Source organism: Onychostoma macrolepis, chromosome 17 (genome assembly GCF_012432095.1).
Source record: "Onychostoma macrolepis isolate SWU-2019 chromosome 17, ASM1243209v1, whole genome shotgun sequence".
Taxonomy (NCBI): domain Eukaryota; kingdom Metazoa; phylum Chordata; class Actinopteri; order Cypriniformes; family Cyprinidae; genus Onychostoma; species Onychostoma macrolepis.
Window position 1 is genome coordinate 11,524,777 of NC_081171.1, and position 144,179 is coordinate 11,668,955.

Sequence of the window (144,179 nt, forward strand, 5' to 3'; positions counted from 1 at the left end):
TCTCTTTAGCTGTTTTTCTTGTTGGGTCCATTGGCTGCGTCCCACACAATGTTGATGATTTTTGCTCACTTTTGCTCATTTGAATCAATTATACTGATTTCAAGTCTATTGAAGAAGTGTTCTCTATTTTTCTCTGTCTGTCTTTCTCTCCGTGTCTTTCTCACCACGCTATCATGCCAAAGCGACAGTGACTAACGGCCCGCGGTAGATGAAATATAATGATTCTCTTGGAAGGAGACAGACACTTTGAGCTGTCTGGTCTCCCCTGGTGGAAACACGCACACATGCACACTTTAACTCTCAGATCCGGGGTTAATCACTCTATCAGTGTAATGAAGTACTCACTGACAGCTGTAAGCAAGCTATGTAGATGAACTTCCCTCATCAATTTCTGCCACTCTCCACGCACACAGAATAAATCTCCATGAAAACCCTGTCTAGAGAGGTAGACGCATAGACACGTTCACTGAGCATGTGTGTGTATGGGGAGGCTGCTGTGTTTATATTAGATTTAATGTTAGATTAGCACACACATGATTTGACTTTATAATAGGCTTTTGTTCCCAATAACTGCATATTTAACACTTCATAAACTATGTTTGTAGTATAAGGCCTCCATGTTGGCAATGGCATTTCATTTGAAATAATGCATGTATCAGTCAGCTTGTGAATTAAATATTTTACTATTAAAATATTATTAAAACTACTATTAATCTACTATTATGTTGTCCAAAACAGAATGTTTAATTAGAATGTCTTAAACAAAACTCTTGTCAGATTTGTTCTGCTGATCTTACTAATATTCAACCATCAATTGGTTTTTTTTGATAGCATTGTGGCTAACGTTAGAAAATTCTTTTTTTTTAAATTAGAAAATGGTATATTATTATTGTTGTTGTTGCAAGTGTTGTTGTTAATTAATTGATTTTGGGAATATGTTATCAAAAATGTAATAATATAATATAATATAATTAGTGCTGTCAAACGATTAATTGCGATTAATTGCGATTAATCGCATCCAAATAAAAGTTTTGTTTACATAATATATGTGTGTGTGCTATGCTTATTTATTATGTATATATATAAATACACACACATTCATGTATATATTTAAGAAAAAGATGTTACGTTTATATATTAAATATATTTATATATGATATAATTTAAAATAAGTACATTTTAAAAATATATGCTGTATGTGTGTGTCTTTATATATACATAATAAATATACACAGTACACACATATATATTATGTAAACAAAAACTTTTATTTTGGATGCAATTAATCCTTTGACAGCACTAAATATAATTAATATAATATAATAAATATATTATAATATAATATAATTATTAATGTAACAATATTGCTGTAGCTGAAACACTAGAGAATGGTGCTAGCAATGCCAAGGTCATGGGTTCATTTCCCAGGGATTTTATGCACTGATAAAATATATACCTTGAATACAATGTAAGTCACTTTACATGAAAGCATCTGCCAAATGCATAAATGTAAATAATATAATATAATATAATATAATAATTGCTAGAACCTTAAAAAAGAAAAAAATATGTGCAACAAGCTAAAAAAAAAAAGGACAAGAAAGAAAAAATCTACTGTCCAAAAAAAGAAATAATAACGTTAATATTGTATGTGGTTCTGAAGCACAAAAAAGAGCAAAAAACCATTTTTCCATGAATGGTAGTAATTTTTTATAAAATCGCTTCAGTACAGTGGTCTGTTTTCCTTTCAGCTCTGGAACCACAGGTTACGGCGTGCAGGATATTCAGTTTTGAAAAGCTTGATTTATAATTTGCAGCATTCCCATCTGCCCGTAGTTCACTGTTCGCTGAACGGACAGATAAACCAGTTAGCAAACACTTTTCCCCACTGTCTGTTGTTTTGATAATCACCCATAATAGCATCTAGCTTCAGTATGGTCTTTAAACCTGATTTACTGTCTAATGGAATAAGAGAGACTCAGAAAAGACAGAGAAAGAGAGAGAGAGAGAGGCAGCCAGTCACTACATGCACCTTTTGGGTAATGTCATTAGACATGTTTTGAAGAATAAATTAAATCAGCCCTAAATTGTGCTCTCAAGTCAGACCAGGGAAAAAAAACAGATAGAAAAAAGGGAGGGGGGGGGGAAATGAGTGGACCTCATTGAAAAGAGAGAGAGAGTCATATTTGAACCTCTCGCAGGGAAATGCACTTAACCAGATTAGAACGGGCCAGTGTGGATGGATGGGTACGGTAATTGCGCTGGCTGTAATGGGTTCCTGTTGCCCGTAGCAGACAGTGGGCAGTTCAGTGGATAATGCGGGTCTCTGTAAGGTTCGAGGACCTTACAGGCTCAACCTGTGATTGGGGTCAGATCTGTGGATGTCAGCTGATAAAAGGTAACCCCACTCACGAACCCACAGGTCACACATAACCCCACCGCCACATCGCAGGAGAGTGTAAAACACACACGACTACGTTATTTAAGTACGTTCAGACAATTATGTGAGGTAAAAGTACATTTCTTCATGGTGAACTAACAAAAATTGCAAAAATGATTTAACATTTACAGACAAGTGCCCTTGTTCCAGTCCAGATATTTCCTTAGATGTACCGCACAATAAGAGTCATTGAACCCTATAAACAAAAGACAGACTATCTGCTCTTTTCTGTTCTGTCTAAATCTTATTCTTCCCCCGCCCAGTGATGTCTGTTTCACGTCTGTTTTGGTTGTCCTAAAGACAGAAACATTATCTACACTTAAACGAATTCTAACTTAACCTGTGGGATTGCTTTAAAATAATCACTTCCTGTCTGCAGAGGGCTTGGGAAGTACGCTGTTTGTGGCTTTTGTCTCACAGAAAGAGAATCAATGGTGAAACTGAAATTGATCTGCGGTGTGTAAATGTATTTTCTCTTTCAGCGCCGTTGTTCCCTCGCTCACACACACACACACACACACACACACACACACACACACACACACACACACACAAACTCCTGCCCCTCCCCAGATGGTGTGTGTTACCTGTGGTCCCGGGCTCACCTGTAACAGAGTCGGCTTGGCTCCAGGTGAGGGCTGTGGTAACGTTGTCCATTGTATGTGTGAACAAGCAAAAGGCTGCAGGGATTGAATAGCAAACATGCAGGTGATGACATAGTCTCCTTGAACACAAAGTGTGTGACACTAGCGAGGAGGTGAAAACACACACATACACGTGTACAGACACACACAGCTTGACAAGGGCATTTACCTTAATTCACTCAGCCAATTAGGAACAATATCATTATCTATCAACTGGAAGTTTGTAAACAGCTACACTGCTATGATATCCTCCTTAATTTGTAATGTAACAGCATGCACAGCCGTTTTTAAATTGAATGTACTTTCAGTGCCAGAGGCTTCCAGTTATTTTAGCTGTATAAAAACAACCCGTTATGTTGTTTTATTGATTGCAAACTAGTATTTGGTATATTTCATATTATTTTAATTCATTATTAATACCCTGGTTTGTAGGGCAAATAGTTTTAAAGTTTACTGCACTTTATTATTGTAGTTATTTACCTAATGAATTGGAAGCCTCACGCATTCACAGAAAAATGTTCACTTCCGTGTTAAAAGGTGGATATTGTGTGCGGTTAATGTCTTGGAGGTAGACATTTCAAAATCAAAATGGAGGCTGCGGTAAATGGAAACAGCAAATAGGCACAAATTCTTTCTAACTTGTATTTTCTGACAAGTTTAAAGGAATATTCTGGGATCAGCAGAAGTCAAGCTCAATTGACAGCATTTATCACATAATTTTGATTCATTTTCTTAAAAAAATATATATATATATACTGTATATATATATATATATATATATATATATATATATATATACTGTATATATATATATATATATATATATATATAAAGCAGTAGAAGTAAATGGGCCATTTTTGGAGGTCTTAAATGCACAAATGGTAAGCTTCAAATTTTATAAAAACACTTAATTCTTTTGTATATTAATTGAGCTGTAAAGTTGTTCTCATTGGTTTTTACGGTTGTTTTAGTGTTGCATTGGATAAGAAAACTGGATAAAAAAAAACAAAGAAAATTTTTTTTTTTGTCTTGTCACTGTACTTTTTATTCTACATTTATCAATCTAGCGTAGAAACGAGCGCAGATCCATGTGCACAAATCAACTTACGACAGAGTTCACGTGTGATTCATGAAACATTCGTATGCCGCCAATCTCATCGTACTAATGATCGAACGTTGATAAATGTGGCGGCAGAAAACAATCGTCGTTTGAATATCACGCCCCTAAAAACACCCCGGTTTAGAAGCCTCGCCCCTAGAGTTTACGACATGGAGAAACGAAACCCGGCCAAAAGGAGGAAGTAATCTCATTAAAGAGAAGTGTCTCATTCCACAAGAATCCAAATGTTTCCATTTTTGCCATATTTGTAACATTTGGTTGCTAAACTATTATTCATTATGTAGCCTAAATAAGGCTTTATACTTCACTCATGTTCTAATATCCGAGTGAAATCCTTCACATGCGCAAAAATGTTTGTTGGGCGCTGCACGTTGATTTTACAGCGGGCCTTTTAAAACAAACAGTGTAAATAAACTTTTATGTTTGCTTAACTGCATTTTAGTTTGATGATGGATTGCTGAAATGTCAGGCAACACTAGAACTAATGTTGTTTGTGTGTGCGTGAGGCGCCTGTGCGATCAGATGGATTAAATCAAATAAAGATCGAAAGAAAAGAAATACAATGCATTAAGAGTGTCACAAAAACGAGCATAGCCTATACTTGTTGCAGTTTTTTCCCTTTTGTTTATGTTAATTAAATTAGGCATATAGCCTTTATATATTTCGTGTAGAGTTCTAGACTCCTTTCACAGAAGCGCTGCAGGTGCGTGATGCGACGATGTGTGCATCCTCATGGTCTGTGGTTTACACTGCTATTTGCGCATATAAAGCTAAAGCCCTGAATAAAACAACAAAAAACAAAAGACATTCTAATCTTACTGATCAGTGATCAACTAATGAGCTTCGGTTGTCGGTCAGGAAAATAACCTAAATGAACAAAATTATGTCATTCTACAATTCTCCACGATATTTATATGCTGAGTTCAAATTCAGGCAAAAAAAAACTTGCGTACATGAGCTGAGACCAGAAGTGAGATTTGAGCATAGTCCAGATTGATAAATTCCAAGTTTTGCGTTGAAACGACCGTACGCCCACTTTTCTGTCGTACATTCGTTTCGTAAATGAGGCCCATTGAGTATTACAAGTATTAACATTTACATATTGACCCAAAGTTTTGCCCAAAATTAAATACATTTTTGTGCTGATCAACATAATTCCACATGTGCTGTCGATTGAGCTGAACTTGTATTGAACCCAGAATATGTCTATAAAGAGCGTCAGGATTTGGGTGTATTGGGCATAAACGATGAATAGAGCCAGCGCTCTTTATGAGGGCATTATGGGTGGGGCTAAAAGAGCAGGCAAGAATCTCATGACCTCATCTGTGAAACATCATACAACCGTTGTAAGGTTTTGTTGCTTGCATCACCTGTCCCTGTTGAAGGGTGTACCTGTAAGAAAAAAAAAAAAAAGTTTTTCTGAAAGAATGACAAGAGAGAGTTTGATATGAATGGCTGGCGATCTTTCAGACACAAATGATACTTGCATCCAGCGTCTAGATCTGAAGACTTTTGGAGCTGCCACTCCATTAATCTGTTATGCAATCATGCTTTTTTCCCCTTAAGATTGAAAAAAATCACTTGTGTGTGTGTCGGTGCATTTCACAGGTGTTCTGTGAGGCCTGCAGAAAGACACTGCAGGCTGGTAACCAGAGACCTCTCAGACCTTGTGGGAACTCTGATAAGATACTCTTGCTCTTTCCTCCCCTCCCCGCTCTCTCTTTTCTGTCTTTCTCGGTATGACGGGGCAAAAGGTGAGGGCGGGAAGCCAAACAAAGACATGTGTGCCTCTGCCATCGTCGAGCGGGACCCCTCGCTCGTCTGTCAGAACGCCGGAGCGCACCGTTTTCAATGGCATTCCGCATTCCGACACTGGAGAAAGTGGCCGGTGAGAGGGCAGCTTGTTGTCCCCACGGTAACAAGACCCTTGGGCGGGTTGAGAAAAGGGGGTGTAGAAGCACTCCGGGGCCTTGTCCTCTCAGGTGATGTGAGGAACTTTTTGTGTTACGTGGAGTATAACACACTGTTGCTTTTGACCCCACACACATCCATTACTGTAGAATGCGGCCCTGCGGGGTCAACGGGGACACCTGATCTAGTTGTACGTTAGGAAGCCGTTGAATGAGTTTTCTTAACGTTGCTTTAATATTAAAAATATATATATAACATGTTGAACTTGTCAACACATCACGGCAGGGAAAAATTCCCAGTCTGTGTGACTTCCAAGTAAACTGAACTTAAATTATGTTGGCTACACACACACACACACATGCATGTCCCTCTAAATTTACTCTGCTTTGTCTCAATTTGTTTCTGAGCCGTTTGCGATCCTTAAAATCGGCTGAAACACAATAGAGGTGAAATGCGAAGCTTGTGTTGTCTGGCAGTAGATATGAGTCTGTCTGGATGTTGCCTTCATTCAGAAATTCCCTGGCAGCCGTAGAAACATCGTCAGACTCCGGCAGCTTCCAGAGAGCTCATTCAACCCCGCCCGCCGCTGGATCGCATTACTTGCGCGGGCCCGGCGGCCAAGAATTCAGGATGGAAAGGATAAAAATCGGATGAAATGAAAAATAATCCCTGTTGATGCCAGGTGAGTTTACCTGCCTTTGCCTACCTGTCATGGTATTTAATCCTTTGTTGTTTGCAGTCGGATTTTTGCGGGGAGAGGAATGTAATGAATGTGGTAATTTGGAGTTCCCCGGACAGCATGAAGAGGTTTGCTGGGGTATGTGCTCGGGACAGTCGAGACTGATGACAAAATGTGCAACTTGCTAAAATGTTGTTTTTATGTCTTCATATTTCCTTGTTGGTTGCCGTTGCAACACACCATTACTCTCACAGCACAGCCTTGGCTGTGTCAGCTGGTAGAGGGTGTCCAGAGGGTGAATGATGTTGTTTGTTGGTCTTGTTTGGTGTATTAATGTATTTGTGTGCTTTTATAATGGATGACGTGCTGATATTCGGACCCCTCTGGACACTCGAAGCTGATTTTGTTTGTGGAACACACCTCAGTCTTCACTGGAGTCTCCAAAGCACCAGGAACCAGGTACAACGTGCCCGGGGCTTTTGTGTGTGAGAGTGTTTGCGGCGTGATTAATGTGACTGACAGGTATAGGTCTCCCTGTTCTTTGTGATTTCGCCTTGATTCATTTGTAATGAACACACTTAAAATTCACATTGTGAAATCCAGTCTGTGTGTGTGTGTGTGTTGCTTTGACAGGCCATTTGATTTTCCAGATTTCTTGCATTGACTCAGGGACTATAGGCCTAGGCCTGGCTTGGATAAGGCCAACATCCTGCTTCTGTACTACAGATGAGATCTAAAATAAAACCATTTTAAATAGTTTAAGTGTGTCATCAATTATATACTACTGTTCAAAAGTTAGTATGATTTTTTTTTTTAAAGAAATTATTTTTTAGAAAGGATGCATTCATTAAATATGACAGAGATAAAGATATAAAATGTAAAAAAATCTGTTCTTTTCATCAAATAATCCTAAAAAACATATCAGTTAAATTAAGCAACAGAACTGTTTTCAATTGTTATAAGAAATGCATCAAATCAGCATGTTAGAATGATTTCTGAAGGATCATGTAATACTGAAGGCTGGAGTAATGGCTGCCTGAAATTCAGTTTTGCCCTGGCAGGAATAAATGACATTTTAAAACAAATTAAAATAGAAAACAACTATTTTAAATAGTAATAGTGTTTAAATATATTACTGTTTTACTCTATTTTTGATTAAATAAATGTAGACTTAAAAGAAAAAATTTAAATTAATGAAAACTTTTTATTAAAGAACCAACCCCAAACATTTCAATGGTAATATAAATAGTTAAATATATTCACAGTCCTAATGTCATGCAGAAAATATAAAAATATTCAAAAAATAAATTCAGTTTTAGCATTTTTATTTACTTCGCTAAATTAAATTTAGAATTCAAGCTTTAAAAAAATATATATATATATATATATATTGTGTTGTAATTTTTTCCTGTACAATTGGATCTTATTCATGAAACACAAGCGGAGCAGATTTTTGCATATAAATCATTCTTAAATTCATCCAGACATAATGTTCTAATATTGAATGATATACAATTCATGAAAGAATGTTTTTATGTACATTTATAGAAATTTTCTCTACTTGTGTTTCACGAATAAGGCCCATTCTGTTGAAAAGCTGCACATTGACATGCAGAAATTCAGCAGAGAAAATCCCTTCACATGCTCAGTCATTCATTTGCAAATATACTGTGTGTTCTAGTAATATGAAGTATATGGCACCAGTGTTTTAGACTGCATATCTTCAATACCATAAAACCATATTTGGCAGCGCTCAGCGAAATAATCCCTGTTGTGTCAGACTGTGGTTACCGGATGATGGCATATCATTTCTTGGGCTGTTATTCACCATGATATAATTGTGTGTGTTGGTATCATCAGAGGTCCTCCCTTTTTTGAGGTGTGTCATGTCTTGTCCTGTGATTGTAATCTTACACTGAGCCTAATCAAAGACAGGCCTGCTGAATGCCCTTCCATAACCACAAGCGTTCATGCCCATTAGAGCTAACAGGCCCCTGAATGCATCAGATAACGTCTGTTCTTTTGAAGGAGAGTGAGAGAGATTGCGCCGGGGAGAGAAAGAGAGAAGGTGGTTGGGACATGTGGCTTTTGCGGGGGCTTATCTAGGCTTTGAGAGTGTCACAGCCTTGCCCTCCCTCTCATTCCCTGCATTATCTGGCCATATCTTGAGGGCCTTCCCTGTCCATTCCACATAATCACTCAGTAATACCAGCCACCCTTTTCTCTATTAAAATAATCACCGGCAATTAGGAGGAGAATGGGCAGGGAGAGAGGGAGAAATCACACACAAAGTAATATTTTCCCCACCTTACACGCTTTTCATCTGTTTTTTTTCCCCCTAACCTCCCGCAATGCATCAGGACCCTGGGCGGCCTAGGCTCGATCCGGCACTATTAAGGAAAAAGGCTCTGACAATTTTTCAAGAGCGGAGAGATGAAAGAAAAAGAGAGAGAGAGACAGATAGGAGCAAATAATTTAAAAATTGACCATCTGTAAAATGAAGAAAATGGAAGTGTAAGAGGAGCATTGTGATTTACTTTATCCCTCTCAGAGACGCCTGAAAACTAAGAGGCGCTATTAAATCTCCCTTTGAAATAAATGTGTCGCATTTATCTGTGTGGCCAAAAACGACTAATGAAGCTATTGTCAAAGCAAATAAAGCAGGGCGGATTTGCTGCGCGCAGACGGTGCGGTATCATCCGGACAAAGGTAGGGGGGTGCGTGCGGTGGGGGCTTTGAAAGATAGATTCACATAAATATTGAGACAGACAGACAGACAGCCACGGCCTCTCGGTGACAGAAAAGAGAGAGCCTGAAAATAATGATCAGTTGCGAGAAAAACTCAGTAATGCTGTTCGCATTCAGCGCCAAAAACAAGCCAAACAAACACCGAATTAATAAATGACAGAATCAGGCGAAGAAAAGGGCAGAGAATGTAACTGCCATTCTCATATCTCGATGAATTGGAGGAGAGGATGTAATTACGGTGGAAGAGTTGCTCAATTACAGTAACCGCTAGCTGCATTTGGCATAAGTCACTTTAAATGGTTTTACGAGAGCTTGTTTTCAAAATGGCGTTTTGCTGCCTTTTATTTTAATTACCAGGTCATAGCAGTGCCGCTCACTCTCTCTTGATCTGCTCTGGCTGTCCAACCGTCAATCTCTCGCTCTCTTTTCCTCTCAACACTTTTTATGAACTAAGAGCAACTAACCCTCTACAGCTGAACACTTTGTGCCTACTGTTGCCTGGATGATTTAAAAAAAATAAAAAAACACGCAAATCAAGCATGACTGGTTTGTGCAGTGGAAGTAAAATGTTCATGTTCATGGAACAGAGTGTAACGTTCCTCGCACACCGTTTTAAGCCTCTGCTTTCATTATTGCTGTTATCACTGTAGAATTATACATTAAAAAAAAAACTCTATGAATTGTAACTTTGGCTTGTAGTATGTATCTCCGGCTGTAGCAATGACAAGTTGCGCATGCCGTGTTTTTGTAAACAACATATCCCAGTGTGTGCAACTAATCTCTCCGTTTAAAGCTAATCAATTTCACGTTCAGGAAGGAGCTGTGAACCTGGAGGGTCAAAGGTTATTGTCCTCAATGTATGTTCATGTCCAGACGAGGGGCCACAAGGTCTCAGTCAGGGTCATGACCTTGTTGACCCCCTGATGTCCATAACACTCATATTTCTCCATAACGGGATCACTCTTTCAACATCGTATTTCATGTCATATGATTGAACAGGCCATTGCAAAGCCAAATTTGTTCACGTTTAACATTTCATTCATTTAGTTTATTTATTGTATTTATTTAAATGAATGATGTGATCATTAAATGGATGAATATTTGTTTAAATAAACACATATTGGTTTGTTATTTATGTAATATAATCTAACAAATAAATATTCATAAATAATACACAAGGCGATAATTTACAAGCATTCATTATTTAAATAAATAATATATATAAACAATATAAATATGAATGGATTATTAATAATAAATTAGAAGAATTGAAATCAAAACAATTCATTACTGAGGCTCAGTCTTTTAAAATGAAGCAACAAATATATTTTTAATTGAGTAATCAACAAATTTATAGTGATGAAAGTTTATTTTACAGTCTGTTTCTGCAGTCACGTTCAAGCATATTAGTTGGTTCAAAATGAGTGATTGTATTTTCATTTGTTAATGAAGGTGAGGAACTGTCTTCTACTTTTTCTGTATTTCTGCACTGAGACTCCTGCCTTATTACATCACTTGACTGCTTGTTTAAAAACAAACTATTCAGTTCCAGAGAACAGCTGGTGTATTAAATATAACAGCTTATGGACTGCCACCCAACTGTATGCCCCATTCCTTCATGATTATTTCATATGTGTATGATTAGCTCTCTCCAGGCTGACTCTGACCCCATTTAGCACAGTAGTGGTTGCGTTCCTGACTGGAGAGATGTGACTTTTCCCAAGTCATTTAAATTTTACAGATCCATTTACACCACCTTTTAATTTAGTGCATAATGATGCCATTAAAAAAAAAACCCATCTGGGCGTTCTTTGGGGAGGGGGGTAATTTGCCAAAGCTTTCCACACTAATGTTTTTCCCCTCACGCAGGCAACAGATGCTGGGAAAGAAACAGATACATTCTACACAATTACCACAATTTGACGTGGCCATCCAGGACAAATGTTTCAGAGCGTTCAAATTTCTACAAAGAAGAACTTTTAACAAAAAGAAAGAAACAAATCCTGATTTTAGGCTTTTTGACTTGTCTGGACAACCTCATTTACATCACAAGTGAGAAAAGTTTTAGTACAATGTCTGGAACGTTGTTAGAAAGTTACACAGTAAGTTGCCGTCACTTTTAGGCACACTTCCCATCAGTCCTTTTCAACAATAAAACTTTCCACAAGCCTTGATACAGTGTGAACCATAAATAAAGATCTAGGTTATTAAATAATAATACAATTAAGTAATTGCTCAAGCATGATAAACTGTGTTGCGAGAGACTGAGCTGCGGCTCCTGCGCTGGAGCGAACTTTAATCCTACCAGCCTCAATTATGCTAATGAATGCATTTCTCCTGAATAATTAGGGTGATTAATTTTCCCTTGTTTTGAATTACAATTCTGCTGCCTGCTAGCACTTTAGACCACTCGTTAATTACCAATTAAATCAGCTGGCTCGTTTGCTCCAGGTTCATTGCCCGTGTGGTTCTGTAGCACTTAGGGGTGGTGTTTAATGTGCTAATTGGAAGAGATTAAAACGTGTGACCTCTTTTGACAAGGACCGGATGTAGAATATCATCGGCGTCACCGTAAATGACACTGTTCGGTGTTCGAAAATGTATTTCTTAGGTGTTTTTTGAGTCTTGGTTTATCTGCTATTTAGCATTTTAGCTGCAGCGCCTTTGCGTGTTTGATCCAGGAGTGTGACTGCTTTTATGTCTCAAGCATCAGAGGCTTCATATTCTACCGTTGGAGCCTTTTTTCCCTTTTACCGCCATTATTAGCAATCACTGAACTACATTTGTCATTCTTAGCCTCTTTTCAGAGGTGTCTGTTCTTGCGTTATCTGCCCTCTGCTCTGTGTCTCATCTTAATATCCTTTCATTTCTACTCTGTCCTTCATGACGTCCACTTGAAACGCATTAACAGGTCTTCCATCCATTTTTCTGAGGGAAGATTGACTCAAATTTAGTTTGCTACATCAATACCACAACGCTCTAGGCAGACTTGAGAGTACTCCTAGTAAAAAGAGAGCTTTTTTATGTCCTGATGCCATCTTCTTGAATGGCAACTGGATTATTTTTTTTTATTATGGGCCGAAGCTCTTTGGGCCTCACCGAAGATCAGAGATTTGGGTGGGGAGGTATCTGTTGGCGGGTATATTGATGGAAGGACCAGAGGCTCTAAGATCCATCAATGGAGTCCATCAACCAGAAGGCTCTGCAATCCATTGAAAAACTTCAGAGTGCTGACCTGCTCGGCTCTCACAACACACCGAAAGGTTCTGGACTAATGTCCGAGGCCTACTAAACGAATGTCTGGATGAGCCCAGCTTCAATCACCTGGTGCCATATTCAAACTAAAATGTTACTGGAGCTCCTGGCACCGTGTTAATGGACTCCTCAAACACCAAAACGGATTCTTGGAAGCATGCAACTGAGGTTTGTACGCTTTCTCTAGTATCCGTTCCACATTCAGAGTCGACTTGCTTTTAAAAACAAGTCATAAAATGACAATGTAGAACTGAACGTGTTCCTTTCCAAATATTTCTCCTCAGGATTTGTACATCAGTCCCATCTGCAGCTCAGAAAGAGTTATTAACCTCAGGGCAGGTGTGTAGCATCCTCGTTCTTCATCAGACGCCCTCATCGAAGAGAGGAAAAGGAGAACAGCGCATATACAAAACAACACAAAACAAACAAACTCATTTCAGGCACCAAAGGACTTCGCAGCAGCTCCAACCTTCATGTTGCCCTGACCTCCTCCAAGCCTCAAGTGTTCAGATGCTGGCAAAATCTATTAGCTTGGTATCAGAGGCACAATGGCGTGAATATCAGGTCTATTAAGTGTGTTTTGTTCGGGTAATTTATGGAGCTTGAGGTAAAGTGCTTTGTACAATACTAGAGCATCAAGATGAAAACAAATCGCTTTGTGTGAAGCCGGACACTTGCGTGCATCACACACGCACTTGTCATTTACATGGAAATGTAATAATGTTCTGTCCTCTCATCTGTTTGCTTGTCATGGGTCATTGTTCGCACAATAACAGGAAATAAGAATCTGAAGTATAGGTCTGTATATGAGACTGATGTGTAGAGGAAGGTGAAAGGGAACACAAGCTCTGTCTAATAGAGGTGTACATATGCCTGTGGTCAGAATAGTAGTCATGGAACTTCAAAGTGTCCTGGGAAAGTACCTCTTTACATACTGTGTATTAGTCTTAAAGGGATAGTTCACCCAAAAATCTAAATTTGTCATTATTTACTCACCTTCATGATGTTTCCAACCTGTTTGACTTAGTTTCCCACTTATTTTACAAGTGCCATTTTTCTTCTGGCATTTTAATGGCATTTAATTATATTATAAATTATACAAATGCTAAATTATTTTAAATTGTATTTATACTGTATTGCCAAAGTCAAATTAAAATAACTGAAAATTATTAATTTGTCATCCTCTTTTGTGTTCCACAGAAGAAAGAAAGATGGTCATGCGAGTTTGGAACAACATTAAGGTGAGTAAATGATTATCGTTTATCATCTAAATCAGGGGTCTCCAAACTCTGTCCTGGAGGACCGGTGTCCTGTAGGGTTATTTCCAACTTGCCTCAACACACCTGCCTGGAAGTTTCTAGCATGCCTAGAAAGACCTTGATTAGCTGGATCAGGTTTGTTTAATTAGGGTTCGAGCTAAACTCTGCAGGACACCAGCCCTCCAGGACCGAGTTTGGAGACCCCTGATTTAAATAATCCCTTACTAATCAACCAAATTACCATGTTTTTCGGATTGCAATGGTGTGCATGGTTTATGAAATTGTGGGTATTGATTGCGGAACCCGAGGGTAAAGTTTACACATCTGACAGCATGAGTCGGGAACTGGTGGTTATTATTTATTAATCCACGATTATTTGTTGAACTGATGGAACAATTTAAAAATGTGTATGGTTTAGTATGGTGACTTCCCAGGCTCCGTAGTAATGTGAAGGGTTTGTGAGTTCCCAGCATGCACTGCAGCATAAATTATGTGGTTCTGCTTACTTTGCTTTCTTTTTTTTAAACTTTCTTTGTTTTTTGTCATTATTGTTATTTGTTGTGTTGTGCTTTTTAGAATTCATCTTTTTGTTGTGGTCACAATAATATCACAATAATGGGGAAGACTGCTGACTTGGCAATGATCCAGAAGACGAACATTGACACCCTCCATAAAGAGGGTAAGTCACAGAAGGTCATTACTGAAAGGTGTGGCTGTTTACAGAGTGCTGTATCAAAGCATATTAAATGCAAAGTTGACTGGAAGGAAGAATTTGGGTAGGAAAAAGTGCACAAGCAACAGGGATGACTGCAAGCTTGAGAATACAGTCAAGCAAAGCCGATTCAAACACTTGGGAGAGCTTCACAAGGAGAGAGCTGAAGCTGGAGTCAGTGCATCAAGAGTCACCACGCTCAGACATCTTCAGGAAAAGGGCTACCAAGCCACTTCTGAACCAGAGACAACGTCAGAAGCATCTTACCTGGGATGTGGAGAAAAAGAACTGGACTGTTGCTCAGTGGTCCAAAGTCCTCTTTTCAGATGAAAGTAAATTTTACATTTCATTTGGAAATCAAGGTCCCAGAGTCTGAAGGAAGAGTGGAGAGGCACAGAATCCATGTTGCTTGAAGTCCAGTGTGAAGTTTCCACAGTCAGTGATGATTTGGGCTGCCATGTCATCTGCTGGTGTTGATCCACTGTGTTTTCTGAAGTCCACAGTCAACGCAGCCATCTACCAGGAGATTTTAGAGCACTTCATGCTTCTTTCTGTTGACAAGCTTTATGGAGATGCTGATTTCATTTTCCAGCAGGACTTGGCACCTGCCCACACTGCCAAAGGTACCAAAAGCTGGTTCAATGACCATAGTGTTACTGTGCTTGATTGGCCAGCAAACTCGCCTGACCTGAACCCCATAGAGAATCTATGGGGTATTGTCAAGAGGAAGATGAGAGACACCAGACCCAACGATGCAGATGAGCTGAAGGCCACTATCAGAGCAACCTGGGCTCTCATAACACCTGAGCAGTGCCACAGACTGATCGACTCCATGCCACGCCGCATTGCTGCAGTAATTCAGGCAAAAGGAGCCCCAACTAAGTTTTGAGTGCTGTACATGCTCATACTTTTCATTTTCATACTTTTCAGTTGGCCAAGATTTCTAAAAATCCTTTCTTTGTATTGGTCTTAAGTAATATTCTAATATTTTGAGATACTGATTTTTGACTTTCATGAGCTGTAAGCTCTAATCATCAAAATTAAAAGAAATAAACATTTGAAATATATCAGTCTGTGTTATGAATTAATATAATATACAAGTTTCACTTTTTGAATGGAATTAGTGAAATAAATCAACTTTTTGATGATATTCTAATTATATGACCAGCACCTGTATACATATACAGTCATGGCCAAAAATATCGGCACCCTTGTTAAGTATGATCAAAGAAGGCTGTGAAAATGAATCTGCATTGTTAATCCTTTTGATCTTTTATTTAAAAACTCACAAAAACCTAACCTTTCATTGGATAATAAGAATTTAAAATGAGGGGAAATATCATTATGAAATGTTTTTCTCAAATACACGTTGGACACTATTATTGACACCCCTAGAAATTATTATGAGTAAAATATCTCTGAAGTATATTCCCATTCATATTCACAATTTTGAGCACTCCAGGGTGATTATGAACATGAAATTATCCAGCCACGGCTTCCTGTTTCACAGAAATATAAATAGGAGGGAAAACAAAGCCCAAATTCCTTTAATCCTTGAAAAAACAAAGAATATATTTCTGATGTGCAGCAAAAGATAACATTAGTAAACATGAACTAAGAATGAACAATACTTCTACAGCATTTATTAATCTTAGTTAATGTTCATTTCAGCATTTACTAATGCATTATTAAAATCTCAAGTTGTGTTTGTTAACATTAGTTAATGCACTGTGAACTAACATGAATAAACAATGAATAACTGTATTTTCATTAATTAACATTAACAAAGATTAATAAATAGTGTAATAAATGCATTGTTCGTTGTTTTTTCATGTTAGTTAATACGTTAACTAATGTTAATAAATGACACCTTATTGTAAAGTGTTACCAATTGAGCTTCACAAATTAGTGAAGTAGCGTTAAGAAAAGAGCTAGATCAGTGAAAATTCCCATTTCCACCATCAGGGCAATAATTAAGAATTTCCAATCAACATAAAATGTTACGAAACTGGAAGAGGATGCATGTCTATATCGTCCTAATGCACGGTGAGAAGGAGAGTTTGAGTGGCTAAAGACTCTCCAAGGACCACAGCTGGAGAATTGCATAAAATAGTTCGGTCCCGGGGTCAGAAAACCTTAAAAAAAAATGTCAAACAGCACCTACATCACCACGTTGTTTGGGAGGGTTTCAAGAAAAATTCTCCTAGCTCATCCAAAAACAAACTCCATCATATTCAGTTATCAGACACGACTGGAACTTCAAATGGGACTGGCTTCTATGGTCAGATGAAACTAGTTAGCGGAAGTTACACAAAACTGTTTATATCGTTTTAAATATGGATTTTTTTTATTTTACAAAAACTCATCGATTCAGGTGGCCTTTTTTAACCCACCGGAGCCGTGTGATGCGTGTTTTAATATGGATGGATGTGCTTTATTTGACTACTTTTGGACTGTTGAACAAAAACACCTGCCCATCCCATTATAAAGTTTGAAAAAGCAAGGAAAATTTTAATATAACTCCGACTGGATTCGTCTGAAAGAAGAAAGTCATATACACCTAGGATGCCTTGAGGATGAGTAAAACATGGACTAATTTTAATTTTTGGGTGAACTAACCCTTTAAGACAGTCGTTAAGAGAACTCCATCAGTAGCCTTGAATGAACTTTTCCCAACAATTCCTTTTTACAGTGTAGTCTGTATTCTGTGCAGGGTTTGTGTGTGTGTGTGTGTGTCTGTGTGTGTATTCAAAGGTCGCGGTCTGTTTAACCACTCCCTGTCATCACATCATATCAGGAACCCCAGCAACTCTCATCAAAGGGTCATTATATGGGGACCAGATACCCATCACCCATCCTTCTGTCGTTTTCTCTCTCTTTCCCTCTTTCTCCATCCTCCTTTGAAAATATGAGTGATGGCTGGTGCGTGGCCTACATACAGAGACATATAAGACAGGGCCGCTCAGCTCGTGTCCCAGCTCCAGACGAGTGGCGACAAAGGGGGCCTTGTCACTCTGGGGGTGGGCGGAGAGGTTTCATAAAGTGACTTGCCACTACAACGTAGGACGGTAAAAAGATCCTTCCTGGAGTGGGCCTGGGGGGTGCTTGCTGAGGGGAAGGGGAGGAGAAGCAGGAGCCAGCAGGATATTGCTGGCCAAATCATCCAGTCAGTTAGAGATCATCTTACCTGTACAGGTGTGTGCTGTTAGTAAGTCTGTGTGTGTGTGTGTGTGTGTGTGTGTGTGTGTGGCTACAAAATTGACCCCAGAAGTCAGCTAAATCTGACAAAAACTTCCTTTGGGGACGTCCAGGGCAGCCTCAATTGAACAAACAATTCTAAATAAAGGAATATGCTGGATTTAGCAGGTGGTAATTAACTTTTTTTATTTTTTCTGGCTTGTAAGAGCATTTGCAGTGGTCCACACTATGTGAAATAGTAACATCATGGAAATATTGACAAATAATAATAATGCCAACATGCCTAAAAAAATAATATTTATGATATTGATATTGACTAACTAAAATTGTTACTTTTTTTAACAAAAGATTTCAAATAAATGCTGCTCTTTTGAACTTTTCTATTAATCAAAGAATCGTAAAAATACGTAGTTTCCATAAAATATTAAGTAGCACAACGATTTCCAACATTGATAGTAAGAAGAAATGTTTCTTGAACACCAAATCGGCATATTAGAATGATTTCTGAAGGATCATGTGATCACTAAAGACTGGAGTAATGGCTGCGGAAAATTCAGCTTTGCCATCACAGAAATAAATTACATTTTAAAATATATTCAAATAGAAAACAGTTATTTTAAATTGTAATTATATTTTACTGTATTACTGTTTTACTGTAGTTAAATGAGCATAAGAGACACTGAACATTAAAAAAATCTTAATTATTCCAAACATTTGAAAGACATTTATATGAACATAGACATAATTATTTATAATTTTTATAAGTTTATCTTATTTATTTATTCATTCATTCATTTATTTATTTATTTATTTAGTAAAAGCCTGTATTATTTCAACTATACAGTTGTTTAAATTGTCATTTTTACAGTCATTGTATGGTTTAGGCTGTATAGGAGATTATGATCCGCATTCACGAGAACAGTGTTCTTTTTTACGTTTTATTTTATATTCATCGCTGATGGGAAAAGACACAAACGTTTCAGCTCAAAGCCTTCCTCAGTCTGCAAAAAGCACCAAAATAAAAAGATCAAGTGACAGAAGAGAGCGGTGCAAACAGCGTTGTAGAATGGTTTAGGTTGGTTACCATAGATCGTTACACTAGCATTCATTTGATGTGCAGATGTTTAAAATGCCTTACATTTGGTTTCAAAAATCCTGTACCATACCTGATACCATAAATAGTGTTTATACTGTATTCTTGATCAAATAAATGCAGACTTGATGAGCATGCGTCTTTGAAAAACATTTTAAAAAACCTTACTGACCCTAAACCTTTGAACTTTACAAATGTCTTCCAAATAGTGAAGCAAGAGCTTCTGAGGACATTTCAAGTGCTTCTCGGTATTTGACACATTCATAAATCAGCCACATTATGTTTGCTAAATCTGTAGGCCTATGTGATATCAACAGGTTTGTTATGAGTTTATTATAAATTTAGAGTTTAGGGTTGAGATCACTTCCATATAACAGCATTATGTATGAGATCTCACCACTAATATGCTATGAAACCAACATTATTTCACAGGCTTAGATAAATAACATTACCTAGAAGACATTACAAATTGTCTTAAACTGCATTAAAAATGCATTAAATAAAATACATGGCTTTAAACCCCCGGGTCTAGCATATATTTAAAAAAATGTTCAGTAAAAATATGAGGTAGAAAGCAGAATCTGTTCTCAATAAATAATGATTCCCCTTCTTCCGCTCGCTTTCTCTCTTACACACACTGACCTATCTATGACAGGCACATCATCTCCCTCTTCAGCTTCTGTCTTGTTGTCAGAAGGTGACGTCGGCCCGAGCCACACGAACCAAAGTTACTCCTGTGTTACATATCGATCCCTCTCCTTTTTTGATGGCCCAGGATACCGCTGTAATTAGCGCTAACCATTAGTGTAGCACTCTATGGGCTAAAATCACCATTAACGTCGCTGCGGGGTCTTTCATTCCCGTTAACATTCATTGTGACTTGCTCTTTTCTAAAGACAGCCGAGAGAAGGAAATGGTGCGGAGTTATCTGAATAGGATAAAGAGAGAGCCTGCTGAAGTGTAGGTGTAAAAGCATTAGACAGGCGCTGGATTTAATTAACAGTCTTTAATAGCGCCAGCCTTTGTTCCACTACTGAAAATAATCGGCTGGAGGGAGTCTAGAGTGCCTGGGTTTGGAAGGTGTCACTAAATGGTGCTCATAACAAAGCTGGCCTCTTTTTTCACTTGCTTCACTTATTTTGTCAGTAGTAGCCAGAACAATGAGTTTCTTCTCCTGACGAGCTTTGATCGGGCAAAAAGCGGAGACCTCTCGGTGTCACCCCCCTGTCATTGTCCCTCTCTGCGTTTTACGTGCCACATAATAGGAAACTGAGTGGGCCATTGTTAGCATCACTAATCTTTATGAGCGAAACCCATTATGACATCATTAATAACTGCTAATTAAACAAGATGATGCATTGATGCAATATGGAATTGCTGAGGTACTGTATATCCTTTTTTCTGTGAGGATTTTTTTTTTGTCATGTTTGTCTGTCAATCTATCCATCTATCTGTCTATCTGTCTGACTAATATTTCTTGTCTGTCTGTCTGTCTGTCTGTCTGTCTATCTATCCATCTACCTGTCTGTCTGTCTGTCTGACTAATATTTATTATCTGTCTGTCTGTCTGTCTGTCTATCTATCCATCTACCTGTCTGTCTGACTAATATTTCTTGTCTGTCTGTCTGTCTGACTAATATTTCTTGTCTGTCTGTCTGTCTGTCTGTCTGACTAATATTTCTTGTCTGTCTGTCTGTCTGTCTACCTGTCTGTCTGTCTGACTGACTAATATTTCTTATCTGTCTGTCTGTCTGTCGAACTAATATTTCTTGTCTGTCTGTCTATCTATCCATCTATCTGTCTGACTAATATTTCTTATCTGTCTGTCTATCTATCCATCTATCTGTCGATCTGTCTGACTAATATTTCTTGTCTGTCTGTCTGTCTATCTATCCATCTTCCTGTCTGTCGAACTAATATTTCTTGTCTGTATGTCTATCTATCCATCTATCTGTCAGACTAATATTTCTTATCTGTCTGTCTGTCTATCTATCCATCTACCTGTCTGTCTGTCTGTCTGTCTGTCTGTCTGTCTAACTAATATTTTTTGTCTGTCTGTCTGTTTGTCTGTCTATCTATCTATCTGTTGATCTGTCTGACTAATATTTCTTATCTGTCTGTCTGTCTGTCTATCTATCTATCTATCTACCTGTCTGTCTGTCTGACTAATATTTCTTAAATGTCTGTCTGTCTATCTATCCATCTACCTGTCTGTCTGTCTGTCGAACTAATATTTCTTGTCTGTCTGTCTATCTATCCATCTATCTGTCTGACTAATATTTCTTATCTGTCTGTCTGTCTATCTATCCATCTACCTGTCTGTCTGTCTAACTAATATTTCTTGTCTGTCTTTCTGTCTGTCTGTCTATCTATCCATCTATCTGTCGATCTGTCTGACTAATATTTCTTATCTGTCTGTCTGTCTATCTATCCATCTATCTGTCGATCTGTCTGACTAATATTTCTTATCTGTCTGTCTGTCTGTCTATCCATCTACCTGTCTGTCTGACTAATATTTCTTGTCAATTCAATTCAATTCAATATTGCTTTATTGGCATGACTGTAAAAAATACAATATTGCCAAAGCTTGAAATATATGTGGAGAAATATAATAACAATGAGATCAAAATAATAGAATAAAAACATTATAACAATATAAACATAAATAGTGTAACAAATAAGAACTTATTGTGTGAACATTTCATACCACAGTGTTTAACATATAAACACACACAGGCTGAGGGTCACTGTGGTAGACAGTAGGGAAACACACTGAGGTCAGACATAATACACATATTACACACATTATGTACATTCACCTGCTGTCTCTCAGGCTGTGGCACGTCCACACGTATCTCGCAGCCAGTGCTGCTGTCTGTCCCTCTCTGAGTATTATCTTTATTTATTCTGTTTCACTAATGGCTGTAAAGTTCTTTATTAAGTTGGTGAGTTTGTTGAAGTAGAGGTTTCTTATGGATATGTATTTATGACAGTGAAGGAGGAAGTGCACCTCTGTCTCGGTCTCTCCGGTCTCACAGTGAACACACACTCTTTGCTCTCTGGGTAACCAGCTCTTTCTGTGTCTGCCGGTCTCAATGGCTAGTCTGTGCTCACTGAGCTCACTTGGTCAGGATCTGTCTCTGCTTTGTGTCTCTGACACTCTGGAAATAATCTTCTAATTCATAATTAGATTTTATGGTCCAATATAGTTGTAATTTACTTTGTGTTTTTTACATTGACATATTTCTTGTCTGTCTGTCTGTCTGTCTGTCTGACTAATATTTCTTGTCTGTCTGTCTATCTATCCATCTATCTGTCTGACTAATATTTATTATCTATCTGTCTGTCTGTCTATGTGTATATATATATAGATAGATAGATAGATAGATAGATAGATAGATAGATATCTATCTGTCTATGAGCATAACCCTTTATAGCTGCCTCACTATTATTCACTATTCTGTCTGTTGTGAACGGAGATGATCGGAAAAAAAGTATTTTTTTGCTTCTTCTGTGGTTATCATCTGCCTGTTCCTCCCTCTCAAATGATGTTTATGTTCCCTGGCAGGCAAAGATGCTCCGCTTGAGTATAAAAGCCCTAGACCCTCATTACCGTACCTCGACATGAGTGTGTAGCACCATGCTAGCATAATGAGCATCCGTGCAGAAGGCCAAAGGAGCATTTCTGAGGCCTGCGGAGCAACAAAACAACAGACGCTACACGCAAACACACATACCCACATACAAGAGCTGCTGCTTCACCTTTCACCCTGAAGAAGAGAGAGAAAACAAGTGAGAAAGAGTGATTGCTGTTGGCACTCAGCCTTGACAGTGATTTAACATCATCTGAGTATAATAATCATAAACAGTGTGTAGTAAACACTACAGGAAAACTGCAAGCCAGAGAAGCGCAGACTGCGACCTAAGCTGCAAATATGCCACATTGACCCTTGTTTTCACTTGAATCATTTCCGATGTGATTTGTATCTAGTGGCTGAAGTGAAAAGAAGAGTTACTATAAAGGAGAAAAAATAATCATCAGGCTAAAATAACACACACATTCTTATTCTTACCTTCTGCGTTTCATGGTTTTACCAAACACTGATTCCTATACCGTGATTTTTTATACTCAGTTTCAATATGGCACTTTTCCATATGTAACATATTTAATATAATTATATATATATATATATATATATATATGTAGTCACCGGTATCTGATGGTATGAAATCTTTATAAAGGTATATTTAAACTTTTTTTTCTTTAAGGACATTTTTTGTATATATACAAAATGAATATAAAAGTATATGTGTATTTATTTGATGCTGATATTTATTTGAAATGCAGTAAAAAAAAAAGTCATTTTGTGAAAAATTCTTATATTTTAAAACAATTGTTGATCGGAACATATAGCTATTTCTCATCTCTGATTAATTTCAAAGGTGATAATGTTGCTGTTTTACAAAGTAAAACTGTTGCTGTTTTGAGTCTGTTAGCATTTCTGTCCTGTAAATTCTTCTTATCACCTGAACACAGGTTTCTTTGCTGTTCTTCACCCTGTTTAAGGGCTGAACTGGGGATGAGTGTATATCACCCACCCGGGATGCAGTCGTCTCCCTGCCGAAGGCTGCAGGCTGTCTACTCCTCCAGACAGACAGCGGTAAATAAGGCCTAAGTCTCATTATCCCAGCACCAGGCCTCGACAGCTGCATTCATCCAAAATGCATTTCTACCTAAAGGTTAAGAGTAGTTATGAGGACAGTAATGTATTATTAAAATACCTTTCGGACTGAAGTACCTTTTGATATATTTTCCCAGGTAATGAAAGCAGCGTTCGGAGGGGGGAAATGTAGTAATTTGCTGTCCCATTTTTGTCGGCTGCTTTATTCTCTCTCTCTTCCTCTCTCTGTCTCTCTTTCTCTCTCTTTACCTGCCTGTCATCTCAGGGGTGAAGGGAGGGGGGGGGTGTAGTAAACTGGTCTGTGAAAGGCAGAAACGTATCTTACATTACCCAGCTTTCATTTATGAGGAAAAAAACTGCAAAGCATTCAGCGCATGAGGATGTCTTTCAATTTCTCTCTCTCTCTCTCTCTGATGTTGCCAGGGCAGTGATTGGGCGAGGAAAATGGCTGTTTGGTGTCTGATCCTGGCATGATAAGGGGTGGCAGGAGGTTTTCAGGTATTCAACGGCGAATGGCGCAAAGATGGTTTATGTCTCCGCTCTTTTATCCGGGAGAAAAAAAGAGAAGAATAGAGGGAGGGATGGGTAGATTTTTGGTGTGAGGGAAGAGAGGAGCTTCAGAGTAGTCAGTACTCAGAGCTCTATTAAAAGCATCAGCCTTGTTAAAACCAGTCAAAAGACAGGAAATCTGGCAGTGAAATGAAGCCTCTCGACCAATTATGGGATCTGAGTGGAACATCTTAGTGCTTTTTGTGTCTAGCATCACCAGTCTATCTCTCGCTTGCTCCCTCTCTCTCTCTCTTTGAGTCCTATAGGTCTGGAAGTGGTACCTCACTCTTCAGATGATCGTTAAAGGTTTACAATATTTCTTTATAAGACATACAAAATGATATCCTGTCTACTTATCATTAAAAAATGAAGTAATTATATTCGCATAATTAGCAGGTTAACTCATGGGAAGATTGTTGTATGACTCTGGAAGGAATATTCTTATCACTCTTTATTAGTCTCTCTCTCATGGTTAACATCACATCTCTCCATCTCAAAAAAAAAGAAATTTGATTAACTGTCTACACAGATGGCATATTGAAAATACCTCAGAAAAATCCATATTTCCTGTTTTTCACACAATAAAACAAATATGAAAAGCAGATTTGGATGAATCACTCAAAATAAGGCCATCTTTTCAACCCTCAGGTTGTCATAACCTGTTTTGATTGAGATGTTTCTAATTCTAGACCTGATGAACTGATCAAGTCAGCATTCACATCCTTGATCATTTACTGAAAGCAAGAGCTCTAAAGCAAGAGCTATAGCGAGAACAGGAGTTCTCAAGGTTAAGTACACTGTAAAAAGTGATAAGTTGACTAAACTTAAAAAAAATTGAGGAAACCTGTTACCTTAAAATGATTAGTATAAGTTAGTTATAAGTAAATAATAATAATAAAAAAAAAAAGAACTTGACAATTCACTTAACTTATTTTTTTATTATTATTATTATTTACTTGATAATTTTAAGGCAACGGGTTTTCTCAATTTTTTAAAGTTAAGTCAACTTATCACTTTTTACAGTGTATCAAAAAATTATATGAATGGGCTTAAGACACTTTTATAAATATTTGAAACTGTCTCAGATTCAATGAATGTTTGGACAAATCTTTTCTAGTTACATTACAACATTCTAGCAATGTTTCTTGCCACGTTACACATTGCTGTAAATTTCTTAGAATTTTAATTGTACTTAAAGGGCTAGTTTATCCAAAAAGGAAAATTCTGTCATCATATACCCATCCTCATGTTGTTCCAAACCTGTATGAATTTCTTTCAGCTGTTGAACACAAATGAAGATATAGCTAACAAACAGTTGATGGTAGCCATTTACTTCCATTTTATGGCTACTTTTTGGTTACCAACACTGTAAAAAGTGCTAAGTTGACTTAACTTTAAAAAAAAATTTAGGAAACCCGTTGCCTTAAAATTTTTAAATAAATGATAATTAAAAAAATAAGTTAAATGAATTGTCAAGTTCACTTAACTTTTTTTTTATTATTATTTACTTAATAATTTTAAGGCAACGGGTATCCTCATTTTTTTTTAAGTTAAGTCAACTTGGCACTTTTTACAGTGAACATTCTTAAAAATATCTACTTGTTTGTGTTGCAAACAAGCAGAAGGAAGAGACTCATACAGGTTCAGAACAAGTGGCAGGTGAATAAATAAGGATAGAATTTTCATTTTTGGGTGAACTACCCCTTTAAGTACAAATTGGAGTTGCCATTCTGCACCATATTTCTTCACATAAATCAACTGAGGAATCTGATGTGGAATTCAAGATATATTCGTAACTGAATTCTAAATGATGCACAAGCTTTGTCATTCATCATTGGCGCTTCTTCCGTGACTTCACCGACGCTCATCATCAGTCACATCAAATTTTCAGAATCACTCAACGGCGTTTCGCTGTAAGCGCCGGGCCATAATGCTAACAAGAGTTTCATTTTCTACACCAACAACATAATGCGCCTGGTGTCGAGGCGCAGGGGATTTTAATGGCTTTGGCTTCTGTTTAATGTTAATGTCAACAATGACAAAGTTATTAGGAGTTGAGGGAGGTGTATGTGCATGTGTGAGTGTGTGTTGCGTGTGCGTTATGAATCTCTGACAGCTATTTGCAAGGTTAATGTAGCCGAAAAACAGCATCTATCCAAGCCTATCCCACACCTCCCCTTCCCTTTTCTATGGCTTAACAGTTTCATTAGCCCTCTAGATACAACCTCCCCCCAGCATAACGTTGTCAAATGTGACGCGCATCAAATTATCAAAGAGGCCCGAGATCGATCAATATGCAACGCCGGTGTTGAGCTCCAGCGCTCCTGGCGTTCAACGGCACAGAAATGGAGGCCGGTGTGTGTGTTTGGCCGCCTCTCTCTTCTCATTCGTCATCCATGCGGCTGTAAAGAGAGTGTCAGAGCTGAAAGATCCATCAATAACGCGAGCAGAGCGACTGGAGCAGGACCTGGACTGTGTCAGATATATTAGACTTTTCCTCTGTGCCTTCGTCGTTCTGATTCATGGCACGGCCAAATGATCAGCTACTAGACAAACACGCTGAATCTGGGGATTACATTAGTTAAACAAATACAGAGTATAATCAATGCTCTCCCTCTCCCTCCCTCGCTCCTGAGTCCTGGTACAAGCATCTCAAATTTTGCTAAAGTAGCAGCTTGTAATGCAAGCGTTCGCTCTCTATCACACGCGCAAACTGTTTAATTAAAACAGGATGTAACAATGATAAAGTGAGGTAATAAATTAATATTAATTAAGCTATCTGTAATAGCGTGTGTTGTTCCTGCTCTTTCACAAAGTCAATCAGTTAGTTGTTTGGGTCACAGCACACTAGAGTTTCATCTCAATGGAGTGTGTTTACTTCACTCTGCAAGTGCTGTAAAAGTTCAAACACAAAGCGCTATCTGTACAGATCCTATATGTAAAAAAAAGAGACAAAATATATATAAAGGTATAAAGGAGAAAACACCTGTCATGGATACATTCAAATGACAGCCCACCCTCCATCATATATATACAGGTGCTGGTCATATAATTAGAATATCATCAAAAAGTTGATTTATTTCACTAATTCCATTCAAAAAGTGAAACTTGTATATTATATACATTCATTACACACAGACTGATATATTTCAAATGTTTATTTCTTTTCATTTTGATGATTAGAGCTTACAGCTCATGAAAGTCAAAAATCAGTATCTCAAAATATTAGAATATTACTTAAGACCAATACAAAGAAAGGATTTTTAGAAATCTTGGCCAACTGAAAAGTATGAAAATGAAAAGTATGAGCATGTACAGCACTCAATACTTAGTTGGGGCTCCTTTTGCCTGAATTACTGCAGCAATGCGGCGTGGCATGGAGTCGATCAGTCTGTGGCACTGCTCAGGTGTTATGAGAGCCCAGGTTGCTCTGATAGTGGCCTTCAGCTCATCTGCATTGTTGGGTCTGGTGTCTCTCATCTTCCTCTTGACAATACCCCATAGATTCTCTATGGGGTTCAGGTCAGGCGAGTTTGCTGGCCAATCAAGCACAGTAACACTATGGTCATTGAACCAGCTTTTGGTACCTTTGGCAGTGTGGGCAGGTGCCAAGTCCTGCTGGAAAATGAAATCAGCATCTCCATAAAGCTTGTCAACAGAAGGAAGCATGAAGTGCTCTAAAATCTCCTGGTAGATGGCTGCGTTGACTGTGGACTTCAGAAAACACAGTGGACCAACACCAGCAGATGACATGGCAGCCCAAATCATCACTGACTGTGGAAACTTCACACTGGACTTCAAGCAACATGGATTCTGTGCCTCCACTCTTCCTTCAGACTCTGGGACCTTGATTTCCAAATGAAATGTAAAATTTACTTTCATCTGAAAAGAGGACTTTGGACCACTGAGCAACAGTCCAGTTCTTTTTCTCCACAGCCCAGGTAAGATGCTTCTGACGTTGTCTCTGGTTCAGAAGTGGCTTGGTAGCCCTTTTCCTGAAGACGTCTGAGCGTGGTGACTCTTGATGCACTGACTCCAGCTTCAGTTCTCTCCTTGTGAAGCTCTCCCAAGTGTTTGAATCAGCTTTGCTTGACTGTATTCTCAAGCTTGCAGTCATCCCTGTTGCTTGTGCACCTTTTCCTACCCAAATTCTTCCTTCCAGTCAACTTTGCATTTAATATGCTTTGATACAGCACTCTGTAAACAGCCACACCTTTCAGTAATGACCTTCTGTGACTTACCCTCTTTGTGGAGGGTGTCAATGTTCGTCTTCTGGATCATTGCCAAGTCAGCAGTCTTCCCATTATTGTGGTTTCAAAGAACAAGAGATACCCAGAATTTATACTGTAGGGATGGTCATTTATTCAAACTCAAATGTAAATATTCTAATATTTTGAGATACTGATTTTTGACTTTCATGAGCTGTAAGCTCTAATCATCAAAATTAAAAGAAATAAACATTTGAAATATATCAGTCTGTGTGTAATGAATGAATATAATATACAAGTTTCACTTTTGAATGGAATTAGTGAAATAAATCAACTTTTGATGATATTCTAATTATATGACCAGCACCTGTATGTATGTGTGTGTGTGTATATATATATATATATATATATATATTTAAACCAGATATATATTTATTTATTTATTTATTTATAAAGAAACCAGCTGTAATAAAGCGGAGGATGTCAAAAGGCTATAGGCTGTGAGTACTGCAGTGGTTTTGTTTGTTGGTAAAAAAAATTAAAATAAAGTTGAAACTATTGTAAATCATGATAATATATGTGATTTTGTCCTCGAAAATAAATGTAAATTTTGTAGCAGGGTAAACAAATAAACCACATTTACTGACATATTTTGGATATTTAATTGAAATATTGAATTAAGGACAATGATATAAATATGAATTGTTTTATTTTTTTATATAAATATTGCATAAAATGAAGTGAAAAAGGGGTATACTGAGTTAAATACAAATTTGTTTCATGACAAGAAGTAGAAAAGGATGATATGTTTGTTAATGGAGGTAATGATTTAGGGGTTTTATTTATTTATCCCACTCACACACAGATTCTTCATGCCCTGCTCTTTTTTTATTTTCCATCTTCCCTGAGCAGCCACACTCTTTTTTCATTTTCTCTGTCACTCTCTATCACCTCTGCCCGTGTCCTGATCTTTCTGCCCTCAAACTGAACTTAGAGCATTTAGATAAAAACAGTTATCAAGGCAAAACCATTCTAACCGGTTTTAAAAGAAAAATCTCTTTGCAATTCAGCGTTTTAAAAAAACAGCTGTTGATCACAATGTATGTTGCTCCATGTCTGCTAAAACAAGCTTCTTCAATGAGCAAAATAATTGCTGCTATTTCTGGTGGGAGCACAGATACATTATCGACTTTCTGCTAAAAACCTTTAGCAGTAAATATTGGCAAGCAGCATTCATTAAACAGAAGTGCTATGGGCCATATTGCGAAATGTGAATCAACCATTACCTTGAATTACTCTGATTAGCTAGGTAATTATTTCTCTTTGCTAAACTGTAGATTCAATCCACTGCAATTACAGATCAGCGAGCAGCAAAATCTGCCAGATTGTGTGTGTGTGTGTGTGTGTGTGTGTCTGCATGAATGTTTCTCCTTGTGTGTCTCTTTTGTGTGTGAACACAAGTGCACACATAGGCCTACACAATACATCTAATGTTATTTTCCACTCATATTGATTTGAAGATGGTTGGAATGATCATGAAAAGACATAAACGTAACATTAGCTCAAATAATGTCCTCTCAGCTTGTCAACATATATTTGAAAGTGCTTATGGCAGGACAACAGGTTATTGATTGGAGTTCCTGATCAACCCAACGGCCCAGTCACAACTAATCAATAATTGGCACCTTTTTTTCTTCTCTGGAAACTGTGTGCGTGTTTGTTCGCATGTGTGCATACATTTACACATGTGACGGTGGAACAGAGAATGGGAGTTTAACACATTAAGTTGCCGCCACCACCCCTCAAGTATGTGCTCATCCCTGTCAGATGTAACAAACGATCGGCTACGAGCAGTAAAGCATGTGTAAGGTGTTTGATTTCATGCCAGAAAAGAGAGCAAGTAAATATATCAAGGGTAACATGTTCCTATTATGTCTATTATGAAGGAGGACAAGTGGAACTTCTCAGCCTCTCTGAAAGCTAACGGGTGGCGTGAGAACATTCCATAATGACCGATGGAGAAGTGACATCCAAGACCCATGAGATCACACTGCTCCAAATAAAGGACAGGAGATGCATGTATGACTTTACAGAGTCAGATGAGATCACAGGACAAGATTCATGACCTACATGCTTGAGAAAAGGCTGGAAATTTTTTAAACATCTATACAATGAGGGCTACAATTAGCTTGTAAAATGAAATGCTTGTAAATGAATATTCAGGTGGAGCATGTTCCTTTAATCCTGTCAATCGCAACAAAAGGGCATTTAAAAAGCTGCTTCCTGGGGACTTTTTTTGGGTGATGTTGGAATTTGAATGTTAGTGGTTAATGCAATGTTGGTAGTAGTCATTTTAAAATTAAATTGTTGGCTTGACAAAGCCTTATGAAAGTTATTAAAAATGATTTATATTATTATTATAAGTGGGGGTCAGTAGGATTTAAAAAAAATAATAATAAATACTTTTCTTTTCAGCAAGGATTTATTAAATTTTAAAGTTTTAAAAATGTATAATTAGAAGAAATGTTTCTTATTAGAATGATTTCTGAAGAATCATGTGACACTGAGACTGGAGTAATGACTGCCATCACAGGAATAAATTACATTTTAAAACATTAAAAAAGTTTTTTTTTTTTTTTTATGTTAAAAGAACAATATTACTGTTTTTATTCTTAATTACTACATATGTTTATAATATATGATATACAGTATGTTTACTTTATTTCCTAGAATTCTATAATTACTTGTGTTGAATTACTTTACATTACATTCAATAAAATTCTTCATCATTCCAGTTGAGCTTTTTGTGGAGTATAGCCAATTCAATTCAAATTCCACTCATAAACTGAAAAGGAGCCAATACTTCAATTCAGAATTTTACCCAACACTGTGAAAACAGAAATAGAAGAGCATCACAGACTAAAAGTTGATAGAAAGAAGGCAGGAGATTGACAGCCGTAATGGGGTCCTTTTCAAATGCACCGTTTTAAACACACACTGGACAGTCGCCCTCGGCTGTTATGTCTTCTGTCAGGGATACAGTGTTTGAAGAGCAGTAGCCCACAAGACATGTGCCCTCTGTGTGTGCGTGTGTGTGTGTGTGTGTGTGTGTGTGTGTGTGTGTGTGTGTGTGTGTGTGTGTGTGTGTGTGTGTGTGTGTGTGTGAGTGAGAGACAGAGAGAGAGAGAGAGAGGCTCTGTTGAGTGTTCTTTAAGCTGTCAACTGTCAAAGAAACAGGAAAAAAGAGAGAAGACCATTGAGTTCAGCGGTTCAGTCCAAGCATAGGGATGATATATAGACAGTATTGGTTTCAGTTTGCCATTAAATTTCTGGGTCCCACTTTATATTGTGACCCTAATACCTGTGTACTTACATAGTAACTAGATGTGTACGTAGTATGTAACCACAGTGTTAGTACACATTGGTACATAGTATCTACAGCTGTAATATTTCTGTAACTACCTCATGTAACAACCCTCAAAATGGTATGTGTACAAATGTGTAACAGGACATTGGTAACAACACTTTTTTCACTTCACTACGTACTCGTGTAACAGCAATTATATAACTACATTTTGTAACAACAGTATGTATAAGAGTAATTGGAACAGTTTGATCCAGGGGGTGGAAACGGGTAGGTTTAGGGATATGTAAAGTGGGAGGAGTTGGATCTCAAGTTGGTGGAGTTGGTGCTCCACTGTAATACCAGTGTACTTACATTATAAATCCTCAGGAACTGTCCACTTAATATAAAGTGTAACATTCTGGACACCAACCACAATTTATATACAAAGCCTAACTTACTGGCCGCTGCTGTGTAACATCAAAGTAATTACATGGTAAATCCATAGGAATTGTCTGCTTACTATAAAGTGTAACCCTTTTTGGTAACACTTTATTTTAAGGTGTCCATAATACAGAGTAATTACCTAGTTAAGTACTTAGTAGTAGCCGTTGTACTTACATGAAACAAAATGTATACTTACCATGTAACTAAGTTATACTTACAGTTTGAAATTATGTACATGTAATAGGCAGCTGCTGTTACAAATGTGTAACAGACCCAGATTGTTGCATATGTGTTGCAGACTTTTTACAACGTAGTTATAAATGTAAGTACACAGACATAAGCTACTTGAAATAAAGTGTATCAAGATTGTACTTAAGTGTACTTCATGTGTATCTATACTGTCCACCTTATCCAGCTGCACCTTAGTTTGATTTAACCCACCAGTACACAGCTTAAATACATGTAATACCTTTCTAATTACATTAAAATTACAGAATATTACACAGGCATAAGCTACTTAAAATAAAGTGTATCAAGATTGTACTTAAGTGTACAAGTAGCTGTGTAACAGATTCGGTCTGTTACATATGTGTAACAGTAGCTGCCTATTACATCTACATAATTACAAACTGTAAGTACAGGCTGTTCCATAACTTGGTTACATGGTAAGTACATTTTGTTTCATGTAAGTACAACAACTACTACTAAGTACTTAATTAGGTAATTACTCTGTATTATGACACCTTAAAATAAAGTGTTACCCACTTTCTTTACAAAAAAAGTGCTGTTAGTCCTGTTACACATTTGTACTTACACATACCATTCAGTGGGTTGTTACATATGTGTAGTTGCACAAACATTATCACTAGATACTATGTACCAATGTGTACTTACACTGTGGTTACATACTACGTACACATCTAGTTACTATGTAAGTATACAGGTATTAGGGACACAATATAAAGTGGGACCGATTTCTGTTTAAAAAAAAAAACAAAAGAGAAAAAGGACAAAGTAAGGTCTGCCCAACAATTCTTTTGTTTACCTCTGAAACAGGGCTAATTTTTCCGGTCAAAAACTGCACACAACAAATTCCAGAGTCCCACAGGCTCAAGAGTTCTTATTTTTGTTGTTTTTTGTTTTGAAAACAACCCTATCATTAACTTCTTAAGCACTCACCTCCTCAAGGCTAAATACGTCCCATTCCCTGTGTGTGTGCGCTACTGTTTTTGCCCCCGTGGAGCAGAATACCAATAACCCAGCACCCTAATAAAGCTTGTAATGGATCTGAAGGGTTTGTTCGCTCTCTCTCTCTTTCTTGTTCATCATCTCTCTCTACAGTCTAATCTGCCCAGGGGTTCTTCGACAGCGAGCACGTAACTCAACACTCTTAGATTCACTGCATTAGTTCTGCTTAGCTAACCGTGAATGCTAATTGCAGGAAGGACAGAATTGCTACCTTTCCCTCCCTCTTTTTCCTCCCTTTCTCTATTTATCCTCTCTTTCTGTTAAGACCCTTCTATCCATTCATTCTTTGGGAGTTTGAAGGCGCAGTGTAGCAGTTTGCAGTCTTTCGGGGGGGGGGGCCTTCACAGAAGGGACCGGGTTTGACAGTTACTCTGTCTCACAGGAATATGATTTGATATGTGAGAGGTGTCACAGGCAAGCTGTAGATTCTGCCCATAGCGATCTGTGACAGGTGATGACATCGTAAAGACTTGACCAATCACTCAGCACACTGTTGGCTCTAATCCTCCATAAAGCCTTCAGATCTGTTCTCTTTTTCTTTCAGATCTCTTTCTTTGGCTGTGGATCTCCTCCTTTCTCTCTGTGTCTTCAAGCCTCATGGAGATTGATCTCATTTTGCCGGACTAATGGCTACAGGTGAATTTAGCAAAAACAAGGTTTACCCATGTTATATCGCAGTGTGTTTGAATACATGACCAATATTGTATAAAATCTAAAAAATTTAAGCCAAACTTGTTTTTATGAACACACACACAAACACACAAAACTGAATATTTAAAATATAGTTTTACTTAATTGACTCAAAATTCATTTTAATTAACTGCATTTTCACATTTAATAACTTCTTTAATAAAATGAACAAATGTTATATAATTCTTAAGATGTTTCTGTAGACTGAAACAGGCAGGGACTTTGTAAATCTTTGATTCATAAACTTTATTTACATAAAAAGATTTGGACAAGTTTGGACACAAAAGTCACACAAACCTTATGAATTTCATTGCATTAAATACTAAATGTCATTGCATACCATATGTTGCTTCACATTTATTTTTGCAGTTTGCTATTTTTGCAATGTTATATTTTTGTTGATATAATTTCCCCTCAAGTTCATAGGTGTCAGAGTAACCACAGGTGTAGTCAGTGTAGTGTATATATATATATAACAATATACAGGTTTGGAACAATTTGAGGATGAGTAAATGATGACAGAATTTTTGGGTAAACGATTCCTAAAGTATTGCTATGTTTCTTTAAAATAAATTCACTTTATTTGATGTCTTGTTGTTTAATACAATGACATTCTTTTTTTAATTGCTACTGAAGTATCCAAATATTTTTGGGCCACTATATATATCCATATTTCAATGTGGATGAAAGTAAAACAGTGAAAGGGCACCAGTGTATCACTTCATTCAAAAAGAGACTTTTTTTAACAAATTGCAGGCAATACATGCAGGTGAGGCCTGTTACATATGTCCTTCAGCACCATGTGTCTCATTCTGCCAGGATTCAACCACCCGTTGCATGTACATTTTTGGAGCACAAAGACTGAGACAAAAGGAAAGAGGGGTTTAGTTAGAGGGTGGAAGTGAAATAAACACTAGTTCTGATACTGATACTAATCTCAGGTGAAGGTCAAAGATCTTTATTCACTCTGAGATGGCAACTCCACCTCTGTGTCTGTCTCTGTTCCTCCAAGCCATGAGTCAGGGGTCACAACCCTGATCACAGCCAGTGACCTCAGCCAATGAGAGGCCAGAAGCCCACAGGCTGGTCCAGAGCTTTATGTCCTTTTTTGTGGTTCTGAAAACCTGGTGGTCTGCGAAGGATTTCAAACGGTCTGCAAGCTGATTAGATGATAAAATGTATCTCCCAGTAACATACCTACCTGTTTATAAATGTTCAGTTTAGGTAGTTTATTTAGTTTCTTTAGTCCATGGGGTTTTCAGGCCCCCTTCCTGAAATATAAATCCAGATATCTTAAGATATTTTACTGTGTGAGAAATATACAAAGCGAAATATTATGAAGACATTGTGTTTAAAAATTAAATAGCAACCATTTACATTGTCACTGTACTAGCAAAATAATAATAATAAATTAATAATAATATGAAATAATTAAATATTATCTGCAAATGATTAATATTATAAATTATTTATTATGTTGCAACACAACTTGTATCTCACAAAACTGAGTACACCCCTCACATTTCAGCAACCATTTTAGTATATTTTCCCAAGGGACAAAACTATAGAAATGAAACTTGGATATATTTTAGAGTAGTCAATGCGCAGCTTGTGTAGCAGTATAGATTTACTGTTCTCTGAAAATAACTCAACATACAGCCATTATTGTCAAAAAAAAAGCTGGCAACAAAAGTGAGTGCACCCTAAGTGATAACAGCTATGCGTTGTTGAACCATGCAAAGTCACATGTCCTATTCATCATGTTCATGTTTTTGTCTGCTTGACAGGACTATACCAATTTATATATCTTGTAATAGAGCAGGTAAATTTTGGTTCTTTGAGTACAATTCTCTCATACTGACCACATGATGTTCAACATGGCACCTCATGGAATTAGAATTGTTGCTCTCCACAAAGATGGCCGAGGCTATAAGACGTTCGGTAACACCCTGAAACTGAGTTACAGTACAGTGGCCAGGGTCATACAGAGGTTTTCCAAGATGGGTTCCACTCGGAACAGGCCTCGCAAGGGTCAATCAAAGAAGTTGAGTGACGCATAAGTGTAGCCAACATTGCTTCTGAGGTTGCAGAAGTGGAAGGTCAGCTTGTCAGTGCTCATACCATATGCTGGACACTGCAACAAGTCAGTTTGCATGGCTGTCATCCCAGAAGGAAGCCTCTTCTGAAGCTGGCTCACCCGCAAACAGTTAGCTGAAGACAACCTGTCCAAGAGCATGAATTACTGGAACCATGTCCTGTGATCTGATGAGTCTAAGGTAAACTTGTTTGGCTCAGATGGTGTCCAGCATGTGTGGCGATGCCCTGGTGAGGAGTACCAAGAAAATTGTCTTGCCTAGAGTCAAGCATGGTGGTGGTAGCATAATGGTCTGGGGCTGCATGAGTGCTGCTGGTACTGGGGAGCTGCGGTTCATTGAGGGAAACATGGATTCCAACATGTACTGTGACATTCTGAAGCAGAAGATGATGCCCTCCCTTCAGAAACTGGGCCCAGGAGGATTAAGGCAGTGCTAGATAACAATGGTGCCCCTACAAAATATTGACACTTTGGACACAGTTTTGACATGTTCACTTAGGATGTACTCATTTTTGTTGCCAGTCATTTAAACACTAATAGCTATATGTTGAGTTATTTTTAGAGGACAGTATACTGCTATACAAGCTGCACATTGACTACTCTAAAATATATCCAAGTTTCATTTCTATAGTATTGTCCCTTGAGAAGATATACTAAAATTGTTGCTGAAATGTGAGGGGTGCACTCACTTTTGTGAGATATATAACTTGGTATATATATATATATATATATATACACACACACACACACACACACACACACACTTAATATATTATCATTGTTATTATTACTATTATTATTATTACTTCAAAATGATTAGTAATTTAAATTTATATTTTTCGTTTCTACAAAAAACTTTTGTGAACACCCTGACACACTCTTAGACCCTCAGGGTCCCTGGACCCCAGTTTAAAGACCCCTGGTCTAGTTATTTTCAATAAAATAACAAAATAGCAGTCTGGCAAAATTATGTATTTTTCAGAATATATTGTATAAATATAAGGTCATTTGTGCACTACCTAAAACTGTAAGTAATTGTTTTGATGTTAATTGGCAGTTTGCCCCAGATTTTGTTGTTGGTCTGAAAACTGAAAGAGGGCCACTTGTCTTAACTAGGATCTAAGAAGCCATTTTTCTATCACTTCTACCTGTTGCTTTGAAATTCCATGAGAATAAAGTCGCCTCTGCTTTTGTGTCATCGTGATGTCATTGTTTCCTTTTTACTGGTTGGCTGGCACTAAATCTGCTCCGTTCCCTCTGGCTTGATTCCTATCACATGACCGTGGCTTCTCTCTCTCTCTCCCCGGGAGGCAGAGTGGAGCTTTATTGTAATGAGAGGATTCCGTTACAGAGGTGAGGATCATCCTCTCCTTCTGTGCTTCCCACAGGTCTGTACCTTTGATCTGTGACCTTTGACCTTTCAGGTTAAGCCATGCTCTGCTAATATGATTCTAATATGATAACAGTCTCCTTAACGAGGACTAAGGGTAAGTGGTGACTTCGGTCACTTGGTTTAGCGTGGACCTACATGTGTGTGTGTGTAACTGTTGTACTGTGTGTGTCTTTTTTTAACCTCTCAAAGAACCCTCAAGACCCTCAAACACTCTTTGAAGTAAGAAATACAAGCTCCTTTTTGCTTAAACAATCCTACTTTGAGGGGAAAAAAGGATTGGATGGATAATCTACGGTAGTGTGATTCAATCTGTATAGCATTTCTGTATTACTCTTTACCAGGCGGTTAGTCAGACTGAATTAAAACCGTGAGCAAGAGAGAGAAAGCGAGAGAACAGGCAAATTTGTGTGAGATAAAAAATACACATTTATTCATTAAGACCACACACACCAAAAACTGCACTTAACCAACCACAGATTATCAATTAAAGCAATCAGCATGTCTTTTACTTCAAACGGGTGCTTTCAAAGTCAAGCGCTAATGCCTCAAATTGCCATTTTCCCATTCTGTCAAATTAAATGTACTGAAATGTTGGGTGGTTTTCCCTTTATAGCATATATCTGAAATGTCACATTTGTTAACCTGTAATGTTTGTTATGCTTTTAAAAGGCACTTAGTGACTCTCTCACTCGGTGAAACAGAACAAGCCGCAGTAAATGTGTTAAATGATTACGGAGACGTGGAAAGACGGTAGTATAACAAGCCTGTCGACTGCATTTTTTGCTCCTCAAAGACAAAAACGCACACATGCTTTTCTAAAAGGTGCTTTGAACTGATGCGAAACAAAAGCACACGCACACACACACAACTTGTGTATGTCTTCTGTAGCAGTAGCTTCTGTTGGCAAGCCAGAGAGCTTCTTTGCCCCTAGTGCAGTGCTAATTACTCAGTAATGTAACGACACTTCTTTTGAAGAGCTGTTTTCTCTAGCACCAAATCTCCTTAAAAGCCTCCCCAGGGCTCCGTGGGGCCACGGAGAACCACAGCCATGCTAGAGGAAGAGCTCGGGTTACTCTTTACACCCAGAATGATGCATCATCTGCGGGACGAAGAGGCACCAGAGTCTCCTTCCACTAACATGGAGCTTCAGGACACACACACATACACATATACACTCAGATGATGCTGTTAGCTCAGAGACGACATGAAACATGAAACAGGAGACCCAACTAATGGTTACAAATATGTTCCCTGTGAGAAAAAGATCTCTAGTGGGCCTTCCTAGTACATACACACTCTCTCTCTCACACACACACACACACACACACACACCTCTAAATTATTACCCAGATGTGGCGCTTTATGCAGAGATCTCTCAAAAACCGAGTTGCTTGTTTACTAAAAACACCCTCAGTCAAGTGCTCTCCGGGGCATTTGCAACATAAACCTCATATTTTTTGTTAAAGTTAAACACTGCCTAATGCAATACTTAGCAACTACCTGTCAAGTTATTTTTGACAAAGTAGCCTGGCTACCTAAAAAAGAAAAAATATTACTACTACTAATAATAATTTATTTGTATAGCACTTTTCATACATAGAATGCAACTCAAAGTGCTTCAGCATAAAACAAATATTAAAAAACAACATCAATATAATCAAAACTTTAAATAATGATTCAACAAATATAAGCAAATATAGGGGGAAAAACAATAAAATAATTAAAAAAAACAGGTATAAGCAAATATAAACACGCACATTAAAAGAAGTTTCGCACTCACTTCACACTCTATTGTGCTCATAAGCAACTTTAAAGAGGTATGTCTTAACACGCTTTTTAAATATATGAATACTAGTGGACTCTCTCACTTCATTTGGTAGACATTTCCAAATTTTTGGAGCATAGTGACTAATAGAGGTACCACCAGATCGCTTAAGATTTACTGTGTAATATGCTAAAAGTCCAGCACTAGAGGAACGTAACATTCGATTAGGAGTATATCTTGATAAACAGTCGGAAATGTAAGAAGGTGTCAGGTTATGCAATGCTTTATAAACTAATATAAGAATTATTATTAGGCATGTAAATACACACAAAGACTAGTATAGATAGATTGCAATCATGTTTGTCGCTTCATCACTCAAACTGTCTTTATAAAGCACAGGTGCATTTCACATTTACCTGACTCGCCTCGCACCTGAGTGACCCCTGCCTCCTAGTGTCTATAAATCTCTCTAATCAGGTTTTTCCTTCCACCTACACTGATTACCTTACAGGTGAGAAACAATGAGTGTGTAGGTTTACTTGGGGGACAAATAGATAGATAGATACATAGATAGATATTCATATTTACTGGGAAGAAACTTAAGCAATATGTAAAAAACAAAACAAAAAAAAAACCCTATAATTTAAATAATACTGAAATACAAATAATTTTATGTAAAAAAAAAAATGTACTGGTAATTTTCTGCCAGAAACTTATTCATTAACACAAAGCAGTGCAAAATTCAAAATATAGGTAAAACACCTGTAAAAATCCATAAGGAAAAATTCCTTCGTATTAATAAAGTACATTGTGCCCTATTTTATTTATCTTCATAGATAGATAGATTATCATATTATAGTACTATTATTTTTATATTTCATACATTTGTTTCATTTCATATTTAAATTTAATATTTAACCATAGAAAATTTGAAACTGTATGTTAAATGTAACATTGTAATTGTATATTATAAATATTTTATTATATATTAATAGATTATTTATATTATATATTAACCCTAATTCTAAAAGAAATATAATAATAATAATAAATAAATAAATAAATACAAATTATAAAGTAATAATATTAGTCTTAAGTATGTATTTAGATAGCTTGGTAAAATGTTGTTTTTGTCAAAAAAAAATAAAAAGTAGAATATAAAGCTTTAAAAAACAAACACCTAATCAAATACCTTACCCAGGTATCACATGCAGGTTCACTTCTAGGGAAAGGCTCAATAAGTCATTGTTCAAACAACAAATATTTACTTTTCTCTCAGTTGGTTTATATAAAATTAATCTCAAGTGAGTAAGTGAATGCATGATCAACTTTTACTATCCAACCTGAATGAGTGAGCTTATCTGGGCTTGTGGGTGAGAGAAAGAAAACAAGAGAGCGAGAAAAATCAACAGAGAGCAGAGGGATGGCAGACGGACTGGCTCTACATGCAGTTGTTAGAGCTGTTTAAGCGAAGTGATTGGGCACCACTGATTGTGTGTGTATAAAAGTGTGATAGTGTTTGTGTGTGTGTGTATTACTAGGCTGTTCTGCTTAAAAGGGGTGAGTGGGCTCCAGTGAATGGACATGTTCATTTATCCAAACCACAAAAGGGTCTTATGTTAACACCAACCAGCCGCAATGACCTTCAGTTTCCCTCTTTCACAGCATTCACTTACGAGCACAGACCCACACACACACACAATTTGCATCTACCATAAAAAAATGAATGTTTTAGTAAACATTTATGAAACTAATCTCCAATACTCTATTCTGTCTGTTCTATGTCAAAAGTAACAGCTCTACTTGGTTCTTGACAATTGGCCAGATCATTTAAGAAAGACAGCAGCAGCGCTCATGATGGCCCGGTCTTCAACCCCACTGCTCTGCAAACTTCATTTTCCAATTTACGGGAACACACAATGGCAGGAAACCTCCCCCTTCCAGCCTTCCTCTCGCTTCCGACCCTCCAAGAACCATGGGCAACTATTCCTGAAGAAGCGAGATGCCATGTTGAATTAAGACGTATCTGCATCAGAGACGTTCGGGCCCGCCTCATTACAACTAATTATGAACCAATTAGAAACATCATTTAACTAAACGAGCAAATAATGTTCAGGATATTGAGGGAGGCTGGCTGTGCCTCTGTGGACTGCAGCAAAAGCCATTACTAAAATTGTACCTCTTAAATAGAATAATGACCCCCCCCCCCCACCCCTCCTCTTCTCGTACGAAAAAAACAGGGTCTGAAAGAAAGAGACAAAGAGTAAGATAGTACAGATGAGATGGAGGAGAGAGAAGAGAGAGCTCACACAACTGTTGCAGTCACTGCATCATCTTAGCGATATTTCATGTGAGAAAAAGCACTTTTCCTGCATTTATTTATTTGTTTATTATTGGTTTGAATGGGTCTTTGATGCTTTAGAACAACACAACTGTAGGGGAAAATTATTATCCTCAACTAAATAAGTATTTTGCCATTTTTAAGTTTTTATTTTAATTTTCTTGAACATTGGTGTTCCTAAAAAATCAGTAAATGTTAAAAATTTATGATTTTTCAAAATAATAATTCCTGCATCTTTTGTTGTGATAAATTTAAGTATAAAGAAAACATGAGCAATTGTAGTGCACCCATAAAAACGGCTAATCAAGCGCTTTCTCGCATCTGCACAATCAATGTGAACTAATGGATAAATGTGATCACCTTTCATCTCTGAGAGAAAAGTTCAGCCGACAAAGATACTTTTATACCATGATTATTGATTTTGCTTAATGTAATGGACTTTCTTTCTATTTCCCAATGAAAGAAGTGATCAGCCTCGCTGGATTGAAGGCATTAGGAAAGCTGAGTAGTTTTCATCATCACTGGGGAAGAAAAAATAACTTAATTTTTGTTATCTATATTTTTATATATTTCTATTTCTATATATATTTATGTATGCATCACACATTATATATATATAACACTTCTGCTGCTATTGAGGTGGGATACGGGTAAGGTTAGGGACAGGTTAAGTGGTATGGGTAGGTTTAAGAGTGGGTTAAGGTGTAAGGGATGGGTCAAGAGTGTAAATAAATGTAATTGCAGAAATTAATTACATATGTACACAATAAGTGCATTGTACCAAATGATTAATTTAAATGTAAGTACATAGTAGTTAAGGCCACCTAATATAAAGTGGGACCATATATATATATATATATATATATATATATATATATGAACATTATTGTGAATGGTACACTAAAACACTGCATCAATGAAATGTTAAAGTCTGTCATACAACTGAAAGTTATCTCAGTGTGCATCTGGAAATTACTAAGTGGCTTTCATATTTAGTTATTGTCTGGGGAGATCCAAACATAATTTCCCTTCGGCTTCTCCATTAAGATTTGATATAAACCAGAATCAGTTCAGACTCAAGCTCCTCATTTCAGCCATTAGTCTGGAGGTACAGCCGCTCATGGGGGTCATAAGTGATACAGAGGCCAATCAGAAACCTTGTTATGTTTTTCTTAAATTAATTTAGAGAAAAGCAGCTTCTGTTAGATGCTGTTTGTAGTGAGCGACAATCATGGCAAATGTCCATCCAAACCTGCAGCACTCCTTCATTATTGAGCAGTTAGACGTTCAGCTGCTGTTTCAACAAAATACAGACCCATGCATAGAATGAAAACAGATCATTAACTAATATATGGACACAGTCCATAGACAGCAGGCAGACACAGACATCAGTATTATTAAAAACACCTTTTATAAGTCTTTTGTGTAAATTGTTGCAGTGACACGAATGTACAGGGCCAGTGCTGAAGTTTTTTATTTTATTTTATTTTTTAGATTTAGCACTGCTTTTAAATTAATAGACCAATGTCAGTTCTGATATTAGAAGAATGGAAAAACATTTCTCTCTCTCTCTCTCTCACTGTATTTCTATTGCTCTCTCACTCTCTTTCTCTCTCCACACTTTATATATAGTGCCCATTACCTTGCTCATAAATTACATCCCAAACTGAATTACTCCTGCTTTTCGCTGTGCCAGGCAAGTTTGATGAATCCTGAGGCACAACACATCATCTCAACAAATCTGCTCCACACTGTCTTCCACCTCTTCAAACCACTTCAAATCATTTTCATTGCTGTGCTATTAAAATTTGTAATTCACACCTGCCATTTCACCTACAGATGGGTGTGAAGCGATGAATGAAGTGTATGCGCTTTTACTCAGTGAGAAAACACTGAAAACCCACAGGATGAAATTTACACGGAAGTCACATAAGTTTATGCTCGCATGTATGTCATGCGCAGTCTGACCTCTGGTCCGAACTGTCAATCAAACAGACAGCAACAACAGTATTACTAGCTAGCTAGGAGCTTCTCTTCATCCTGCCTTTAGGGAAGTCACTGATGTTTCAGTTTTTTTTTTTTTTTTTTTTTTGGCCATTTAGAAATTTTAGGGTATACAAAGAGGAAATTTCGACAATAAAAATATAATGTCCAATATATAACCAACGAATCTATCTGTACAAATTACGAAGTACGAATATTACAAAGAATCCTTTTTTTTTTTCTAAGACCATATCTGCCAACTAGTCTAAAAAAACGAAAGAAGGTATTTATTGATAAGTTTAAATTACAATGTAACTACAATTTTATTTAAAATGTACTGCTCAATATTTAACTGTTTATTTGTGCGCAACATCAAATTTTCCTACAAATTCCATTAAAAATTGCATTCGGTAAAATTTACATTTCGTGGTGACATTCAAACTGTTGTCATCATGTCGGAAAAAAGTACTTGTGTGTGTGTTGATAATGAACTTTCTCCGTGGCCGGTATAGAGAACATGGAATCAGTGCAACATGACACCACTACACCCTTTGTAATTTGACAGCGGGTGCGTCTTATCAGATTGCACCGCGAGCACTGTCATTCTTGACTGCGGCTTCTCTGAGGCCCCGCTGCGCTTTTGACGTTCCGCTTGTCTCCGAGAATGTTTGAATGCGTGTTCGTGTGACAAGCAACATGTAATTATCCCTAATTGCGAAAGCATCAACTGGGGACACTTTACATGACCCAGTGTCAATGTAACACAAATGTTTGTCTTGAGCTGATAAGCACACTAAACATAATATATATATATATAGTGTGTGTGTGTGTGTGTTTATATATATATATATATATATATATATATATATATATAGCACACGTACATATAATATTTATATGCTTAACCATGATTCACTGATTTCATGGAGGACTTCTGCTGTTGTGGTCATTCGAAGACTGCTCATAAAATAATTAAAATACTAGGAAAATGTTGTTTAGAAGAAAAGGCATCACATCAAAATGTGCCATTGCAGTTTTTTAAGATGGTATTACTGTCAGTCGTTCTATGTTTTAAAGACCTCTCTTTACAAAAAATAATAAATACAATACAATGAATAAAGATTATTATTATTATAATTATTGAAAAGCGTTTTTTTGTTTGTTTGTTTTTTTTTGTTGTTGTTGTTTTGTTTTTTTCCAAATCTCAGTTGTTTTCATTTTAGAGACAAGAATCGACTGATTACACTTTTATTTCAATGTTTTCACTCCTCATAACGTGTAAAACTGGTTAATCTGGGGACAGAAATGTAAATAAAAGTACAAAATAATCATTATACACATGGTGTATTTTATAGGACATGTACAGAACCGTGTTGCTTTTGTGTTTTACACATAGACTCGTTTAATTGCTGCATAATAAGAAATATATTTTTTTTCACCAAATAAAGAGGTATAAATAGACATGAATTTTGTCAAACATAGTTAAATGTGTATTTTGTACGTTTTAGTGTGTAATAGTGTGTCGTCCCTTAGCAAGGAATTTTCCTTGTGCGCAAAAGTTAATATTCAATCTTATTGTAAAGATTGTATAATGGTAACGCTGGTAAATTACTTCCAGGGTAATACAGTGGGGTAGGAAAAGCGATGGACCTCGGAACCGGCACCCGGAGCAACGAATTTTCTCTGAAAACGAGGGGCATCCCAACCAAAGTCTGCGCCGATGCGTGCGCCATGTTCGCAGCTTCCAGTTCCGCAGAGAGCTGCCGTTTCCATTTGTTCCGCCGGTTCTGAAACCACGTTTTCACTTGTGTCTCCGTTAACTGCAGGCTGGAGGCGAGACAGGCTCTCTCGGAGCTGCTCAAATAGCGTTTCATATCGAACGTGGACTCGAGCTGATAAACCTGACTCCGAGAGAAAACCGTGCGCGTCTTCTTCTTGGCGGAGCTGCTCTGTTTGTCCGGGCCATCACGTTGTCTCTCTTCAGAAACGGGAGACATTTGGCTACACGCTCGCTCCTGCTCCTCTTTGTAATCCGGTAGTATGGATGGTGTCAAATGCGGCCGGCGGTCGATCCCATCTTGCACAGGTAGAAGTCCCTTTGTGGCACCTGCAACACAAAAATTTCGTCTTGTCAAATTGTGCTGTAAAAACACAGCCGTCCCGATCTATTAATAATAATTATATAAAGCTTTCGTGCTTCTGTGTGAATTCAATAAATGCTTGCAAACACGTTTATTTTTAGTGTGGCAAAAAAAAGTGCTTTAAATATTCGTCCATCATCAAATTCACTCGGTGGGTTTTTCTATTAAGCTAAACATCGCCATTACTCGATACTTTACACAAGAGTTCATTAAATTTGAACTCTGACTGTTTGATCGACTGTTGAAAGGTTACAAGTGCCCTGTTAAATAAACAATACAATATGACTAGCACTGGTGCACGATATTAATTAAATCTTGTTACATTTAACGCTCAATTGACGAAATGTAGCATTGCCTCTGAAAGCCCGGCATAATCAATTAGCAGACTCGATTAAATTCGGTTAATTATTTGACCTTTCCCCTGTTCACCGAGGCGCGATAATACGTCGGATAAAAACACTACTGGAGTTGTATCCAGTAGTGGCAATTGTGACAACATTACAAGACAGTCACCATGGTGACAAAAACAGTTCGTGCTTACTTTCTGAAGTGAGACGTTTTATAAAAGTGAATTTTTGACTAAGCATCACGGCATCAGAAATGTCTATATTGACCAGGGTGGTAACAACTGTCTCATAATAAAAAATACAAAGATATACCGGTGGTAGAGTCACTTACCGAGGCGGGAGAAGTTCAGAGGCTGGTGCGGGTTGCAGGACTCTGGTAGACCGGGCTCAGAGCAGTAGCAATCGCCTGAGTCCTCTCCGGCGCTGCAGTCGTCCTCCGATGACACGGACAACGTCCGCTTCCTCGGCTGCGCTTTGGGACTGTCCTTTCCAGCTGACCGGACTCCCTCGTTGGAGGTGCCCAAAATGGACTGGATCGTGAAGCTTGAAATGGGGGCAGGCGAGCACTTGCTTCCGCTGTCCTCCGAGTTATTCATTCTCGCCTCATAACAGTTCAAAAATGTTCTAAAAATGATACAATGCCAACGCAGTAGTAAGTTCCGCTACACATAGAGAGTGTTTTCTTCAAATTTGAAATGGTTCTTTAAAACTGTTGGGACGTTTAAAAAAACTTGTTTTTCGTGGGCTCAAAAGTGTTCGAATGCATTCCTCTCCACTTCCACGCGCTCTGGTCTCAAGGCGGGTGGAACGTGCCCTCATTTGCATGTAGGTAAGACCGGCGCTGGCCAATCACGCGCTCAAAGCGCGCCCGGAAATTTCAAATTTTATAAAGGTTGAGTTCGTCAATGGCTCATGAGAAGTGCAGAGCGCTAGATGAAGATTAACTTGGTGCAAAACATTATACTACAGTGCCTAATGTTAAAAAAGGTTAGTCATTTTAACGGGAAAAGAATGTCAAAATGCAAGAGTGCAAACGTGTCCTTTGGCTAATTGTAAGTTACCTTATATGGTAGGTTAAACAATAGTATATTTATAAATAATATGTAATTTTGTAGTAAAATATTATAAGCAATAAATGTAAAAAAGAAGCATAAATTACCTTTTAATTTAGACAATTATATTATATTTAGACAGACAATAAATTCACTCTTATTCTTTACTAAATTTAAAAAGTATGACCTTTTTATGGGGACTTTATAGGGAGAGGGGCATTCTCAGAATTCCCTGCGCGAACTATCACATTTGTATAGATTTGAATTATTTTCTTTTTATGCTTGTTATGAGTTATGTACATTTAGGTGTTTTATTTTGCATGTTATGCTATTTAGTTTATTTAGTTAATAGTTCAGTGCATTTTTTTTATTTTTTATTATTGATTACAGATGCTGATTTTTGGTAAAAAGGTCATCATGTGGCCTTCCATTGTACCACCTGTGCTATTAGTACATTTTGCAGTAACAAATTTATAATAATAATAAGAGTCTAAATAGGTTGGTATATTAACATTTTGTAATTTAAGGACAGAGTTAGGAAATGTAAAATATAGTGATAAAAATGTCATCTCATACAGAGCATAAGTGTATTTCGCACAACAAAATAAACAACTGCTGTTTTTTCCACTGTGAATTTACCCCAAATGCTTTACAATGCACTTGTCACGGTCTAGCTGTAGGCTGGTCAACATTATTTAGTCCTTTTCCCTCACAACTTGACTACTTGACGGACGTTTGCCTGCAGAATATCACTGTAACGAGAAATTACAACCAACATTTTAATAGCTTTCTGTGAAGTACTGGATGGATAATTATTCATTGTCATGTACATGCCTCTGGTTTTCCACTTTGATAAATTGTGATTATTATTGCTTCTAATTTCAGTAATTTCCTGCTCCCTTATATCGACATAATATTTTTCTGTTTACAGGATAACGAGCTTATTTTTTATTCATTTATTGATCTTAAGATTTTGACTTGTATTGGAGGCTCATGTGAACAGGCCTATGAACTATAATTAAAACAAATGTAACAATAACTTTAATATAAAGCTTGTTTGTCCGCTTCAAAAGATTGTCACAATATTTGACCATGCAATTAAGAGCTTAAGTGATCCAGAAGCACTTTTTAAACAGGTTTTACTGTGGATAGTGATCCTCACACAAACCCACTGCACAAACGACTGTGCTGCGGATCCATAGAGGTGTCTTTGTTCATTACTAGAGTTCTAGGCATCTCAAGCACATGCCTGGAGTTCTCAAGTTCATGCCTACAACAATAACCAACCTCATAATCACAAGTCATCTGAATCCATGGTTTAGTTCAAAATCATATATCTTATTAAACAGTCGTTTTAAATTCCACTAGTCTTGTGCTATAAATGGCAAATTGGTCAAATAATCCAACACACAGTCTAGGAACTAATAATGGATCCTATCTCATTTTTCTTGAAAATAATAAACTCATTCCACGTCCATTATCTCCGTTTAAGAATTAATTTGATCATTATGGTGGGCTAATCTACTGCCTCTGCGGGCCGGCTAGAGCGGGCAGGACCCTGTTTAATTGATTGACTAATTGATTGGGGGGTGTGCGCTCACCCCACCCCTGACTCGTGTCTCGAGGGCAGCTGTGGCTCTGCCACATTAGCTCTCGTTAGCGTTTTCTAAAGGCTGGCGACACTTAACAAATGCTCTGGCTTTGTCGTGGTGACAGCGCGCGGACACCTAATGGAGCAGAGGGAGCCAGGGTTGAGCGATCCCGACTACAAATTTCAAAGGTCGGGAATAATGTCCTGACTGCACACATGAGTCTCCCAACCATAGACTAACTGGGCCATACCAGTTCAAAACGTGCAGCTACATGCAGCTTTTTAAAATTATTATAATTATATAGCCTATGTATTATTTTTGTGATGAAAATGTAGATTTGGCAAAAATCGAATTGGCCATGAATAACCTACCAGCAAGAACTTTTGATCTTAAAGGTCCTTAGCCATAAGAAGAATGTTTATTAAATTAACCACTGGTGAATCTTAATTTTGAAGAGCCTCTGTTCACAGTGTACCTATGGCTAGAGCGAAAACATATCAATGGGTGTTAGTTTGGTCTAGTAAGACCCTGGAAGTACGACACGTGCACTATATATGTATACACGATGATGGAAACGATGTGGTTGAACTGTCACAATCTGCAACTCTGTTTGGAACGGTTGTTAAAGAGACCTATTGTGAGCGACCATATGCCCACATATAGCCATTTAGTGCGTAAAATATGAGGGTCTAGTTCACAGCGGCCCTACGATTTATGGCGCATTCACATAAGGCGTGAAATCCGCAATGATCGTTAAAGAGCCGGTTTTATACGCTGCGCCTGTCAGCCGAGGCTGGATGGCTTAAAGGCCGTTTAGACATATTAAACAAAAACAATACACCAGAAATGTAGCCCCCTCACAGTATTATATATTCTACGTGTTTGGGGAGGAGGGAGTGGTATTATCACAATTTTCTTTGAAAGCTGTTTAAATAGGTTTGAAAAAGAGCATTTGTGCGTGTGCGCTGTTAAGGCGCGTTTAATCCAAAAAGTTGTTTCTGTTATTGATTATGAGCAATTTTATCTATGTGTTTCACAAATATCTAGACAGGTGTACTGTGATGAACACCCAGCAATTGTGGGACAATCTGTCACGCGTTCACGAAGCTAAACATCTTTCAAATCCGGCAGAACAGGCGTTTTTGCACGTGCTGTCAGTGCATGCGGCAGACAGTAATGACCGAACATACACATTGAGCTCTGGCAAAAATGCTTTCCGCTAGAAAGACAGATGAAGTCATGGACGCCTTTGATCTGAAAATCAAGCTTCGATAAATATTAAACAAAGGGCCCTTTACACGTGTGTATTATGATATATGGCATGTCCAACTTTAAGATAAGGAAATTACCAGAGAAAATGATATCAATAAATTTTCTAAGTATAAACGCTGATTATGTTTCGATTTTCATTCAAGATTCTGAGGCTGGTCTTTTATTTTTTCTCAAATGGTTTTGCAGAGAGAGAGAGAGAGAAAGAGAGAGAGAGAGAGAGAGAGAGAGAGAGAGCAGGCAAGCAAGCAGGCGGGAAGCTCAAGCCCTGGAGGTGTACAATTTATGTAATCTACGGCTGGGAAATGAATTGGGTAATTTATTGGAAAACAGAAAGTCAAGAAGATTGGATCAGTATAGTTCAACCAAGGGCTTCTATTCATCAAGATCCAATTAACAACCTAACCATTGAGTCTTAATGGGTTTCCAATCTACTGCTCTGATATACTCATCAATCCCTGAGGGAGAAATTAAGCGAATCGACCGCCCCTCGGCGTTGTGGTGTCATTCCTCTCCGCAACTATATGTCAAATTAAAAACACAATTAAAATTTAAACTGTTTCAATCAGAGGCTGCCCCGCAACCTATGTTTCACTTAATAGAACTTTGATGAAAATCTGATGCTCACTTTCAATCACAAAGGCAAATGGGAAAGGTGGGGCAAAAAAGAAGATATCCTTTTCCCTGAATAACACCAAAACATTTCGAGAAAGTAATGAGCAAAGATGGGCCCGCTCCCTCTCAAGCGTTATACACGGGATTGAGTTCACGTTCTCGTCGTCTATTGTGGGTAAATGTGCTTTGCAGAGCGCTGAAAAACATTTTCCCCTACACAGCGAAAGATAATTCAATAGGGCAGATGATAGTCCATTTTGTCAGCCTCATCCTGTGACGCAGTGAGCTGCTATCCTTTCCGCTCGAAAATATGAGGTCGGCTAACTAAACGTATTGTGTTTTATCGAAATTGTTAAATCACCGTTCCGTCAGTTTTGAATAGCCCAGGCTTTGATTAGCTGACAACCCCGTCATATTCACACAGAAAACACTATTGCGCAAATAGGAATAATCACATAGCCAGAAAGAGATGACTTGTGAACAAATTATGGGTGGGGGTTGTTTAAATACCGGTTATATGCACTATTTGTTCAAACTCTTGTTCTTCTATAGCTCTGTCTTCTATGGTAATGCGCAAAGAGCATTTTATCTGTTTACCCCACCTCCCTTCTTTGCATAAAGATATGGTCAAATGGAAATTATCGAGTGATAGGCTATATATTTTTTCCAGTTTATGACAGTGGATCAAGGTCATCAGTAAGCCATCAGGAAAAAAAGAACTGTTAACAATGCCCTTGATTTGAAACAATATTTTACAGACGTTACCCGATCAATACTCGACAGGCGATAATGCCTCTGCGATCTATTAATTCACCGTAATGGGCTCGTGCTGAGCTTGCATTATATTATACGTCAATATAGGAGTTATGATTATTAGGCGGCGGTATTTGAATGTGCTCTTGGCTGAGTGCTCAGACCCAACGCAGAGTTGATTTCGACTTTACAGAGGAAGAGTGTAATAGGAAGACCAATGCTTGTCGATGAGCCTGACTGACCCATATTAAAGTTCTCTCGATACTGGTCCTTGTTTATACTTGTTTTTTATGCGTTTAGTTTTAGTAATAGGCTTATATTCAAATACACGACGGAATTACCCAACATGTTGCCTGTAATTTATGTAGGCTAATTTGTGTGACAAACTATTAAACATCATTTAAATCATTTAAATATTTCTAAAAATAATAAAAATAATAATAATAATAATACCTAAGCATTTTTCGTTTTAAAGAAGAGTTGTTAATTAGGCTCTTTGTTGTTATTTTTGTTATTGTGGTTAATAATAATAATAATATTAATAGTATTATTAATAATAATTGTTTTTATTTTTAATGTTGTTGTTGTTATATAATTTAGTTGTTGTCTAACTTCTTTCACTCAAGTCAATAATATTTTTTCCATTGGCTTAAGGTTTATAGCTACAGCTAAATGGGTCGTGTTTCAATTTTTGCACGCATTTCACAGCACCAGCAGTAAACTCATTATTACGTTTTTGACCATGCTTTTATACACTTAAAATACAACGCATAACAAATGAGCACAGTTTATACTCTTCCGTCTCTATCTCTCTCACACACACACACACACACACACACACATACTCTGAGCGGTAAAACTCTTAATGCAATTCCACCACCTCTCACCGATAATTATACGGTCTTATTGACAACGCGATTTTGCAAAACATCGCTTGTAGAGTTCGCCAGATTTAAAGGTGCACCTGCTTGTAATTGAGATGGTAATGGGTATTTCAGCTTGTTGAGGCGTAAGTGAAACAATTCCGGTTTTGCTGCACAGTTAAATTAGCTCATCGTATTTTATATTTCATAATGTATTTTTATTTAATTATTTTTTTTACATTATTTTACTTTCTTTAAAGTTTAGCAAAGCGCACTGATTTTTTTTATTAATAAATAAACTAATTAGCCAACTTAATGATTTAATTAATCAATTATTTATATATTAATTTATTAACATCTCTTTAAACATATTTCGTTTTTTTGAAATGTACAGAATTACTTCCATATAATGTTAAAATAGTTATATAGGCTGCACACATCGAGCCTCCTCTAATTATAACTAGAAGTATTATATGGGGTTGTGCGATCTTATGTCAGTTTTGTCTCCCATGTTGATTTCTTGATTTGTATATATCTATCTATACTATTTCCTGAAAATTATGTTTTATCACTATTCGCGCGAGTGCTTTAGTCATGCAGCATGTCCAAATTTATACTGAGCATTATAAATTGTGAGACATCAAAGAAGCCTTCTCGTTATTCGCCTCAACACAACAGTCGTGTCACAAAGTCAGGTTAGTCACTCAAGACATGTAGACTTTAATAGTCTCCGTTTATTTCACAACAGAATTTATCAATACAATGTAAAAAAAAACTTCGCTATAACTGTACAAATGACACCTTTCCTCATTTGGTTCGTTATATCTGTACATGTACATATACATCTGTAAATTATATAGATAAAAGTAAAAGTTTTTATTCTTCGTATTTGTGTGTCTTCAGTTTAACTGCAAATTCTGTCAGTATAGCCTATGATTGTCCATTGAACGCGGGACCAAAATCGTTTTCAGCGGTTATCTTCTCAACCTAAGAACTGTTTGGTTAAGAAAATGTGTCTAAAATAAAGATCTTCAAAAAGAATATTTTGCCTTAATATATAGATCATACACAGTAGTATTGCACATCCGTGTTCAGGGTTGTGTGATTTTTTTTTTTTTTTTGTCCTGTGCTATAAAGAAATTGAACCACGTGTATAAAACGTTTCCTTTGACGTGTCAACAAGTTGATCTGTGATATTCATAGATAAACCAGCAGTTATAATAATAATAATAATAATGACAGTAAATGAACGAAGTCATTATAATTCACCACCAACCAACATCAACATTAGAAATGTAGGCCTCTAAACATTCGCCTTATTCATGTGTAGTTTTATGGGTATTTTTATGAGTTATAAAAAAAACAAAAACAAAACAATTAGGGCTCAAATGCATGATAGTGCGTCTTTGTACATTTTTTCTTTTCTTTCTTTTTTAATTATTTTCTAAACAAAAATAATTGGTCTCTTGGTTTCATTTCTCCTGTTCTCTTTCCCTCTTCTCGAGTCTTTGTAAAATCGTTTTTAGTTACATAGTTACATAGAAAAAGTCATCTCTCGTCCTCTCAAACCGGTCTGAGGAGCGGCACGGAGGTGACGATGGGGTGCGAGTAGTAAACCGGATGAGGGAAAGTGAGCAGCGGCTGGCTTACGGGCACGTTGCCCGCTGTGTTGGAGCTCTCAGAGGCCGAGTTCTCGTGGTACAGGATGGGTACTCTCACAATCCTTTGCGCAGCTGCGTGGCTTAGGTTGGCGGCCTCTAGCTCTGCGGCCAGCTGACGTTTCCATTTGTTTCTGCGGTTCTGAAACCAGATTTTGACTTGGGTTTCTGTGAGGTGAAGGGAGGCAGCAAGGCCCGCGCGCTCTGAGCTGCTGAGGTAGCGTTTCATGTCGAAGGTGGACTCCAGCTGGAACACCTGACTCCGCGAGAACACCGTGCGAGTTTTCTTTTTCCGGCAAGGTTTCTTGTCCGCGCCGTCGTCGCTCTTCTTCCAGTCGTCCAAGCCGCCTTCTTTTTTACCCTCTTCAGTGTCGCTCTCCTCGAGGACGATCTCGTCTCCACTTTTGTTGTCGTCTTCATCGTCCTTGGCGTCCGGGTCTGATTTGAGTACGAGCTCAGGTGAATCTCGGTCGGTGCCTGTGATCGGTGAGGAGTCTCTCGCTTTCTGTGCTGCTACAGTAGGAGAGCTCAAATTAGCATTCGTTTTCTTTCAGAAACATATTCATATCAAGTTTCACAGGTCGCGTCACTTTGCCACATGACAGGTGCAAACAAGTGTGGATCCTACTTTCCAAATCTCGGTGTTTTCAAACTTAAGCATCGCATTTTAAAAGAAAGACAATTTCAAAACATTCCACTTTCATATTTAAAGAACGAAAACAGCTAATGCAAATTGCTACCTATGCTTATATTAGTATTTATAATATGTCCGCAAACATTTTTCATACTGACTTGGATCTCATTAACATTGCATGCACCAACATTTGCTAGCAGAAGCACACTATTATTTATGATAAATCATAACAAATCAATGAACCACACAAAAAGCCGTTGTGAGAGCTCAAACCTTACCTTCTGTTCTGTGAAGATGCGCAGATGCACTGAGTGTGTACGGGTACCACCACGCCGAGGCACGCTCAAGGTAAGCCGGTAACGCAAAGCGCTGGGTTGGCAACTCAAAGCGAGGAAAGTTTAATTCCCCAACCTGAGAGAGCGAGAAGCTGCCATCAAGTCCTGCTTTAGTTGATGCCAAAATAGGCTTAGGCTTTGACGGCTTACTGTCAGAATTAAGAAGATTTTTAATGAAAAATGGAGAGTCTTTCGCCGAAGAACATGTATCCTGGGTTGTTTCGGGCATGTTGGCTTGAAATTCGGGACTTATAATATATTTTGAAAATCGCTAAAAATATTTTTAGAAAATCTGTTAACAGTTTGAAGGTCCTTGGTAAACTCTTCCTATAGTGGGAACTTAAACGCGGTTGTTTACGGTCAGCACTGACGTTAAAACGAAAGACAATAATGCGGAGCGAGATAAACAATATTAATCTTGCTGATCATCTTCCGAGAGTTCCTTGGTGAAAATGATGCTCACCGCGTCCGTCTGGCGCCAGATGCTAATGATGAAATAAAAATGTCACCCGAGTTAAATGCAGAAAGTATACGGCGATTGGGCACGTACAATAGCAAATGGGATGAAGGGAGAGATGGGAAGTGGAGAGTCTGGAGAGAGGAGGGGCCTCCCAGACTCTTCGCGTTGGCTGCTGGGCTGAGAGTTCTCTCCTGTTATTGGTCTTATATAGTCCAATTAGGTGGCAAATGAGGACGGACCATTAACACAAAGGAACAAGGATTTAGCTCAAGCGGTGCGCCGATGAAGGCAATAGCGAAAATGCGGTTTAGGCCACGAGCATTGCAAAGTTAAAGTTGACTTTTTATCCGTGCACCTCTAAAAAGTTGTTTACAGACGTTCTACATTTAATTGGGCAAAAACCCTTGATACACAGGCGTACACAACTGCAGTTAGGGACAGAGATATGGAATTGCACAGATACATTTGAAAAAGTGTCGATGTTGCAAGAAAATGTTGCAACAAAAAAACTAAAGCATAAGTACAACACTAGCATGTCGATTATTTGTAGCAGCAAATAATTTGTACAAGTAGCTATACTTAAAATGCATTTGTAGTTGCTATATTAAAATGTTACAGCATTTTAACATTGTATGAAACCCTTTTGAATATAATACTGTAAACAATATGGAAAACTATTTTGTTTGTTTTTTACAGGTAAAGCACATCGCAAATGCAGTGTCCATATACTGGTAAATTTTAAATCTCTCTCTAAAATCAGCCGTAATTTTTTTTTTTTTTTTAAAGCCTGCCCTGCGAGCCTTTATAAATATTTTAAAAACATTGTTGAAATCATTAGGTTGTTTCATTAAAATCATCCATCCATCCACCCATTAAATCATTCACTCATTCACTCACTCATTCACTCATTCTTTATAAGCATTACTGTTTGAAACTCAAATATTTAATTCGTTTTCATTGCAACCAATTTAAAGGTTCGATCCATTTGTTACCTTTTAACTCTTTACCATCGTTCTAAATATGAATGGATTATGGAATTCACTGCATTCGCTTGTTTTAAAGTTATGTATTATTTTACAATTTAACAAAATTTCGAATAAAACAAACACAAAATCTTAGCAAAGAAAAATTAAACCAGGAGGTCATGAGGTCATATTTTGGTGCCACTAAATGTTGAGTTTGCTCGGGAGCAACACATCGTCACTTTAAAAATATCAGTGAACACAAGGCATATCATCAAGTTCCCAGCGTTGTCCATCTTTAATCAAAACCGTTTCTTGATAGTGTAGTCTTGTGAAACGATCATTTCGATTCCATAAGTGAATTGGACGCCAGTCACTGATTGAACGAGGCGAGGGCGTCCTCTACGGGTTATAAAGAATTACTGCATGCTTGCAAAACAGACAGTAAGCCAAGTCAGCAAACCAATAAAATCCATCTTGTTGCTGTAAAATTACTAAAATGAATGAAGCCCTTTGACAATATAGCTAGATCGACAGAGTAATTTACTATTGGACATAATAAAATGATGATAATGATAACAATAGCATTATTATTATTATTATTATATTAATAGCATATTTAAAGAGTAAATACATGGGAGTTAAAACTTAATCAAAACTACTGTCACATCTGATTATTATATTATTGATTGCTGTTCAAATTAAGCTGGCACGTGATTCAGATTTTTCTAGTTTAACTTTGATTTCTAAAGTGGTGACATGAAATAAACCATGACCATGGACCATGGTTTTCTAAATACGAATGTTATTTATTTATTTTTTTTAGAGTCGGTTTGATTTATAGCAGCCTAAATAATAGTTTTTAAGACGCTTAGTTAGCCTATATCAGACAAAATAAAGTGTAGACCAAGTAAAATATACTATGCAACGGTTAAAACAGTCTTTTGATCATTTATATGTGTACTATCATTGCATAGCCTATTTATAATCAAAATCTACGATCAAATATATCGTTCCCTAGCGCCATCAGGTGTTAGGTTAAATAGTCAATGATGTTACTCGTACATATATATGATTTCTATGCAAAGTTGTCATTATTTGTAAGATTGTTTTATTAATTATTTGAAATTACAATTAATACAAATATCTCTCAAAAATGAAAAAGAGGGATTTTTGATGGCAGCCCTTCTCTACAAAAATACATAGGCATGTTATAAACACAAGGCATTTTTTCTATTAGCCTACCTTACATGAAGAAAAAAAATAAAAATACAGATGTTTTATTACCAAAACAATAATGAGATTTAGAAGGTCTAAGGCAGGCCTAATTCATTCAGTGTAAACAGAGCACAAATGGTTCACACAAAGAGTTTTATCCGTGAATGTCGCTGCATACAAACCTATAAAGACTATTAGAATCAGTGTTCGCTGCATGCCTTTATTGGGGGCTTGTGCCATGTAGGCTATGTGTAGATATTTCATATTAGTCTTAGTCTCGGCTCTTTGTGTCTCTCTGCCTGGTGGGAAGATATAATGTTCCCTGACTTTTAGATTATTTATTTCAGAGCGTGGAGTTATTGATTATTTCACCGGGAAAATGACGAATGGCAGAACGGAATGACACGGTCAGCAGGTTCTATTAAAGAAATGATAGTATTGCTCATGGTTTGTTAAAAGGTCCAGTTTAGATACTTTATAGGTTTACATCCATCATCGTCTAACGACCCCGTGAGATGAGAAAAGCGCGCCGCGCGGTGACAATGACCCGACGCCGCTAACTTCGCGCTGTAATTGCCCACGTATTATATATAGATTTTTGTTTTGATATCTTGTGAGTTTCTCTCGTCTGGTCGAAATTGTGATAAAAGACATGAGTATAATATCGAAAAGCACCACACGGTGAAAAATGGGCGAGGAGGTATTCTAAACCTTTAACTCTTGGATTGTGTTGGCTACTCCTGTTGGATCTTACGCCAATGTGTTTGGTCACCATGACATCACTATAAAAATATTAAATAATCATGTTTAAAGGTCTATTTTGATCATTGTATTTAAATTTGCCATCACCAGATTTAGTATAGATAGGCCTAGATGTAGATAGCCTATTTATTGACATAGATTTATTACAGATTTAGATGGACTGATCATTATAAGAGATTTCAATAATGCCACACTAATCAATTGTATAGCTTGAATGCACCTTAAATTGCTTTCTGTAACAGAATATATGCCAAATTCATGAATGTGAATAAGCTAAAAAAAAAAAAAATTCTAAACAGCATTATTAGCACACTTAAAGTTAAAATCTCTTGATCTGTTTAACCGACTTGTACGAAATGACCACTGCATGCTCTCTGCCAGTGCATTAATGTCCGGCACTATTGAAACGAGGCATTAAAAGCTTGAAGGTCAGGCTGCTCGTCTCACTGTAATACACACAATGGATTTAAACATGGCATTTAAGTTGTAAAGGACTGACTGTGGCCTGGCCCTGACCTGGCCCACCTTAATTGGGGTGGTGAGGCTATTGATTGGCTGAGAGATAGTTAGAGGCTCTGAGTTACAGCGTGATTAGCCAAGTATCAGAGAGCTGCTTTTATATGCTCATTGGGCGCGGAGAAAAGAGCAGAATTCAATGTCACTTTGAGGGTGAGAGGAAGCTCTTGCCAAGTGGGTCACAGGTCAGTTCACGTCCATCAGGACCATGGTTGTCCGTCTACGCTCATAGGATACTATCCACAGAACTTTTTACATTTGTTTTTAACCGTGAAAGATGTTTTGAACCCCACTGACTCACTGTATGGACAAAAACAATTCTTCAGTTTATTTTTGGTGAACTAGCCCTTTAAAGACCGATAAAGAATAGAAAAGGCAATTCAATTACATGACCGGTTGTGAAAATATGTGCTTAAGGTAGGAGAATCAAGAATGTGGTATCTGATGTAACACCTCGTGAACCGTAAATGTTGCTTACAGGTACAGAGATGTTCAACAGGTTCCCCTGACCCTCAGTGTCCTACATTGATGCAATGATCTGTGTCTTCCTTGTGCCAACCAAGAGCTAAAAGACCCCATTCATTCTTTCTGACATGGCTGAATCTGTGGAATGGCTTTGCAGCACCTGTCCAGGTTCACACACACACACACACACACACACACACACACAGACAGGTGATGCCTTCCGCAGAAAAGCCAGGTGTGAGCGTTCTTGGGCCAAGCGTTCTGACCGTATGTCATTACAGCGCTGTAATCGGGTTGAGGCAGCAGTGGCTTCTCATCAGTGTCTGAGGGGAGATAGAGATATGGAGCCTGTTACAAATGGCCCAAATGCTCAGGCTCTGAGGAAGCCCATCAATAAAGCAATTTCTGGTGTCATAACAGCAGCGCTTTTGCTAAAGCTAACCTTTCAAAAAACTTTTCTCTCTGCAAAGCACTGCAGCCCCGCCATTAGAGTCCTGCCTTGTGAATTTAATGGATTCCGTACAAATAATATTCCACCATAATGGAAAAGGTTGAGGTGGCTGAAGACGGATGAAGTCATAAACACCTATAATTGAGAATCAAAGACCGATAAATTTTAAACTGCTATCCATTTTCCCCTTTTTTTCCCAGATGATGATCTATGTCATTCTGGCTGCAGGAAAATGGAGGAGATTATGGGTGGAAATTATAACAATAAATTTTCTAAACATACACCTTGATTATGCTTCGATTTTTTGGGAAGGAGAGCAGAGAGAGAGAGCGAGCGAGAGACGGTTGGCCTGGTTGGCTGAAAGCTCGCTGGCTAAATGGCGCCATAAAATAGCTTCTGTGTGCTGTTTCGCCCGGAGAGGCCAGGCGTGCCTGGAGGTGTCATTTTCTTCCCCTAAATGGGGGGAAATGAATTGTGTAATTTATTGCAAACTGAAGCACAGTGAGATTAGATCAGCATATCCCATCAAAGGCTCAACAATCAATCTGCTCTGCTTTAACAGCTTGAGACGCATAAACCAGGGCACCTAATGGCTTTCCAATCTAACAGATTGATAGACTTATCTGCTCCCAGGGGATGTATTAAGAAAATCGGCTACTTTCACACTCTTCCCCACCACTTCTGACAGAACCCACTTTTTCTCTCCCTTTCTTTCCCCACTCACAGCCCCGATTGTAGATATAGAGATATAAATACATTTCTATGAGATGTGGTTTAAAGGAGGGGGGAATGGAGAATGAGCTTGTTATTTGTTATTTAGATGAGCGTGGGGGCTCTTTAATGAGCTGATTATTGCTCGTTGTTTGGAGCCGAGATGGTGAGCAGTCATTCAGGGCCACTTATGAACACATATAAATGTGGCCATAGCAACCGACGTTTCCTGACTAGAGGAAACAGAGAGACGTGCCGTAATGGGGTGGATTAATCAAACAAACCGAGTACAGTAATTAAAACAGGTCATTTATAGGAGCTTTAATTTCATTGTCATGTCCTCAGATACAAGCTTACATATAAATACTTCAACATTATTAATTGTATTATTGTCATTAGCTATTAAATATGCATTTTAATTAAAATGAGTACTAATGCTAATAGCAGCTGTCATGCTCAGGAAAGGGATCTTCATAGGGAATATCGTAGATTTAAATATCGTTATATTATATTATATTATATTTTATATATATATATATATATATATATATATATATAGAAAAACTGTGGCAACGTCTTCAAGATGCTTCAAGAGACCTACCTGCAGCTACCTAAAAAACGATGTGCAAGTGCACCTAGTGCAAAACCTGCTTTAAACGCAAACGATGGTCACACCAAATGTTGATTTAATTTAGTTAATAGAAGTTATCTGATAAAGAAAATCTATTTATGACATTATTTGAAGCATCATGGAGACGTTGCCACAGTTCTTCTTGATTTAGTCTGTCTCAGTTTGTTCTGTTTCTTCATGTCATTCCAGACAGACTGGATGATGATCAGATCAGATCTCTGTGTGGAGCACTGGCTGTTGTCAGACTCCTTGTGCGAACAATAATCTCACTGGATTATTACAATTAATGGCTAAATGAATGTTTGGAAATGTAAACCGGTATTTCCTACTGACACACTACAGCAAAAGATAGAAATAACTGACTTAAAACCATTTTTATCTGGTGAAAATACAAGTGTTCTAATAATTTTGGCCACCACTAGTGTGTGTTTACACACACACACACACACACACGTATATATATATATTTATATATACTGAATACACACACAGGTCTACAGGCCTAGTTACACACACACATATAAAATATGATCAATTATATGTATATAACAATATGAACAAGAATAATAAAAAATATAGACAATAAATGAATGTAAATAAGGATATTAAATATAGCAATATACACACACACACACAAACATATGGGATGAATTTATGAATTTAAAAAATATTTATATTACTTTAGTATATGAACACACACACACTCACATATATGCTATGTTAAATAAAATTTTAAATTTTAATATCTTAAACATTTATTTATTAAAAAAAAATAGTTTATTCATATATTTTCATGATCAACATATTAACCTCATCAGCAGCCCAGTGACATTATAGACAAATGCGTTTGTCCAGAACACCAGTACAGATTCCCAGTGCAGGTGTAGGATGACTTCGATTTGTCAGCCAGACTGTCAAGATAAAATCTAAACCTCAAACACTGAGAGTGAATGAGATGCTATCAGCATGGACACAGAGAATAAAGATCTCCTACCTCCCTACATAATTAAGCAGCTACTGCCACCGCTCAAAGAGAGCAATGAGAGGGGGCCGTCTTAGAGGAGAGAAAGAGAGAAATAAAAGACAGCGACAGACTTCTATGGAAAAGTACTCATGACTGACATTCACAGGGATCTTATACTAAAAATGAAACTGGCTAAATAAAGCCTACTACACTTGTACGGCTTAATAGAAAAATCGAATGAGATCCAGAGGAGAATAGAATTCGTCTTGAATTAAAGATTAAAAGCCCTTGTTAGTGTCACCACACAAATCCATTTGAGATAAGACTCTTTTTATTCGCCTCACATCATCCGTTCTTCATGACGGCCATATTGGATCTCACATCTGATTTGTACCAGAGTCCTGGGGGCAGAGGGGCATTTTCTCCCCATAAATATCAGTCTAGCCCCACATGGACCACAAATCAATGGCAAACAAATTTAAATGCTGTTCTCTCCCCTTGCTATAACTATCAAACACACACGCAACCACTGAAGAATGTAATTAACAGTTTTATGAAAGATATGACATGTCATAGGTTAGATGCTAAGTATGTATACCTAAAATTAGCAAATAAATACTACTGAGTACAGTGAGGGGATGCTACAGACATGGGTGTCTGAATCAGACACAGCCACTTATTTTAATAACCTTCATTTAGAGTGGGAATAAATGATGATGATAGCCCTGATAGGTGATGATGATAATGACTAGCTGGATGATGATGACAATGAGCATAGACGACTATGGCAATAACTAATCTTTGTAATTGTGTATTTTCTTACAGTATTAAGTATTTCTGAAACCAAAACAAACCTATACAAAGCAACTGCAATAACACAGGTTTAAAATCTTGATACTATTTTCACAAACCCAGGAGTGAATCCAGGCCATGTTTTATAATATTTATCTTGTTGTGTGTCAATTTCAAGCTGTCACTGTCTGCAGATGAAAGTGTACTATACGAGGCACAATCTGTTATGCGGTCAAAATGAAGCATTGATTATTTGTAAAAACATAAGTGCAAATCAAATCAGTGCTCCTAGGAAAAGATATATGGCCACCCACCTGCACACATATGAGAAGTGAGCCAATTATCGACCGATTGATTTTATGCACTGCACATTTTTCCCTCTGCTTTAATTCTATTCGTTCAGTGTTAAGACCCTTCTTTCTTTTCTGTTCTCAGTGGCAGTGACTATATCCTGTGCAGCCATAAAGTCCTTATTCCCTGGCTCCAAATGAAACCTTTCCCTCGACCTCTTATATATTTTGTTCTCTATTTCGCTTTAATAGCACTAAAATTGGTTACATATTCTTTTACAGTCCCCAGATGCCATTGCGCCCATGTTGTCATTCGATTATTTATAGAAAACTATTACATGCTTACATTAGCAGCTTACTTCCCCCATGCGGCCTACAACTTTTTTTTTTTAAGAAAACCACAAAGCCCATTCTTTACAGGTCTTTACAGGTCTGCTGTTGTAGTCTTCACTGGACCAAAGATCAAGGTGAAGAAAAGTGCATATGTGTCTGCTATCAGGAAGATGTAAAGAAGAAGAAGAGCTGTGAAAGTGTAAGGAGTGATAAGATCTAGAAAAGAGCAAGAGCCAAAGAAAAACAGAATAGAACCCTCACAAAACACCAGAACAAAAAGAATAAGAGTCAAAGGGAGAAACAGAAAGTGAAAAAACAGACACTAAAGTTGTATAAAAAGGCCAATAAATGTGTCATTTATACATTTTATATTAATATTGTAATAATTATATATATATATATATATATATATATATATATATATATATATATATATATATATATATATATAAATTTATCAAACGTGACATTAAATATATTCATAATTTTACACAGAAACAAAATCAGGGTCACACTTTATATTAGGTGGCCTTAGCTACTATGTACTTACATCACAAAGTACAATGTACTTATTGTGTTCATATTGTATTGCAAAACACTGTTGCTGCTATTGAGGTGGGATATGGGTAATGTTAGGGACAGGTTTGGTGGTATGGGTAGGTTTAAGGGTGGGTTAAGGTGTATGGGATGGGTCAACAGTGTAATTATAAATTTAATTGCAGAAATTAATTACAGATGTAATTACATATATGTATTTTAAAAAATATAAGTACAATGTAAAAACATGTACTGTATGTACACAATAAGTGCATTGTATCAAATGATTAATGATTAAATGCAAGTACATAGTAGTTAAGGCTACCTAATATAAAGTGGGACCAAAATCAGTGAAGAAAAATTTTCAGTTTACAAATAATAAGAAAAAATGGCAAGTAACACAAAGAATTAAACAAAATTCTTAAGCAAAAAGACTGAAATAGTTTTTCTTGTCAAATGTACTCCAGTTATATCTTTTGTTAAAAGATTTCTTTTTCAAATAACTGCAGTTAAAAGTAAAAGAAACTGAAAAAAAATAAGAAAAAAAAGTATCATGGTGTCCACAAATGCACGTTTTCTGCATTGATAATATTTTTTTTTAATTTATTTATTTATTTTGCAAATCATCATATTTGAAATGATTTCTGAAGGATAATGGGACACTGAAGACTGGAATAACGGCTAAAAAAAAACAGGAATAAATTATATTTTAAAATATTTTCAAGTTTGTTTTTTATATTGTTGTAATAACAATTGTAATAGTATAAGATTTTATACGTGAAGATGAATATAATAAGATGAAGGTCAAATATATGAGCATTTACTCACATAAAAAATAAGCAAATAAATAAATACTGTTGTTAGACATTTTTGGTGGCTGATGAAGTGATGAATAGATTATGAAGTGCGCTGAATAACCTCAGTAGCAAATGCCATGATTATCTTAATCACAAGAACAGCTTTCATGGCATTTGGTTATTCAGCGCACTTCATAATCTATTCATCACTTCATCAGCCACCAAAAATGTCAAACAACTGAAAACTCAGACAGACAGATAAATTGATTTATTGGCTTTTGTATATCTACAGCTCTTTATCTATTCTCTTATGTTGCTCCTTTACGTGATGAGCCCCATGTTTGTGTTCATAAACTCCCTCCTGCTCAAAGGTCCGGTTGGTTTGTCAGTGTTGTACAGGTAAAATGCATGTTATTAATGATCTCCCCAACTGCATGCTGGCATGGTACACTGTCGTGTTTAAATTCCTCCCCCTATGCATTGGAACAGAGAGGCCCAGCTGCACTAGGCCCAGAGATCGATAAGAGGTCAAGGAGGTCAAGGGTCATTCCTCCCTCCCATTATGAACTGGCCACTCACCTCATATGGTGACTAACGAGGCCTACTGGGCACAGATAAGAGCAGCGTTCAGGGAAAGTGAATAATACTAGAACCGCTATTCATTCAGAAACAGAATACAGAGGTAATGGAGTACTTCCTTGTTACAGCATCAACTTGTGTTGAGAATAAATAAAACATACTAACCACTGTGATGTGGAAAGCAACCTGGACCTTTGTATAAAAATGACAGTAGAGAATGGGCTACAGAAAACACTGGGCGGAGAGTCATTTCTCCATGGTAAAATATCATGTGGTGCTATAGAAAACAGCTTGTAAAAGAGTAGTAACTGAAACCTATAAGAAAAAAATGAACAGGATCGGAGGTTCAGAACTTCTGCTCTCGTTTGAAAAAGAGATAAGGAGTCTATTAGACAATGATAAGCTTTTATCAATAATCAATACTCAATTGGATCGGTCATTTCATTAGATTTCATTAACCTGACATGCCCTTTGTGCCTGGATGCTGTCTAATTTTTGTAATACACACAGTCAACCAGGCAAGAACAGCATGTGCACACACAATAATAAATTAAGATTTACTTATATTACATTTCTGGCTTTGTTTACAACACTTCTAGAAATTGTTTTCTATGGCACCACACTATATTTACAACCTGTAGGTCTTTCTTTCTTCTGCACTGGCCAAAAGAATAGATTTTGAAAACAGCTCTATTATGCCCATTTGAATATAATTGGAGTCCAGTGTTGTTTGGACCTTAAATCTGCCAAATGTACAGTAAAGAAAATGGCAGATGTGGTTGTCAGTACTTAACAGTAATTAATTAACTTAAAATATGTTACATTACTAACATCAGTTTTTCAAAAATATTTATAATATACTAACCACACCTTAAAACAGCTGAGGTAAATACTTACTGTATATACAGAAGGTGCACGGTGTCATACACACAAAACGCCATCATGGTAACATTAATTAAACAAACTAAAATGCAACACAACCTTAATGTACATTTCTAGTGTAATTATGATATTTCAATGAAATTGTCCCTTTAATATGAGTAAAAACAAATATTTACTTAATCTTCCAAAGTTGCTGCATTTCATGGAGAAAACCATTTTCACCCTTTAACCATTTGTGACAAAAGAGACTAAAACTAAACTACACACTATCCAAATTCAGCGTTAAATCAGCTGATACCCGTACCCCTGCCTGCTTTTTGAGAACCCAAAAGCCATTTCTAATGAATCTCTGGTTCAGTGGCCTAGTGTGGCAGGGAGGCACAGGGGTGGTGCCGCTGGATGCACTCCACTGTGTCCGCTGGCTTGTGTAGAGCCATGTGTTTTAAAGATTTGACAGAAGATGCTCTAAATTATCTGCCTTCAGACAGTGCCATCCATTAGTTCCCCTCTCAGCGCCGAGCATGAAATGCGAGTATTGGGGCAACTGTGCGTTGGGAGATATCATTCAGGACTATGAGCTATGGCCAAGCACTGACAGTCAGGATAAATGCCCCCACTTTTCAGGCTGTACAAATGGCATTTGGCCACAATAATTCAGCAAAGGACAGTTCATTCCCCATCCAGAGCGACTGGACCCAGTCAAAAGCTATTACAGCATCTTCTTTATTAGTGCCTATGGTTTTGGTGTAGAGATCCTCAGATAAATACAGCTAAAATGCCACTTCACTCAGAAATATTGGCCCATTCCTCTGCTGCCTGACTGGGCCCGAATGGCAGCCTGTTTCAGACATTATAAACCTTTCTGAAGTCACACAGCGCTCCTGCCAGCCATCTGTCATGCTGTAAGTACCATCATTTGCAGACCAATAGAAGTGATCAGTAGTTTTTCCCCCAGGCTCCAAGCGAGGCATCATAGTCAAAGGAATTGATTATCACTTTATCATTTAAGTATAGCTTGCTTTGAAGAATAATAACTCACGTTTAAGGTGCCAAATGGCTTTGCATATAGCTCAAAACGCCAGCCATTTAAGAATAATTGTGTAATTCGTCATTTGTGACGTTGCTTTATAGTTTTTTGCATCTCGGCGCGGCTAAAGAGCTCGACCGAACAGAAGCGCGCTGTCACCTGAGACGTTTGAAAATCTCTCCGGCGCTGCTTTAATGCGTTACCGGGGGGACGCGCGCGCGTTCAGACTTCATAAGGTGACAGCGGTTTTATCGTGCGTCGCCTCGTAAAGTCACGTCATCTGTAGGACGAGCCCGACACTTTTATTAAACAGCTATTCACCGCGTGCGCGCCGAGAGATGTGCAAAGATAAATCCTCATGAATAACTGAACTGTCTGTTTGAGGATCGGCGTGTCATACTAAAGTCAGAACGTGATCCGAGCAGCACATATACAAGGAGGAGGTAAAATGATTGCTTTCAGGATAGGCTATATATGTGACTTTTTATTGCGTTATTTAAATTAATACATTGGCTATACATATTATTAACATAGATGGATAGATAGATAGATAGATAGATAGATAGATAGATAGATAGATAGATACCAATATATTTAGTTAAAAAAATATATAATATATATAGACATTTTAATTGTAAAACAGCAATACAATTGTGTGTGTGTGTTGTGTGTGCGTATAGGCCTATCTGTATAAAGCTGAAGCCTATACATAATGAGACTCGATATATAGGCCTACCGTAATAATATTTTTTTTCAGTCTGCTTTCCTAAATAAAGTTTACTCTGCCGTTTGCTTTCGTATGCTGGCATTCCTTTTATTCACATTAGGCCCTATTGATTTGATTTTGGCACATATTCCAATCAGCCAGATTGGACCAGATTTTTAGAAAATGAGACCTGGCATTCGACTAAATGAGAATTTCCTGTACGGAGACAATCGCTGGTTCACGCAGGAAATTAATGATAAAAACGCCCATCTTTGTGTGTGGCGCGCGTATCACCGCTAATCTGCGCCTTTGTGCAAATGTAACCAGGGCTGCTCTTTGGCAATCGAGCGCAACGCCACGGCTTTGAGAAAAACCACTTGTTCTGTCGCATAATTAGAGATCTCATACCCGCTTTGTGAGGGGGGAGAGAGAGGAAGGAGGGGGCCTTGTTTGCCCATTTAAAGTGTGATTCAGATAATAGTGTTCTCATCAAAGGTAGCAATTACATTCATTACACAGGCGGCCGCGAGGAAATTAAGTGGCAGGAAAATGAAAAGCTTAATATGTACTTCCTTTATCCTATTTCTTTTCCTTTCTCTGCTTCTACACACGCCCCGTGTCGCACAAGGGTGGGGGGCGTAAGATAGGGTCTCTCCAGAAATAAATAGTCTTGGGGGCGTGAAGAATAAATCCAGCCGTGGTCCTCCTTCACCCTTTAGCAGTAATGATTTGGCGTTGGGGCAGCCGTTTCTATAGCTGCGCTCTTCAGGCAGGATTAAAAGCCTTTCTTTGGGGGCTAATGTCCACGGCAGCCTTTAAATGACTCCAGCATATGATTGGAGTCTTAAAAAAGTGCTCAGGGGCCTTCTCCAAATTAATACCCAATTCCTTTTCAGGAGAAAATGAATTGTTTCGCGTTCTATAAAACCACAAACAGCACATAAATCAAGCGCTTTGGAGGAGCGAAGGGGCCCCGCTCGTTCAAAGGCTTTTAAATGTGAATTAGGGCAGCGGGGGAACTTGGTCTGACTTACCCCCGAGCAGGTGTAGATGGAGCAGCTTCAGACACTCTGCAGATGCTAAATTAAAATGGAGAGTGAGAAGGGAGGAAGCTATAAGCCGGACAAACAAAATGAACCGAATGAGTTTGAATGCATATCTTTGATCAAATATATAGATATTGTAATTGTATGTGAAGAAAGAAAGAAAGAAAGAAAGAAAGAAAGAAAGAAAGAAAGAAAGAAAGAAAGAAAGAAAGAAAAAAGAAAAAGAAAGAAAGAGAAAATGACGGATGTCAGGCATTTATAACCTCTTTGGGCAGACAGACAGACAGACAGACAGACAGACAGATAGACAGATAGACAGATAGATAGATAGATAGATAGATAGATAGATAGATAGATAGATAGCCATATTGGGTCCTTAAAAAGACTTACTATCCTGTTTATCTCACTCTTATTTTGATGTTGACCAAACACGTGATACATGCTATCTGTTATCTATGCCACTATTTTTCGCATGTACTGTTGCAGCTTTGAAAACAATAACGCTTCATGAAAAGAAGCCCACTTGAAACCCCAATTAATCTTTTTCAACTGACAAATTACTGTCACCCTGCTTGAATAATTTAAGGGGAAGTGGCTTCACGGGAAACCTGAGCATAATTAAATTGCTATAAAATAACATTAGTGTGGACAGGCTATTAGGAAGTGTTGTAATTGACTGCTTCAGGGGTCGTAGTTCAACCCCACAAGGTCGGGCTGTTGTGCCTGCTTTTGGATCAGTTTACACCACTTTTCACTGGAAAACCCACAGACTGTAAATAATGCACGTGATAGTAATTGTTTGACTTCATTTATAATTCTCATTCAATAATGCTAATATAACAGGGCACTTAATGGGATGCATGCTCACAAAGAGTTCTCAGATCATTCACATGCAACAAACAAAATACTGTTATTATGTTTTGTGCATAATGCAACGCAAAAGAGTTAAAGTAAAATTTGATATTCAAAAATGTTAAGGTTGGCAATACAGACCTTTCTTATTTCTCTACGTGGTCATCACAACTTGACATCCTGCGCCATCTAGTGTCCTAACTGTGAAATGAAGCTGGTTCAGCCCTGTTAATGGCAGAGTGCAGGATAAGAAACGCACATCAATGATATATTGCATATTTGGTAAGGAGAATTGTCTGTTTGAGATCACAACACAAATGCAGTATCATTTATGAGTCAGGAATCATTCAACAGATCTCAAGAGAACTCCAAAATGAAATTTTAGGCTCGGTGTGGAATAATAAATAAACATTAACTGTATGTTAGATACTGTAATAGCTTGGTAAAATCTGATCTTCCTTGCTGTAACACAAAACAACTGTTTTATTGTAGGGGTAGATGTCCAACTCTGCAATGAGGCTATAAGTAGGCTGTTAACATGTTAACCCACGATGGGAGCCTGGCAGGTTGTTCTCTGGTCACCTGAACCATGATCACAAGCAATGAATTGCTGAGTGTTACACTAGAGCCCTCTCATTACAACTCTGAAGAGTGTCATAAGGATCCAAATCTCTCGCTCTAACTGGTCATTTGTCACACCCTCTTCAATGGTTTTCCTACAACCCTGACACAAATGGGGCAATGCGATCTTCAGCTAACTTCCCCTCTAGTTAAATATTAAACACTATGAAACATAAATGAGCCAATCCTGCTATTTAAAGTAATGCAATTGGCTCAAGTACTCATCAAATTGCTCATGACATTTGAATATGGAAATTATCCATGTATTTAGCTAATCTGGTAAAAGATGATGAATCATCAATGCACTTGATGCAGAAAACTAAAAGGTTTTAAAAAATAATTGGATCATTGCTGTTATGCAGTACCTTTTGGATATGAACGTCAATTAATATGACTAAGTAAGCATTTAAAAGACTTTCAGAAATATATTTTAATTTTAACTAAATTATTTATGCAATGACAAGAAAATCAACATTATGGAATTACAGAGCTAGTTAGTCATTGCTAAGTAGGGACTGAGAGTGAGAGTATCAAATTAAATTTTGAATTTTTATATCACATTGATTTCTGTAATTTTATAAAACGTTCCAGAATTGTGACACAAACAAATTAAAAACACGAAACATCAAGTTAAACTCCACTGTAAATACTTAGACTTCATGCTATTGTTTTCCAACTAAATGATGTCCTTTCCTGAGGGATTGTAATTTGTATCATTAGTAACATGGCTTTTGTTATTTAAAATAACGGAATATTACAAAAGACTAACAGAATGGAAAGTGTAGAGCATTTTAATACAAGTGCCAATTAAAAGAATATATATAAAACAAAACAAAAAACTTAATTTGAAAAAGACAGCATCTAAAGTCACACATCAAAATATGGAAATTATGCATAGTTTACTTCTGTATTCACTTATATTATGGTACTGTGTTATGATGCATTCATTTTAAAAGTCCGGTTTGCTCTGCGGATCCTGTACACTCACAGTGACACACAGGAACTAAATGTTCAACCATCGCAACAAAGTCGGAATCATTTCAGCGGCGCACCGTCTGTTTGAACTTTCACCCCTGCGTTTCTTTTGTTTTGATGTCGCAGAGCATTATTTACACCCACTAAACTTCGGTTTTTACTCTCTGTTTACCAATGCCACAGTCCTAAATGACACACGGAGTATGTTTCAAATACGTCGATCCAACTGTCGGTCAAATGTAAAGCTTGTTTAATATCTGTTTTTAACTGAATCAGTCGTGCTAACTCGCTGACGTTAGCTGCCAAGCATCACCATGGAGCTTTTTTCAGTCAGATTTTTCTAATATCTCGTTAAAGAACGGCTCGTCAGTCTGAACATCCGAACAACCGAGTGTGGGTTTAATTTCTCTGACGCCCTTGAAAAGGTAACTTGTTTTAATGATAGCGTAATGGTTGGGAACGCTTAGTAACGTCAACGTTAACTCGCTATCTTAGCAACGCCTGTTACCTTGTCAACTGGGATAACAGCCAGACTAATACAACTGATTAGTCTTACAACCGTCACAAGTTCCAATATAACTTCTAAGCTTAAGATGTGGTTTACTGCACCCGTTGGCCTGTGGATGCATGTTATTGTAGACGAATCGACAGGATTCACACTTTAAGGATTGCTTGTAAAGTTTTATTTTGTTGCTCTTTGATGCTACAAGGATTTTCCAAGGACGTATCTTGTCATTTAGTTGCATCTATATGATATTCTGGTTGAATTTTATCAACAGCCTGTTTGGTCCCGTTTAAGACCGCAGAAGACGACGGTGTAGATCTTTCAATGGGCGAAGAGAAGCCAGAACCTCTGGATTTTGTGAAGGACTTCCAGGAGTACCTGAGTCAGCAGACCCAACATGTCAACATGATATCTGGCTCTGTCATCGGAGTGAAAGACAGTGATGATCTCCAAGGAGGTATTGCTTAGAGAGCCTTCCTGTGTGTTGTTTTTGACTGGACAAAATGTAAAAAAAAATGTATCTGCATAACTTCATGCTTTAGTTGTAATTCCAGTTTTTATAAATATCTGCAGTCTTTATAAGTATCTGCGTGTCTTATCTGCCCTCCCCATTTATTTGATGAGATTTGCAATTATTTCCTATTTTTTTTAAATAAATGTAAAATATAATTAAAATGAAATCAAATGAAAACTGTGCTAGAATGAGTAATATGGTTGCAGATTCTAAAATCCTAAATTAAGACAACAGTCAGTAGGTGCTGGGTAATTTGAGACCAATTGTTGTAGTTATTGATCATTTTTGATTGTACAAATTATTAAATATATATCCGATTATGGATTACATATAATATTCCAAAATATGTAATAATTTAAATTATTCAATAGTCGCTTTATTTATTATTATAATGTTAAATTTATTATATATTTAATTATTTATGTTTTCTAAATATGATGTGGTGTCCTAATGTTGTTATTTTGTTTTGGGTAATTAAAGTGAGTTAATAAAGATTAAGCAAATATTATTATTATTATTTTTTTAAATATCAATTTATCAGATTTGTCAAAATTATGATATTGCATGTTTTGAGTTGAGAATTTGAGGACTGTATGTTAGATAATAGTTTTTATTAGATCATAGCAATTTCATTTTTTGATTATAAAATAGTTTATTAAACATATTTATTAGTTTTCACAACATGGATTTGTGCCACTAATGTTTAAAAAAAAAAAAAGTGTACAGTATAAATGAATGGTGCCTGCTGATTCAAGTGTAGTGAATGCAAAACTGGTTAATGTCTAGTAGAACAACATCATATCTTGAGGTGTCCCATATAGTAATATTAGTTATTTTCTGTTTGTTTATTTATTAATTTATTCATACCTTACAGAACTTGGTCAGAATGGCCTGGAGCACCCAGCAGTGGACATGTCCTTAGAAGACAGTTCAGGGATGTTGGTGGATGGCTTTGAGAGAACATATGATGGTAAACTCAAGTGCCGCTATTGCAACTATGCCACCAGAGGCACTGCACGGCTGATCGAGCACATTCGCATCCACACAGGTAAGACTGAAAACTGATCTTAAATCTTATTTATACTCTTTGTTCTTATCTTCTGGTTACCAAGTTCATAAGATGTTCTCAATCTGCTCCTCCAGGTGAAAAACCTCATAGATGCCACCTGTGTCCTTTCGCCTCAGCATACGAACGCCACCTGGAGGCGCACATGCGCTCTCACACAGGCGAGAAACCTTACAAGTGTGAGCTGTGCTCCTTCCGCTGCAGCGATCGCAGCAACCTTTCTCATCACCGGCGTCGCAGACACAAACTCCTCCCCATGAAGGGGGCCCGCTCCGCTCTCTCTCACCGAAAGATGCTCAGTGTCCTGCAGAAGAGAGGAAACTCACTTGGTTATGGCCGCCGGCTGCTCATCAACCTCAGCCCGCCATCCATGGTATTGCAAAAGCCCAGTTCAGAGCAGCACCACTTGGGTGACTTCTCTCATGATCTCCCTCCTCACGCCCACCTCCATCAGGAGGCCTATAACGGTCTAGGAAAGGATGCACAAGCTGGTGAAGCGATTGGAAGTGGCTCCAGAGAGGAGCAAGACATGGCATTGGACAACCCGCTAAACCAGCTTTCGACTTTGGCCGGTCAACTTGCCAGCCTCCCGCCGGAAGCCCAAGGTGCACCAGTATCTCCCGGAGCAGAATCTCTACCCGATGAAAAACCCACGTTTCTTGTCCAACAGCCTGTGATGGCACCCGCAGCCGTCTCTGTCAGCGCGGCTCAAGCTTCTTCTCCCATCACCCCGGAGCCCAGACCGGCTGCACACAGCAGCTGTAGCCCAGGAGTTGGACCCTGCAGTGAGAGAACCAGCACTCCGAGCGGTACCAACAGCCAGCCAGGGACGCCCACCCCGGTACAGGACCCCCAGATGCTCCACCACTGCCCCCACTGTCACATATATTTCCCTGACAACATCCTCTACACCATCCACATGGGCTGCCATGGTTATGAGAACCCTTTCCAGTGTAACATATGCGGACACAGGTGCAGAAACAGCTATGATTTTGCCTGTCACTTTGCAAGAGGCCAGCACAAATAAGGACACGTGGGTGATGCTGGCCCTTGTTTTGCCCTGTTTTACATAATACAATTCTAGTATCTGGAACATTCCAAAGACAAAATCCTTGCTTTGTAATTATTGTATTAGAACTGTTTTCGGTATGTTATGCTGAAGTCAGTGATCCACATTCAGTGTACATTTTTTGGTCTTTGAAAAGGTTAGAATGCTAATGGTGTCCTCCTTCCAGTTCGAGGTCTTGAGAATTTTCTCAAATTTTTAAGATTTTGCCTCAACTCTCTTGTATTAGTGCCAGAGTTCAGTAATCAGTGCCTACAGTTATTTTCTGAAAGTTGACGCTTAAATTTTGTATTATTTTTACTTTTTACATTTCAAATTCAGTGACATTAATGAAAGTAAATGTTATGGCTATTCTTACACTTTGGATTTAAATGTAGTATAATGACATTTAATATTTTTTCCCTTCTAATTTAAAATTATCACAAATTATTACTTGTTTCTTGGTTGAGAGAGCGGCGTTATTTAAACCTAACTTAAATCAACAAGATTGTGATTGAAGATGAAAATTTCTAGCACAGGTAAGTTGACTGTTTAGCAGTGAGAAATAGTGTCCTGTAGGATTGTTGTCCAAATTTACAGTAGTGGCCTGAGGTCTTCTCTTTAATTAGCACCATTGCACATGGCTGTACACACTGGGTTTGTAAAGTAGTGTTGATGATTGTGTTCTGGGCAGTGTGAGCACACTGTTCTATCTTTCATTCTCTCTCCCTCATCGCTACCACCAGTGCCATGCTGTAGATGTTATTCGTAATGTTTTTGGAAGCGTCGGTGGTGCTACTATTTAAACATTTCATATGCCTGTCTGCATAATGAACTAAATTATCAGATAAGTATTGTATAACATGTTTTGGTGGACTTGATGTTGAATGTCAATAAAACCTGACTTATACGATGTGTACTGAAATGTCATGTTTGTCCTGTCATTTAATTCTCAAAACCGAAAAGGTTATCTATAGTTTATATGTATAAGGTATAAAGCAATTACTTATTTTATTATACACAAAATAATACATTTCATCAAATTATTTTCTAATGTAATGCAAAATGTTTTGTGTTGATTTATAGTAATGTTATTAACACAATGTTCTCTTGACAGGCAGAAGTTTGGACTATTTAGAAGTTAATTTCTTGGTTAAATAAAAACAAAATAAAAATATCTTTATACTGTTTTTCTCTGTTATAGACTCAAGGGAATTAATGTGCTGTGACAAAGAAGTGCATTTGGAGAAGGACTGCTTTAATGAATTCAGGAAAAATACATCATTAGGAAAGATAATGTGATCTGATTAATGATACAAATCAGAAATTAAAAAGCTGATGATCAAATCACTCTGTTGCCTTCGTCTTCTGTGTAAGCAGGTCACTGTCCTATGCTCCTGCACATAGGGACAAAGAGAGTCACAGTTGTGCAGAATACCAATAATTCAAACTTGAACAGCTAGAGATGCCACAGTAAGTTATACAAAATATGTACACATGCTTTTAATAAGATTACAATGTTATATGCAAAATGTAGATATCAGGTCATTCATTTTATAAAACGGTCTTTATGCTGATAGGTCAATAGCCGATTTTTTTTAACAAAAAAAATAATAATAATAATAATTAAAAGTATGCGTGACCCCTGCTGGCGTTATGTTTGCGTCCTTCACTTTTAATTTTGAGACCACGCCCTTCTCCCTCATACCGGAGGAAGGTTGTTGTCTACAGATACGTGTGTGAAGCCGATTCCCGTCAAATGCACATACATTGCTTATTATTTAATGAAGCCCGGGTCAGTAAAAATTTGGTCCATCGTTCACTTCACTTCACTTCACCGCGGATTCGTTTACAAACAAGGCACAATTCGACGCGGGATTTTCAAAAAGATGGAAACTAAAATGGGGTGTCCTGTGGCTAATTTTACACATTGATTACAAAATTGGTCTCATTTTTAAAAGGTTTCTATTTAATGAAAAATGTGCCTTATTAAATTAACTATTATATATATGTATATATATATATATATATATATATATATATATAATTATATATATATATATATATATATATATATATTATTTTTATTTTATTTTTCCTCTGGGGCCGGAAATAAGAGGCATTTTAATAAACGACTTATGCCGAGTTCACACTGCACGATTTTCAAACTCGTCGGATCGCTGTTGTTTTCACACTGCGTGACTATCTGGGGTAGCATTCAGTCGCTGCTGTGTTCACACTGCACGATGGATCGGCGACAGGGGCTTTCACATTGCACGATTTCACAATAGGAAGAATCGCCGACAACTCTGTCTGATCTGCAAACTACGTTTCACAACAAAACACACGCGAGAAGTGATAAGGAAATAACGCGAGAACCCGCGTGCGTCAGACCGTTGTTCTCCAGCGAGACTGGAAGTATTAAAAAATATAGCCCGCAAATGGTCTGTGCGCTGATTTCCAGCTACAAAAACAAAAACAGATTATGCAGGAGGGAGATGCAGGGAACAGGGATTGTGTTCTGGTAAATAATAATTTGCAGTAATTGTTATGCTGATGTTGCGGCTGGTCAAGCTTTTGTGCTTGTTTCTGTATGATATAATTGTACAAATTAAAATACTGATATGATAACTCCTCACCGAACTTCCCTCTGCCCTGCTTTGTCTCTCATTGGCTGAAGGTCATCGTGATGTAGTTTTCAGTCAGAAATCATTGCACACAGCGTGATTGTGAATCGCCGACAGCTCCAGATATTTAGCATGCCAAATATTTCACAGGCGTCGGCGACGTGTCGGCGATTCTCTCAGAGCGCGTCTTTGGTAATTCACACTGCGCGATTGTCACTCGCGTGAATGAGCTCCGATTTGCCTCCGATGTCGGGCATTTGTCGGCGATTTATCAAAACCTGTCGGCGAGTGAAAAATCGGGCTAAAATCGTGAAGTGTGAACTCGGCATACTGAATCATTCATATCAAACGATTCGTTCAAAACATCCGATTCAATAGAAACGAAACATGTGAATGGACCGTTGAATCACTGGCACATTTGATTCGTTCAAAAACTGATTCATTCACGGAATGAAACACCGTGTTGCTATGTTGTATAAAACTAATAGCACATTTGTGCTTGCGGCCTCGCGCACATATGCTGATATACAGAAAATATATTGCTTGTGCTGCAATGAATATAAAAACGTAAAAACTCATACTCATACACTCATAAACTCATACTGCGCGCGCAGTGAATGCTTTTGGACTCTCAAGACGTGTTTTTTCCCCCTTTCTTTTTCTCTCAATGTTGGATAATATCAGCTCTCCTATTGTCTCTCAGTCCCAGAGTCACACATACGTCAAGCGAATGTCTTTAAAGTCTAATCAAGGAAAAATCATACATTCTGTTGTCTTCTTTTTAAAGAACTTCAAAAGTTGCGCTTGAACCAGTTTGCGCGAAAAATGACGAAATTGCTTCCGTTTGTGAGCAGCTTGTTACAGTAGGCTACCAAGTTCTGATAGTAGATCATTTTATCATTGCATGTGCATGATAAGTTTTACGTAATACACAACATTAATAATCCAAAGGGGATGGTGGTTTTACAGAGGGGATGCTTTTTGTCATTTTTTTTCGACCAGGGGGATGCCATCCCCCCGCTTCCCCCCCTCATCGAGCCCTGTGTGTAAGGCAAGGCAAGTTTATTTATATAGCACATTTCATACACAGTGGTAATTCAAAGTGCTTTACATAAAAGGAAGTGAAATAGTCATTAAAAATAATAATAATAACAAGAAATTAAAAATAATAATCACAACAATAAAAACAAAGTGATTTAAAAATTGATTTAAAAAGAAATCAGTGCAATCAGTTCGGACGTAGCACAGTGCTCATTCAACAAATGCACAGCTAAACATGAGTTTTGAGTCTGGATTTAAAAGTGGCTAATGTTTTAGCACATCTGATCTCTTCTGGAAGCTGGTTCCAACTGCGGGAGGCATAATAGCTAAAAGCAGACTCCCCAGAACTGATATTTTGCCTGAATCAGAATTGAAGCGAATATCATTTATTATCTTAATAAGTCTCTGTGCTATGATGTGCTCGGAAACCAGATTGAAAATTGTCCAGGTATCCATTTGAGTTTAAGTAGCTGTTCAGCTGATTAAAAACTACCTTTTCAATAATCTTACCTATGAAAGGAAGATTTGATATTGGTCTATAGTTGTTCAACATTGTGTTATCAAGATTGCGCTTTTTCAGAAGGGGCTTAACAACTGCAGTTTTCAGGGAGTTTGGAAAAGTCCCAGAAAGAAGTGAAGTGTTCACCACTTCTAAGAGATCTGCTTCTAAACAGTTAAGCACACTTTTGAAAAAAGATGTGGGAAGTGTGTCAAGATAGCATGTTGACGATGTAAGGTGCTGTACTATTTCTTTCAAAATTTTGCTATCAATTGCTTCAAAAACAGCAATTGTGTGTAGGGAAATATAATATGTTTTGTTTAAAAATAAATAAAAAGTGCATAAGGGCAGTTCCATTCTCTATTTTTGTTTGAGCGCTATCAGATGAGGCATGTTACAGCTAAACATTCTCTTGCTGTTTATTGTCTCTGTCAGGAACTATTTTTCTGGCGGAAAGATGGAATTTTCTTCATGATTTTTTTATTATTATTTATGAATGTATTACTTTTATGATTTTATTTTAAAAAGTAACAAATAATACTTGTACCTTTGGCTTTAGTAGCTATTTGTATCGTGTGGTAACCGTTTTATAAAAGCAAGGTACTTAATATATACCATTCAAAAGCTTGGAGTTGTTTTTTGTGTGTGTGTCGGGGGGTGGGGGTGGGGGTGGGGAATTATAGAAATTTATACTTTTTTAAACTTATGGGTCCATATCTTCAAAATGCTTTTAACGCACCCTCAAAGGCAGCTGAGATATGACGCTTCCAATTGGGCCAATAATGCAATTTTCTCCAGTTACTGTATTGTCATATCAGCCACGTTTATGGGTCCATAACTTAGAAATGCTACAGTAAAAATGTGCAAGGTTATAGTCAAGCGCACTGGGAATATGACCTCAATGGAACTTTTAACGCACCCTCAAAGGCAGCTGAGATATAGCGCCTCCAATTGGGCCAATAATGCAATTTTCTCCTGTTACTGTATTGTCAAATCTGCCAAACTTATGGGTCCATATCTTCAAAATGCTACAGTAAGAATGTCTGACAATTTGCACGGTACAGTCAAGCACACTGGGAATATGACCTCAGTGGAACTTTTAACATACTCTCAAAGACAGATGAGATATGGCGCCTCCAGTTGGGCCAATAATGCAATTTCTCCTATTGTAGTTATTTCTGTCAAAATTATGGGTCCATATCATCAAAATACTACAGTAAAAATATCTGAAAATGTGCATGGTAGCAGTCAAGGGCCCTGGGAATAAGGCCACAGTAGAACCTTTAAGCACCCTCAAAGGCAGCTGAGATATAGCGCCCCCAATAGGTCCTTAAATGCAATAGCTCAAGTCTATATTGTCATATACCTTATTGACCCGGTCATAAATTTAAACATGGTGGAGGGAACAACCATTGGTGCTGTCAATGCTGTTCTCACAATAACTACATCCCTTTGTCTTGTCGCTAAAGTAGTGTATTTATAGGCTAGATATGAACGATCATGCGAAGCATATTGTATGTTTTATAAGCAGTGAAATAAGCATGTATTTGACAGAAATTCCACAATTGTCAGCGAACTGCATGTATAGCGCGGTGAATGATTATATGATTGTCAACCAATGGGATGCTACATTTGATTCTTTCCGACATTAAAGCACTTGAATACGACAAGCTCGTAATCACGACTTCATAAGTGGGAAATAGGAAATTTCCGATAGCACGTGAAGGCAGCATTACTCTTCAACAGTGATAGAGCTACTGCAAAAAGTAAGTTCAAAGACAAAATTCTAATGATGGCTGCACTTGTTTCTCTGACACATAAGGTCTAGTCATGGCTGAGGGTGTTGTTATGCACGACAAAGCGATATAACATGGCCTCTAGTACCTTATTGCTTAAAATATTATTTGTAATAAGAAGTTTTAAGATAAAGTTAAATGCATAGCTGACCCAAAAATTCTAACTTTATTTACTCATGTTGTTTACCAGAATCTTCAGAATGCTCCTTTTGTGCTCCACGGAAAAAGTAAAAGTATATAGGTTTGGAACAACATGAAAGTGAGTAAATCATTGCTTTAAATCTGTGTGACTCAGAGAGACCTCTGACCTTTGAGTTTGATTGGCCCCAGCATCACAGTATTGGTGTGGTAGGAGCTGTCAAGGGATCTCTTGCGACGGTAGCGGCAACCTTGGCGGCAGCGAGAGTTGTAATCGTTATCAGGGCAGATGATCACCTTACACTGCAGGTACACATAGGCATGAGTCCGGAGGAACTTGAAAGCCCGGAAACTGAACTGAGCATAATAGTGCTGACCGCTGGTGTAGGAATAATATGTGTTGTCTCTGGGACATCTACAAATAATGAAAATAAAAATACAATTTGGATACATTTTAAACTACAGTCAAACTATTACTGCTATTGAGTACAAAAAAACATATTTAGACTAGGAGCAAAAGAATTCTTACTAATGCTGTCTACTCATCTCAAATGATTCTGCCGTCACATATGATATGATGGTGGAGGAAGTCACATTTAAGAATGAAAAGGTCTCACCCGTTACGCAGCAGGTCATAGGAGCGATCTTTGAAGTCATTGGGATTTGGAGACGCTACACAAGTGTCCAGGAAGAGAAGCAGACTGTTGTCAGGCCTGTTTAGCTTGACCTGAACATACAGAGGCTGGTTCAGGTTCACCTCATATGGAGAGTCATAAATTTGTTGGTAGAAACTGCTGGAGGTGTAGAAGGCAATGCTGGCCCCGAAGTGGCCCGTTCCTGTGATGTTGGCATTGATGATCTCACTGGCCTTGTAGAATATCTGCACCATGGTGTCCGGCTCCATTCGGCAGCCCACCCGTAGCAGGAACTGTGACAGACGAGTGATTTCACCTGACTGAGACTGAGAGGCCCGCACATTGTTTGTATAGGACACATAACCATTCATCATCTAAAGGAAAAGAGAGGCAAAGAGTGAGTGATGTTGTGTGGTAAACATGCTTCCCAACCATACAGTTAGGGTGTCTAATCTGACACAGCAAATTCAAGCATTAAAAGCCGATAAGCAGCTACTAGTTTTCAATTCTGGCACATGTGTAAGATCATACCTCTTTGACAGTTCCACATGCATCAAGTGGGAAGCTGAACACAACCTCAGTACTGCTGATGGAGGGTCTGCAAAGATGGTTGTCCACATAAAGGTCATTTGCACTCAACCCGAGTGAGTTCAAGTAAGACCTTTGAATGACAATGACCATGTTGTCTGATGAACAATCCACACGTTCTGCAATACAAGAGTTTCATCCCCTCAATGTAATTTTGCACATTTAAAGTATTTAAATTAAAAAAGAAAGATGTTTGTCTGTTTCTCTTTTTATGGTATTTTTGAAATTTATTAAGTGGAAATTAAAAACTAATTTTGCTTTTAGTGAGAGAAACTGACATTACCCATGAAGCCATTAATATGTGTATGGTTATTAATAAGTGTGTTACTGCTACAGGGAGATCAGCGGATTGTCTATTTACACTGTAAAAATAGCTTGCCTTGTTGGCAGAGACTATTTACATAAACTCCACCCACCAACGTCTGGTATTTATGCCTAGTATTTTACACCATGTAATGTTCAATTATATTTACCTGTGGTCCACGATCCAGTGGTATTCGTTGTAAAGCCAATAATATGTGCATGTTTATTAATACGTCTGTGACTACTACAGGGAGATCAACCTCCCACATGCAGGACACCTGGGAAAAGTTTGAATATGACCAACAAATAAGAGAATCATAGGTGTACCTGTTGTAGGTTGTGGCCAAATGGTTGCATATGAGCAGTAATCTGTATAAAGGGAAAGAATAAAACTACATGAAAAAAACATCAGAAAGTAATTCATTTTCTGGAAATAAATTGAAAGAATGCAAAACCTTATGCTCAATACCAGAGAGATGTGTGTATAGTGATTGATCTTGAAGTGTCTGATAAAAAGGAACTCACAGCTGTAGTCGTAACAACAGTTACTATTGAGCTGACAGGAGTCTTCACATGAACAACTGTCAAGGGAGTATCCACAGTTATTGCTGCATGAATTGGAATCTAATGATCAGAGAAAAGTATTCTTAGATTATTATGAGTCAGGATGGGAATCACAATAAATTAACGGATTGTCTATTTACACTGTAAAAATAGCTTGCCTTGTTGGCAGAGACTATTTACATAAACTCCACCCACCAATGTCTGGTATTTATGCCTAGTATTTTACACTATGTAATTGTAACGAGTGGGGCGGGGCTGAGAGCCGTGGGAGCGGAGCGAGGCCGGTGGAGTTTAATGATAATGAGCGACACCTGCGCCACTCACCCAGTCTCGAGTCTCACGGAGGAGCTCCGGTAGCATAAAAGGAGGAGCGACGACAGTGCAAGACGAGAGAGGACCAGGCCTAGACTTTATTTTGTGTTTTGTGTTTTGTGTGTGGCAGTCGTCCGCGAGGGGCTGCCGCTTTACTTTTGTGTTTGTTTGTTTTATTTATTAAATTCTTTAAATGTTTGCCGGTTCCCGCCTCCTTCTTCCCGTTCTATGAACTGCGTTACAGTAATGTTAAATTATATTTACCTGTTACTAGGGGTGTAACCATACACGAATCGCGGTTGAACGATTCACGGGCATTTTCCAAATGGAAGTGATCATCCCTATCCCCTTGGAGTGGGGACTTGGGAGTGAGCAGGGCAGGTGCGTGTCATTATGTAGTCGTTTGGAATGCACTTGGTGAAGGGAGCGTAATTTCATCATTATCTTCAGCTGGGATGTTCCCGTGACAACGCAGCACGGTGTGCGTCAGCAGATTCGCTGGCGGACAACCGCATAAAAAAATACATTTCATAATTTAAAAGTTTTATATATATTATTTTTATATATTATATAGCATATTTTAAAAACTTTTAAAATATAAAATGTATGTTTATTTGCAACAGTTATGCTAACAACAATAAAAAGACTATTGACATTTAAACAGCGACATCTGCTGACGCACACCGTGCTGCGTTGTCACGGGAACATCCCAGCTGAAGATAATGAGGAAATTACGCTCCCTTCACCAAGTGCATTCCAAACGACTACATAATGACACGCACCTGCCCTGCTCACTCCCAAGTCCCCACTCCAAGGGGATAGGGATGATCACTTCCATTTGGAAAATGCCCGTGAATCGTTCAACCGCGATTCGTGTATCGTTACACCCCTACCTGTTACCTGTGGTCCATGATCCAGTGGTATTCGCTGTAAAGCCAGTAGCCTGATATGTGTATGGTTATTAATAAGTCTGTGACTACCAAAGGCGTAGCAATAGGGCAGGCAAGGCAGGCAATTGCCTGGGGCCCCGCATTTTGAGGGGGCCCCCGACAGCTGACCATTTGAACAATCGGAAATGTCATTATTAATAATATACACGTAACATGGAGCAATATATCTGCATCCCCCCTAGGGGGCTCCCTCTCGCGTTACGCTGGATGTGCTAAACTATTTATGTTATATTATGTGTTTTGACTACTTTTTGTATGTTGTATAAATATATATCTAGGTAACAAAGGTATATTAACAAAATAATCTTTTAGAAGGGCCTCATCTATTAATTTTGCCTGGGGCCCCCACTTCATCTTGGTTCGCCTCTGGTGACTACTACAGGGAGATCAACCTCCCACATGCAGGACACCTGGGAAAAGTTTGAGTATGACCAACAAATAAGAGAATCATAGGTGTACCTGTTGTAGTTTGTGGCCAAATGGTTGCATATGAGCAGTAATCTGTATAAAGGGAAATAATAAAACTACATGAAAAAACATCAGGAAGTAATTCAGTTTCTGGAAATAAATTGAAAAAAATGCAAAACCTTATGCTCAATATCAGAGAGATTTGTGTGTAGTGACTGATCTTGAAGTGTCTGATAAAAAGGAACTCACAGCTGTAGTCGTAACAACAGTTACTATTGTGCTGACAGGAGTCTTCACATGAACAACTGTCAAGGGAGTATCCACAGTTATTGCTGCATGAATTGGAATCTAATGAGCAGAGAAATGTATTCTTAGATTATTTTGAGTCAGGATGGGAATCACAATAAATTAACGGATTGTCTATTTACACTGTTAAAATAGCTTGCCTTGTTGGCAGAGACTATTTACATAAACTCCACCCACCAATGTCTGGTATTTATGCCTATTTTACACTATGTAATTGTAACGAGTGGGGCGGGGCCGAGAGCCGTGGGAGCGAGGCTGGTGGAGTTTAATGATAACCCAGACAGCAAGCAGTGTCGGCCCAGATCCGGCCCACATGTGGCCCGCATTGATTTCACGCGGACCAGATGTGGGCCGGATCTGGGCCAACACTATGTTGCTGTCTGGGAATGAGCGACACCTGCGCCACTCACCCAGTCTCGAGTCTCACGGAGGCGCTCCGGAAGGATAAAAGGAGGAGCGATGACAGCGCAAGACGAGAGAGGATCAGGCCTAGACTTTATTTTGTATGTGGCAGTCATCCGTGAGGGGCTGCCGCTTTACTTTTGTGTTTGTTTATTTTATTCATTAAAGTCTTTAAATTTTTGCCGGTTCCCACCTCCTTCTTCCCGTTCTACGAACTGCGTTACAGTAATGTTAAATTATATTTACTTGTGGTCCATGATCCAGTGGTATTCGCTGTAAAGCCAGTAGCCTAATATGTGTATGTTTATTAATAAGTCTGTGACTACTACAGGGAGATCAACCTCCCACATGCAGGACACCTGGGAAAAGTTTGAATATGACCAACAAATAAGAGAATCATAGGTGTACCTGTTGTAAGTTGTGGCCAAATAGTTGCATATGAGCAGTAATCTGTATAAAGGGAAAGAATAAAACTACATGAAAAAACATCAGAAAATAATTCAGTTTCTGGAAATAAATTGAAAGAATGCAAAACCTTATGCTCAATATCAGAGAGATTTGTGTATAGTGACTGATCTTGAAGTGTCTGATAAAAAGGAACTCACAGCTGTAGTCGTAACAACAGTTACTATTGAGCTGACAGGAGTCTTCACATGAACAACTGCCAAGGGAGTATCCACAGTTATTGCTGCATGAATTGGAATCTAATGATCAGAGAAAAGTATTCTTAGATTATTATGAGTCAGGATGGGAATCACAATAAATTAACGGATTGTCTATTTACACTGTAAAAATAGCTTGCCTTGTTGGCAGAGACTATTTACATAAACTCCACCCACCAATGTCCGGAATTTATGCCTAGTATTTTACACTATGTAATTGTAACGAGTGGGGCAGGGCCGAGAGCTGTGGGAGCGGCGCGAGGCCGGTGGAGTTTAATGATAATGAGCGACACCTGCGCCACTCACCCAGTCTCGATGTTATGTTTAAATTGACTGAACGCTAAAGAACCCAGTTCCACAGGGAAGCTTGAACGGCTACTTAATTTCTTTATTCACTCTCTGTCTCACGCACGCAACTCATGCACGTTCACGCACTTCAAGAACTCTCTGTAACATGCTGAACACAACACTCCCCCCCTCCCTCCCTAGAACTTGATGAACGTAATGAAACAAGTTTCAATGTGGCACTCAAACCATAGAAGAGAAAAACATATAACCCCTATGCATGAAAGTGTGTGACATAATCTTCCAGGTGGGCAGGACGAGACCTTGCCCGAACTGGTCTGCCTCCCGCTGGGGCATTTCCTGGCCATTTTGGGTAATATCAAGCAATGGCTGAGGAGGGTGAGCGCCATCTGCTGGCAGGAGTTGCGGCGGGTCAGGTCCTGGCTGTTGTGGGGGCTCCCTGAGCTGGAAACCTTGAGGTGCCTGGTGCGTCCATGGCCGTACTGGTTCTGGTTGTGGGACTGGGGAACTGACTCCTTGTGCTGCGCCTGCATTGGGCTCTGTTGCCCACTGACCTCTTGTTGGTTTAAGAGGGATGGGCACTTTCTGCAATCTACTAGCATGCCAGCGTGAGCCAGCGCTTAACAGAAATGTGGCGGATCCTAACTGACGGACCACTTGGTGAGGTTCAGACCAAAACGATGCCACTTTACTGCTACGGTGAGGTCTGCAGACTCGCACCCAGTCCAGTACCTTGATGTTAGTATGCCTGACCTTGTGTCTCTTATCGATGTTATCCTTCATTCGCCCCTGGCTTGTAGTTATGGCCACTTTGACTGCTGCTTGGGGGCCAGTTACTACTGTTGTGGACAAGCCCTGTGCTCTGAGCCTGTCTAGGGGCAATTCCATCTCCCGGCCAAGCATGAGCAGAGCAGGTGAAGCCTGAGTGGTGCTGTGCTGGCTAGCCCTGTAGTGCAACAAGGTTTGATTAAGTGCCATGTGAAATGAGTACCCCTGGACCAGATGCGCCCGAATCCCATTCTTAAGGCTCTGATTAAACCTTTCAACCTCACCGTTTGCCTGGGGATGGTAGAGTGCGGCACGAATATGCTTAATTCCCTTATTGCTGAGGAAGGTGGAGAATTCTGCAGAAATGAACTGGGGCCCGTTGTCAGTAGTTATGGCATGGGGCATGCCCCAACGAGCAAACAGACTGTCCAGTATCCGCGTGATAGTCTGTGATGTAACTGTCCCTGCTGGTACTACCTCGGGCCATTTAGAATGGAGATCGTAGATGACCACCAGAAAGCGCTGATGAGGAGGAACTCCATGGCCATGAATTTCCCCACAGATGTCTAACTGTAGGTGCTCCCATGGATGTGAAGGCCATGGTACTGGCTGCAAAGGGGTTGGGGCTGGTTGTCCAATCTTTCCACTGAGGAGACATGGTTCACAGTCCCTGACCAGCCCCTCAATATCCCGGTCTATGCCGAGCACCATGAGAGTACTAGCCACCCTATTGAGATGGTCATTATGTGTCTGGATATCTGCTGCATGTACTACTATATCATCCAAGAAAACGGCAACTCCAGGAATACCAGCCAAGATGGTGGTCATCACCTTTTGAAAACAGCTGGGGGCGGAGCTCAAGCCAAATGGCATGCATGTATACTGATATACCCCAGTGTGTGTGACAAACGCTGCAAGGTTTCTGCTGGAAGGATGGAGTGGCACCTGCAAGTAAGCAGGTCCAGCTTAGTAAAGACCTTTGACCCATAGAAGTGGGTAGTCAGCTCCTCAGCCATGGGTAAAGGGTATTTGTCGGGAATAATGGCCTTATTGACAGCGCGCAAGCCCACACAGACTCGTATTCCCCCAGACTTTTTCCTAGCAATGACCAGGTTGGGGATCCAAGGGGCAGCATTGACAGGTTCGATCACTCCCATAGCCAGCATCATTTGAAGCTCCGCTGTCACTTCATCCCGCAAGGCGAGAGGAATCCTGCGCAGGGGCTGAATGACCGGTGACACCTCTAGATCCACCAGAGGTCTGTCGGTGAAAGCTGTGAGGCAGCGAAGTCCTTCAAACAGCGCCGGCCATCTCTGTTGCCAGGTAGTGGTGACGTGGTGGATGTCTGAGCCTACGTCATCTCGCAGCGTGAATCCTAAGCATGTGAAAAGATCCAGTCCCAGGAGGTTGGCACCCCGCTCTGTAATATAGAAGGGGAATGATGGCAGGTGTTTGGAGCCATAGCGGACTGGAACATGAAGAAAACCCAGCATAGTGATCTTAGAGCTGTCGTAACCACAGAGGGATGTGCAGGGCTGTTGCAGAGGCAGATGGGAAAAGAACTTGTGGTATGTACTGGCATTGAGTAGAGATGCCGCTGCACCCGTATCCATCAACAGCGGAAGGCTCACCTCGCCAAGAAGCACAGTACATGTCCTAAAAGCTGTTTGGTCTGCTGTTACATGTCTGATTTCAGTGCAGTCATTAGTGGCAGACGGTTGTCGCTTCTGTGATGCTTGCATAGCAGGTGATGATCGGCATACTTTAGCGAAGTGATTTTTTTTAAGGCAGTTCTTGCATGCCTGTCCCCATGCAGGACAATTTTGGGCCCTGGAGTTGTGTGAGCTAGAGCCACAGTTGCTGCAGAAAACTAAACTTCTACGACTTCCTTGCAGCTGTGTAAGCTGCACTGGAATACATGCTTCTTCAGTGCCTATTTTACCTGAAGGAAATGGACCGTGGTGTGTGAGACAGACAGATCACATTTGCTGCGTGGGCGCATCCACCAGGGGGCGCGCATCAGCGAGAAGCATGGAGCATTCAGTGGCTGCCTCTACTTGCAGTGCAATTGCCACGGCTTTATCTAGTGTTAATTCGTCTGGTTCCAGCAACAGTTTCTCCCGAGTCTTGTCACACAATATCCCTTCAATAAACTGATCACGAACGATCTGATCTTGAAGAGTCCCATAATTGCATGAGCGTGCCATGTCTCGCAGATTAGTTACACAGTTTTGCACGGACTCACCCGGACACTGCAGCCGTTTGCGTAACTTGTACCGGCGGAGCAGTACTCGTTGCTGGCCTGTGAAGTGGTTAGTGTAGAAGATTTTTATTGATATTAATCAGAATCAATTAGACATAATCAAGGTGAATTTTGCCAAAAATGTATCTATTGAGTCTACCATTATATTCTAAGGCCTCTGTGTAAGGATGTCTACGTGGAAGACACATCTGGAAAAATGAGGAGAGGGCTTTCCCCCTTAACCATTACAAAGTCTAGCTGGTCTCCTCTCCTCTGGGACAGATATAATTACATACGCAAGTGAAATGTAGAATTGTATACATATGGCTTAATGTATAGGAGCCCGCCTTAAAATCTTGTATATATACCAGAGACGAAGGACGTTCAGGAGGCTTTTTCTGCAGAGAGAGCTTCGGTTTTATTCTTGTTGAATAAAATCTATTCTTCTGGTATCAAAACTCCAAGTCTTCGTTTCGTTCTTCGAACTGCGGCGGACGACACTACATTAGCGAGGAGAGCGACCGCTTCCTCGTAATCGGAGTCAGAATCAGAATTAGCTTTATTCGCCAGGTGTGCGCAAACACACGAGGAATTTGTTGTGTTTTTTTTAAGGTGCTCCTGGTACATACATACATACATACATACATACACATCTGACATGAGAACAGAAAAAAACATTTAAATAGTAAGACTTAACAATAGATAATAATAATAATAATAATAATAATAATGTGTATGAATCTGGAACAGTAGATTTATGTACAGATTTGTGCATTATTTACTTTATATACAGCTATATAAATAAACAGATATGTATATGTATTTACATAATACTTGAGAAGAGGCAATAATTAAAGATGGAGAATGAATTACAGAATGAATTACAGAACACAGGTAATGATCCAAGTGTTAGCTATTTAAGCTAGAGATAGCATGGGGGAAAAAACAGTTTTTATGCCTAGATGTTCTAGTGCACAGAGATCTGTAGCGTCTGGCTGAAGGGAGAAGTGCAAACAGGTTTTGTCCGGGGTGAGAGGGGTCTTTGATGATGTTTCCTGCCTGTTTCTTCACTCTGGAGTTGTACAAGTCCTGAAGTCTGGGCAGGTGCACACCAATGATCTTTTCTGCTGTCCTAACAGTCCGTTGAAGTCTTCTTAAATCTGATTTGCTGGCTGACCCAAACCAGACAGTTATAGAGGTGCACAGAACCGACTCAATAACAGCTGAATAAAACTGTTTCAGCAGCTCCTGTGGCAGGTTGAACTTTTTCAGCTGACGAAGGAAGTACAACCTCTGCTGGGCCTTTTTCACGATGGAGTCAATGTGATTGTCCCACTTCAGGTCCTGAGAGATGGTTATGCCCAGGAACCTGAATGACTCCACTGCAGCCACAGTGCTGTTCATGATGGTGAGTGGGGGGAGAGGAGGTGGGTTTCTCCTGAAGTCCACTATTGTCTCCACAGTTTTGAGCGTGTTTAGCTCCAGGTTGTTGTGACTGCACCAGACAGCCAGCTGCTCAACCTCTTGTCTGTAAGCAGACTCGTCACCGTCCTGGATGAGGCCGATGACTGTAGTGTCATCTGCAAACTTCAGGAGTTTGACAGAGGGGTCTTTAGAGGTGCAGTCATTTGTGTAGAGGGAGAAGAGTAGTGGGGAGAGAACACAGCCCTGAGGAGCTCCAGTGCTGATGGTGCGGGTGTTGGATGTGAGTTTTCCCAGCCTCACTAGCTACTGCCTGTCTGTCAGGAAGCTGGTAATCCACTGACAGATGGAGGTGGGTACAGAGAGCTGTGTCAGTTTGTTCTGAAGGGTGTCCGGGATGATGGTGTTGAAAGCGGAGCTGAAGTCCACAAACAAGATCCTTGCATAAGTCCCTGGTTTGTCCAGATGTTGCAGGATGTAGTGCAGTCCCATATTAACTGCATCATCCACAGATCTGTTTGCTCAGTAAGCAAACTGTAGGGGTTCCAGCAAGGGTCCAGTAATGTCCTTCAGGTGGGCCAACACCAGTCTCTCAAATGACTTCATGACCACAGATGTTAAAGCAACAGGTCTGTAGTCATTAAGTCCTGTGATTTTTGGTTTCTTGGGTACAGGGATGATGGTGGAACATTTGAAGCAGGAGGGGACTTCACACAGCTCTAGTGATCTGTAGAAGATCAATGTGAAGATGGATGATAGCTGGACAGCACAGGCTTTGAGGCAGGCTGGAGAGACACCGTCTGGGCCTTTGGCTTTCCTTATCTTCTTCTTTCTGAAGACTTTGCATACATCATCTTCACAGATCTTGAGTACAGGCTGAGAAACAGTAGGGGGGAGGGAGGGTGAGGGTGTGGATGGCTGTGCTGTGAGACGGTCAGAGCGGGTGTGGGGTGTCAGACCAGCCTTTTCAAACCTGCAGTAGAACTCGTTCAGGTCTTCAGCCAGTTGTTGATTGGCCTCAGTGCTGGGGGATGGGGTCTTGTAGTGGGTGATGGCTTTCAGGCCTTTCCACACTGATGTAGAGTCATTGCTTGAAAGCTGTTTTTTTAGCTTTCCAGAGTAGTTTAATTTTGCCACTCTTATCTCCCTATTCCGTGTGTATTTGGCCTTTTTGTACAAGGCTTTGTCCCCACTCCTGTAGGCGTCCTCTTTGGCCTGGCGAAGCTGTTTGAGTTTTGCATTGAACCAAGGTTTGTCATTGTTAAATGTTAAATAACTCCTGGTGGGTACACACATGTCCTCACAGAAACTGATGTAGGACGTCACGGTGTCAGTAAGCTCGTCCAGATCAGTAGCTGCAGCCTCAAAAACACTCCAATCAGTAAGTTCGAAGCAGGCCTGTAAATCCTGCTCTGCTTCAGCAGTCCATCACTTTATAGTTTTTACTACAGGCTTAGCAGATTTGAGTTTCTGCCTGTTGGCTGGTAGAAGATGAACCAAACAGTGATCAGAGAGTCCCAGCGTTGCACGGGGAACAGAGTGATATGCATCCTTTAAGACAGTGTAGCAGTGGTCCAGTATATTTCTGTCTCTGGTGGGGCATGTGATGTGCTGTCTATATTTAGGCAGTTCACGGGTGAGATTAGCTTTATTAAAATCACCGAGAGTGATAATGAAAGAGTCCGGATAACGCTGCTCTGTGTGTGTGATTTGATCGGCCAGCAGTTCTAGCGCCGCGCTGACGTGCGCGTCAGGAGGTATGTACACACTCACCAGAATAAATGAGGAAAACTCCCGCGGTGAATAAAAAGGCTTACAGTACATCATCTTTAAAACTGTCACGTCTGTACACCAGCCTTCATTGATATAAAAACATAATCCACCGCCTCTCGTTTTCCCCGAGGACTCGGTGACGCGGTCTGCTCTGAACAGCTGGAAGCCCGTTAGATGAAGCGCGCTGTCTGGGATGGCTCCGTTCAGCCAGGTTTCCGTGAAGCAAAGCGCAGCGGAGTTTAAAAAGTCCTTGTTTGTGCGGGTGAGGAGTCGTAGTTCTTCTGATTTATTTGCCAGGGAGCGGAGATTCGCCAGATGAATGCTCGGCAGCAGAGTCCTAAACTCACGCTATTGAAGTTGCATGAGCGCGCCGGCGCGCTTCCCTTGCTTGCGTCGCCTGGAGTGCTTGTATAGGAACGCAGCTCCTCCGATTAAAATGTCCAGTAAAACGTCTGAATGCTCAAATGTAGGCAGAAAGTTATTTGGTGTGCCATTTCTGATGTTCAGGAGTTTGTTTCTAGTAAAGCTGATCGGGGAAAAGTTGCTTAAGACAGGACAAACAAACAAAAAAAGAACAAGTACCAAGCAGCGACAAACCATGGCTGCCATCTGCGGCGCCATCTTGAATGAGTATTCAAACAGTAAGTTTCTTATGGCCTCGAGATACACTGTGAAACCATTGAACCAACTCGCCCATGGAATTGCCGGTTCACCAGGCACGGGAAGAAAAGGTGATGGAGGCGGTAAGCTAAACTCAGCCATCCTCGTCGCCAATGTTATGTTTAAATTGACTGAACGCTAAAGAACCCAGTTCCACACGGAAGCTTGAATGGATACTTCATTTCTTTATTCACTCTCTGTCTCACGCACGCAACTCATGCACATGCACGCACTTCAAGAACTCTCTGTAACATGCTGAACACAACACTCGAGTCTCACGGAGGAGCTCTGGAAGGATAAAAGGAGGAGCTACGACAGTGCAAGACGAGAGAGGACCAGGCCTAGACTTTATTTTGTGTTTTGTGTGCGGCAGTCGTCCGCGAGGGGCTGCCACTTTACTTTTGTGTTTGTTTGTTTTATTTATTAAAGTCTTTAAATGTTTGCCGGTTCCCGCCTCCTTCTTCCCGTTCTACGAACTGCGTTACAGTAATGTTAAATTATATTTACTTGTGGACCATGATCCAGTGGTATTCACTGTAAAGCCAGTAGCCTAATAGGTGTAAGTCTGTGACTACTACAGGGAGATCAACCTCCCACATGCAGGACACCTGGGAAAAGTTTGAATATGACCAACAAATAAGAGAATCATAGGTGTACCTGTTGTAGGTTGTGGCCAAATGGTTGCATATGAGCAGTAATCTGTATAAAGGGAAAGAATAAAACTACATGAAAAAACATCAGGAAGTAATTCAGTTTCTGGAAATAAATTGAAAGAATGCAAAACCTTATGCTCAATATCAGAGAGATTTGTGTGTAGTGACTGATCTTGAAGTGTCTGATAAAAAGGAACTCACAGCTGTAGTCGTAACAACAGTTACTATTGAGCTGACAGGAGTCTTCACATGAACAATTGCCAAGGGAGTATCCACAGTTATTGCTGCATGAATTGGAATCTATTGATCAGAGAAATGTATTCCTAGATTATTATGAGTCATGATGGGAATCATAATAAATTAACAGAGTGTCTATTTATACTATAAGTGCAAATAGCCCACCTTGTTGGTAGAAGCTATTTACACAAACTCCACCCACCTATGTCTGGTATTTAATGGGTGTTTAATAAGGAAGTGTCCATCGGGTGTAGCTGCTGCCATAAATTAAACAATTCTTTCTTTCGTTCAAATTCATAATATTCTGCTTTTTAATGTTCCTTAGAACTCGTTCTAAAAGGACACGTTTATATTCCAGCTGCTGTAAGAAGAAGCTACAAACGATCCACCACCTACAGCATCCTCACATGCAGTATAGCCTACTAGCTGGGACTCTTTCTTTATGTATATAGCCGTGACGTAATGACACGAACGGTGGCAAGCTCGTATTTCCCGCAGAAAACTATCAGTAGAACACATTATTACAAGCTTACTGTGGTGAATCGGGCTAATGTAAGGATATAGTTTTGAACACTGCTGGTTATGTACATGCTTAAAAAATTATTTTGGAGCATTTTTAATCAAAAAAAAAAAAAAAAAAGTTATGGATTTCAGCTTTAAAGTAATTGTTTTAAGAAATGTACTTGATTCACAAAGAAGAATCACCTCAGACATTTATTTGGTTATATTTATTAGGTATATTTCTTGATTCAGTTTATAAAAAGAACCAGCTCATAAGAGTCACTTATTCAGAAATCAGACTAAACTGGGTGCTGAATGCATGTGCAAGAAACAATGCTGTAATTGAGCATTAATTCTGGTATTGATTGAAAAATGAAATTAATTCTATTTGTCTCTTTTATTTGCTTACCTACAAAGAGCCAGTTTGCATGAAATCCTTTACTTGTTACACTGCTATCGCTGTAGAAAAACACAGTCAGATCACTGTAGTTGGAATTGAAAGACTGGTTCCTGTAGTCCCGTATTTCTCCCAGTAAGGGGTGGAAGGTAGAAGGGCCATCATATACTTTGATGTAATCACAGCATGTTTCCAAACTACAGTAGCAAATAGAGATGAGAGAGAAAACAAATGCAAAAATTTGTTTTTTAAACCAAATCAATACTTTGTCACAGACTATTTTAAAACATGCATGCTCCACAAACTTTTTTTTAACTTTCTTTTTCCTTCAGAAAATGTTTCATCTCATAAATTAAAAATTTTAATTACATAATTAAATTCCTTTGCCAAAGATCTGGAGAAAAAAAGATAGAGATGACAGTAGATAATGAATGTTTCTTACACAACACCGCTGAAGGTCAGTGACACGGTCATGTTCCCTGTGCTATGAATGGTCCAGGTGCATTGTGCGTTATCAGGGTAGTTATTAGGGTACTGGGGACTGAATAATTCACCCCTCCAATCTGTCAAATACCCACCACATGATTCTGCACATAGAGCTGGAAAACAGAGGAAAAAGGTCATCACAACTTAACACAAAGACTCACTTGTGGAGAAAAAAAGAAAAGAGATGGAAGGACATTTAGTAAAATACAGCCTGTTATCTATAAAAACTAAATAATTGTATCATGTGGATTGATATTTCTGCATTATATAAACATTTATAGCCATACTATACACTATATACTATATAATGTTGAATGAAATTTATCTGTGGTTCATGAACCAGTGGTATTTGCTGTAATGTGGAAATTTGACATAATATTTAATGTAATGTAATGCTTGTCTTTCAGTGGATATTATACTAAATGCAGTATGTGCAATGTACTAAATGTTTTTTTCCTGTTCATGATTACAGACAGAGTCTTTTCAAGTGAATTTTTGTTTCACTTGAGCGAAACACATGATGTTCAAGCTAGCAGCTGTTGTTCAAATATTGTAAAATCAGTACAATATACAATCTTCAGTGAATAATAATCTTACCTTGAAAGGCAGTTAGAAGCAGACAGAGAAGGAGAGTCAGAGCTTCCATCTTTCTCTTCTGATCAAGTTTGTTTTTTAAATTTTCAACCATCACTTATATATTCAAAACCACATGGAGGATGTCCTAATGACGCATGAACAGAAAAAAGCTAGAGCAGCATAATCGTGGAAAGTTGCATATTATGCAACTTTCAGTGTTACTCTTGAATGTGTATTAATTTATGGATATTTCTGTTGACGCAAAGTTTGATTATGAAGTGATTGTTAATGAAGTTATACTGTACACAATGTTGCTCAAAGTTGTTAATATTACATTACAAAAATAGGTACGGTTTATAAAAAAAAAAATCAAATGAATGTATGAAACAAAAGAGAGAGTAAGTCTCTGTTACACTGTAAAAAAAATTCTGTAAAATTTACGGTAAAAAACCGGCAGCCGTGGTTGCCGGAATTCTACCCTAAAAAATACGGAAACAACATTTTAGGTTTTATGGGTTTAACTTCAATTTACAGTTAAATACTGTAATTTCATTAACTGATATAATGTCAATATAGCAACCTATTGTCTGTCTTCTATTTGTTTGTCTAGGCCATGCATCAAGTTGAACGGTGAGCTATAATGCAGGCTTTGATGCATTGCAGGAGATGCAGAGCAGTTCTCAAATCTCAAAATGCTTTTATGACCCACAATTAATTTCAACACAGTCAGTTATGTCTTAAAATGCATTTTATGGATTAGGAAACTTTAATCAATGCTAGTAACGTATAATAAATCTACTTCAAAATTAAAAGAATAGCTAATTACAATATACTTGACATTGAAAAATGCAAAGCCTGTATAAAAATAGTCATTTAACAAACAGTTTCACATTTTATTAACTTTTATATCATTTTGCTTGGCTTTCCTTGATCTTAATTATTTGATGTCATTAAATTGCTGTCTTGCCACCAGCCAATCACTGAATTGCTGACCATCGTTTCGATTATGGACATATCTGCCCATTCCAATGAACATGTCAACACAAGTTCTCAGACAACTTAATCCAGATATTTTAATCAAATCAGCAAGCTTGTTTGAAAAACCAAATTAGCCAGAGTTCAATTTTCATGATTAAAAGATCTGGCATACATCAAATCATCTCAGATGTAGGCTATTAAGCGAGATGTGAAGAACGGACCCAAGGAGCATGGTGGAGCAAAGGTGGAATGGAGGAGGTGGGGACGGATGGAGGGCCAGGCCTGTGGAGTAGAAGAGGGCCTGGAGACTGTGGCAGAGCGGGTTTCTACAGAAATTCTTTTAGCAGGTGGATCTGGCAGGTGTTCACCTGGCTTTTGACCCTTTCATTGGTGTATTACATATTCTTTGATTACTTTCCTAGAAGCTGAGCTAGCATGAGGAATCCAGTGCCTTTTCATGTACATGCTAGAGAATTATTTTTGAAACATGACATGATTTTGGTAAAATTGCTGAATATTTTATTTCAATCCTTTTTTTTTTTTTGATGGCCTATGTATTTAAGTACTTTTGTACTGTCAGACAAGAGGGACGATTCATCCATGTAAAATTACAACTCTGCTTTCAACATCCTGTCCAAGGATGGCAGATGGCAGTTCCAGTCTTGGTACACTGTTAGACATTTCAAAGGGTTTTTACAGTAACTTACTGGCAACAGTTACTGTAATTAAGATTTACAGTAGCAAACTGTATTTGATTTAGTAAATTACTGTAAATAAAATCCAATTCATCAGTATACTATTGTAATTCAATCATTTTAATATAGACTTCATTAGATTTTATAATTTTTATATAGAATTCATTTTATTTTTACTCTACATAGGTACTACTGGCATTCAATTAAAACAGACACAATTGTTACAAAATATCAAAATCTTTATTTAAAACACTGCATGTATAACACTTAAAAATACAGACTTCCAATGCTGGAACATCTTCACCATTTCTCCTGTCTTAGGACGTTTTGCAGTGCATTATGTTGTGTCCTCTGGATTCATCCTTACAAAGAATCTTTAGACAACAGAAACATAATGGGGAAAAAAAGACAAGCAGCCAAAGAATAAGTAGCTATCTGCAAAACCCAGGTGCTGCTCCAAAACGTGGCCACCATCTTTGCTCACCATACACTTTGCTAGTGACAGAAATGTCTTCTCTGAAAAACAAGAAGTAGAAATAGCACACTTTTAAAAGGCAAACCTCATATAGAATACACAAATCTCTCAAAACCATAGTTGTTCTCTTACCATGAATTATCAGTCTCAGGGTGACTGGCCTGCTCATGTCTTTCTTGATGCTTCATTGCAGTTGCCTTTAAAACACAAATACAAAAAATGCAGTAAATTTTAAATTCCATTAAAAACTACAAACTAATTCTAAAACTAGAAAGGCAGCAAGCCATAAAACTAGTTTAACCTAGCTAACATACGATTTTATTTTCTCAATAGGCTACTGGCCAACATTAACTACTAACACCTGAACTAAATTTCACATTAGTTAACCTAATGTTAATATAAGATAAGCGTTGCTCGTTAAAAATAATTTTAATTCGGTAACTTAATTCAATAACATGACAAAAGTCGTTTGAAATGACAGCGCAGTTTACCATAGTAAAGTTTGTTACCGCCATGTTGACGAGTCAATGGTTAAACTGGTGTGCAAAAATCTGACACAAACATACATAAATTTTTACCTCGCTTGCTTGTCTTATTCTCTCGTAAGGTGCATCGACACACAGTGTAGATTATGGCGTCAAATCTATGCCATTAATAACCGAGCGCACCACTTATGCTGGCGCGCGCGGTAAATCACTTCCGCGAGAGGAAAACAGATCTACACGCGAGGAAACGGGAGCACGCGAGCTAATTTCAAACACTCGCGCGCGCGTCACTTGTCCTCTGCGCGCAATACAAGCCTTCGCGCGCGTGATCATCCCCCACATCCTCCCGCTCGATCTTCTCTCACCCGCTCGCGCAAACACTTCTATTTTTGTCAGTCGTGGGGCGGGGCTTGCTGTTTTAATTGTTATCTCTAACGCCATTGGTTACTTCCCCTTTTCCGGAAGTCAGCTGTGATTGGACGCCTGTGAAAAGGTCTATCTGTCTATCAACAGACCAGATGCAAGTTGTCATTTATTTTTTTATAAATATAAGTAGGGTAAAGTGCAGAACCCTCTTACAATGAAATAATATATTACCATCAACCCCTAAAATTTGACATAGTAATACAAAATATATTACAAAGTTTATACAGCAACTCTTGCTTATTTATATGAACAAATAATTTATTCATCCAAAGGTCCTTTGAACCAATTTGGGATTTACAGTCATGTACATTTACAATTATGCATTTAGCAGACGCTTTAAAAGCAACTTACAGTGCATTCAGGTTATACATTACTGTTAATTTTTTATCAGTATGTGTGTTCCCTGGGAATTGAACCCATGGCCTTTTGCACTACTAACACAATGCTCTACCACTGAGCCACAGGAACACTTATTGTTTTTTACAATTATTTAATGGACACTTCTCACATTTTTGAGGTTGTATATAAATATGGTTGGGTAAGCATATAGTGGTGAACTACAACTAATTCAGCATATAGCAACAAGTTGACTATTAGCTTTATATTATTTTATTTTCATTTTGCAAAGTTAATATAGCCCAAGCTTTATGTTGTATGAAAATTTCAAATATAACCTTTTTGGTAGATTTACCATGCTAAAAACCGTGGAAACGTGTCATTAAAATCTATAAAAAAGGGTTTATGCAGATTCCACATACACTACATCACTAGGTCCCATCATACAGGCACATGGATTCTCATACCATTGCTACGCTGATGACACACAGCTCTACCTCTCTTTTCAACCAGATGATCCAACGGTAGCTGCAAGGATCTCAGGTTGCCTGGCGGACATCTCGGCATGGATGAAAGAACATCACCTGCAGCTCAACCTGGCAAAGACTGAGCTTCTTGTCCTCCCTGCCACTCCGACTCTACAGCATGACTTCACGATCCAGTTAGGTTCATCAACAATAACCCCATCAACTTCGGTCAGAAATCTTGGTGTAATCTTTGATGATCAGCTGACCTTCAAAGACCACATTACAAAGACTGCTCGATCTTGCAGGTTTGCACTATATAACATCAGAAAGATCAGGCCCTTTCTGACAGAGCATGCTGCACAACTTCTTGTCCAGGCCCTTGTCATTTCTAGGCTGGACTATTGCAATGCTCTTCTGGCTGGACTTCCGTCTAATACAGTCAAACCTCTACAAATGATTCAGAATGCAGCGGCACGACTGGTCTTCAACGAGCCCAAAAGAGCCCATGTTACACCTCTCTTTATCTCCCTGCACTGGCTACCAATCACGGCTCGCATCAAGTTCAAGACACTGATGCTTGCATATAGAACAACCACTGGCTCAGCACCCGTTTACTTGCACTCTATTAACAAACTACATCCCTCCAGAAATCTGAGATCTGCTAGTGAGCGACGCCTCGTGATACCATCACAGAGGCGCAAAATCACTCTCTAGATCATTCTCATTCACCATTCCTGGCTGGTGGAACGATCTTCCCACCTCTATCCGGAATGCTGGATCCCTGTCAATCTTCAAGCAACAACTGAAAACTCATCTCTTTCGACAGCACTTGACTTCATCCTAAACTTAAAAAAAAAAAAAAAAAAAAAAATTATCTTTACTTATTCCTTCCTTTGGTAGTTTGTATTTATTTGAACAATGCCTGAGACTTGGTGTTGCAAGCACTTATGTCTGATTGCCTCTTCAAGATTAATCGCTCTATGTATTCCCCAATTGTAAGTCGCTTTGGATAAAAGCGTCTGCTAAATGACTAAATGTAAATGTAAATGTAAATGTAAACAAGTTGACTATTAGCTTTATATTATTTTATTTTCATTTTGCAAAGTTAATATAGCCCAAGCTTTATGTTGTATGAAAATTTCAAATATAACCTTTTTGGTAGATTTACCATGCTAAAAACCGTGGAAACGTGTCATTAAAATCTATAAAAAAGGGTTTATGCAGATTGAGGCTGATGTATGGGAGGAGAGCCTCAGTAGGATTCGATCTTGCTCTATTAGTTCTAGGCATCAGTTAATTCAATGTAAGGTGATGCATAGACTGCACTATTCAAAATCTAAATTGCACAGAATTTTTCCTACTATCTCTCCTATTTGTGACAGGTGTAAATCTGCAGAAGGCTCTCTGACCAATCTCTTTTGGACATGTCCAAAACTATACGATTTCTGGTGTGACATATTTAAATGGTTCTCGGATATGTATGGTTGTGTTTTACACCTGATCCAGAAATTGCATTATTTGGTTATTCTATTTCTCTGTTAGATCATAATGTGTCTGTACAAAGTACAATCATTTACGGAATGATTATTGCGGGCTTGCTGTTTTAATTGTTATCTCTAATGCCATTGGTTACTTCCCCTTTTCCGGAAGTCAGCTGTGATTGGACGCCTGTGAAAAGGCGATCCATAATTCACATGTGACCTGAGACATGGCTTCATCAACAGACCAGATGCAAGTTGTCATTTATTTTTTTTATAAATATAACATGGCTGTTTTAATGAAAATGAATTGCATGCACTGTCAGTAGAATACATCATTATAATAAAAGTTTATTAACATAAATTAACATAAATTCTTCCGTTTACTAGTGATTACTAGTGATTACAATCTTGTGATGTTACAAAGATAAAACAGGACCATAAACCCTTTTTTTTATAAGTATTTTTATTAGTTTTATATTGCACAATAAACAACAACAATAAAAGAACAAAATACATGAAATAATAATGATTAAAAAATAAATCAATAAATAAAAAAAAAATAAAAAAACAGACTTTTGAGAACAACAATCAGGGCATACAAACAGTTTCAATGGAAAAATGACTAGGCACTCAATAGGGGGCAGACAAGATACTAAGCATTACGTTGCTGGTCAGAGTCAGCATTACATTGGTCCAAATGATCTAGAAATGCTTGCCATATACTGTAAAACTTATTAAGATTACCAATAACTCCATACCGGACTCTTTCCATATGCAATATTCCAGTAAGATAGTTCAACCAGGTCTTAAACTGAGGAACAGTGTCCGATTTCCACAGCCTCAGAATGACACTCTTAGCAATAATCATTCTGTAAATGATTGTACTTTGTACAGACACATTATGATCTAACAGAGAAATAGAATAACCAAATAATGCAATTTCTGGATCAGGTGTAAAACACAACCATACATATCCGAGAACCATTTAAATATGTCACACCAGAAATCGTATAGTTTTGGACATGTCCAAAAGAGATGGGTCAGAGAGCCTTCTGCAGATTTACACCTGTCACAAATAGGAGAGATAGTAGGAAAAATTCTGTGCAATTTAGATTTTGAATAGTGCAGTCTATGCATCACCTTACATTGAATTAACTGATGCCTAGAACTAATAGAGCAAGATCGAATCCTACTGAGGCTCTCCTCCCATACATCAGCCTCAATCTGCATAAACCCTTTTTTATAGATTTTAATGACACGTTTCCACGGTTTTTAGCATGGTAAATCTACCAAAAAGGTTATATTTGAAATTTTCATACAACATAAAGCTTGGGCTATATTAACTTTGCAAAATGAAAATAAAATAATATAAAGCTAATAGTCAACTTGTTGCTATATGCTGAATTAGTTGTAGTTCACCACTATATGCTTACCCAACCATATTTATATACAACCTCAAAAATGTGAGAAGTGTCCATTAAATAATTGTAAAATATAATAAGTGTTCCTGTGGCTCAGTGGTAGAGCATTGTGTTAGTAGTGCAAAAGGCCATGGGTTCAATTCCCAGGAACACACATACTGATAAAAATTAACAGTAATGTATAACCTGAATGCACTGTAAGTTGCTTTTAAAGCGTCTGCTAAATGCATAAATGTAAATTGTAAATGTACATGACTGTAAATCCCAAATTGGTTCAAAGGACCTTTGGATGAATAAATTATTTGTTCATATAAATAAGCAAGAGTTGCTGTATAAACTTTGTAATATATTTTGTATTACTATGTCAAATTTTAGGGGTTGATGGTAATATATTATTTCATTGTAAGAGGGTTCTGCACTTTACCCTACTTATATTTATAAAAAAATAAATGACAACTTGCATCTGGTCTGTTGATAGACAGATAAACCTTTTCACAGGTGTCCAATCACAGCTGACTTCCGGAAAAGGGCAAGTAACCAATGGCGTTAGAGATAACAATTAAAACAGCAAGCCCCGCCCCACGACTGACAAAAATAGAAGTGTTCGCGCGAGCGGGTGAGAGAAGATCGAGCGCGAGGATGTGGGGGATGATCAGGCGCGCGGGAGGGCTTGTATTGCGCGCTGAGGACAAGTGACGTGCGCGAGTGTTTGAAATTAGCTCGCGTGCTGCCGTTTCCTCCCGTGTAGATCTGTTTTCCTCTCGCGGAAGTGATTTACCGCGCGCGCCAGCATAAGTGGTGCGCTCGGTTATTAATGGCATAGATTTGACGCCATAGTAGATGTTCTCCGGAGCTCTTCCACTCTCGCGGTTTCATCCCCGGGCAAAACCCGCGGCGCTGCTGCACTGCTTCCGTGTCTTCCTTAGACGCGAGTGGCGCGGCGCGACTCGATAAAAAACAATATAGAACCCATTATATATATTATCTACACTGAATGCGGACAGTAAACTGATGCTCCGGTATATTTCTGATGTGCAGATGTACTCCAAGCGTTTGCGCTGTTTCTGACACTAAACGGATTTTCCAATCATTACAAGCGATGTAACACTTCCAGTGTAGTCAGTCCCAAGCTGTTGCGGCGTTGTAGACACGGTGTTGGGCAAATGGTGTCAATCCAAATGTAAGAAATTAGGAAAATAAAACGACCTCAATAGAATGGCGCCAAAGAGACCGTTACAGCAAATACAGTAGTATACAGCAATTAAAAAAAAATACAGTAAGTTTCTGTATGTGGGGTTTGACGTCACAGAAAATTCCCATGATGCAAAGGGTATTACAGTTATTTACTGTAAAGGGAATTTGCAGTATTATACTGGGTGATATACAGTAAATAACTGTGGAAATTACAGAAATGTCTAACAGTGTATGGTTGTTTGTTTGAGTGGCACTGCTTTGGCCTTTCCAATGGCAAATGCAACATTCACTTCTCCTTTGTCATTCAGCAGTCTGAGGTAAGACACATCCCTATAACCAACCTCACTTGCATCAGAAAAGTTGTAACTGTGCAGCAAGGATATTATAGTTTTGAATTTTTAAATTAGTTTTTATTTTAATATCGTTTTCAAATTTCCTATAATTTCAGTTTAGTTTTAGTTAGTTTTGTTTTGTTAGTTTTAGTTTAGTTTTTATTTTGTGAACACATTTCTATTTAGTTTTTATATATTTTAGTTTCAGTTTTAGTTTTAGTAATTATAGTTTAACAGAGATAATGGAACACTTCCAGTGTAGACCAAACAAGACATTTAATTTTAGTAAAGTTGAATGTTTGCAGTTTAGTTAACTCTTGTGCAAACCTCTTAATAATGAGAATAAAATAATTATTTACAATTCAAGGAAAACCAAAAATATGTAGCTTATATGTATATGTGGTGTTTTGAGTTTTACCATTCCAGCAAACTTTTCAATTTTTCCAAGAAATAAATTGTAATGATTTTATTTTTATTTTTCATGTCTCTCTATACATAACACTCTTAATAACCTTATAAGAGTATATGGAAGCTATGTGTTTTTGTTTTAAAATAATGTATTGAGATTTATGTTGTGTGACGTCACTTCCTTTGGTTGAACTGCCCAATCGCGTCCCGCTCTCGTCAGAACATCTTTGGACTTGAGCGAGACAGGTACTTTGCAAATGTGCTCCGTGACATGGTGTTAAAATATATCAGATTGAGTTAAAATTTTGATTGATATCAGTGGATGACATGTTTTGATGCTGGATTGAGTTGAATAGTTTGTTCATTTAGCGTTATTTTTCAGTATTTTTAGAGTTTTGTGTTAATGAGCTGTTAATGCGTTGGTTCATGTTACCGCCAGCGCCATTTTTAATGGCGGGTTATTTTTCTGGTAACTTCGGTTCTTAAATAAAACGGGAAAAAAAGGTGGATTATGTTCTTAAAACATCATGCAGTTAAATTTGTCAAAAGTATATTGTCATTTTATGTCTTAAATTGTATTTTTGTAGCCATGTTCTATCTTTGAGTCATTTATCAGCTGCAGTTACAGTGCTAATGGGGACAGGGGTTCACTTTTCTTTCTTCTCGCAACTCTCACAGACCAAAGAACTGAGAGTGTGTTTGTGTGGCGTTGATCCCTGTCCTGTCTTTAATAAACTGCAGACGCGGTCCACCGAAGCCAGTGGTGTCATGGAGTTCTTTGTAGCGAGAGGCGAAACCCACTACATATACAATTTATTAATTCATATTCATGTTCATATTCATTCATATTAAAGATGCAATCTTGTTTAATATGCCAATAGTTTACAAACAACAAGCTAATCAAGGTTTTCAGAGTTACTAGGCAGCATCAGGCAGTTTTTTATCAGGGTTGGAGCTAAGTTCTGCAGGACAATGGCCCTCCAGTGCTGGATTTGAGGAAACATGCCCATAGCCTATCCACCCTATCTGCCCTAAATGGTATTAAAAATGACTAATATCAGATAGAATTTAGCATGGACAGTGTGCACATTGGGAAGCAGGCTTGTTCTTTGCAATCGTCATTGAAACTCTGTAAACTTTATTTTTGTCCATCTGTGTTTTCAATGTATTAATTTGTTGGATTTTTTTGCACATACGAGCCGGTGCACACTACTGTATGTCCCGTCTCCCTCAATGAACGTACACAATAAGAAGAAACAATCTGAAATGCTTTGAAACCTCATACTACTCAAAAATAAATGCGATATGGTGATTTAAATGATGTCTGCACTTTACTTTGACGAGCCGCTCACGCGCTTCAGGTGAGCAACGCAATCAATCCCAGTTCTAAAGCCCCCTTTACACAACACGGCTATCGCTTTCTCTCATTTTGGATGCGTTTTATACAGTCAAGGCGGTGCTCGTGTGATGGATTCGAGGCGGACGTTACCATCGCAAAGCGTGACAAAATGAAGCTCATCCAAAACTTTTAATTCTGTCTGTTAACTCACTCTCATGTTGTTCTCGCACGTCAAGCACGCTTTTAAACGTTCGTGCGCTGTAAGGTGTGCATTATTAGTATTTCCCATTTCATATTTTATAGTTATTTCCCATTTCATAGCCCGCGTCTTGTTTTTTTTATATGCAAAAACGCGTTCTCTGTGAATAGCCGCTTAGGACGCAGCTCACGTGCGTGAAGCGCCGTCTATTTCCCTAAACAACCACAGGTCCGATTTTCTGGCACAGAATGAGAGTTTATTAAATCAGGAACACGATTATTTATTTTTTGTTTATTGATTATTTACTGTTGTTAGTTTCGTTTAGTTTTAATTTTTCATTTAGAAATTTGAATTTTATTTCATTTACGAAAATGTTTTTTGACCAATAGTTTTAGTCTTAGTTTCGGTTTTCGTTTACGAAAATAACCTTGCTGTGCAGATGCTACGTTCCCGAAATCTTTACTTGTGAATCATCTGTTTACAAAAGGTGTTCAAACACTAAAAAAAAAAAAAGACAGACAGACCTCCAACTCAAAATGTTCTAGTGACCAATTACATCTAAAATTTTCAATTTGCCTCAATGATTTCCTGTGAATTGAACTTGTGGCAACATAGTGTATTAACATCGGCTCAATCAGAAATATATTTGACCAAACAGTGTTGTTGGTGCTATAAAATATTTTTAATTATTGTAGCAATTGTTTATTTCTCACTGTTCCAAGAGAGAGAAAAAAATATTACTATTATTAAAATTATTAAATTATTGTAAAAAATTACATACTTTGTGTTAAATAAGGAAAAACACTGAATATATTCAAGAAGTCTTCTGCACAACAGGATGTCTTGATGTGGTGAAGAAACCTTTCAAAAACTACCTGCAAATAACATTAATGACAAAATTCCTGTGCATCACATCTTTCAAGTGACAGAACAGTTACTTAATTATATAATAAAACTGAGATATTCAGTGTAAATCGGTATAGATTTTGCTTTATCATTTATTTTGTGGTATGTCAGTATATCCAGATTTAAACAGTTTAACTCTCTTTGATAAAATAAAAACTATCAATTTATGCATTTTTTGTTTATGCATTTATGCATTAATTTGTTTTTTGTTTTTTTTGTTTTTTTATCTCTGAAATTACCATATTTTTAATGTAAAATATGCTTATTTTAATGTTATATTTAATATTTCTTTTACTTCATTAAAAAAAAAAAAATCCAGTAAGTTCAGACAGCCAAAACCTAAAAATTTGGTGACTTTAGTGCTATCTGGTAACATTTGATGGTATAAAAATATAAAAATATCAAACATTTCAATGCCACTATTTGGCTATAGTACTCAATGGCTTTGTGTGTGTGTGTGTGTGTCTGTCTGTGTGCACCTGTTTTTCTATTCAGGTGGGGACTTGAACCTGAATACACACAGACTCATGGGGACTCGTGTCACGGTGGGGACCTAAATTGAAGTCCCCACGGGTAAACAAGCTAATAAATCACATAGAATGTAGTTTTTTGAAAATCTAAAAATGCAGAAAGTTTCCTGTAAGGGGTAGGTGTAGGTGTAGGGTTGGTGTAGGGCAATAGAATATACGGTCTGTACAGTAGAAAAAGCATTACGCCTATGGAGAGTCTCCACAAAGATAGGAAACCAGACGTGTGTGTGTGAGTGTTTGACACATTGAGAATATTGCATTGGGCACAAATGACAAATTAAGGAGTTTTTTTTTTTTAAACCAATTAACTTTGTTGAATCGAGTCCTCTTTTTTGTGTGTGTGTGTGTTCAGGTGGCAAACTTGCGAAAAGTAGCCAAGTCTTGAACCACTCAGATTAAGGAAACTATTTTTAAAAAACAAAACAAAATGATTTTGCACAAATTTGTCCCAAATGACGATTGAGGGTTAACGTTACTGACATGAGCAAAATAAAATGAATGGATGAATAAAAAAATCACAAGCTGATGTGTTTGATACTGCAAGGCTTATTAAGAAAGAGGCCGACACCAGCTGCTGCCTAATGACACTGTGTTTATCGGTCTCATGGTGCACAGATCATGCAAATTTCATCTCAGGAGTTGATCTAACAGTGTTTTACACATATATGTAAAACTATAGGCTACCAGCAGTTAATTTTGAAGTAACTGGAAAACATGATCATGAACTAGTGAATGCATTAACTAGCAATTCCGAGAACACTATACCGGGTCCTAAAGCAAAACCTTTGGAGAATAATTTCAGTGCACAATACTCACCTTAATGTCCTGTGACGACGAATATCTATCTTCTCTTGGGAATGATATTTGTTTCTGTCTTTGGCTGATTCAGCTTTGCTCATCCTCCCATGCATCCACGTTTGAATTCACCATACCATTCCTCAGGTTTTCCACAAACTTGGATGTAGGATTTGTTTGGCCAACACAGATTTTTCACTTTGAGTTGACAGATTGATTGAGCACAATGAAATATGTTTTGTGAATATAAATTTTTAATTTGAACTGAAGACCTTAAGCTATGATTACCACAATGCATCTTTTTGTCTGGGAATAATTATTTGAAAGTCATTAATTGATATGTAATTGTCGATTTCCACAATTTTTCAAAACCTTTTTTTTTTTTTTTTTTTTTTACAGTGAAGAAATCAACTCATCAAGCCATCTTTGCCTCCTTACAGCAGTATTCAATTGGGACTTTCTCATCCCATTGAAGTTTGATCTTGCACAGGTGCTGCAGAATTAGCTTGGCAAAAAGACTGATGGGTGACAGAAGACTCGAAGGATCATTGAATGAACTTATAATGGATAAAATGCTGTCTTGTTATAATTACTGATTATTTTTTGATTGCTATACTGTAAGTGAATGCAGCTTTCACTATGTCCCACCAAACACCCAGAGCCCTTTCCATAGGAAGTTGATCTTTGCTGAGGTCCAGCTTCATCATTCACTTGGCTCTGTTTTCCTGAGGGGATTACACTGAGAAAGAAAAGGTCATTGCAGATCTGGGGTGCGTTTCCCAAAAGCATCGTTAGCCAACTATGGTCGCAAGTTCCGTCGTTACCAGCATAGTTCAAAGATTCGGTGTTTCCCGAAACCATAGTTCAAACGAACGTTCGGAATCAGCGTCACAAACTTGCTTGGTTGGAACTGCAGCTCTCGACCTGTGGTTAGAAGCATAGTTTCTTGTTAATAAGATATATGGGCTTAAATAAATATACTCTTGGGCACAACAAGCAAGCCAACCTGCAGTACTATCTGTATCTTCCATTCTATCTAAATATAAAATGCATTTTAATTATGTATTTTTGTAAGTGCCGTTTTTGAAAAGTGCGCATGTGCATAAATGCCTAAGGGAACCCTGGAGTGTGACATAAGAGGGAACTCGTGATGAATCAAACATCAAATACAGCAAAATGACAGGGAACAAAAAATAGTAAATTAGTCAGTAGGTGCCATGTTCAATACAGCAGCATCTTAGAGATCTCTAATCAGTTAAATAACAGAAGTTATTCCTCCAACACGTGCGTGTGACGTCATTAACAATGGTCCTATGTTGTTGAACTAATGTGGTTCAAATGACGGAGATGGGACCGTGTTCGGGAAACAGTCGTGACTAGCTAGTTCGTTTCCAAACCATGCATCGTACTATGGTGGTTAATCAGCGAGTTACAACGTTGTTCGGGAAACGCACCCGTTTGTTGAGTTGGAAACCGCCTTTGCCACACACCACTGTGAGCTGATTGTACAAAGATTGAGCTTGGTCTGCTGTGTTTACAGATTTTAAACAATCATCAACATCGGAATTCTGCTTGATGGTGTTAAATACATACTCTGTGTAATCAGGCAAAGGTGGCACAGCTTGGTGAAGACACTGCTCCAAATATATGGACGACCATTCTGTGCTCTTTGACGTCCTTTGTAATGTCTCCATCAAGCCACCAAAGAAACTGCTGAAAATTCCTTCAACATCAGTAATGAAGGCAATGAGACCTTGACGAAATCTAAATAGAACTCTTTTAATGAATTATTTGTCAAGCCTTGACCTTGCAAAGTCTTTATTAAAGGAAGTTTCACCAAATGTTGATGGACTGTTGAATAACACATGCAGTGTATTTTTTTTTCTTTTTCTGTGGTTGCTTTACACAGCTTTCGTTTCTCTACTTCCAGTGGGTAACTTCTGCAAACCCCTTTGAAATTACATTGTTCATAGATTTCTTGCACTCAGCAAAGAACGATGTGTCTCTTTTGAACCTTTTTAATAAGTGCTGCGCTCGGTGTTGTGCCATATCTAGGGCCCTATGAAATCCATTTTTTTCCCAAATTACGTTTGATTTTTCCCCAAATTTTTACTTTGTTTTAATGGTTACATTTAATTTTATTAATCAAAAAGTAGGTCTAATTAATTGAATACAATAATTAAATGTAATTTATTAACAGTTTAACAAAAATTACATTTTAAGGCCCTATAAAATGTTTTTTTGTTCTTTTCTTTTTCTCAAATTCAGTTTTTACCAAATTCTGTTTTCCGTTAATTTTCTGGAGTCCATTTTAATGATTTCATTAAATTTTAATAAACAAAAGCGTCTCTAATTAATTCATTATATAAAAATTAATTAATTCATTAATTCATTCATTTATTTGTCACGTAACTGGTCCAGGGACTTCCATTCACCTTCCACATTGACTCTTGCACTACACTAACTGTTGCACGTCACCCAGGACTTCAATTCCCATCATCCATTGCACTGATGACTCACACACAGCTGATTGCACTGATCACACAGCTGATTCCCATTCCACGCCTTAATTAAACCATTTTAAACCAATCCTTTTACGTATTGCTGAGTATTGTCTAGTGTTTAGCACTCTCCTGGTGTTAGCTACTGTACCAAGCCCTTCCATGTTTGGTTACCGAAACACGAGCTGAAGTCTTGTATCGCAGCGTGCAGCAGATAACTCTTGGGTGAGTAGCTACCAACACCACCACCACGTAAATCGGCAACTAAACTTAACATACTGAAGCAACGGGTGCCTCGGCTGGTAAATGATCTAAGGAAGACCCATTAGCTAAGAAGGTGGATGTGTTAACTGCTGAGTTTTCTCAGATTAAGGCCTTGCTTATGAATTTGCAAATGGGCGAGAAACTAGTTTCTTCAGTTGAAGCCCCCACTCTGGAGTCACCCATTTCTGAGGAGGATGTCATGTCGATAGCTGCTTCTCACACTCAGTTCTATGACGAAGAAGAAAGGGAGGTTATATCGGAGATTCAGTCCCAAGTCTCTTATGATGAATCCCAGGATACTGGTAGGGGATCTGCAGAGGGTCCACAGTCAGAGCAGGAAGTGGTGAAGTGGGCTCTTCGGGCTACATTGGCTCGTCTAGGTTTTGATACAGCCCCGGCAGTAGCAACCTCTACTAGTGCTTTTTTTTAGAGGTTCAGCTCAACAATCTCTTCTTACCATTCCACCATCAAAAGATTATATTGATGAATTGCAGAAGTGTTGGGCCAACCCAAAGTCACTTACGCACCACACTAGTGCAGGCAGAGCTTTGGCTGCGACGTAAGATGCAGACACTTTTGGCCTGGGTCAGATGCCTAAGGTTGATCCAATTATTGCCTCTTTTGTTCTCTCTCCAGAAGAGGTCTTGAGGCCTAATGTCCATTGCCCTCGGCCTCAATGTCGGATTACAGATGATCTTCTCATACAGGCATATAACACGGCGGCGCATATGGGTCGCATTGGCAATTCTCTCTCCCATCTTATGTTGACGTTGTCCCAGTCTCTTCAGTCTTCAGGGAGCGACGCACCAACCCAGGACTTAAGTGATGCTACATTACAGTCAATAGCATTCATGACAAGAGAATTGGGCAAGCTTATGTCAATGTTTACACACGCACGCCGACAAGTCTGGCTCGCACAATCACCCCGTCTGAGGCCTGTGGGAAAATGCTGAGGGACCTTCCGGTAGTCCACGGACAGCTCTTTGGCCCAGCTGCACAACAGACACTAGAGCGTAGTGTCCAGGCGAATCAGACCAGACAGCATTTTGCGGACTTGAGAAGAGTTCCACCATCTCGCTTACAGTACATGCAGCCCCCTATGGGCCGTGAAATGCTGCACTCTCAGTTTTCAACAGGCCCAGCTGATGTTCGTAGGAGCCAGCCTCAGCATTTGGAGCAGTCTCATAGAGTAGAACGATCTGTTCAGTGGCCACGGGGACAGGGACAGCAATCATTTCAGGCCCCAAAGGGCAGAGCGCCTGCCCAGCAGCCCCCCAGGAATGCAAGAGGCCAGGGACGCAGGACCTGAAGGTCCGCGGCCGGCCGTCAGACGTTTTTCTCATCAGCAGCTAAGTTACTAGGAAACAACAACCTCAGACCCATGGGTTATAGCAACTTTAACTCAAGGGTACAAGCTGCAGTTCCGACGGCGACCTCCCACTTTCAATGGGGTCAAGATGACCACAGTTTCAGATTCCAACAACGCAAATTCCTTAAGACAAGAAATAATAAAACTCCTAGAGAAAGGTGCCATCGAACTAGTAAAGTGGTCAGAACGGTTCGGTGGGTTCTAGTCAATATACTTTTATAATTCCAAAAAAAGATGGCAGGGTAATGCCGAGTTCACACTGCACGATTTTAGCCCGATTTTTCACTCGCCGACAGGTTTTGATAAATCGCCGACAAATGCCCAACATCGGAGGCAAATCGGAGCTCGTTCACGCGAGTGACAATCGCGCAGTGTGAATTACCAAAGACGCGATCTGAGAGAATCGCCGACACGTCGCCGACGCCCGTGAAATATTTGGCATGCTAAATATCTGGAGCTGTCGGCGATGCACACAGCGTGATTGTGAAATGATTTCTTACTGAAAACTACATCACGATGACCTTCAGCCAATGAGAGACAAAGATACAGGGCAGAGGGAAGTTCCGTGAGGAGTTATCATATCAGTATTTTAATTTGTACAATTATATCATACAGAAACAAGCACAATCGCTTGACCAGCCGCAACATCATAACAGTTACTGCAAATTATTATTTACCACTCTTTGCAGAACACAATCCCTGTTCCCTGCATCTCCCTCCTGCATAATCTGTTTTGTGTGCACTGAATTCCAGCGTGTCTCCACAGATGCTTTAAGTGTTCTTTTGAGGCGATTCTGGAGGTTTGTCTGTTCCAAGTAGGTGACCAGGGATTTGGCCGAGTCGATGAGAGTGGTCACTTCTTCACCAAACACGTCGTCCTCAGACGTTTTTGATAGCGTCATGGACAAGACTGTGTTTAAAATGTGTGCAGAGCAACTCAACCACGTAACAGAACGAAGGGCTGCAACTAAATTTGCCCCTCTGTCCGTCACATACACTAATTTCGCGAAAAAATTCATTACTCCACAGAGCACTCACTCAATTAACTCCCACTTGCTGTTGATATAGTGCAGAGTTACGCAGAGATAGACAGTTTTCCTATAGTCATCCGTCCACATATCGAGAGTGACTGCTCCATTGCTTTCACGAAGCTGCATTCGCAATTCTGGAATTATTTCTTGACGAACATCCTCTGCATATTTGCTTACTCTGCGAGAGACAGTTGTTGGGTTAGGCAAGAGCTGAGTAGCATCCACATGGCCGGCCTGAGCACCAATGTCAATCAAGCCTTGTGCAGAAATTTACAGAACCCATCACCATGTACTGTTTCGAAAGACCTGATGTCACTGCACACAAAGTTAACAGCATTCTTGTCTTCTTGTTGCGGCACCTTTAGCTCTATATTCCTGGAAAGGTAACAGTCGATGGTACCACTAGTTTTTTCAATGCCACAGCTGTCGACGTGTTTCCTCACGATGTCCCAGTCTTGCGGCTTTCATAAGTTAAGACTTTAAGACAAGTTCTACATGCAGCGAAGCCCACTACGAGGTTATTTTCACTATCAGTAATTACTCTAAATTTCTCCCAAGCGTCGGACTTGAGTTTTGATGACGAAATGTGTACTATTTTAAAATTTCCACTGGCGAGATTTTTTTTTTTCACGTCTGCTAATTCCATCTTGACGATTGCTATCACCGGATGTGATATCAAGGAGAGATTTTTGGAGGGCTCCTATAGGCTAATCACAGACACAGAGGCAACATAATAAATATGAAACGCTAAAGAATAAATAAATAAATGAAAATAATATTAAATAAAAATAACAGCCACGTCAATACAGCTATCGATTGGCTACAGTGCTCAGTGTTTGCAAATCCCGCTGTAGAAGTCCGGTTTTCAGACAGAGCGCGCGAACACAAGCATGGGACAATTTGAAAGGAGCTGCCTATCAAAAAGGTGACCGCACAGGGCGGTAGCACTCGAGTCCCCGCTTCAAGTCGCCACACGCCGGGCTGTCACAAGCCTCAAGCCAGGTTCCTGTGTTTCCTCCCTCACGAGGAGGAATCAGGTGAGTGTTACACTGCACACCCAGACCCCGCCCCCCCGCCGTCACAGGCCAGGCCGCCACAGGCTCCGGGCCGGGTCCCTGTGTTCCACCTCGGTGGCCCCGTTGGTCCCGCTGGTACGGTCTCTCAGAGCCTGGCTATCGCTCCCCAGTCCGTCTCGGTGGCTCCTGCAGACCATCAGACTCGGCTACGCGATTCAGTTTGCCCGGCGTTCCCCCCAAGTTCAGGGGCATCCGGTTCACTTCAGTCAAGGCCTTCGATGCCCCTGTCTTGCGTGCGGAAATTGCAGTCCTGCTGGCGAAGGACGCGATAGAGCCGGTCCCTCCAGCTGATATGAGGTTGGGGTTTTACTGCCCTTACTTCATTGTGCCCAAGAAAAGTGGTGGGTTACGACTGATCTTGGATCTGCAAGTTTTGAACCGTGCACTTCACAAGATGCCGTTCAAGATGTTGAGGCAGAAACACATTTTTGGGTGTCCGTCCCCTAGATTGGTTTGCAGCGATTGACCTGAAGGACATGTACATTCATGTCTCGATTCTCCCGCGACACAGGCCATTCCTGCAATTCGCGTTCGAGGGTCGGGCATATCAGTACAAGGTCCTGCCCTTCGGGCTGTACCTTTCGTCTCATGTCTTCACCAAAGTTGCAGAGGCGGCCCTTGTTCCCCTGAGAGAACGGGGTGTGCGCATCCTCAACTACCTCGACGACTGCCTCATACTTGCACAGTCTCGAGAGCAGTTGTGCGCACACACCTGGTGCTCAGGCACCTCAGCCAGTTGGGTCTTCGGGTCAACTGGGAAAAGAGTAAACTCGTGCCAACGCAGAGGATCTCTTTTCTCGGCATGGAGTTGGATTCGGTCAACCAGACAGCACGCCTCACCCAGGAACGTGCTCAATCGGTGCTGAACTGCCTCAAGACTTTATCAGGCAGGATGGCGGTCCCACTGAAACTCTTTCAGAGGCTCCTGGGACATATGGCTGCAGCTGCGGCGATAGTTCCGCTCGGTCTGCTCCATATGAGACCGCTTCAGCACTGGTTCTATGGCCGAGTCCCGAGGTGGGCGTGGAGACGCAGTACTCAGCGGGTTCAGATTACACCAGCCTGCCTCAAAACCTTCAGCCCGTGGACAGTTCCCTCGTTCCTTCGGGCAGGAGTGCCCCTGGAGCAGGTATCCAGGCATGCTGTGGTATTCACGGATGCCTCGGCCACCGGCTGGGGAGCCACGTACAACGGGCACGCAGTGTCAGGGGTGTGGACGGGTCCCCAACTGCGTTGGCATATCAATTGCCTCGAGTTGCTGGCAGTACGCCTTGCCTTGAGCTGCCTCAGAGGCCTTTGCAGTCAGTCGAGTTGAAGTTTCTCTCTATGAAAACCCTACTCCTGACTGCGTTGGCCTCGATCAAGAGGGTGGTGGACCTGCAGGCATTTTCAGTCGACGAATCGTGCCTTGAGTTTGGGCCAGCTGACTCCAGTGGAACACTGAGGCCCCGGCCCGGCTATGTGCCCAAGGTTCCTACCACTCCCTTCAGGGACCAGGTAGTGAACCTGCAAGCGCTGCCCCTGGAGGAGGCAGACCCAGCCCTACCTTTGCTCTGTCCTGTACGCGCATTGCGACATTACGTGGATAGAACTCAGAGCTTCAGGACCTCAGAACAGCTCTTTGTCTGTTACGGAGGACAGCAGAAGGGGAAGGCTGTCTCCAAGCAGAGGATGGCCCACTGGATAGTGGATGCCATCACCTTGGCCTATGAAGCACAAGGTGTGCCCTGCCCGCTCAGGTTGCGTGCTCACTCCACTAGGGGTGTCGCATCATCCTGGGCGCTGGCTCGTGGTGCCTCGCTAGCAGACATCTGTAGAGCTGCGAGTTGGGCGACTCCTAACATGTTCGCTAGGTTTTATAGCCTACATGTCGAACCGGTTTCCTCCTGTGTTCTCACCTCAAACGGGTAGTGGCACTGAGAGGCCTGGCTCAGAGTTGGTTTGCGGCGTTCTTACGCCTAATCCTCCAGAGAGTTTCTTAACCAGGCAAACCCTGTCGAGTCCTCCAGCACTCTGGCATCCGGACGTGGCGGAGCGTCCGGCACCAGGCCTTTCAGCCAATGAATTCTTGAAATCTGATGTGAGGCTAGTGCCCATATGAGAGACCCTGCCGGGATCCCATATGTGTATTCCACGGTATGCTTATTAGAGCCGTGTTTCCCCTGGCAGACCACGTTCTGCCATCTCTAATGATGCAGCCTAAGCCATCTTGGAGACTTCCATGTGCAATAGGGACCTACGGGGTTACTTCACATGCCTAAATGCCACTTAACCCCCTCTGGGAAGAGGTGACTCCGCAGTGTGCCTCTTCCAAACGGAAGGGCACGCTTCCCAGTGTTATCCATGTCCTACTGTCTGGGTTGCTCAAGGAACAACAGTAGTTGACCTTCTCTGTGTAGAGCCCGGTCCTATCGTCTGCCTTATAGGAAGGATCAGGAGGCCTACACAGGGCACTGGAAGGGGCAGCTCCTGTGGCGCTTTGGTAGGTATCCCAATTAGTCGGTCATCCGACGTGTCAGTCGGAGTGACCGACTGAAAGGGAACGTCTCGGTTACGTATGTAACCCTCGCTCCCTGAAGGAGGGAACGGAGACGTCACGTCCCGTCGCCACAGTCGCTGTACCACCGCTGAGCGGCCTGGTCACCGGCTCGGCTCCTCAGCAAAAGCATGAATTAATGCGGTGCACCTGCTGCCTCTTATGCCTCTTATACTTATACACTGTGATCAGCGGCAGCTGGATGCAATGATCGCATGCCAATGTCCATTGGCTCGTTTAGTTACACTCGAAGTGGATTGGTCTCTCTGGCGAGATCCCAATTCGTCAGTCATCCGGTGTGACGTCTCCGTTCCCTCCTTCAGGGAACGAGGGTTACATATGTAACCGAGACGTTACATTTGTAACTCTCATTTTTTATAGAAGTTGATAACTTTTTTTGTTATTTTTAACTGAACCTGCTCCATGTCTAAAATGTGCTTTTGATCCAACATTTGGGCTTTTAGTGCCGCTTGTTCTGTTTCAGCTTGCAGAAAAGTAGAAAATGCACTCATTTTGCTTTTAAAAGAAACTCCACTAGATGACTTACTGGAGGATCTTATAGGATCTCTATACTGTCGTTAGGGCCAACAGCACCTTCCAAAACCTTATCACTTGTATTTTATTTTGGATTTTCACCCATCCATATTTCAATACTATTCAGAAATTCCCTAAAGATAATTCATTTTGACTCATACAAATCTGTTTGTTAGGCTTCAACATGTTTAGCAACAGTTTATTTTCCAAAGCTTCAATCAACGCATTTATTTTACAAGATGCAAGCAACTTAAACAGTTCCCTTTCTCCCATAAGCGCTTTCCCTGCAACACCATGCCTCAAGCATAAATTTCACTTCAACAAATCATGCTTTATGCAAGATCGCAACAATATTTCAAACATCAGCCTTGTAATAGCTATTAATGATATACCATAGCTTTCAGTTCTCTACTTCAGTCCATATTTGGGTTCTGCAGTCTTTGAGATAGTGTCCATGAATTGCTGATCTTCTATGGACATTTCTTTCTTTTCATTGTGATGTTGTTCAACAAAATCTTGATTATGCTGTAGACATTGATCTTGAACCAGCCACAATATACTTCCCATCTTTGAAGGAAACCAGTGCATTTTATATTGATGCCTTGTTTGACAAGACTTTAGGAGTTTGGCATTCTGTTAAAAATGTTTTAGTCTCAACATGTAGGATGGATGGATGACGTTGGTGACAAATCTGACAACACTTGCATTTAACAGATTTTACTCCTTGTCCTAAACCTCCTAGCATGATCCTTTCATAAATTCTAATGTTTATTGTTAGGTTTACCTTTGAGTACATCAAAAGCTTCCACTGCATCTTGTGCTGGTACTACTTGTGTGATATGTCTGACACTGTCAATCATAACATACTTCTAGAAAGACTGGGTTAGGCTTCCTCGAATGGTTCAGGTCATACCGTATTGACCCGAATATAAGAAAGTTTTGTTCTTGGAAATGCATCTGAAAAAAGGCGGTCGTCTTATATTCAGGGTCTAGACTTTGACAGGTCAATAATACACACTGTAAAAAAAACAAACTAATTTTACAAAAAATAACCCTAAATTTTTTACAGTACTTTTCTGTTATTTCAAATTACATTCAAAACTTAGTATAATTACAAACAATATCTGTAAATTAACAACTTGACTGCTATTTTAAGTATTATTCCATTAATGACAAATTACAGTAATTCTCATTTTTATACAAAAACATTATTTGATTATTTATACAGTATTTTTTCAGTTTTCTTAAATTATGTACAAATTTACGTAAAATTACAAAAATAATCTGCAATTAAAAAATTTACGTAGTTCATTATATTAAAGTTTTATGTCCATTCTTTCAATTTAATGTTCTTTTTTGTAATTTTAAAGTAAATCTTATTGGTTTTATATTTAGGTGTATTTTTACATTCAAACTGTAATTTTATATAGAATATTAATCAGCCTTAAAATCCACAAATCATGTAACCGTGCAATAAAAAATGTATTGCATTAAAAACGTTTTATTTTTATAAAGAAAAAACAAATCAGTGAGTGTTTAAAGTACAGACTAACGTTATAAGAGAAATGTAACAGACAGACGTGTAATCACAAGAATTTATTGCAGAAATGTCAAAAAGCAGTACCACAGTACAGTAGTCCAAATTACCATGCGTTGCAGTCGCGGTCCTCTCTGACGGAATATAATAGTTTAGTGCGAGGAGCAGGGCATAATTTAAGTTGTTAAACGCTGAAAATACTCTCCCGATCAACTCCGACTGCACGCGTTTCTCCCGCATCACCGGAAACACGGCATGTCGCAATCTATGACGAAACCGGCGATAGCCAATGTGATGCTGCGTCCCAATTCGCCTACTTATACTATGCCCTAAAAGTATGTACTCTTTTTGTGAAGAAAAAGTACATACTTTTGAGTATGTAGCAGAATAGTAGGCAGGCTTTGGGACATACTACTTCGTCACAACTGTTTCTTTAAGGGACGCTCTGTTGCTTAGTTACGTGCATCCTGTAACTGTTTAAACTGCCCTGTTAATTATCTTATCACAGTTAACATCATCCACATTTCGTTTAATTTTATTTCCTAGCCTACTGGAGAGAAATAAAGAAGCACATCGCGGGTCTTTCACGCCGAGAACTCTGCTCATGTGTTTGCATAATGATGCATTTAAAAGTTAATGACCAAACGTATCATTATAAACGTTCACAGTGTTGCTGCAGATGAAATATAACGTGGATAACATTAAATTAATATTTTTTTAATCAGGTTAGAAATTGATTATTTATCACTCAAATCGCTTTCTCTACCTGTCTGTTGGTCTCGCATATCCGCCATGTTTGTAGTTTTTTAACACGTTTTATGCGTGTTTGTAGTTCTGATCGATTCCTCGTCCACCGCGCAATGTGTTGTGGGCAATATTAGCCGTTAGAGTGTGCATCGATCTGCACTTCGAATTCTAGCCGGAAATAGTAGACCATCCGGGAATCTTTGGCATACTTTTTTCAACATACTATGATTTGGGACATACTAATTCTATTTTCGAATACTATGTAGGACGGATAGTATGCGAATTGGGACGCAGTGTTTGATATCGCTGCCGTAAAACTTCTTGAAAAACTTCTTAACGACAAATTTTGAATCTGTTACTATAGCTACAGAGGAAGGAGATACATATAATTTATGAATGGTTTGAATTTGTATCTGTTCCTCACACAAAGCATCATATGGATACCGAAGATTTGAATAAAAATAAAATACTTTTATGATCATTTTATTTAATGCTAGTGAATGACAGCATATTAATAAATGTATGTGCCCCATGTTAAAACCAAATTAATATTGCATGATAAGTTAAATGTTCTCTCTCTCTCTCTCTCTCTCTCTCTCTCTCTCTATCTATATATATATATATATATATATATATATATATATATATGTGTGTGTAAAGATTCTAAAATTAGATATTTGTATTGAGAATAATATATAACATAAAATATAATTTAATTTAATGCAGTTGACTGATTTATTTATTTGCTTAATTTGGAAATTACATGTTTTATTCTGTTTTGACTTGCCATTTCAAAGATTAAGTTTAAACAATACTACACTTCATTAAAAGATATGTTTATTGTAATATTATTCCATCACTGCCACACATGGCCCAGCTCTGGCTGAAAGGGTACATTGCCAACAGGAGGCCAGCTTGAGGCCACATTTGGGCCAAGATCGCTTGCTATGTGGGAAGGATCACACTGTTCATGATGGAACATCACTCTTAGAGCAACCTATACATTGTCTTTACTTTTGAATATCTAAAATACAGATTGTCACTTTCTATGGTGAGAAGTTCATCATTTTCAGTTTACTTGTCACATATCACAAATGCTATAAAGTCCTACTGCAGTCAGTATATATGCTATTAAATAAAAGTATGTAGACAAATTTTGTAACTTGCATGCACTTATGGCAGTATTTTTAAATAAGTGTTATGGTGGACAGAGGATTAACAGGCTGTGTAACACTGAAGGGCCAAATACAGAAAATACCATACAGTAGTTGTACAACTGGTGCTTCTAAAGGAAAGATCATGGATTTGTTAAAATACAAAAGGGTGCTTATTGGTCATGTATAACCGCACAAGTAGCCAAACGTACACACACACACACACACACACACATGCGTACGTCTGGTTTGCTATCCTTGTGGGGACTCTCCATAGGTGTAATGCTTTTTCTACTGTACAGACCGTATATTCTATCACCCTACACCAACCCTACACCTAAACCTACCCCTTACAGGAAAGTACAGGCACTTTTAGATTGTCAAAAAACTTCATTCTGTATGATTTATTAGCTTGTTTACCTGTGGGGACCTCAATTTAGGTCCCCACCGTGACACGAGTCCCCATGAGTCTGTGTGTATTCAGGTTTAAGTCCCCACCTGAATAGAAAAACAGGTACACACACACACACACGACTACCATCAGCATATTTTATTGATCCTGTCTGAAAACATAGTCCCTCTGGCCCTAAACCTAACTAAACCCTAAAATCAGAGGGAAATGACAGGTAGTGAACACTGAATAGCACAGATGCAATGTGGAAATCACCATTTGATCAATTAATTAAATGTAACAGCCTGCAAATAAAAATAAACAAATAAAAAGACATATTTGTAATCTTTAAGTTATTTTAATTAAGTTAACTGTAATCTTTTTTTTTTTTTTTTTCATAGTTGCAACGCTATTTGCTGTCGCTCAGTGTTGCTTTGAGCTGATTGGTTAAGCTGACTGTCACTCAGGAATCTGGCCAATGACTAGCGAGCGCGCCGTTTTCCCGCTCAAATTTGAATATACACTTTCACAGTAGTGTCTGTCAGTGTGTTGCTGCTGCTCGGCTTCTGTAGTCTGCTGCGGTCGCTCCTCTAGTAATGGCTTTTATGTGTATTATCTGAGTGTTAAATTCATATTTTGAGTGAGTTTGTGTTGTGGGATGACGACTGAGAACGAATAAACGCCAATATGGACACTTCTACCAGCAGCTAACAGACAAGCAAACTGCAAAAGGTAAGTACCTTTTATTAATGTATAGTCTAATGTTTTATAGTTACATCAAGATTGAAGTGAGATGCTAATCGCGATTACATATCATTTCTCAATGTCCTACCAGTTAATGTGTATTACTTTAGTATGAGCTAATACTGTTAGCTAGGGCTGGACGATATATGACCATGACACACAGAAAACCGCGCCTCGCTTGAATGCTCAAATACAGACAGTCATCTCAAAATTAACTTGACTTAAACACAGTCGCTAATATCTGGAGTCAAGATAAACATTCAGGTGGAAACCCGGTGACCTGTCCATATACTGGATCTGTGCTTTTGGTTCTTAAAGTGACAGCAGTATAATTTAGCCTAATGTTACCTGCAGTCGGTCATAATTTTAATCAAGCAACAAAATACTAAAGAGAAAATGTATTTAACTGGTCTTTGTTCTATTGCATTAGTTTTATTGTTTGTAATTTGCTACTTTGATCTTATACATGTGATATAAGATATATTGTTATTGTGAAGTAAAATTTCCTGTGTTGTGAAATAATATGGTCATATCGCCCACCCATACTGTCAGCTAACGATAGTTTTAAGATCAAACCCATAAGAAAAAAGTGACAGCACTTTGAAATGAGTAACCTGAGAAAACTGTCATGTAGACTCATTTGACAGAGAGGACCTGAAAGCATGATCCTTGCACTCCTTGGAGAAGAATACTGTATGCAAAACAGGATTTTGGATCAGCTGTGAAGATTTTGTATGGAGCTGGTGAGTACATTTTTGCAAGCCCATGTCTCTGTCAGTAAGTAGACAGTGTTTTATTAAACAAATTAATAATAATAATAGTGTGTGTGTGTGTGCGCTTCCCCCCCCCCCCCCCCCAATGAAAATCTTCTACCATATGATCTTCAGAGGAAGTGAGTATTCATGTCTAACATTAATACATATTATATAAATCTATTTTAAATGAATTTTCACAGTATTTTTCTTCCATGTTTTTAATTTGTTTTAATACCAGACAAAACAGGTGTCTTCTGACATAATCTTTTTTTCTTTCTCTTTATCTTTATCTGCTGTGTCTGTCACTTCTGGCCATGGACCTTTTATTGTATGTTTTGGTTTTACTTATTACACTAATATAGCTAGAATTCAGAATTAAAATACATATGTTTGTCTACATATATTACCAGAGCTACAGTGGTGCCCAAAATTATTAGAACATTATTTATTTTATACCAGTTAAAAAATGGTTTTAAGTCAGTTATTTCTATCTTTTGCTGTATAGTGTCAGTAGGAAATATCAGTTTACATTTCCAAGCATTCATTTTGCCATTAATTGTAATTTTTTGAGATTTTTGTTTGCACAAGGAGTCTGACAACAGCCAGTGCTCCACACGGAGATCTGATCTCATTGTCTAAATCCAGAAGAACTGTGGCAGCGTCTCCAAGATGCTTCAAGAAACCTACCTGCAAAGCTAAAAGTTTTAGGCACTTGTGTAAAAATTCTGTTAAATGAGGATGTTGTCAAAAATAATGCCATAAATAAATTTTCTTTATCAATTAACTTTTATAACTAAATTAAATCAACATTTAGTGTGACCATCCTTTGCGTTTAAAGCAGCTTTTGCTCTAGGTGCACTTGTGGTTAGTTTTTCAGGTAACTTTTCAGATAGGTTTCTTGAAGCGTCTTGGAGACTGCCACAGTTCTTCTGGATGTAGTCTGTCTCAGTTTGTTCTGTTTCTTCATGTCATTCCAGACAGACTGGATGATGATCAGATCAGATCTCTGTGTGGAGCACTGGCTGTTGTCAGACTCCTTGTGCAAACAAAAATCTCACTGGATTATTACAATTAATGTCAAAATTAATGTTTGGAAATGTAAACTGATATTTCCTACTGAAACACTACAGCAAAAGATAGAAATAACTGGCTTAAAACCATTTTTTAGCTGCTGAAAATACTAGTGTTCTAATCATTTTGGACACCACTGTATATGGAGCCCACAGGAGTCAGTAGAATATTGTGGATTAATTTAAAGGGGTCATATAATGCCATTTTTGTACAAGCTAATATGATTCTTTAGGGTCTAAATTGAAAGTTTGTAATATACTTTAATTAAAAATTCTCATTAGTATTGTAAGAAAACACTCATTTTACCTGGTCAAAAACAGCTCTCTGTTCAGCACACCATTTTAGTGCGTGTGTTTTAAATGCTAATGAGCTTTGCTCGCCCGCCCTCTGTTCTGTGGGGCGTTTTGACACAACACACGTGGAGTGTTGCCTTGACAACAGTTGAGGGTATATTTTGAAGAATGGCAGCGGAGTCTCTGAGGATACTGTGCAACCGTAACGTTTTGTTCATTATAAACGTGGGATTATTAATTATATTGAGAACGTCAGAATAGAAAACATGCATGTACCCTGAATGTAAACATTAGCCACATACATCGTGAAGCGTGCTAGCGATTTGCAAAGATTAATATAAAGGTTAATTAAACGTTACACTCACTTCTTCTGGAGGTTCAGCAGGAACACGAATAGTTGGTACTGATTCTTTTTCAGGAGCAGCTTCTTAGCAAAACCAGCTTTATACTGACCTTCATTTATAAAGCAGTCTGGTGAAAATGATTCGCGCAAACATGAAAACATTGACGTTGCTCGTGGGGAATATTCCTTCAAAAGGGAAACTCAGCCACTGTGTCTTCAGCGGTTCGGACTTAGGAACATCAAAATGACTGCTGTGTTCATTATTGCACCCGAGAACAGAACACCACAATCGCTTAGACGCCATTCTGCTCATAGACAGCTCCAGCGTATATCAACAATGACGCGCGGACTATGATTGACAGCTCGCTCACGAGCAAGGGCGGGTCTGTGTTGAAACACTGCTGTCAATCAACCATCGTGGGAGGGGCGTCCGACCGTGTGACGTCACACGGTCGAACGGCTTGATTTGAGACAGGGTAAAACAAATAAGGAGATTAAAAAAAAAACACTGGATGGATTTTTATCATTTTATGATGGTTGTGTACAGGCACTGCTAACACACATTTCAGTATAATCAACTTGTAAAAGTGCATGTACCATTATATGACCCCTTTAAAACTTATGTTATGTACTCATGACCTCATCATGGGAGTAACCCTAACTGATAAGATAGAAATGCAATTTTTAGCTATTCAATTCCTCCTGGGGGCTCTGAAGAAATGTTTATGAAGAATTCATTGATAATATTATTTTACATCTGAATAATGTACATATACATAACTTGTACATGTATTTTAGTATTTTTGTTCAGTTTAAAAGGACTAGTTCAATTCCAGAATGAAGATTTGCTGATAATTTATTCACCCCCATGTCATCCAAGATGTTCATGTCTTTCTTTTTTCTGTCGAAAAGAAATTAAAGTTTTTGAGGAAAACATTCCAGTTGACTCCCACTGAAGTCCACTATATGGAGAAAAATTCTTTTAATTTCTCAAAAACTTTCATTTCTTTTTGACTGAGTAAAGAAAGACATGAACATCTTGGATTACATGGACGTGAGTAAATTATCAGGAAATATTTATTCTGGAAGTGAACTTGTCCTTTAAGTTGAATATATTTAATTCAACATTTTTATGAAAGTGTTCTATGTTCTTCACCAGTACAGTATTTTAACTGTAATTGTGCTGTATTTCTTTAAAAAAAAAAAAAAAAATGTAAAATTTTAATTTCTTACGGCATCTGTAAAGACTTTGTATTTTGTCTTCTAAATAAAACTGAATTTTCCATCTTGAGCATGCTTTGACACTTTATTGAAGGCTTTTGATTGTAATAATTGGTAAAATAACAGTGTTTCTCTGTAGAACATTTAGTGCTTTCATTGTAATAATCCAGGAAAAATCTGTAAAATAAGGGCTTTACACTGTAAAAAAAAAAGGTCAAATGACTGGCAGCTACGGCTGCCAAACAAAAACCGTAAAATTAAAAGTAAAATATCATAATTGAAACAAGAAAAATCTCTAAAATAAGTTTTTTTTTCTGTAAAACCTTCAATGAAAATTTCTATAAAATGATTGTTTTTGCACTTCATTTCAATTAAGGTATTTTATTGTAATTTTAGGGTTTTTGTTTGGCAGCCATAGCTGCCAGTCATTTGACCGTTTTTTTTACGATTTTTTTTTTTACAGTGCACCCACAACAATAAGTGGCGCCAAAAACGCATAAAACAAGTGTGCCATGAAATATGTAATCTAATGTGTGTTGTAAAGATCGCGAGTGAAAACAAAAGAAAAAGAAAAGCTTACAGCGGCACGACTCGTGACTGTCATGTTAGCCTGATGGGAACAAACTTCCTCTGTAAGTGATTTTAAAATGTAAGACAGTACCCAGATTTGAAGACTACAATAAGATTTCACGTCTACTGATAATACAATTTTGGTAGGCTACTATGAGATGCATAGCCTAAATGTTATATAATTCAGATGGGCTACCTGTTATTTTTATGTTATACCAAATATTTTTCAATGTCATTGTTGGTACATTTTACCAATATTTACCATACTTTCAAAACAAAAATTAAAATAGGAAAAATAATTTAATAAAAAATGTGTTTTACAGCGAGAGAGAGAGAAAAAACAACAAAAACAAAAAATAGATTTGGTTTTCAAAAAGCCTTTTTCCAAAAAGTACATCTGGAAAAAGGGGGGGTCGTCTTATAATCAGGGTTGTCTTATATTCGGGTCAATACGGTACTTGTTGTTCTGTGATTGTGGAGTCAGACCTTAGTTTCAGTAGTCATGTCAAAGCAATAACTAAATCGGCATATTATCATCTCAAAAACATTGCAAGAATTAGATGTATTGTCAAGACTTCCAGCAGTGCGTACAGCAATAAAACTTGTTTGAAGAAAGAAAAAAGAAAAAAACAGTTCAACACTTTGGTTTAATTTCAAGTTTGAAATCCGTGCAGAAATTGCGTCACGCAAGTTTGCAGTCATGAAGGAAACTAGGGAGTGTTGCGGATTTTGTCAAACACCAGGAGAGGTGGATGAGCAGCCGTCACTTGTCTTCAGAACCACTTTACTAAAAGCAGACGATCATGATGTGCAACGCTTGAAAGTCAAGTGAAACTCTGACGCACCAGACATCGCTCACATGAAGCAACAGTTCGACAAGCGGCAGTCTTATTACTGTAATATATAAATCTTTTACCCAATCATAGCAGTGGGTGTTTACTTCCAAGAAACACATCAGAGTGTTTCAAAGAGAGGGACAAAACAGGACAGAAAATAGCCTATTCTGTTTTTTGATGTAAAAATCTTGCTAACATTATAAGTGGATCTCAGAAAACATTACGTTTATTTTTATTTATTTATTTATTTTTATTTTTTTGCAGCGCAGGTTTAATATGGAGGAGAAGTGAATAATAACTTTTGTACCACACTCTTCTGAAAAACAGATGTTTACTACATGGGATGCTCATACTTTCCAAGGATAGCACAATCCAGAAATCTCAGGAGCAACAAAGGGCAACGTGACAACTTGCATTAACTCAGGACAATACCAGACAATGAACAGATACAAACTCAGGGCTTAAATACGCAGGGAACAAAGAAGAGGTGCAGGTGAACATAATCTGCAAAGAAACAAACAAGTGGTGGGAAAATGGGAACAAAGGAAACCAGGTCAAATTAAACACAGGAACAAGGAGCACTAGATCTGTAGCTGGGTTATGGGGTCTGATCCCCCTCGGTTGAAGTAGCAGGTCCCCCCAGCGGAAATCATATTCTGGGGTCTAGTGCCCTGGAAATACTTTAAAAAAAAAGATTTTCTTTTGGAAAAATCATTGTAAAATCTAAATCTAAATGTAAATTCTTAGAAATGCACTACCTGTATTTATGTAGATGTATTTTGGTTTGGTACCTTTGTTAAACATTATCTTTTATATTTGTTTTCTTTATAAGAATTTTGTACTTATATTAGGACAGTTGTAACACCCTGATTTATTTATTTATTTTTTAACTTTATTCTGTTCACACTTTAGTTTGGGGACCAATTCTCAGCATTAACTAAATCTTAACTGTGACTGTTGCCTCAATAAACTCCTAATTTGCTGCTTATTAATAGTTAGTGAGGTAGTTATTAATTTTAGGTCTGGGGTAGGGTTAATGGATCTAAAATGGGGTCATGCAAAATAAGGCATTAATATGTGTGTTATATGGAGCGTGACAATGGAGTTGGAGATCTACTTGTAGGCTTTATTTGAAAAGAGTGTAGTCAACACAGGCAAGGTCTAACACCAGCAAACAATAACATCCAAAGCAAGACAAAAAAGTAATTAAAAAAAGGGCAAAGGTCAGGGCAGGCGGAAAACAATCAGAGATACAAGGAAACAGTCCAAGGTCGAGACACAGGCAATGCAAGGCAAAACAAGGAAAACAGAGACCAGGGAAGGCTTAGAATTGCAGCTATGGAAAACAAAACTTTGCAAGGTGTATGTGAGGTGTATATGAGGTAACTTAAATAGTCCTCCTGATGGGAAACAGGTGAGTCTGTAATCAGTTCCAAGGTATGGGATGATGGGAAATGAGTCTGGTATGAAAAGGAGATGGAGACTTCTGGTGGCAAGCGGGAGGAATGACAGGGACTGGATTCATATGTGCTTTATAAGTAGCCTACTAATAAACTACCAATATGCTAGTAATACACATGCTAACAAGCAACTTGTTAATAGTGTGAATTGGTCCCTAAACTAAAGTGCTACCTTTATTCCTTCAAAAAATATCAAAATGAATTTGCATATAGAAATTAATAACCAAACCTCCTAAAATATTTAAATATAACAGGGTGGGAACAAAACATGTTTTGAATGAGTTTGAACGAATTTCATGTTTGTCTTCTGAACCTTATTGCATTATCTTGATTAATTTCAGAGAGCCTATATAAAAACAATGAATGGAGTGCTAGTGAATATAAACTTTTGCATACACCACTGACAAGAACTGCTGTTTAGAAATGCTTTATTGAACTGCAAAAAATGCAATTTGTGTTTAGATTCAATTGCTGGGTGGCTAATAAAGATTGATTAATAGTAATGATTAAAGTGATAATCAAGAAGGTGATCACTTCATTCCTTCCACTCCAGTTCATTCCTTTGACTTCTCCGAATCCTTCACACCACGCCTTAGTCCTTGACAGATAGAGAAATGAATGAACAATCATTAAGAAAATCTCAGTATTAACACATCAAACACTAACAGGTAAATTCATTAGAAATGATACCTGCTACTGGCCTCTGACCTTTGAGTTTGATTGGCCCCAGCGTCACAGTATTGGTGTGGTAGGAGCTGTCAAGGGATCTCTTGCGACGAAAGCGGCAACCTTGGCGGCAGCGCGAGTTGTAATCGTTATCAGGGCAGATGATCACCTTACACTGCAGGTACACATAGGCATGAGTCCGGAGGAACTTGAAAGCCCGAAAACTGAACTGAGTGTAGTAGTGATGACCGCTGGTGTAGGAATAATATGTGTTGTCTCTGGGACATCTACAAAACACAAAAGAAGAGAAAGTTTGTTTCGACGAGTACAAGAACATATTTAGACAGGAGGCAAAACTAACTCATCCCAAATGATTCTACTGGGAATCACATTTAAGAATGAAAAGGTCTCACCCGTTACGTAGCAGGTCATAGGAGCGATCTTTGAAGTCATTGGGATTTGGAGACGCTACACAAGTGTCCAGGAAGAGATCCAGACTGTTGTCAGGTCTGTTTAGCTTGACCTGAACATACAGAAGCTGATTCAAGTTCACTTCATATGGAGAGTCGTAAATTTGTTGATTGAAACTGCTGGAGGTGTAGAAGGCAATGCTGGCATTGAAGCGGCCCGTTCCTGTGATGTTGGCATTGATGATCTCCCTGGCCTTGTAGAATATCTGCACCATGGTGTCTGGCTCCATTCGGCAGCCCACGCGTAGCAGGAACTGTGACTGACGGGTGATTTCACCTGACTGAGACTGAGAGGCCCGCACATTGTTTGTGTAGGACACATAACCATTCATCATCTAGTAGGAAGAAACAGAGAGCAGGTGATGTTATGTGGTGTCCCCCATGTCCCCCACTGATGCACAAATTTAGGGTGTATTACTAATCTCACACAGCAATATCAAGCATGAAATGCTGACAAGAAGCTGTTAAGAGTAATTTTCAGTATTGGCACTTTACTGGAGCCATGCTAGATCTGGCACATGTGTAGGTCATACCTCTTTGGTGGTCCCACATGCATCAGGAGGGAAGCTGAACACAACCTCAGTACTGCTAATGGAGGGTCTGCAAAGATGGTTGTCCACATAAAGGTCATTTGCACTCAACCCGAGTGAGTTCAGGTAAGACCTTTGAATGACAATGACCATGTTGTCTGATGAACAATCCACACGACCTGCAATACAAGAGTTTCATCCCCTCAATGTATTTTTTGCACATTTAAAGTATTTGCTGAAATACAGGGTGGACAAAGGCAATTGGTTATAGGCTACCTGTTATGACAGTACATTTAATTTTATTATGCAAAAATGAAAGAAAAACAAACAAACAAACCAACAAACATGGCCACAGAAGGGATCAAACATATGCTTCAAGAAATTACTGAAATTTTATTTCACAAGACATTACCTTGATCTGCAGTCAGAGAACTTGTGAAAAGGGCCTTGAAACCATGGCTGACATCAGAGTAGTCACTCCTGAAGACAACAGTCAAGTATCGTGAAGAAGAGTGAAACACCTGGTGTGTGGTGTCATTGAAGCAGACCTTTCCCAGCTTTGGATGACCAGTGGAAGAGCCGTCGTAAACTGTGATGTAATCACAGTTACAGCAGCGCTCCAGTCTGAAAGAAACAGGCAGAATGTTACCTGATTCAGAAAAGATAACATTTTTAAACCACAGTAGAATTATGGGATCCATTTGGAATTGGTTCCACCTGCAGGTTCATAATGGTACTGCATAAATAAACCACAAAATAATCCTCAATAATCAATCTACTCCTAAAGTTCACATAACTTTTTAGTAATCATAAATATGATGTTTTCATCAAAATTTTTAAATAGCAAATATTATTCCACCAGCATTGCACCAGTCACCACTGATCTCTCACTGACTTACTGCACATCAGCAAATGTCAGGAAGATCATCTGTCCTTGCTGAGCAGAGAGATACCACACACAGTAGGCATTGTCATGGTAATAGTTTGGATAGTTTGGACTGGAAAACAGACCAGAACCATACAGGTGCCCTCCACACTGAGGGTGAGGAACTGGATCTAAAAAAAGAGAATTGTGTTCAATCTTACAGTTACAAACAAGTGTCATCAGAATCAGATAGAAATGTTCTGTAAAATTTAGCCTCAGGCACTACAAAAAAATTAGTGACAGCAGTACCTGTTGTTGGGTATGATGGACAATACCCTGAATAAAGAGAAGGAGACAAAACTGTATGAGTATGAACCAGAAGTATCATGTTTCATTTTTCTAATAATAATTCACACAAAAAAGAAGACCACAGTATGATTTATGGAAAATAGCAGTGTGAACATTCCTCAAAACATAATTTGTATATCTATGCATATTATAAAGTACATTATACATAATATAATACAATTTATGATACACTGACTTGTGCGGGGTTGCTGGTCCCCCATCGAGCGCCTCCCTAGGTGGCGGATTGGGGAATGACTACCAGATATGGGTGGTACCGAGGAAATGAAATACTCGGGGCGGACCAAAACTAGCTAGGGGGTCAGGGCCCCGATAAAAACCTGCTGGTCCTCCAGGTTGGGGGTTGGGTTTGGGGTTAACAATCCCATCCTGGAAACTAAATGTTACGAATATGCAACCAAGCCTCGAAATTGGATGGACAATTGGATACAAACCCGGACTGAAGAAGGACTTCTCTTTAGGAACATGGAATGTAAGAACTTTGTATAGAGCTGGAGCCCTCATAGAACCAACCCGAGAATGTGATAAGTACAACTGGGATGTAATAGCTCTTTACAAGAGATTAGATGGAGTGAGAAAGGAATGGTGCGGGGGAAGGACTACACCCTCTTGTATAGTGGTAGTGATGGCCCACACCATTTTGGGACTGGTTTCATTCTAAAAACAAAATTGAAAAGTGCGATTTTGAATTTTGAAGCGATTTCTGATCGTCTTTGCATGCTGAGATTGAAAGGAAAATTTTGTAACATCACCCTAGTCAATGCCCACGTCTCAACAGAGGATAAAACTATGGAGGAGAAAGATGATTTCAATTATGTGCTAGAGCAGGCTCACAATCGTACGGCGGGACATGATATGAAGATTGTATTGGGGGACTTTAATGCACAAGTTGGCAAAGAAGAAGCTTACTGGCCAATAATAGGTAGACACAGCCTTCACCAGGTTTCAAATGACAATGGAGAGCTCATGGTCAATTTCGCGGCATCCAAACAATGTCGGCTGATGAGCATCTTTTTCCCCCACAAGGACATACACAAGCAAACATGGAAGTCCCCTGGTGGAGGCACTTGTAATCAGATAGATCACATAATTGTGGATTCAAGACATGCTTCCTATGTGAAGGATGTCAGATCATATAGAGGGCCGAATGTTGAATCTGACCACTTTCCAGTGATTGCAAAGTGCTGTCAAAGACTGAGCATGCAGAAATGGAAAAATCAAGAAAAGTCTACACTTAAATGGAACACATCTAAGTTAAAGGATGAGGAAACTAGGGTTAGGTACCAGGAGGGTGTAGAGAGAAAGCTTAGGTCTGAACTGCAACTGAGGGGTGACAATGGCATTTTTGACTCAGCTGAGACACCGGTTGAGAGAAAGTGGGAATGACTTGAACAGTCAGTAAAAGGGGTAGCAGAAGAGATATTGGGGAAGGAGCGTAAAGAGGGCAGAACTCTTTGGTTTGATGAAGAATGTGCCAGAGTAGTGGAGAATAGATTTGAGTAGTGGATAGAAATAGATTTAGAGAAAGATGGATTACACTTCCGACCAGACTAATTAAGAATGAATACCTGGAAGCTAGAAGAATTGTGAAAAGAACATTTAGGAGAAAGAGGAGGGACCATCTAACCAGTAGAATCGAAGAGCTAGAAAACTGAAGAAGAAACAACAAAGCTAGGAAATTCTATAGGGGGATTAAAAATGGATATCAACCTGGCAATCTAGGAATAAAGGATGAGCAGGGGAACCTTCTGATGGGGACAGAAGACATATTGGATTGAGCATTTTAATAACCTGCTGAACACCAGGGTGGAAGAGAGGAATGAGGAAAGAGAAGGGGAACCGGAAATGGAAAGGAATCAAGGGGAGGATCAATTCCTGCCAACATTAGAGGAAACAAAAACCGCATTAAGGACCCTAAAGAATTTCAAGGCAAGTCGGATAGATGGCATACCCGGTGACCTCCTCAAGCATGGGGGGGATTCAGTAGCGGAAGCATTGCATGAAGTGATTGTGGAGGCATGGTACAAAGAAATTATGCCACGTGAGTGGAATGAAGCAGTTATCGTCCCAATTTTAAAAAAAGGGAGACAATGCCGTCTGCAAGAACTACAGAGGGATCAGCCTTGTGTGTGTTGCGTACAAGGTATTGTCTATAATGCTGTACAACCGTCTAACACTAATTGCCGAATGTCTGATAGGAGACTATCAGTGTGGTTTTCGAGCTAATAGGTCGACCATTGACCAAATTGTTACTCTTCGACAGTGTGAGAAAGCTTGGGAGTTCGGAGTCACAACCTGGCACTTGTTTATTGATTTCAAAGCTGCCTATGATAGTGTCCACAGAAGGTTCCTGTACCGAGCTATGACTGTCATGAGTCCGGGTCTGCATGTATCCCCAGAGTCTGAAAAGCAACTACAAATCACAACAAACAATTATAATTTCACCAGGCAGAGTAGCGGGAGTGAGGTGTATAAATAGTCCATGGTGATGGGGAACAGCTGGGAGTGTGATGAGTGGCATGAGTAATGGCAATTGAGTCCGGGAAGACGGGAAGTGGCGACCTCTTGTGGTGAGAGGGATCATTGCGGACCCGGACTCATGACAATGACTGAGATGGGTTTTCCAAAGAAATTAATAAGGTTGACAAGGATGACAATGCAAAGAACCCAGGGCAGAGTTAAGGCAAAGCCGGTGTCAGCCCCTTTCTCAGTCCTTAATGGGCTGTGGCAAGGTGATCCTATCGCACCTTTACTCTTTAATATTGTATTGCAGAATATTGTTCAGATGGCTGGCTTGGATATCCGAAGAGGTACAATTTTTAATAAATCGGTGCAACTGCTCGGTTACGCGGATGACCTGGACGTGGTGGGTAGGACAAAAAGGGATGTGGCTATGGCATTGGGAAGGATAGAAGAAGAGTGCCACCCAGCCGGGTTGAAACTCAATGTTGAAAAAACAAAAGTGATGAAAACTACCAGACACCCGGAAGGAAGGAGAGCCCTCAAATTGGGTGAAAATGAATATGAGGTAGTACAGAACTTTGTGTATCTGGGGTCCTCTGTTAATGCTGAGTGTTCTGAGACTGGCGAGATCAAGAGAAGAATAACTGCTGGGAATAGGAGCTACTTTGCCCTCAGTAGCCTTTTTAAAAGCTGTAGTCTCTCATGGTCTTCCAAACTCAGAATGTACAAGTCCCTCATTAAACCTGTAGTCTCATATGGCAGTGAGACCTGGGTCCTTAACCAAAAGTCCGCAGACATGTTGGATATGTTCGAGCGGAAAGTACTAAGGAGAATATTTGGACCTGTGAATGAGGGTGGACAGTGGACGATGAGAAGGAATGAGGAGCTGAGAGCACTGTATCAGGAGACATCACTATCAACATTTGTTAGACTTCAGCGCCTCCGGTGGTATGGGCACCTTCGAAGGATGGGAGAGGAACGACTGGCACAGAGAGTATTCGGGGCACAGCCTTTCGGTACCAGGCCAAGGGGAAGGCCTAGAAGCCGATGGGCCGATACAGTGAAGAGGGATATGAGAAGTGCAGGGCTGTGGCCCAATTTCGAGCGGCAAGCATGGAAGAGGATGGTTGTAGAGGCCAGGGACCACTGGGTCCGTAGTGCCAGATGGTAAGGTAAGGTAAGGTAAGATACACTGAGCAGTGAATAAGGGCTGTTTCACCTGTTTTTGAGGAACTTACAGTGATAGTCATAGCAACAGTTGCCATAGTACTGACAGTCGTAGTTGCATGAGCAGCTGCTGAAATTGTATCCACAGTTAAACATGCAGGAGGGACCTGTTATAATAGACAGAGAAACAGATTTTACTCATAATTTGTGACATTTCATTAATCCCATCACTATCACTTTAATTCATATAAATGTGGCCACAGTTATTCTCGCAACAGTATGCATCTGTTGTCAAATATATAAATCAAGGTTTGAGAAGGTACTGCACTTGTAAATTGCTGTGCATTCAGATGATAATTTATTGTCATTATAGTGTCAAAATATCAGGTAAGATCAGTAGAACTGAGCTAGTAGAGAGAGGAACCATCAGTATATGTGTGATGTGCCTCTATAAATATTTTTAAGTCATCTGGGTCACTTAAATTCATAAATTATGACAGCATCACCTGCTGTATCTGCCATGTGAGTTGATGTTGATGATGTTGTTGTTGTTGTTGGTGTTGTTGTTCTCAAGCAGACGCCTGTTTGAAAAGAAGGGATAAAACTGAAGGGGGAAGAAATGTAACATCACAAGTCTTCTTCAATTCAGCAAAATCCATTTCATGACATGAAACACAATAAGATGTGCTCACTACAGGAAAGATTTGTGTATCTGATCTGAAGGAACTCACTTTCATAGTCATGGCAACAGTCACCAAAGTACTGACAGGCTCTGGAGCATGAACAAGAAACAAGGTGGTATCCACAGTTATACATGCAGGAGGGTGCTAATAGAGAGAGGAACAGATTTAAACTATAATGTCATCAAAATGTGTGTGATGTACAAATTATTGGGTCGCTTCATTGAATAAAGTACATTTAGTTACAAATGATGTGCATTCAACCAATTAATTTGATCGCATTAGTGGCACTTAAATTTAACTGAATGGCAGCAGCACCTGTTGGATCATCTGGTGGGTGAATTGTTGCTATACAGAAGCCTGTGTAAAGAAAAGAAATAAAATTGAAGGGGAAGAAAGGTAAAAATCCATTTCATGGTGCTGACCACAGGAAAATTTGTGTACTTGATTTTAAAGTGTCTGTCTGATCAAGAGGAACTCACTTTCATAGTCAGGGCAACAGTAGCCAAAGTACTCGCACTCAGAGGAGCATGAGCACGAGCCAAGGTCATATCCACAGGAATACCTGCAGGAGGGAGCTAGTAGAGAGAGACATTATCTGTGAAGCCATTAATACATGTAAGTGTGTGATGCATAACTACCAGGAGATGGAAGGCAGATGGGCCAAAAGTCTTTCAAAGGAATTTGAGAAATTTGACCATGTCAGCACGGATGTTTGTCTGTGTTAACCCAGCAATTTTGAACGTTTCTTCTGACCATGTTAAGGCACCTGTTTTCGCCGTCTTTCTATAGTCTGTGTAAAGATGCAAGTTTTACTACACATTCTGTCTGTGCTCAAACATGTAATACTTTTTAAAGCAGATTTACCTCTAGATTTACCCACATATTAATCCTTTCTTTAGTTTATTGCAATGTATATTAAGATGTTTCTACCTGAGAAAAAAAGTTGAACTAAACAAATAAAAAGGACACGACAAATCATGACATAAGACTGACATCACACAACATACCTGATGCATTATCCGTCATGAAGAAATTTAAAGTCTGATGTTTGCATACATGCATACCAGTGTACCATTATGACATGTGATGCTTGTATAAGTGTGTAACAACATGCCATCACATAGCATATGCAAATATAGTCTCAAATACAGCAATTGTGCGTGTTGACAGACAAATTTCACAAGTTCCGTTTAAAGACCTTTGGCCCTTTCAGCCTTCCATAATCAGCTTCCCTCTACATGCAGGACACCAGGGAAAAGGTTGAATCCTACAGACAAATTAAAGAGTTTGCACCTGTTGTAGTTGGCCAAGTGGTTGTCTTTAGGCAGTAGCCTGTATAAAGGGAAAATATTAAACTATATGAAAAAATCATGAATCAACTTCATTTCTGGAAATACAATGCATAACTATATGCTCAAACCATATGCTCAATACAAGTAAAATTTGAGAGTATTTGATCTAGAAATGTCTGATCAAGAGGAACTCACTGTCATAGTCAGGGCAACAGTTGCCATAGTACTGACAGTCAAAGGCACATGAGCAGCTGCCGAAGTCCTGTCCACAGTTATACATGCAGGAGGGAGCTTGTGGCGAAGAACAGATTTTACTCATAATGTCATCAGTGTATGTTTAATGCACACATTATTGGGTTACTTCATTGATTAGTGTACACATTTAGTTAGAAGAGCAAAACGGACTAATTACTGCTTTTACAAAGGTTGTTTAATCTCTTTAGGGCCACTTAAATTTAACTAATTGGTCACAGCACCTGTTGTATCTGGCCAGTGAGTAGTTGTCGCTATTGTTGTTATTGAGCAGTAGCCTGAAACAAGAAAAAATAAAACAAGAAAAGTAATGCTACAATTCTCCATTGATTCAGCAAAATCCATTTCATTACTAGAAATACAATGACCCATGTGTTCATTACATAAAATATATGTATTTTTAGATTTGTATTTTTGTTTATAGTATTTTACTTAAAATTATCTGTCTGATCAAGAGGAACTCACTGTCGTAGTCAGGGCAACAGCTGCCATAGTAGTGACAGTCGTAGTTGCATGAGCAGCTGCCGAAGTCCTGTCCACAGTTATACATGCAGGAGGGAGCTAGCAGAGAGGAACAGATTTTACTCATGATGTCATCACAGTATGTTTTGTGTACACATTATTGGGTCACTTAATTGATTAGTGTACACTTTTAGTTAAAGGACTAATTACTGCCTTTACAAAATGTTTAATTGTATTAGTGTCACGTAAAGTGTTCATGAACTGAGAAATTAAAATTCACTTTATCTTTTGACATATCATTGTACTATTGTATCATTGTGGTTATTGTACTATAAAAACATCCTGTAAGTTTCAAAACCTAAAACATTCTTGTTAGTCTAAAAGCAGCTTATATTGAAGTCAGTCTGCTAAAATGACAAGATTGTGTAATGTACGACTCTATGATGTAATAGTGTGGATAAGCACCTCCTCCGCCCACCGATTCATGCATGTAGTGTTTACGAGAGAGGCGAACACAGGTCTAAGCAAATATCAAACTATAAACATGGTTCTGAAGACAACAGGATGCTGTGTGCAGTGCCAAGTTGTGGAAAACACTGTCTTTGCATTGCCTTCCTTCTGATCATAACAATAGGAAAGAGTGGATGAAGTTTATTTTTAATGAAGTTCCAGACCATGTCAGTAAGAACTTGGTCCTTTGCTACTTTATTTTACAGCTGATTTGTTTACAAACAAGGCTTTCAAGGCGGGATTTTCAGAAAGTTTGAAACTAAAAGATGATGCTGTGTCGGCGCTGATATCCTTGTGGGCAGTGCGCCAACATACAGTGCCATTGCTTTTCGGGTGTTCCATGTTCAAATCCCAACTCGAGTACCTTTCCCGATCCCGCCCCTCTCTCTCCCATTTCGCTTCCTGTCATGTCTGATCTGTCCTATCACAATAAAGGCAAAAATGCCAAAAATAAATCTAAAAAATAAAAATAAAAAGATAATGCCGTGCCGATTATACTGAATCTGATGCAAAACTCGCAACACACAACTATTGCTTTGTTTTCGTTTTATATGAGTATTTAATGCGTTTTTTTAACCTAAATCAGTCCAGTGTCCATCTGTAGGCTGTCAAAAATATGCAACTTTTAGCCAATCACAGCAGTGAGTGTTTACTTCCTAGTCTACAATGCGCCGCACCTATTCAAACAGAGCGACCAGATGAGGGAGGTCGAAACAGGACAGAAAACAGCTTCTAATTACTTCTAAATTACAATGTTTTTTGATGTAAAAATATAGATAACATTATAAGTGGACCTCAGAGAACAGTACAAAATAATAAAAAAAGGCAGTTCACTACTCCTTTAAATTCAACTCACGGAATGCATGTGTATCTGTCCAGTAAATTGTTGCTGTTGTTGGTGTCGCTGTTGTTGTTGTTGAACAGTAGTCTGTATAAAGAGAAGAGATAAAACTGAAGTAATGGCACAATTTTCCAATGATTTAGCAAAATCCATTTCATCACAAGAAATGTAATGACTCATGTGACTCACTACATGAAAGATTTTTATTTAAAATTGCCTGTCTGATCAAGAGGAACTCACAGTCATAGTCAGGGCAACAGATGCCATAGTAATGACAGTCATAGGTGCATGAGCAGCTGCCGAAGTCATTTCCACAGTTATAAATGCAGGAGGGGAAATCTAGAAGAGAGAAAAACATATATTATCCATGAGGCCATTAATACATATACGACTACAAAAACCATCAATATGTGTGTGTGATGTATGACTACAGGAACATTAGCCTCCTTCAACATTCAGGAAACAAGGGAAAGGTTTGAATCAGAAAGACAGACAGATGAGATTTAAGTGAACCTGTTGTAGTTGGCCAAGTTGTTGTCAGTGAGCAGTAGCCTGGATAAAGGGAAGAGATAGAAAAGTATTTTTTATCTTGTATTGTAAATTTAAAGCTATATGAACAAAATAAATTTATTTTAATTACATTCTGGAAATTAAAGACAATATGCTCAGTATGAGGGAGATTTTGTGTATAATGATTGATCTTGAAGTGTTTGATCAAGAGGATCTCACTTTTGTAGTCATAGCAACAGTTTCTGTTGTTCTGACAGGAGTCGTCACATGAACAAGTGCCAAGGGAGTATCCGCAGTTATTCCTGCATGAATTGGAATCTAACAAACAGAGAAATTGATTTTACCCATAATTATAAGTAATGGTGATCACAATAATCTCCATCCCTGTTTCCAGATTGTTCCTCTTAAGAATTCTGCTTTCTCAATTGTTATATTAAATATTCTTTAGTATTTCTTGAGGAAATATTAGAAAAAGAGAAATGCAATTCCATTTCCAAGTGACGAGTTAACTTTGAAAAATGCATAAAAAAAATTTCTCGCAACAGGTGGCTTTTCAAAAACTTTACAAAATACAATATTCATGTGTATCGTTAAACATTGCAGTGTTGGGTGTATTGCATTACTAAGTAATTAATTACTGTAATTAATTTCCAGTGAAAAAGTAATGTAAGGGATTACTCTTAATGTTTCTGTAATTACAGTTACTTCTGTAATTATATAAAACAATAGTGCATTAAATATCAAAATTCATCATCTAATATTAAAATGTATGCTTATAATGTAACCTTCCTTTAAATGCTTCGGTCAGTTCAAGAATCATTTATGCAATTTTGCATTATTTATTTGAAAGAATTAAAAGAGTTTCATGTCTATCCTTGTATTGTTCAACTGGATGAAGTTTATATAGGATTTAGAAAGCAATAAGTAATGCAATACTTTTTATAGAAAGCAATTAATAACAGTAATCTTTTTACACTGTTGAAGATGTAATTAATAGCTAGCAATTAATTACTTTTTTAGAGTAACTTACCCAGCACTGAAACATTGTATATAAACTAGTCAGTAACTACATTGATTTAAGCCTTAAATAAATGATCAGGTGTGTTCTGATACAATAAAAAAAAGTGTTTCATAGGAGTCTTGCATTTGGGAATCTGTCTACACAGGCTGTGCTGTGTATTTTTGATTCACAAAAAAAGAAGTGGCTCAAAAAAATTATTTGTTCAGGAATCAGACTACCTGGGTTGTACTGAATATTTCTGATTCAATTCAAAAAGGCGGGTCATTAAAGTGGTTGATTTGGGAATCTGATTACACTGGTTAAGCCGTGTGTCTTTGATTCTCTAAAAAAAAAGAACAGCCTCATAAGAGTCGTACACTAGTGAAATGAACTGAAATGGTTACTGAATGCATGTGCAAAAAGAATTGCCAGGATTGAACATTCAATCCAGAATTATTTTAAGAAATTTCATTTAATTGCTTACCTACAAAGAACCAGTTTGCATGAAATCCTCTTCTTGATACACTGCTATCGCTGTAGAAAAGCACAGTCAGATCATTGTTGCTGGAATTGTACTGTTTGTTTGTGTAGTCCCGTATTTCTCCCAGTAAGGGGTAGAGTGTAGTTGGACCATCATATACTCTGATATAATCACAGCATTCTTCCAAACTAGCAAAAAAAAAGAGAAGACAGAGAGCGAGAGAGAGAGAAAGAGAGAAACAAATTCATGTTTTCTTACAGAATATTTAAAAATATTCATTACATTAATAAATTACTTTGCTAAATATTTAGAGACACAAAAGATAGAGATAATGGTAGATAATAAATGTTTCCTACAAAACATCAGTGAAGCTCAATAACACGGTCGTCGCCCCTGTGCTACGAATGGTCCATGTGCACCGTGAGTTATCAGGGTAGTTACTAGGGTACTGAGGGCTGAAAAATTCACCCATCCAATCTGTCATAGTGCCACCACATGATGCTTCACATAGAGATAGAAAACAGAGAATTTAAAAAATCATCACAACAACGTAAATGCAGAGAATAACATTTGACAAAAAACAAGATAGATAGATAGATAGATAGATAGTATTTTTTCTTTTACCGGTTAATTATATTCTTACCCTGAGATGTTTTAGCAGTTAGAAGCAGACAGAGAAGGAGAGTCAGAGCTTCCATTTTTTCTCTCTTGATCAAGTTAGCCATCAGTTTTTCAGCTGCCACTTATATAGTCAAAACCACCCTAAGGAGGATTTCTTTATGACACATCAATATCCTGGAGCCTGTGAGGGAAAAATATCAATAGAGTGGCATAATCGTGGAAAAGACAGCTGAATATTATGCAAGTTTTATTACTCTTGGCTCTGTCTTAATTTATGAATATGTCTGTTTACACAAAGTTTGTGATTATGGAGTGATCATGTTAATTAATCTATATTAAACACATAACTTAGGCAAAGTTATCACCATTACATAACAAAAACATTTACAGTTTTACAAAAATATAAAAATGAACGGATGAAACAAAAGAGAGCAAGTCTGGGGTGTGACACAAAAGACATGAAAGTAGCACCAGTTTCAGTACCTGAATGAAAAATAAAAAGTGTTTTCAAGCAACTATTTGCACTAAATAAAATACAATTGCATCATTAACATTATCTGTACTGCGATCTCTGCATGACCACCCACTATCACAAACTTTGTGTCAACAGATATAAAATACATACTGTATTCAGCTGTGTTGTTTCCACAGTTAAGTAATTTTAGGCAAATGAGGTCTGATAGACCTGAAGTCATTCACTGGGTAGTAAAAGTACTCAAAAAGTATTCTTCAATGAAAGTATGGATACTGAATAAAAGTTTTGCTCAAATAAAAGTCCAAGTATTTAAATTCTAAAAAAAAAAAAAGAAAAAGTAAAACATAGGAAAAATAAAAAGAGAAGAGAGAAGTTTCTTGTTTAAACATATTTTGTAATTTTTTATGCAAAGTGGGTGAACTGTATAAAATATTTCCAAAGAAAGACAACAGAAATGTTGAGGGGGAAACAAAATGCATAACATGGAAAAAAAATGTACTTGATTTGTACAGCAAGATTCACTGTTGCTTATCCACGCTGATAATTTGTTCAAGTCTTGCAATTTCATCCCTTTTAAAGGCACTGTTTCTTCCACGTTTAACAACAACAGTCTTCAGATTTGTGGGTAGACAGTTTCTGCAAGATTCAGCATGTGGCATACAACACAAATAACGCACTTTGACAGTGACACTCAAACAACATATAGCTTTGAGAGTAGCTCAGTTTCTTTCAGAACAGCTTTTTTATTAACAAACTACTGTTTCCAATGATTAGCGGTGTAGCGCAATGATCACTGCTTTTAATATCACATTTGTGTTACTTAACTGCCGAGCAAGCAGAGACACCCACACTTTCAGCTCTTTTGTATTACCTTTATTTATTTAGCGCTTTATACAATACAGACTGTGTCAAAGCAACTTTACAGTGTCAAACAGGAAAATAGTGTGTTGATAATGCAGGAGGACAATAGTAAACAGTAAATTTTTGAGTTAAAGACAGTTCATCATTGATTCAGTGAGGTTTTTTTTTTTCATTATCTTAATGACAAATTTAATAACACAAAATAATAGTCTCAAAAGCTTTAGATTTATTCACTATTAATAACTATAATAATAATAATATAGTTTGAAGAATTTTTTTTTTTTTAGTTATTATGTTTGGTTTTATAAACTAATTTGTATTATTTGGTTAACATGTTTATGTATGGCATTGAGAAGATGGGAAGGTAAAGCAATGAGTCAAGTATTTTTGCCAAATTATTTTGAAATATAATTTAAATAATTACTGTATGTCCAACACAATTCCAGTCAAAATAGGAGATTATAAGAAACTATAGCAAATCCAACATGTATCCGCCTACCTGGCAAAAACTTGATACTGTTGAGGACCAGGGATGTTGGTCTCATGAAGGTCTAAAATAAGCCAGCAATTAAAAAAATAATAAAATATTGTGATAAGTACAGTTGCAGTGAAATGTTTGAGCTGTACCAGAGCTGGAAGGTCAACTTTTCAGTGCTCAGACCATACGCTGCACACTGCAACATGTCGGCTTGCATGGCCGTCATCCCAGAAGGAAGCCTCTTCTGAAGCTGGCTTACAAAAAG

General features: G+C 38.5%; 5 protein-coding genes and 1 long non-coding RNA gene across 10 annotated transcripts; 1 reads left to right on the forward strand and 5 right to left on the reverse strand.

Annotated features, from left to right (window-relative positions):
* Positions 1–45,037: 45,037 nt before the first annotated feature.
* On the reverse strand, positions 45,038–47,379 carry hmx2 (H6 family homeobox 2). Its single transcript, XM_058749725.1, has 2 exons — positions 46,623–47,379; positions 45,038–45,910 (listed from the first exon to the last, which is right to left on the reverse strand). Exons 1-2 carry the CDS (start codon positions 46,885–46,887, stop codon positions 45,363–45,365), a joined length of 813 nt encoding a protein of 270 aa, XP_058605708.1. The 5' UTR covers positions 46,888–47,379; the 3' UTR covers positions 45,038–45,362.
* A 5,753-nt stretch (positions 47,380–53,132) lies between these two features.
* hmx3a (H6 family homeobox 3a) lies at positions 53,133–55,874 on the reverse strand. 2 transcript variants are annotated; one of them, XM_058749540.1, is made up of 2 exons: positions 55,006–55,874; positions 53,133–54,603 (listed from the first exon to the last, which is right to left on the reverse strand). In XM_058749540.1, exons 1-2 carry the CDS (start codon positions 55,289–55,291, stop codon positions 53,999–54,001), a joined length of 891 nt encoding a protein of 296 aa, XP_058605523.1. In that variant the 5' UTR covers positions 55,292–55,874; the 3' UTR covers positions 53,133–53,998. The 2 variants fall into 2 exon arrangements, with proteins under 2 accessions (XP_058605523.1, XP_058605522.1); XM_058749539.1 differs by having other exon boundaries at positions 53,133–54,606; positions 55,006–55,872.
* A 15,815-nt stretch (positions 55,875–71,689) lies between these two features.
* Positions 71,690–75,714, forward strand: ikzf5 (IKAROS family zinc finger 5). Of its 2 annotated transcripts, XM_058750167.1 has the most exons (4): positions 71,690–72,064; positions 72,419–72,601; positions 73,533–73,706; positions 73,802–75,713. In XM_058750167.1, exons 2-4 carry the CDS (start codon positions 72,469–72,471, stop codon positions 74,749–74,751), a joined length of 1,257 nt encoding a protein of 418 aa, XP_058606150.1. In that variant the 5' UTR covers positions 71,690–72,064; positions 72,419–72,468; the 3' UTR covers positions 74,752–75,713. The 2 variants fall into 2 exon arrangements, with proteins under 2 accessions (XP_058606150.1, XP_058606151.1); XM_058750168.1 differs by lacking the exon at positions 71,690–72,064 and having other exon boundaries at positions 73,802–75,714.
* Positions 75,715–76,006: 292 nt separating this feature from the next.
* Positions 76,007–96,093, reverse strand: LOC131523631 (deleted in malignant brain tumors 1 protein-like). Its single transcript, XM_058750166.1, has 15 exons — positions 96,043–96,093; positions 95,402–95,558; positions 94,972–95,156; positions 94,026–94,124; positions 93,829–93,870; positions 85,944–86,042; positions 85,747–85,788; positions 84,880–84,978; positions 84,682–84,723; positions 82,922–83,020; positions 82,724–82,765; positions 82,037–82,212; positions 81,488–81,879; positions 81,041–81,285; positions 76,007–76,166 (listed from the first exon to the last, which is right to left on the reverse strand). Exons 1-15 carry the CDS (start codon positions 96,089–96,091, stop codon positions 76,159–76,161), a joined length of 1,776 nt encoding a protein of 591 aa, XP_058606149.1. The 5' UTR covers positions 96,092–96,093; the 3' UTR covers positions 76,007–76,158.
* A 1,896-nt stretch (positions 96,094–97,989) lies between these two features.
* LOC131523742 (uncharacterized) lies at positions 97,990–99,135 on the reverse strand. Its single transcript, XR_009266840.1, has 3 exons — positions 98,748–99,135; positions 98,302–98,366; positions 97,990–98,210 (listed from the first exon to the last, which is right to left on the reverse strand). It is a non-coding gene; the product is annotated as an uncharacterized LOC131523742 (long non-coding RNA).
* Positions 99,136–129,342: 30,207 nt separating this feature from the next.
* LOC131523278 (CUB and zona pellucida-like domain-containing protein 1) lies at positions 129,343–142,275 on the reverse strand. Of its 3 annotated transcripts, none has more exons than XM_058749537.1 (23): positions 142,123–142,275; positions 141,836–141,980; positions 141,483–141,667; positions 140,218–140,316; positions 140,002–140,040; positions 139,729–139,827; positions 139,504–139,575; positions 138,141–138,236; positions 137,900–137,953; positions 137,619–137,714; positions 137,425–137,463; positions 136,611–136,706; positions 136,447–136,488; positions 136,180–136,275; positions 135,955–136,029; positions 135,520–135,615; positions 131,762–131,788; positions 131,487–131,643; positions 131,000–131,211; positions 130,591–130,766; positions 130,001–130,392; positions 129,630–129,874; positions 129,343–129,519 (listed from the first exon to the last, which is right to left on the reverse strand). In XM_058749537.1, exons 1-23 carry the CDS (start codon positions 142,202–142,204, stop codon positions 129,476–129,478), a joined length of 2,664 nt encoding a protein of 887 aa, XP_058605520.1. In that variant the 5' UTR covers positions 142,205–142,275; the 3' UTR covers positions 129,343–129,475. The 3 variants fall into 3 exon arrangements, with proteins under 3 accessions (XP_058605520.1, XP_058605519.1, XP_058605521.1); XM_058749536.1 differs by having other exon boundaries at positions 129,612–129,874; XM_058749538.1 differs by lacking the exons at positions 141,836–141,980; positions 142,123–142,275 and having other exon boundaries at positions 129,612–129,874; positions 138,137–138,236; positions 141,487–141,601.
* Positions 142,276–144,179: the final 1,904 nt, after the last annotated feature.

Coding starts and splice junctions, on each gene's coding strand:
- LOC131523631 (XM_058750166.1), bottom strand. CDS start 96,091: ATGGAAGCTCTGACTCTCCTTCTCTGTCTGCTTCTAACTGCCTTTCAA. Junction 81,880..82,036: donor CATGTGGAACTGTCAAAGAG/GTATGATCTTAC, acceptor CTTTTCCTTTAG/ATGATGAATGGTTATGTGTC. Junction 81,286..81,487: donor TATGACCTGCTGCGTAACGG/GTGAGACCTTTT, acceptor CATTATTTGTAG/ATGTCCCAGAGACAACACAT.
- hmx2 (XM_058749725.1), bottom strand. CDS start 46,887: ATGAATAACTCGGAGGACAGCGGAAGCAAGTGCTCGCCTGCCCCCATT. Junction 45,911..46,622: donor TCTGAACTTCTCCCGCCTCG/GTAAGTGACTCT, acceptor TTTGTGTTGCAG/GTGCCACAAAGGGACTTCTA.
- LOC131523278 (XM_058749536.1), bottom strand. CDS start 142,204: ATGGCTAACTTGATCAAGAGAGAAAAAATGGAAGCTCTGACTCTCCTT. Junction 139,576..139,728: donor CTGTTGCCCTGACTATGACT/GTGAGTTCCTCT, acceptor CTCTTTATACAG/ACTACTGTTCAACAACAACA. Junction 138,237..139,503: donor GACAGATACACATGCATTCC/GTGAGTTGAATT, acceptor CCTCTCTGCTAG/CTCCCTCCTGCATGTATAAC.
- ikzf5 (XM_058750167.1), top strand. CDS start 72,469: ATGGGCGAAGAGAAGCCAGAACCTCTGGATTTTGTGAAGGACTTCCAG. Junction 72,602..73,532: donor CAGTGATGATCTCCAAGGAG/GTATTGCTTAGA, acceptor CATACCTTACAG/AACTTGGTCAGAATGGCCTG. Junction 73,707..73,801: donor GCACATTCGCATCCACACAG/GTAAGACTGAAA, acceptor CTGCTCCTCCAG/GTGAAAAACCTCATAGATGC.
- hmx3a (XM_058749539.1), bottom strand. CDS start 55,291: ATGCCCGAAACAACCCAGGATACATGTTCTTCGGCGAAAGACTCTCCA. Junction 54,607..55,005: donor GCATCTTCACAGAACAGAAG/GTAAGGTTTGAG, acceptor CTCCTACTGTAG/CAGCACAGAAAGCGAGAGAC.